A 142,425-nucleotide genomic window follows, 5' to 3' on the forward strand; every position below is an offset into this window, starting at 1 on the left:
TAAAGCCATCATCTCTTGTCCTACTGTAGTTACCAGGCAGATCTGAAAGGACACCCTGCCCACTTGGTCCTGAGCTCCCAGGGCCTGACTGAAGGGGATGCTGGACTTGAACTGGCCAGGATCCACCTCAGAAAGCCTCGGGTGACTTCCATAGGCAGGGGCTCACCACTCCTCCATGAGGATCATACGATTGAAAGCTTGGGGAGGCACCAGGGGGTCACCCGGTCCTGCCCCATCCATCCTATCTACAGAGGACAGAAGATGAAATGTGCCACACAAGATGTCCATCTGGGTGAGGGAAGCCTCAGCCCTGCCACATGCCTCCTAAGTCAACAAGAGGGATGAGGGTGCCTCTGTCCTGCAGACTGTCAAGGCTGAATGAAGCATCACCGTAGGCCTGATGTAGCGCTGGAGGTAGAGGTGAGGGAGGACCAGGGAGCTCCAGGGAGTGTCCTTATCCACCAAGGCACTGCACAGAGGAATCATCCCTAGGGCAGGAGCCATCTCTCTTTGTAAAGTACAAGGAATAAAGTAGTGAAGGTGCTCGCTGGCACCCAGGGTCACCACATGCAATTCATGAGGAGCCACTTGCCATGTGGATCTGAATGTTCCTGCGTATGAAAATCATATGCCAAGGTCACATCAGCAATCCCAGCACCAACCTCAGCACTCAGCTCACGCGCAAGCCATTAGGCAAGGAAATATATAACAAACAGCCCCCAAAGATCCTAAGGGCCCTACCCAGCTCCTGCGATGCCTGGCAAGGCTCCTCCATCCATCACGTAGCGTCTCCCAGAGCAGTGCATCAAACTTTAATATCCTACTCTTAGTCACACAAAGGCTGTAACAAGCCTGGCCTTTCATGCTACACAATCCTCCAAATCAAAGGCTCTCTGACAGAGCAGCGCACCTGAATACAATCTTTCTCTCTCATCTAAATCTCATCTGTTTCAGGGCTCTGCTTACCCTCAGCGCTGCGATATACATTGGAGTTGCCAAACAGCCCATTTTCCTGCTGCGTGAAACAATTGGGCATGTTTCTAATTAGACGAGTGTCATTAGACAGGAGCTGTTGTAGGGAGAGGAAGGAAAGCCCCACGTGAAAGCCGAGCATACCACGTGCTTACAGCCATTGCTGTGGTCTCCATCTCTCTTCAAAAGCAGTGCTGTGGGGCACTCTGCCCTTATTTTTGAAAATAAAAGCACAGGGAACCCACCCTGTTGAGTGAGTGATGTTATAGGGAATGCAGGCTTAAAAAAAAGAGGCCAATAGAGGGAGTGAAGGAAATGCCTTCAAAATGGTTGTAACAAATCCCCATCCTGGTCCCCGGAGGAATGTTCATGCCCCTCTGCTCTGTCATGGGGGCCTGGAGCTAGGCTCTGGGTTCCCAGCAGGATGGGGGCAGAGGGAGGACATCTTTAAGATCCCCCACCCACATCTTTTCCCATTTGGATCCCTGCACAGCCACTGAGAGCCTGGATCTGTTCTATTGGCAGAGCAATCCCGTGATCCTTCTCAATCTGAGATGATCAAGAGGAGAATATTCAGAGCTTAGGTGGGATCAGGAGGAGGAGAGGAGGATTTGGAGCAGGTCCGATGGGTTAAGCCACATGTACTGGATGAAATTAAGCAGAGAAGGAGCCTGATTTGGAACTGAAATCTGCTTCTGTCTCACTGGGGTGCTGCCCAGGGCTCCATCATCTCTTCATGAAGATGCTTTACCATTAGGTATTATGGAGTCATTGATGCCTGTTCTCCAGGGTCTTCGCTCTCCTCTCACTTCATTGCACAGCCAGAGGTTGCTGCAGAAATCCCCAGCCCCATACCACTGGCTTTGGAGGGTTTCAAGGGCAGAATGAAGGAAAGCTAAAAAAGAACAATCATGAGGAGCAGAAAGAACTGGCAACGCTGACATTGCCTCCTGGTGCTTTGCTTTTCGTAGTGCTTCCAAGCCATGTCCCCAGCAGCATCAGTGCAGACAAGTCTGGGAGCAGGGCCGGCTGGGAGAGGAAAGTAGAAGGGGCACAGAGAGCTGTGGGATGGAACGTGTTCTGTGCGCACATCCGGGCTGAGCTGCAAGATCCAGAGCCCAAGACCTCAACCTGCACCCCCAGGAAGCACCCAGATCTCAGGTGGCTCCTTACTGAGCACCAAAACTGCCACAGACTGAGCAGATGCTGCACTCCTGCATGGGAAGGAGACCTAACGAGATGCCTTATTAATTGCTTTGAGAACTTTCCCATTAATGATCTTCCCCACAACTCCCTCTAGTTAAAGCTAATGGCCTGTGGCGTGTTCAGCAGATGGATTGCCCATGGTGCCCAGGCAGCTGAGCTGGATGCTGCAGGGCGCATGGGGGCTGCTGGTGGGACAGGGACACGGCCCACAGCTCTCCCCCACCCCAAGGGGACCATGGGGTCTTTGCAGGAAGCACCACATCCCTGCCCATACACACAATGTTGTGGTGGTGGGATCTGCCCTGCTGGTGATGGAGCTGGAGGGCTTCCAGCAAGGAGGGCATGCAGACGGTCCCAAACAACCTCACTGCTTTGCTAGCTCACTTTTCTCACAAAGCCATCACTGCTGCTGCTTGCACAGGAGAGGTTGGGCAGTGGCAGAGATCTGTGCATGCTGCAGGGCTCTGTTTCCAGATAAAGTTTCCCAGGGCTGCCCTCACCCGACCCCAACCCCACATTTATTATGCTCTCCTTTGATGCAATGCAACCCAGGGCACCGAGCTCACCCAGCTCCCTGCTGCCAGCACCACCCTGGGGCTTCCCAGCTCCTTCAATGGATCCCACCCGTCTGCTCAGCATCCTTAGCACAGTGACTGAGTTTTCTTTATTTCTTCTGAACTTTTTTTAGGCATCTTGAGCTAAGCCCATTCCTTCAGAGCAGGATTGCATTAACCCAGTGCTCACTTTACTTCTGGCCCACCGTTACTGCTGTCTGTTCTGCATCCCAAGGAGCACAGCCACCGCTGCAATCCTGCTGTCTCCAGCCCCATTCCCCACAGAGGGATCAGGGGCTCCATTACCAGCAGTGTCCTCTCTCGGCCGCCCTTATATTTATGGCACTCCTTCCAGTTTTATAGCCAGTTTTGCTGAGTGCCCAGCAGTTAGCTCAACTGCTTCCTCTCATTTCTGCATTATTGCCAATTTCCTGTTCCATGGCCTAAATTTATCACATCTTTAATTGTTGGATCACTCCTGGCACAGAGCAGGGTCACCCTTCCCTATCCAGCCCTATTCCTGCATGCAGCCTCACGCTCCATCCCCATGGCCACGTTCCCCCACCCCAGCACACACTGCAATGCAATTCCATCCCTGCGTCTCTTGGCTGCTTTTAACCTCATTTCTCTTGGTTCCCTTTGCCAGTCCAGCTCAGCATTCACACTTCAGCCCATTGTCAGTGCCTCCCCGGGTTCCTCACGGTGCGTGTGGCTCCAGCTGAGTTCTTCATCCCGCTATGAGTGCAATGTGGTGCTGCAGATCTGTGCTCTGAGCCTTGTCCTGCTCAGCTCATGCCTTGCCCAAAGTGCACCCCAGGACTCCTGCTGGGTGTGGGAACCTCCTGATGGGGAACAGCCCATGTTTGGGCTGTAAGAGGAGGGAGACAGGGCAGCGTCCCCCTTCTCCCTAATCTTCATGAAGAAGTCCATGCTTTAGGGATGACCACTGGACCTGAGAGCATCATGCAATTCATGCCCATGTTGCACATTGCTCCTGCAGTGCTTGTGCTTGCCCCTTTCTGGGAGCTGCTCAGGGGGGTCTGTTATCTCTGCTGTGCTACGCCACTGCTTTCAGGGGCAGCTCAAAGCTGAGTCTTACCTTGTTTCCCAAGAGCCTGGCACAGAGCACCCCTGTGCCGCCCAGGTCCTGTCCAGTCCTCTATGACCAGCCTGCTGTTGTATCAGGTTGCTTTTCATACTCAGGTGAGATGGGTGTTGGTGCTTTGCCCCACTCACATCCCCACGCGTGGGACACAAAACCCCAGGAGGAGCAGAGGGTCTCAGTGTGGGAGGGGGGGTGCCACATCGAAGGGTGATTTGAGCAGCAGAAGCACCGGGGGGCTTCACGCCTCGCATTGTTAGCGCTTGTCAAATATTTATGAAAAAACAATCTGGGGATAATTAATTCAGCAGCACTGACAGAGCCCGGCAGAGCTTTGTTTGATGGATACGATCGGAGCATGGACAGAGCTCTGCCAAGTGCAAGAGAGTGGATCATCAATAATAAATTTGTCAATAGACAAAAACATCCTTGGATAAACGAGCTTGGAGTGCCACCTGCCCAGCGCGTCCCCGCCGTCACCCCATGGCCAATGACACCTTTGTGGTGGGATCACCAAGAGCGGTGCTGCACAGCTGACACAGCTGGAGGGGGTGGGGGCAACACAGCCATCTGCAGGGGGAACAGCCCCTGCATGCCATCGTTCCTCCCTTTGGTGTCACTGCTGTCCCCCCTGGGAGCCCCTGCTACAAAGATGACCTCGAGCCCCGGCCGTGCTTTTCCTCCAAATAGCTGCCTCACCACCAGGCATGCTGACCTCAGTATGGGGCCGGGGGTCTGACTGGGGGGCTGTGCACACTGAGCTCATTCATTGGGCAGAAAGGAGCCCTTGTTCCCTGCAGACAGATTGCAGAGGATGGGCAGCTGCACGGCGCGGGGCACCCAGGGCAGGAGCAGCCCCCGGGCATGCGGCTGCCTGGATGGCTCCACTGGGGCTGGGTGGGAAGCCCCACTGCTTCCCATGGCTGCAGTGTGGGCAGGGTGCCCGAGGCTGGCAGAAGGCTGTCCTGGCGCTGCTGAGGCAATGCTTCTGTCTGGGAAGGGTCACCTTCTCCTTAGGGCCATGAGACAGGAGGGATGGTCCCACACGGTGATGTCTTTCAGCGGGGTAATCCCACCCAGAAGAGCATCAAATGCTATGGCTTACAGCTATGCCTCCACCTGCACAACCATGCTTGGGGTCATTTAGCAGCGTCAACAAGATCCAGACCCCTCCCCAAACCTTCCATTCTATTTCCAATGGTAAGAAGTGCTGTGGTCCATCAGGAAGGGGGCATGGGCACAAAGGACCTCTCTCATACCCCACACACACAGCTGTTGGTGCCACAGCCCTGGGCTGGGGTCCCTGTGGGCACTGGGGCTCCCTGGCCACCCAGGGCACAGGCTCTGACTGCTCCTCATCCATCTGCTCTCCTGTCACATTCCCGTCTCCCTGATTATTTTAATGAGGATAATGATTCACACCTGGGCAATTCAAACCCGCTAACAATAACAATTTTAATTAGTTTCCACTACAAATCTGAAACGTCATCATTAACATTTAAAGCGCTCACGATTGGCAACCGGGTACAACGCCAGGCCTGGGTGGGCTGGGGGCCGTGCAGGGATTCATGGGTGGGGGACGTGGCCACCCCTACCCTCCCTGGGGGTGCCTGCAGAGGTATCATCCGAGTGCTTCACTGGGGGCTGGCATTAAGTGGCACTCAGCTCCTTGCTGTCCCTTGGGCTCGGTGACTAGCTGCTCAGATGGTAGGGTGGGGGCCATTTGAAGAGCCTGGGTGCATCCCTGCAGAGCTTGGAAGGCAGTGGTTGAGGGTGCTGCAACGTATCAGGAGTGGGAGCTGTGGGGAACACAGTGCTAGTGCCCTGGGGGGAATAATGAAGTCTTTCTGTTGAATGGAAAGCGCCTACTCAGCACCACAGCCCCACATCTTCATCCCCTAGAGGTATCCCCAGTTCTGTTGGCCAAGACATGGCTCTGACTGTTACCAGGTTGGCAGAAGCCAGCAGCAGGGAAGCTGTGAGAGATGGGAGTGTGGTACCCTCACTGCATGCAAGTCCCCAAGGTTGCCATGCTCACCCTTCCCTGGAGAAATGCATGTACAGTACCTTCTGTGGGCAACCCATCAGCGCTCACCTTCACCATCAGCCCCTTACAGCCAATGAGATGTGCTGAGCAGGATCTGGCATAATGCTGGGCATGGAAGGCAAGCAGTGGATGATGGGGTTCCTCACCCCCAAGGTGCCCTGCTGGCTGGGATATCGTAGGTGGCAGTTGCCAAGAGCAGGTGGCCACAGCTGGGAGCAGCACAGCTGAGAGCACCACGGCAGGGACAGAGCCGGAGCACAGAGTGGTGGCATCACTGCCACCAGCTCCTGGCCCGAGCCACGCTCAGCAGAAGGCAGCAGGACGGGAAACAGGCGTGAAGATCACAGCCGCATCCTCAGCCTCACCCCCCTCCACTCCCCCCCCCACCCGCTGCACCGGCTGTTGTCTGCCTGTAAACAAGGTATTTAATATGCACAAGTGCTCATTAGCATCTCCTGGTTGCGGCGGTGCCGTGTCTGCAGCTGGACTCGCGGGACGTGTCACAGGAAATCTCTACACACAACTTTTAATTACAGACAAATGTGTGGACACAGCAGCGTTCCCAGCCCCGGGCTGACTGCTGCCTGGGCTCTGCCTCACCCTGAGCAGCCCAAGGCAAGGGGTGCCGGGATGACCTCCTCCCTTCTGCAGCTCAGCAGATGGCCACTCATCCATCCTCACCCAAAATAATGGGCACTTCCCTGATCTGCACGCTGCAGCATCTCATTGCCAGGGAGAGCCACTCGCTCCCCAGAGGCATTTCAATCCTTGGTGCTTTTCTGAGCTAATTCTGCACAGCTTTGCTTTTCCGAGTGACCACGGGTGGGTGATTTATCATTTTCTTTCCCCTAGGGCTGCTTGCTGGGCAGGGAGGCATCTGTGTGCCCGCAGGTGCTTTGGATGCTGCAGGGAGAAGCGCTCAGGTGCAGTGCCCCCCTCCTGCTCCTTGAGAGGGGTCACAGAGGGCCAGAACCTTGTGGCTGGGCTGGGCCACGATGCCTTGCATTGCTGGATGCTCGTGGTGCTAACCCGCCGCCTGCTGCCCCCCCTGCCTGTGTTCTGCATTGACCCCACAGAGCCTCAGATCTCCGAATCAGCCGTCTTAAAAATAACTCACACCATCCCAAGCTGGCTTGGCACAGCCGCAGTGAGCCGGATGGGTGTGTGTGCTCACCCCTGTGCTTATATATAGCCTGGGCTCGCTGCTCCAGCAGCCTCAGAGCTGCTGTGTCCTCCCCAAAAAGCTGGCACCGAGAGGAGGGAGCTGTGCGTGTGCCACACGAGGTGATGCCATGCCTCAGTGAGGAAGAGGAGGAGTGTGAAGGAGGAAGGACAACGAGGGTGATTATCGGGGTACTGTGCTGGGTGCTGTGAGCATCTTGGGTGACGGGCAGGGAGCTGAGCTTCCCCAACTCCAGCACAAACCCACCCGGGAGCACAGGAGCATCCCCTGCGTCACCACGACCTGGATCCCGCCCCCCAGACACGAGCTGGTGACCTCAGCGATAAACAAAGCGGTGGAGTAAAACCAGGGCAAGACAGATGCCCGTTTTATGGTCTTTTAAAAAGCTTCTGACTCGTTCTGGCAGGCAGGACTAACCTTAAATTGCTATGTGATGGAACTGGTGGAAAATCATCTGGCACCATTGCTGTGCGGAGTTGGATAAAAATACCCGGAGAGCAGCGGTGTGGCTGGGAGCCGGACCCACACATCCCTGCACCCGCAGCCCCATAGCCCTGCACCCCCAGACTGCACCCCTAGAGTCCCGGTGCCTCGAGTTGGCTTCGGAGCCCTCCGGCAGCCCCTTGGGACGGGGTGGGGTGAGGTCCTGCTCCTTGTGCGGTGCCTGAAGGATTGGGGAACCCCTCTGCTCACATCGTCCCACCCCACTGACCCCAGGAGAGCACCCATAGGGTGGGGCGAGGAGAGCCCGCAGCCACCGCCGGACCGGGATGGGGCAGAGAGGCGGGAAGGATCTGTGTTGATTGGAAATGGGGCCGCTGCGGCTGGGGAGTGCCCTCTGCCCATCGCTGTAAGCTGTTATTAGCGCTAATGGCTCTGCTTTGGATATTCAAATAGCAAAACGCTCCGTTTCCATCGCAAATCTCCGCTCCGACGGAGACAAAAGGGACGGAGCCTGCGGGATGCGCGGCTCCGGCAGCGCGAGGGGAACGGAGGAGACCAGTGCGGGGCAGAAGCGGCGAGCACCAATTTGGGGGGCACAGCATCTCCTCGCGTCCCGCAGCCCCGCAAGTGGGGCAGCCCCACGCGTTGGCATTGCTGGGATTCGTGCAAAAAGAAGGGGTTCCTTCGTGCTTTTTTCTTTCGTTCCTCCTCTTTTTTTTTCTTTCTTTTTTTTTTTTTCTTTTTTAATTTATTTTTTTCCCCCTACTTAGTAAGCGAGGAGTTTATATTAGTTGAAAATTGACTCGATAAATATTTCAGCCGCTGTTTTAACCGCGTTCGCGGGCTTTGCAGGCTATTAGGGGAGCAGATTTACGCAGCCGGGCTCTGAATCACGGTGGCCAGAGCAAACTGCGGGACACGAGGATTGCTCTCTGGGGGCTCCTCATGCCTCCCAGTTTGAATAATGCAAACTGGTAGGGCTGGGATCCCCAGAATGACTGCGGATGTCCCCCCGTGGGCTGGCTGCAGGGCTTTGGGACCGAGCTTTGGGGGTGCTGCTGCAGGCTGCCGATGGCAAACCCTCCTCTCCGTTTGGATATTAAACCGGAGCTTTAAATAACGCTGAAGGCGATCGATGGAGCGGGCAGGAGCTCAGCACCACCGTTGCCAACAGCCCTGGCTGCTCCCGTTTCCTAGCACTGGGACCCCCACGTTGTACCCGCATCATCGCTGGGGGTCTCACCCCACGGCTCTGCCCCACGGTTCCATTTAGGCGGATGGGAGGGGGCAGGGAGCCCCGCGCCGGGATTAGAGAGCTTTATGCCGGATTAGAGCCCCGCGCAGCAATCCCAGGGCGCACCGCCCCGCGCCGCATTGCCGAGCTCGCCGGGATTAATACTTTGTTTCAAGGGATTAGGGCGATTAGGGGTGTCGCGGGGGTGCTGCGGGATGCGGGTTGTTTGCTGTGTTGCGGGCATGCCCCAAACTCTGCTCCCCTCTCCAAGGATGGGGGTGGCTTATGCAGGGAGATCACGTGTGGAGGTTTGTGGGGAGACCGGTGTGGTTTTTCAGGGTTAACAGCCCATGGAGATGTCATTCCGCAGCCCATACACTGCACTAATCCGGCTGTCCCACTCCTAGCAGCACGGTGTAGGTGTGAGCATCACAAGTGAGCAATGAGCCGGGTATCACTCCCCTCCCTTCACTCCTCAGTGTCCCACAGGTGAACCTCATGTGGTCATCGCACACCTGGCTGCAAAGCCCCCACTGCTCCACCACCACTTGCACAATGTGGGGCTGTGGAGTTTGGGCTGACAGGTAGAAAACAGAGGCACATCGCTCACAGGGAAAGAGCAGCACGGAGCTGCTGGAGCTGTTTTGCATCACGGTGGCCACGCTGGATGGAGGGACAGATGTCCCCAGGTGATGGGTGGAGGAGAATCTGGTACCACTGGGTTTGGCATCGGGGTGACCTCACCCTGTGCTGGCACATGGGTGTCCCTGTGCATCCCTGGGGCTCTTGCAGCTGTGAAATCATGATTGCAGACACAATTGCATGCACCTCACGTGTCACGTGTGCACATATCCAGATGCTGTGGTGTTGCACTGCTGTTAGCCTCTCACCCACTGGCTTTTTGCAGGGGGAGAAGTTGCATTCAGGGAAACGTTCTCATTGGCATGGAAAATATGGAAACGCTGCTGGGACAGTGGCAGTCCCTGCCAGGGACCTCCTGAGGCCTCCCTTTGGGAGGGGATGGGGATTGATGGCACAGCCCACACCGACAGAAGAGGGGTCTGCATGCTGGGGCTGTGACCCATGGGCTTCATCCCTTCCCCTCCTCCAGCCTGCAAGGAGAGCTTTATTCTAAATCCTTTTCTGCTGCTCACTCTCCCCCCTCAGTGCTGGTTTAATATCAGAGAGAGAGAAATGAGTGACTCACGCACATGCAGGGGGTGGAAACAAGGGGAGGAGACCACACATCCCTGCGGGCTCAGAGAGGACATCGGAGGGGACATCAGAGGCGACGTGCCTGCTGCCAAATGTGTGCCAGGGTAGAGCTGAAGCAGCTCACACCAATCCCAGCTTCCCTGTTCCCAGGCAGGGGGAGGTGATTCAGAGGCAGAGCCTCAGCTTTGCATCCCTGGTGTTTTCCATTTTGGATGTTTTACACTGGACAAGAAGCAGAGCGCACCCTGAGGCCTTCAGCATCCAGAAGAGATGCTCACACCTGGGCATGATCTCAGCTCTGCGACCCAGGGGCTGCTGGCTCCAGAATCCTCAAGCAGGGAGGTGGCCCTCCATCACCACAGCCCAAAAGGAGGACCGTGCTCCCAGACCTCACCTGGCTGACAGCACAGGAAGCGAGGAAAGGGCAGAAAAGCACAGCAGCAGGCAGTGGGAGTGGGATGCAAATCGCTCCAGCCCCATTCCCTGCTCCCTGTGCATGTGCCTGTTCTCCCAAAGGGAAATGTTGAGCAGGCAGAGGCTGTTTGTCACCCTCGTTAAACCTCCATGCACACAGGCTGAGCACTGCTCACCCCTTGCATAGGGCTGCCAGCAGCTTGCAGGGCTGCCACTGCTTGCTCACTGCGGCTCCTGCGTATTTCTTCCCAAAACACTGCTCTCCCTTTGGCAGGAACAGCCTGCATTGCTGGTTCCTCATTATAACTCTTGGCCACTTGTATTACATCGAAGGGTTGGATCAGGCTGTGCTGGACCGGGCTGTTCCAGCATTGCCAGCCCCTTGTGTCAGCTGCAACGTTTGCAGCAGGGTTGTAGCATCGCTCGCAGGCTGTGATGCAGATACATCACAGCCATCCCCTCCTGCAGACCACATTGGCTTTGCAGTGCTACCACAACATCGAGTTCAGCGTGGCGTCCGCGTGGGAGCAGGACAGACAGCCCCCCCCCCCAACAGTGCTTTCTGCTTATTGGTTTTTTGGTTGTTTGGTTTCATGCAATACCATTATATTCAAAATGAAGCAGCAGGAAAGGCTGCATGAGTCAGTTCTTTGCGACGCAGCTCAGCTGTGGTTTTGTGTGCATTGAGGGCTGCCACCAGCTGCTGTGTCTTTTAGCTGGGTTCCTCCTTGGTGGGAGCACTTGGGTCCCTGGGGTGGGTTCTCTGGAGTGAATTGCAAACAGTAGCAGAGAAATGCCCTGGGGATGTCTGGTGCCTTGCAGCAGTCAATGCTGAATCCATAGGGCGGCACAGAAGGGGCACAAGGATGAAGGGTCTCATTTGGGAGCAAAGCATGGCCCAGAAAGATCCCTCCTGAGCCGAGGGATGGCACACAGAGCTGCTGCAGGGAGCTGCATGCACGGGGCCTGTGAGATGCCCCTGATTGTGCACAGGCACTGAGAGCAGGCTGGCTGCATGGGCCTGGTGTGAAGAGCAGCAGGCATGTAATGCACTGGCAAGCAGTAACAGTAGGGCAAGGATCTGCCCTGCAGTGTTGACAAGCTTCAAATCTCCGATGGCTCGGAACGGAGTCATGGCTCTCCTGCCTCGCTCCTTTCCTGTCCCTCATCATTTGAGCTGAGTGGGCAGATCCCTCTAGAGCCAGGAGGGCAGGCAGCAAGCTGCAGGAGGATGCTCTCTACTTTCATGCTCTTTACACTGCGATGGGTCCTGCAGGGACCTCCTCCTTCCCTTCTGTTGGCTGAGAGGCAGCGTGTGGCCCCTGTGTCCTCCACCTGAGCATGGCCTGATGTGGGTCCCACACTGTGAGCCACCAAAGGAGCCACACACAGGCCCCCAGAACATCTCCACACTCTCTTTCTGCCCCTGGGGCTCTGTTTATCCACCTGCAGTGCAGATGATGCTACTACAGCACAGTGAGCATCATTCCCCATCCCCATGGCAATGCCTGCCAGCAGCCAGGCTGCACATGGAGCCCTCACTGACAGCACCAGGCTCAACTCAAGGCTCCTCTCTTTCTGAGCATGCTATGGGTGCTGCCTCTGCTCTGGATGCTGCTGGCTTGCCGCTAGCAGGTGGCCCACTGGGGTTTGCTGGCAGCCGTAAGGGGAGGGTATTTTTAGCTTTCCACTTCCTCTTGCTGTGGGCAGCATGTGGCATTTATTTGTCATTAAAATATTTGTAATTAGGTTGCTTGCACAGCAGGAGTGGTGGCACTGAGCTGAGAGGTGCCAAGGGCCCCCCTGGCCCAGCTGGGTGGCTCAGCTGGAAGGGCAGGACACAAAGACCTGATGCAGAGTGAAGAACTGAGCTTCCTGAGTCCCATGTCTGTCTCCATTCTGCTCAGGAACTGACATAGGCCCTGTGTGCTGGTGATGCCAACTCCAGCTGTGCATCTTCTACCTATCCTCCATGTATCTACACTCTGTTTGGACCCTCTTCCCACACCAGCCCCTTGCGATTCCCTCCAGCTCCAGCATCCTGCTATTCCTTCCATCTCCCTGCATCTCCACGTGCCCCTCAGTTTGCACTACACCAGGCACAGAGCAGAGCACACCAACACGTGCACGTCCCCTTCCAGCCCCTATCTGCTCAATTGCAGCAGCTCTGCTCTGATGGGTCCCTGAGAGCTCTCAGAAGCTGGCACCTGCCCAGCACTGTGCTGCAGCTCCTCGTGCTAGCATGATGAAGCTGGAGCAGAGGCAGGAGAGCATTAGCTAGTGCTGACTGCAAGAAAGAGGAGGGAAGGGAGTGGAGAAAACAATAGGGAAGCAGTTGTCAAAAAGAACCATGGAGATGTTTCCTGGAGCTGAGCAGGAGGGTTTTTGGAGGCTTTGCTGCTTTGGACAATCTGCTGCTTGCTCTAGGGTAAAAGGTGTGCTTGCATACTGTGCACATGCATGTATCTGGGTGCAAGACCACAGGTGTCTTCCTGCAGTGCTGCAATGCTAGGGAGCATCCAGACATGGGCAGCCACCTCAGCAAGATGGGGAGCATGCAGCAGGGCTCTGATTCCTGCAGGCACGTGGTGAGGCTGGTTTTGGTCTGCACTGGACTCCCAGTGTGACCCATGACAGCTCCTGCAGCCCAAAATTACCAAAAGCCTGACTTCAAAGGCTCTGTTGCTGGTGGCACTGCTGTGGGTGGCGCATTATAGTGGAAGAAATGAGGGTGAAATCTCTGCCAAAGTGTTGGCATTTGGGCTCAGCACGTCCGAACTGTGTTCCTGCATGGAGGAGAGCTTCCCATGGATCCCAGTGTATGTTTTCTCGGCTCAGCCAGCCCCGGTGCCTCGGTAACAAGGGTGTTTGTATGCACACAGCGGAGCGGAGGCAGATGTCTGCATGTCCTCTGTATGCTGGGCTGCACCTTGGAGCAGGCAGGTGCTGGAGACAAGCAGGGAAGATGCTTTGCATGGAGATCCTCAAATCTCTGCCAGGTCTGGAGCAATGCCCCACAGCTGCTGGCTGCCGGGCGAGCAGCAGGAGAAGCCTTACCCTTGCAGGAAGATGCAGTAACCGTGGATACCAGAAAGGTAATTGGTGAGAAAGGAGAAATCTGCAAAAGGCACCTGCTGCTGAATTCAGCCATCGCAAAGCCCTTTGAGGTAGCTGCCGATTTCCACTTCAAAAAGAGGGCGGTGGGAAAAGCCTGCCCAAAGGTTGCAGCTGAGCTGTGCTCAGGTCCTCACCTAGACGCTGCTGGCCTCTACAGATGGGGTGGGATGTGTCCGTCCCAGCTCATTCTGCATCCCCATGGAGCCTGACCCCGAGCACTCCCTTTGCAGCCTTGGGGACACCCTACAAGGCAATGCGTGCTGCTCCCACCTGGTCTGGCCCAGGGAGCTGGGGAGCATCGCTGTGATGTTTGTGTGGCCGCTGCTCCCACGTGTGCCTGGACTGCCACCATTTCTGATGTTTCTATCACAGTGGATGGGGCTGCTTGTCCCTTGCTTTGCGCCATGGCTTCGTTCAGTGCTTCACCAGGGACAGCACCCACCCAAGGCTCATGGTTGTGAAATCCCGTTGTTCCTCCCTTGCCCTGCCACCTGTCACCGTGTCCCTGCAAGTGAAGATGGAGGGGATCCTCCACCATGCAGGAAAAAGCCTGTCGGTATATCTGGCTGGAGCCAACCAGGTGTTACCACCAGATAACTACAGTTTGCAGGCCAGAATCTCTGCTTTCAAGCTGTCCGAGCAGCAGATTTTGGAGCAAAACACACCATCAATACTTTCAGCTCCAGACAGTTCTGCTCACAGAGCTGGGCCTGGAGGAAAAGAAGGAGGGGTGCAGGAGGAAAAGGCTGTGAACTTCCTCACCAAGGACTTTTGCTTGGACCGGCTCCATTCCAGCTGGGCTGGGAGCAGCAGGGAGCAGGGTGCAGCTGCAGGCCTGGGCTCAGCAGCCCCAGGTTGACAGCAAAGATTTCCATGGTGATTTCCCACCTGCCAGCAGGGCAGCATGGCTCCTGTGACCCTGCTGAGAGGGACAGGCAACTCATGGTCCCCATAGAGCTCCTGCCTCACGCTGCTTTCCTTCTGGGTCTGGGACCTGCAGCCCCTCACTGTCCTTTTTCTGAACACCTTCTCCCAGGAGCAGTCAGACCACGGCTTCTCTGGAACAAAGAACAGAGAAGGATGAAGCTCTTTGAAGCCTTGGTGCTTGCATGGGATGCAGCTTTCTACGCTCGCCTCCCAGCTGCTGGATCTGCTTTTGGTAGCAACAGCAGGTGAGAGGTTTGTCATTTCTGGAAGCTGTGCTGCACGTGCCCTGAGCCAGGGACAGCCTGAAGAGCTCTGGGAGCAGAGCACCACCATCTGTCCCCATGCATTCCATTCCCCAGGCTGTCCCACCCAGCACCCTGTGATGAACGGCAGCTGGCAGACTCAGGAGAGCTGCTCAGGAGCTGCAGAGCTCAGCATCCTACAGGGAGCCCAGGGAAGCAGTGTGTGGTCAGTTGGCCCAGGCCCATGGGTGCAGCCCATGGCAGCAGCCAGCCTGGAGTCTGTGTATTAGCTGTGAATTAATGTCCTGCAGAGACTGGGAACGGGGATCATGTGGGGATTAAGGAGGCATTACCCCTTTGTTAAAGCTGATGTTTTTGGGATAATCTGGAAGCTTTAGCTAATACATTATTACAGAAACTCCTTCAATCACAGCGGCAGACAGTAAGCAGATTTGGATATTACTGCATAGCAGTGCGCAGGCCTGCTGCTGCTGTTCTCCTCTGTTGAGGCAGCATCACAACACAGCTGTGTGTTTGTCCTGCCCCAGAGCTCTGGAGAGACCTTCATGGTGATGGCTGCATCCTGCCAGCCCCAGGGAACACTCCTGCCTGGACCTGCACGAAGGCAGGCTGCGTCCTGGCCAGGATGCTCAGGGCTCCTCTGGGAGATTCATCAATTCTGGAGGCACTCGAGAGGTTCTGTCTGGGCAGGAGCACCAGGAGCTCCAGCAATGGTGACAGGCTCAGCCCACTCCAGCAGCCACCAGCAGCACCTTTCAATCCACAGCTGCAAACATCTGGAGGTGACGGGGATAAGAGGCAAGGATAGATGATGGGGAAAGGCTCTGGTGTGCAAACCTCCTGTGAACAGCAGCATCAGAATGTGATCAGCTCATGGCCAGCCCATGTGGTCCCAGTGCGCAGGGCTTCACAGCACTGCATTCCCAAGCCTCATAGGGAGCTTGGTGAAGACTCAATCTTGTGTTACTCCATCATGCACCTTGACCCTAAATGCCTCTGTGACCCTATCAAGGATGCATTCCTAACTTAAGCCATCTGGGAAGTTGCAGTAAACTCATGTCTTCAGCAGCTCATTGCAGAGCTGTGCAGTGCAAGTGGAGCCAGGCCCCTTGTGTGCTTGCTCAGCAGATATCATGGCACCGATGGTCTGCTACGTCCATCTCTGTTTGGAGATGCTGCTCAGTGACAGCTGGTGCTCCCCAGCTGACTTTTCTGCTCCTCCCATCCTGGGAGCCCTTCACTCTGCCCAAGCTCTTGTTCTGAAGCTCAGCACTTCGCATCCTTCCACAAAAGGTTGTGGAAATGGGAGAAGACAGCAAAACCCTGTTGGGAACAGTCCTCAGACACAGGACTTTGCTATCTCCAATCCTGTCTCTTGGGGATGCTGTGACTCCTGCAATGACACAAGTGCAGGGGACAGGGACAGAAGGAAGAGTGGCTGTGGCTGCAGCACATCTCCTGGGTGCTGGGAAGTGAGCTCATGCCTGGCCCTGTGCAGCTGGGGAAGGCAGAATAAAATGAGAAAGGGTGCCAGCTTGAGCCTGCTGAGCTTCTGGGATAACTGAGAAGAGAAAAGGGAAAGGTTCATGTTGCTTTTATGCTGAATCGTTTGAGCCAAATGCTCTTGAGAAAATAGTTTTTAACTTCCAGAGAGCGAACAGAGAGAGCAAACGCAGATAAATGTGGGATAGAGATTGGGAAGCAGAGATGGTTGGAGGCACACACAGCCAGTGCAACACATGCAGAAGAAATGGAGGCATCAAGGAGGTGAAACAGAGCTGTGGGTCCATTCCATCAAAGCAGGAGCATCCCAGAATGAAATATTCGTGCAGGAGAAGACGCAACCCCAGATGCATCCTCCTTGGGCCAGGAAGCTAAAAGCAGACAGATCTGAAGCCACGATGCTGGAACACACAAAAGATAGCAAATCCCCCTGCCTCTATGACACATCTGGAGTCCTCAAAGAGCTGAAATCCAAGTGACTAAGCTCTTAGCAATAACACACGCATTCACATCCTCCAACTATTGGACCGGGGGCAGTAAATGCTGGGCCTACATTTTGAAGAAGGCCCCGGGGTGTGCTAGGAATTGCAAACCAATAAGCTTTGCTTCAGAGTGAGGAAATGGTTGGAACAATTATACAGAAGCTCAATTAGAAATCTCGAGGAGCAGGGGTTCCTGTGCTGCCATTGCCAGCTGCTTTGAGCAGAGCTTCTCCTCTTTTCTAGGGCAGGCTGTCCCTGGATCTAATGCCTCCATGGTGCATGAGGTGAGGCAGTGCAAGTGGAGGCAGGTTTGGGGCCAGAATGGATGGCCTGGTGGCTCGAGAGCTTGCTGGGGGACACTTGGGGAAGAGCTGCAGTGCATGCATGGACAGGGGACAGGCGATGGGAGCGACTCTGTCCTCTGCATTCCTGCACCTCCTCACATCATCCAGCCACCCTGCTGACACCTCTAGGGATGTGCACCCTGCCCTGCTCACCACCAGCCAAAGTCTTCTCATTTCCCTGGAGAACCAGGCTGAAATACAAGAGACAAAACCCAAATCCTAAATGACCCAAGAGCCAGCAGTGCCTACACCCAGCCAGGGCAGGGCTGGGCATGCTGCCTTCTCTCAGTGCTGTTTTGGGTTAAGTGATTGTTTGGTTTTGTTTCTTTTTCCTAGTGCTAACAATAGGATTGCAAAACTACAACGTATTATAGGATCTATTTTGTCACTTCCTCCCCTCCCACTTGCCTAAGTAGGTGGAGGAGTATGAAAAGGTCCATGGGGTTTTAAATACCCTATTCTTAGACTGAAAAAAAGCTAAAATATATATATATATATATATATATTCTAAAATAACTCTAAAATATTTTTCTGTATCAGCTTTTGTGCACCATGCAAAGAACCTCAGGCCCTTGAGACCCATCAGCAAAATTCCCATGTTCTTTTCCTTCTCCAGTCCCCCAGGAGCTCACCTGCCCCCAAATCACTGTGTCCACCCATTACGAGGTGGGCACAGGCAGAGAGCTGGCGGGGATGAGGTTTGTGTGTTGGATTTTGCTTGGCAGAAGGAAGTGTGAGCACCTCCCTCGAGACCCCTCTGCTTGCATGGTGCCTTGGGGCATTCCTGAACTTTCCTCTGGAGCATTGTGGCACTGCAGGGACTGCGGGCTGCCTGGGGGGGACGATGCTCTGGAAATCCCCTGCAGCTCCTCACAGCGTATGCCAAGGGGACAGAAGATGGGAAAACAGGAGGGAGACCCTGTTCTTAAATGTTGGAAAAGTAGGGCAGGTCTCCCAGGCGCTGCTGCCATTGCTCCCAGCTTTTCTCCAGTTCACTCCCTCCTACCCCTGCCCGCTCTGGCTCCAGCAATGTAATCCTCAGACTCAGCAGCATCCCTGATTTATCAGTGCCACTCACAGCGCTGATGCTGGGCTCCCTGCAGGCTGATGTGGTGAGGAATGGGGTCACAGCCCCTTTGCACGTGGCCCTTCAACCTGCTCCAAGTCCGAGTGACTCTGCTGTAATCAAGTCAAGGGATTTAATTTGGTGAGTAAAGCCTAATGAGATCAGATTCCCTAAAAAAGCCTTGCTGCAAGCCAGGCCAATGCTCTCCAGTGATTTCCCTTTCTCTGCTAATCTGGCCATTTGCTTGACAACACATACCTGGCACACACAGCCTTCCATCACACCAGCAGCATTTTTTGCTCTTGTCCCCCTTTTCTTTGCTCTCATTTCTCCTGCACTGAGTGGTTGTTTTGGTGAAGCTGAGTTTGTTGGCTGGGAGCAACCATCTCTCACCCTACAGCTTCCTGCAATGTCCCTCACAGCCATCTCCAAACCTCAAGGCCTCAATGCCTTGCTTTCCAAGAGAGTTTCCTTGCTCCCTGCTGGCCAGCTCTTGGTGCTTTCTCCAGGAGCCTCAGCTGGGCAGGAGCATTTTGTTATTCGAACCACCCCCCCCATTTGTCTAAGGACATGAATTGTACTTCCTGCTGCAAAGGGCTCCCACACACCAAGAAGGCTTTTTCTTCTTGAAGGCTCTTGTGACAAAGTCCTTGATTGCTCTGGGCCAGGATAAAGGAGCAAGGGTTACATCAGGAGCAGTAATAGGAGGATTGTGCCCTCGTGGTGATACCTGTCCCCAGCAACTCCTACAGAGGGAGGCACCCAGGGCCTTTCCCCCCATCACCTGTAGTTTGTGTTCCTCCTAGCTCTCAGCCCACCCCTGCCATCCATCCCAGATCTCAGCAAAGGGAAAAATCCCCTACAATTCTTGAGTGCTTGGAAGCAGACACCCTATTTACCCAGGGCCAGAGCAGCCCATTTCCCGTGCCAGGCTACCAGTGACATGCTGCAAGAGGTGGCACAGGGCTCTTGGTGGCTGCCCCAATCTCCCACCACCTTGCTGATGCCCACGTGGGCTGTGGTGCCTCTCAGGGACCTTTGCACCACGCCAAGGGAGCTTCTCTGCTCTTCAGAGGAATGAAAACCTTTCCAAAATCAAAGCATTCGGGTGGCTTTGAAGTGTTTCCTCTGGAGATGAAACAAAGCTGTTTGCCAGCCTGAGCCTTCGCCACTGGAGCTGGAGCTCCTGGTACGTCAATGGGGCTGCTGGACTGGGTCAGCACCCGCTCCCACACCCAGGTCCTGGAGATCCCCAGGCTGGCTGCTTTGGTGTGCTCAGCAGGCTTCCAGCATCTCCTCCTGAGGACTGAAATATCCCCCAGTTGGAAAATCCTACTGCCACAGGGATTTTCTATTGCATTTCTAACTGGCTGCATGCTAGCAGTGAGGTGGCATAAAAGGCAACCAGCAGAGAAACAGTAGGGGATAATTCAGGGATGCTGCAGATGTCCAAAAGAGCATTCATCCCTGTGCAAGAAGGTGCTGCACAAACCTATAACTTCCATCAAAACCCACAACACTCAACTGGAGGGGAAAGCTGAATGCAGGCCCACATGCAGCCAGGGGAGAAGACAGTGCTGGGAAGCCAGCATGCATGTAGATTATTTGTTGTTTGATATTTTCCCTTTAATGCTTCTGTCCTAAAATAAATATACAAAAGTTCAGGGCCCCGCAGGTTGTGTCAGTTAGCAGGAGAAACGGATGACTGAGTCAGTTATTGCTTTGGAGCAATCGATGCTATTTGTTTACCAGGATGGGCAAAGTCTGGTCTCTGAGGACACATCCTGCTCACAGCTGTGCACAAAACTGCCCTGCTGCTGTCTCACTGCCCTGCCCACACAGCTTCTCAGCCTCCCCAATGGCCTCAAGTGAACCATCTGATGTAGGCCAGGGGGCTCCTGGGCTTTGGGGATCCTGCTTGTAGCAGGTTTGGGCTCAGTGATCTCCAAGATGTCCCTTACAAACCCTATGATTGTATGATTCTATGATTCTATGACCCCATGGGGCTGCCCTATGCGAAGGTCCCAGTGTGAGCACCGCATGCTGCAGACCCACAGAGCTCCTGGTTCAGGTTGGTTGTCTTTCACAGATACGTGCTATCTCTGCATGAGGCCGGATCTGCCCACTGCACCCATCTCCACTGCTCAGGGCTCCCACTGCTGGGAACTGCATTCTTGGTGGGAGGGAGCTGGTTTGGTTTTTCCAGCACAGCCCAACTTGTTTGTCACTTGTTTAGCACTGCTTCTCCCTTGGAGTTTCACTCTGGCGTCTCTGGATTTTGCCCTGGAAGAGTGTTGGCCCCGGGGATATCGCAGAGCAAACAGAGAGCAGAGATAAGGGAGATGACAGCCCCGTGCCGACAGCAAACACTGTGGCTGTGGGGCCGCACACATCCCTTCTGGTGGGGATGGAAAGCACTGACTCTGCCAGCACTCCTCCATCCCACCCTGGTGCCCTCAAATTCAACCCCAGCCTCACAGTGCACCAGCCCATCACCCGAGGCTGGCCTGCTCTGACAGCCACCCAATGGGACTGCCCAAGCCCCATAGCAATGGCCAGGGCTCCCCACTCCATTATGACACGCAGCAGTGAGGCTGAGGGCAGCCTCTCCCTTTCTCCTTTTTCTCTCCCCAGACCAGCCACTGCAGGCAAGTCGGGGCTGCAGCTGGAGGCTGGCCTTCAAGGAGGAGAGGTTAGCTGAACAAAAGCAGGAAGAGGGTGGAATTCTCCTCAAGGAGGAGGAGCCGATTACTGCCCAGAGGAGCAGCAGGGATGTGGAAGTTCCTGCTGGGGTCTTGCAAGGCTACGTCTGCAGAAATCTGCCCCCCAGAGCTGCCTTCTGTCTTTGTAGGTCCACACCTCTCTAGGGAACCCTGGGAGCAAAGTGTTTAATGCTGAGACCATATTGATCACTGTGATTCCCTGAAAGGAAGGTCGTAGTGAGGGGGGAGTCAGGCTCTTCTCAGAGGTAACGGCGATAGGATGAGAGGTGATGGCCTCACGTCGTGCCAGAGGAGGTTCAGGTTGGATATTAGTAAACATTCTCAGAAAGAGTGGTAATGCATTGGCATGGGCTGCCCAGGGAGGTGGTGGAGTCACTGTCCCTGGAGGTGCTCAATAAATGTGTAGATGTGGTTAGTGGGCAATTCTGATGGTAGGGGGACGGTTGGACTTGATGATCATAGAGGTCTTTTCCAACGTCAGAGATTCTATGAAGAGCACTAAGGTTCCTCTGAAGCCCAAACTCCAAGGCCAGCTCAGGCATTGGGCACCAAGCTAGTCAGCATGGTCTCAGAAAAGAGAACAAACATTTAATGTGCTTTGCTCCCCTGCTGCAGATGCTGGGTGGAGACCACAGGAGCCTTCCTGATCTCCACAGAAGCCCATCTGAATCCTGAAGCAAGAATTCGATTAATCATTGTGTGAATAATTGCAGGGCGTGATGGACAACTTGCCATAGGCTGGAGGAGGTGGGAGATTCAGCCCAGATCCAGGGAGACTGCTTGCCCCGACTCATTCACACAGCAGCCCCCAGCAGCTGGATTAAGTGATTTCTTCTTAAAAAAACCAGATCTCATCTGAGTGCAAAAGTTTGAGCAATGCTGTGATCCCCTGTGCTCCCTGAGAAAGCTCTTCCATTGCTCTCAGCACAAAGCAGCTGGCTTCCAGCTCAGGGCCCCACCTGCCTCTTCTCTTCAGCCTCTGCCCTTGTTGCAGCTCCCTGTGGAATTTAACGGGTCCTCTCCATGTGGGAGGACACCCTCAGATCATCTGACGACGTCCTTGTTAATTGTGCACCGCATCGTTAGGCTTGGCTGCGATCAGGCCTGCCTTGCTCTCCCAGTCCCTCCCTGCAGTGCAGATGCAGAGCCCTGGCCCTGGGCTGGCGATCAGACACATGCAGTTGGGTACAGCAGCTTCATTTGGAGGAAACTGTTCACACTGCCCCCTAAATACCTCTTCTGTAGGCACTCATCTGCCGGGCTGGATGAGGCAGATACACTGGCAATGCTTCAGGTGAGCTGGCTTGTTTGGAAACCATCTCCAGCCTGCGTAGACATGCCTGGAGTCCTTGCTTTCCAAGATCTAGCCTGCAGGCTTAGCACCCAGATATATTCCGGTGTTTATCTGTATCCAAACGCACCCCAGCCATTTAACCAGGTGATTCAGCAGGAAACCATCCTCCTTCCTCTCTATCTCATCGCTCCTGGTGTCATTTTCAAGCTTTACCAGCAAAGATTTCATATCTTCATCTCCATCATTGATAAAAGTGTTTAATAGCGGTGGACGAAGAGTTGGTCCCTGGGGGGACGTAGGTAAAATCGCTCTACGTGCAGATATCTGCCCATTAACGACTACCTCTGAGATCTGCCGGGGAAGCAGTTTTAATCCATCTAATATGTGCCCTGTTAATTCCTTATAATGCAAGTTTTAATCAAAATGTCAGGTGGAAGTAAGTCAAATGCCTCGGAGAAATCCGGGTGTACTATATCAACACAATTGCCTTTCTCGAGCAGCACGGTAATCCTGTCAGAAAAAGACAACAGGACTGCATGACGAGCTGCCACCGTGCCTGAGACCTGATGGCATCACCACTGCAATCCATGCAGGAGCAAAAAGCCACTGGAGCCAGCCAGCCCCTGGCACCAGAGCCCTTCTCCATGCTGCTTCCACGTCTCTTCTTCATTTGTGGTGATATTTTGGGGGGAAGAAATGAATTCTGGAGGCTGTACCGTGTTCAGCCTCAAGACGTTGGCCCAGTGGCGATAGAGCACGGGGGGAGGATGGGGCTGAGCACTGCAGGGCTCGGGGACTTCCTCGGCATCCAGGATCTTTCTCGGCAGTCACAGCGCCAGGGCCAGCTCTGCATTTGCAGCAGCCCACAGAAGCTGCCTCTGTTGTCTTATTTTTGTTATTTTTGAGAGGATATTTTAGCGCTGAGCACATTCCCTCCCGTTGCCATGGCAGCCGTGACAGGGGTTATATACCGTGAGAAAAATACCAAAATTAATGAGTGAGCGAAAGTGCAGCCGAGAGAAAAACAAGGTTAAAAAAAAATCGTAAGAGTTAAAACAGTAACAAAAACCATCTCGCAATAATTCGGCACAGAGCATCCCGGAGGAACCAGAGACCCCAGCCGCATGAGTCGCTCAGCCCTGGCCCTGCAGTGTGGTCCAGGGATGCTCCTCTCCCTCAGCATCCCATGTGCGCTCCAGATCGGGCCGAAATCGAACCCCGTCCTCTGCAAACCCGCAGCCCTTCATTAGGCGGCGGGGCGCGAGGAGGAGAAGTTCTTTAATGTGCTCATTTCCGCGCATTTGGCTTCGGAGGAGCTTTTGTTTTTAATTGTAGAAACAAGCAAATTGTCAGAACATCTGTGTTATTAGCATTTGCTGCCCAAATCCGAGCTGCTGCTTCTCCTGCGGAGCCCAGAGCTGATGAGAGGGAACAGAGGAGCCTTTGAACTCCTTGCAGCAGACGGCAGCCAGGTTGCTGCGTGCGTGTGTCGGGGAGGGGGATTTAGTCTCTTGTAAGGTTCATTTGCTCTCCGTGTTTCCCTTTCTTCTCGCTTTCCTGGAGGTTTAGCAGGATGCTTTTCCCTCGCAGGCTTTGTTCTCCTAGCAATGCCCACTGGCACTGCCAAGCAGCTGTCTGGGAGACAGGCTGGGGATGGCAGCGGATAGGAGAGGGCTGGGTATGGCAGAGCAGCATCACCGGCACCTCAGGGCAGCACTTGGGCTGCTGAAATACCTCTGGCCAAGAGTGCAGTGGCCACAGTGGTGATTTGATGCTTTCTCCTTGGTCAGGATAGGAAGTGGGTAAGCTGAAGTATGCAGGGCAGTGACTTGCATAAGTACATGGAACAGGGCGATGCTGGCAACGGGCTCTCCTCCTATCTGGAGGGCTGCAGAAAGGAGCCTGGCCACTTCTTCAGAGCAGGAAGATCGAGGCAGACAAACCCCCAGATCCCACAGCCTGGATCTGCCTCTCAAAGCATGGCTGCACACAGCAAAATCCCTGTCCCGTTTTCCAAAAAGGAGCACACTTGCGTGCACATCACCTGCCTGCAACAGGAGTGAGCCGGGAATCTTTGGCCACAATGCCCCATGAAGTTTGCTCCCAGCCCCTGTGGAAGTTTGCACACAGCGCTGCCCGGGGTTTGCAGGATCGTTTGCTTCTCTCTTCCCTTCCTCCCACTCTCCTCCCTCTCAGGGCCGTCGGAGCTGAGAACCGAAGCTGTGTCCCCTGGGAGCTCTGCTCTGCTCCCTTCCTGAAGCTCAGCTCCTGCTGTCTCACTCCAACGAACCCCGCAGCCCCTTTCCTTGCCCATCCACGGTCGGCTTCCACTTTCCCCAGGCTCTCGCTTTGTATCCTTTGCAAAATTCCCTTCCTGAGAATTAACACCCGGAAAAAAAAATCTCCACGCACACCGGCATGGAGAAGACCACAGGAACAGGGATGGCTCATTACAGCGCAGCTTTTAGGGGGAGTCCCCCCTCAAAGAGCCTCTCCCCAGCCCCTGTCCGGCGGAGAGAAGCCCTGCCGCGGGCCGAGCTCTGTTTTTTGCGGGGGAAATGCGGGGCCGAGCCTGAGCCAGGGGTGCTCGGAGCCGGCCGTCACAGCCTCTAGATGGTGCAGTCACCGCAGCCGAGCTGAGCATGTGTGCAGCGACGGGAGCTGCGCAACAGGTTAGCGTAGCTCAGCGGGCAGCTGCTCCCATCCTCGCGCTGCGGAGGATCGGGAAGGACTTCCCAGCATCCTGGCTGAAAGATCTCCGTGTTCATCGGCCCCAACGGCCCCAGACTCTCAGAGCAGGTGGGTGCCAAGCCACAGGGTGCATATAGGGCACCCGTTCCCAGCCCAGCGGCTCCACAGGGCCTTCAGCAAGGCCGGGCTGCAGACCAAGCCCTGATGGGCGCTCAGGGGCAGTGAGGGATGTCGTTTCCCTGGGGACTGCGCTGTCCCCCTGAGCCCCAGCTGCACTTTGGGACTCGCACTTGGCACTCATGCTCGCCCACAAAGTGTGTCGTACGAATCAGAGGATGAAGGCATCGCCAAGGCAGCCGGCAGCTCGCAGGTGTTCTCTGCTTCCCTGTTCCTGGCACCCGGCAATAAAAGTGTGATTCAGCCAGGTGTGGCAGGAGAGGACCGCTGGATGGAGTCATGTAAGGAGCCATGTGTGAGCACCCGCTGAGGGGCAAACTTAGCTAACTGGGGGGGAAGATGCATCCCCAGCCCGGTCCCCGTTCCTTACGGGTCCGAATAAAGCGACTGAAAGACCAAATCTATAAAGAAAAGAAATAATTAAATAGGGGCAGTGGGAAGGAAGCAAAGCGGGACGCACGTCCCACACAAGGAGCGGGGGGGTCCCGAAGTGAGAAACAGGGAACAGGGGTCCCGGAGGGGAGGTAGGGGGGGTGCTGCGGCCCCTGCCAAGGCTGAGAGCGGGGCTGAGAGCGGGCGGCCGCGCTGCCGGTGCCCGGTGGGGCTGAGGCTCGGCTCAGCAGCCGGAGCTCCACCTCCCCGTGGCGGCGGCGGCGGCGAGAGGCGGAGGCAGCGGGGATGTGGCGAGGGAGGGGGGGAAGGGGCTGTGCCTGCGCTGCGCTTCCCTTGCACATCCTCACACACACCGAGGAACGGAGGCGGGCACGGACGGAGCTGCCCACCGGGGCTGCCGCCAGCCCTGCCGCCGCCGCTCCGCCGGAGAGCCGCGATCCCGGCCCGGGGAGGAGGGGGGGGTGGTTCCTAAGGGAAAAAAAAAAAAAAAAATTTAATCTTTTTTTTTTGCCCCCCTCTTTTTTTTTTTTTTTAAAAAAAAAAAAAAAAAGAAAGAAAGAAATTTTGGTTTTCATCCGTGGATAACGAACCGGAGGAGCCGGGGGGGTGGGGGGAGCCCGGTCCCGGCGGGGAGGAGGCGATGCAGACGCCGTTGGATCAGCGCTCCGGGAGCCGGCACGGAGCGCAGCACCGGCCGCATCCAAGTAAGAACCGCGGCGGGGCCGGGAGCTCCACGCACGACCGGGGCCGTGGCTGTGGTTGTGGGGGGACGACGACGACGACACGGGCAGCGGCACCGGGGGCTCAAGGCTGGGCGATTGGTTTCGCTGGGGCCGGCCGGGGCGGGCGCTGCCACTTGTTGTGCCACTCGGAGCCGTGCCCCAGCGTGGGAGCGTGTCCGTGGGGGGGCGCGGGGGTGGGTTTTTTTTTCCCCTTTTGGGTGCGCTTTGGTGAGTGGCTTGTAGGGGCGTCTGCTCCCCCCCCATCCCACCCCCTCCCCACGATCCGAGGGTGTTTGCAGCCGTGGGAAAGCGGTGCGTGGGAGCGGGAGAAGTTGCGGGTGGGCGGCGGGGCCGTGTCCGTTTTTCCGTGCGTGGCACAGCGGAGCGAGGAGGCGGTCGGCAGGTGCCTGCGGGAGGGGGGCACGGCTGTGGCGGCAGCGCTTGTGTCCCCGCGTCGCCGGGCGGTGCGCCAGGAGCGGTTCGCGAGTGGAGGAGCGGGGGCTGCGCGTGTGCGTGTGTGTGCGTGTGTGAGTGAGCGTGTCAGCGGGGTGCGGGTGCGTGCGGCTCGGCAAAGCCTTGCTCACTGCTTGTGTGTGCCGGGCTGAGCGCTCCCGGCTGTGTTTTTCACCGGTGTCCGCGCGATGTGCGTGTGAGGTGTGCGTGTGCAATGCGTGCACGGCGCAGAGCTGTCGGTTCCCAGCGTTCGGTGCTGCGGAGCCTCAGCCCGGGCCGCTCCCGGTCCTTCCCGAGATCTGCTCCCGCTGCCGGCAGCTCCCTGCGGCCCTGCCGCTGCTCCGGCCCCGCCACATCGCTGCCACTCCCCAGGCGAGAAGGGATAGTTGAGCAGTACGGGAGCCCTCAGCATCCCGGGGAGGGATTTTAGGGGCCGGAGAGGAGGATGGAAGCTGCCCCCAGGGAGGCTCTGACAGGTCGCTGCCTTGCTCCTGCCCGAGTTGCAGTGATGTGGAGCGGGAGGAGGACCCCGGGTTTTGCTCTCTTTTCCTTCACCGCTCGTCTCCCGATTAATAATTCTGGGGTAAAAGCTCTCCAAGCGGGCGCCCGTCCCCATCGCGGGTGCTCGGGCCGAGCGAACACCGAGCAGCCGCAGTGCTCGGAGCCGGAGGAAACCCTGCGCTGGGCACGGGACGTGCTGTAAAGCAGCGAGGGTCCGACCCAGCAGCGCGCTGGGTGCGAATCGGAGCGTCGGTGGCCGTTTTGGGGACAGTATCGTCTTTAATGTCAGCCCTATGCACGGGGATTGGCATCGGGTGGGATATCGCTCCGGCTTGGAACATCGCAGCGGCGTTCGCCGGGGGGGGGGGGGTTGGGGGAGAGGGAGGATCGGTGCTGGGTGTTCAGTATTTCGAGGGACTTAAGCAGGGCTGGGAGCCTTACAATCAGCCCCCAGCAGCAGAAAGAGAGGGGGGGGGGGGGGGGACGACACATCGGCAACCAACCCCATGTGGAGCCGCTGACTGTGGAACGAAGCCAAGAGGCTGTGGGAATCGCAGGCTTGTTGGAGCAGTTGCTTGAATTAGCCGTGCTTTATAGCCTCTCCCTCATTAGGGCTTGTCTTTTGGGGGGGAATGAGTGAATTCTGTTGGATTTTGCATGCCACTGTCCTCCGAGAGCTTCCCAGTCATGCATTAAGCAGCGTGACTAACGCCTCTCTCATGTGGTCGGGTCTCTTCTCGCACTCTCCCCGCAGGGAGAATTGTGTGTGCCGAGGAATACTTGTTTTGGGAGGGGTTTTTATTTTTAAGCACTCTGTATTCTGCCAGCAGGTCGGAAAAAGGTGGCTGGCACCAGAGAAAAAAGTGTGGGATGGTCCTTAGATCCCATGGGAAAATAGACCGCTGCTGTGCACCGGCCCCTGGGAAGCCTCTGCCTCCTGCACAGACGTGCTTTTCCCCCATGGTGGAGCTTCCTCCTTCTCTCACACCCTGCTCGGGGCTCTCACGTCTGCTGCGTGTCATCCCCACCCCAAGCACCAAGCAGGATTTGTTCCCCTGGCGAACCCAGGTGCCTGGCTCCCACCCTCCTCCTGCAGCCACCTCTTTCTAGGGTGACGGCCCCACTCTGCTTCCAGCCCCCCCAATCTGGGGGCTCCCTCCACTGTGGAAACACAGGGTTCAGGCTCCAGTCCTTTATCCCAGAGAACACCGCATGGGTGCAGGGCACCCTGGGGTGCCTCCCTCCCTGCCCCGGGCTCCTGGTTCTGGTGACTCAGGGCTGTGTGACGGCAGAGCCACGGCCCCACACATGGACTTTTACCTTTAGCTGAGATCCTCACACCTGGGTTTAGGCAGGGCGGATACGTCAGCGCCAGCCTCATGCAAACAGGCGTGGGCAAACAGCCTGTGCTGGGTGCCTCCCCACCAGGCATCCTCTGGGTCCCCGTTCCTCATGCTCCCCGCCCTCAGTGCGCAGACATTTCCAAAGCAATGGGGTGACGACTCCTGGCGTGGGCTCAGACCCACATCCGCAGGGCACAAATACCCCCTGTGTGGGGTGATACCATGCCAGCGCACGGCGATGGGGGCAGGGGCACGCGCACGCATGTCGCTCCGTGCACACGCGTGTGCGCGCAGTGCAGCAGTGCCAGCTCCATCCTGGTGCACGCACTCTGCTGGTGCAGGCATGGGTGTGCTCCTTTACAGTGCTTGTGCACACACGTACACGTGTGCACACGCGTGCTTGTGTGCTTGCACGCTCACTGCTGGGTCTTGCTTGCATCGATGCAGAGCCACATCGTGCTCCTGCTCAGCTTCCTGCCTCCATCCCTGGCCATGTGCAGGGTGGGGATGGCTGGCTTTCCTCCTTCCTTCCACCCGGAATGTGCCTGTGGATGGCTGTGCATGCTCTCAGCGGGGTGGGAGCATCTGTCCTCTGGCACAAATGGTGTTTGCAGGACCAGTGAGCAGAGTGGAGCTGGGCTTTGGGGCCAGAGCTTCATTTTCAGAAGCAGAGCTGTGTTTCCACCTGCCGAGGGAGAGCTTGAGGCAGGCATTTGTCTATGGGCAAGCAAAGGGATAGAGGGACTGCGAGCAGCTGGCTTGGAAAGCAACAGGGCAGCCGGCGCAGGATGTTCCACTTGTTGAGGAGACACATGATTCCAAGTGAGCAGGAATTTTGCATTTGGCCATGTAGCGGGAGGACCACCATCCCATCCCATCCCATCCCATCCCATCCCATCCCATCCCATCCCATCCCATCCCATTCCACGGGCTGGGTGCAGAGCTTGGAGAGAAGTGATAGGAATGGAAGGAGCGAGTTGCTGCTGCGGGTGCCATGGCAGATGTTGTGGATGCTGATTTTTTGACATAGAGTGAAGGCTCCCTGTCTGCTCACAGCCAGGGAAGCAGGTGACATAAAGGCTGGTGGCCAGGAGAAGGTGATGAAGTGTGTGGCTCAGTGCAGAGGGGACAGTCCCTGCAGAGCTGGCACTGGCCCTGCAGTGTCTGCACGCTGGGAGGAGGTTTCCAGTGGCTGGGTGCCTGCAGTGTAGCGTGCAGTGTGCGTCTGCAATGCAGGGAGCAGCGCTCCTGTCACCATTTCTGCAGTCGGTGAGGTGGACACGGACAGCCCTGGGCACCCCCCAGGCACATCTCAGCCAAGAGCAGGAGAGAATGGGAAGGAGCAGGGAATGCTTTTTGACTGGTGCAGGGTGCGGGGTTGCCTAGAGACCGTGCAGCGAAGGGGAGATGCTGTGCTGCCCGTTGTGTTCAGGGGCCATGAAGAGCTGTAGGGAGGCTCAGGGACTGCAGGATGGGTGCTGGGAGCTGCAGTGCAGGGTGGGAAGTGTTCTCCTGGCACAATGCCGGGCACTGTCCCTTCTTCTACTGGGACCAGGGGCAGGTGGCATGCAGTGCAGTGCAAGTGTTGTGCAGGGCTCCTGCATCCCTGCAGTGTTGGGTGGGTGGTGCCTTTGCAGCGCAAAGCTGGCAGCTCAGGGAGGGCAGTGCTGTGCTGTGCCTGCTGTGGCAGTGCACTGCATCCCTGCAGTGCTGGAGGGGTGGCACGCCTGCAGTGCAAGCAGTGCTCCACATCCTTGCATCCCTGTGATGCCCCATGTTCCTGCAGTGCTGAGGGGCTGCATCCCCACATCCCACACAGGGACCCTACCTGTCCCTTTGCTGCCACAGCCCTGTGGTGCTGACAGGTTCCCCCATGTCCCTGCAATGCATGGCAGGCAGTGTCCCCACAGTGCGTGGTGCACAATGCTCCTGTGTCTCTGTGGTGAGAAGCTGTTTCCCAGCCTGGCTGGCTCCCATCGGGCTGCTGGCAGCAGGCTGCGTGCAGTCTGCCCCGTTAGCATGCCTGGCTGGTTGTAATTACAGAGTGTGCGGTGACGAAGAGGGTGGACGGTGGCAGGAGTGGCTTCCTGTGTCTTGCAGGAAGGGCCAGGGTTTCGGTGACAGGGTTACTCTTAAGAAACTCGACACTCCAGGGTCGGGCTTCCTGGGCCCTTTCTGGTGGAGGTTTGGGCCAGGTGGTCCTGGAATCCCCCTTCCTTTTGAGTCGTGGCTTTGCAGCCCCACAGAGTGCAGCCGGAGCTCTAACAGCTTAACCCAAGGTATTTTGTGTCCTTCCAGCTCCCCTGAGGCACAGGATGAGGACCCTCGCCTCCTGCCTGGCCCTGTGGCTCCTCTGCCAGCTGCCTGCCCTTGCTTGCGGGACGCGTGTGGTCTACAAAGTGCAGGAGGAGCAGCCCCCCAACACACTCATCGGCAGCCTGGCCTCTGACTACGGCTTCCCTGACGTGGGGCACCTCTACAAGCTGGAAGTGGGGGCCCCGTACCTGCGTGTGGATGGCAAGACGGGAGACATCTACACCACAGAGACCTCCATCGACCGGGAGAGTTTGCGTGAGTGCCAGCACCTGATGCCTGGAGAGCCCTGCTACCTGGAGTTCGAAGTGTCCATCACTGACCTGATCCAGAACAACAGCCCACGCCTGCTGGAGGGGCAGATCGAGGTGCTCGACATCAATGACAACACCCCCAACTTCGCCTCACCCGTCCTCACCCTGACCATCCCTGAGAACACCAACATTGGGGCTCTGTTCTCCATCCCCCCAGCCATGGACCGGGACTCGGGGCCCAACGGCGTTGCCTCCTACGAGCTGCTGGCTGGCCCTGAGGCACAGGAACTATTTGGGCTACAGGTGGCTGAGGACCAGGAGGAGAAGCAGCCACAGCTGATTGTCATGGGAAACCTGGACCGGGAGCAGTGGGACTCCTATGACCTGACCATCAAGGTGCAGGATGGGGGCAACCCGCCACGGGCCAGCAGTGCACTGCTGCGCATCACCATCGTGGACATGAATGACAATGCACCCAAGTTTGAGAAGGCCCTCTACGAGGCCGAGCTGTCTGAAAACAGCCCTGTGGGGCACTCCGTCATCCAGGTTGGTTTTTTGTGTTTCCTGCTCTTCCTCAGCTCCCCTATGCTTTAGCAGGGACAACCCGTGGGCTTTTACAGGGCCATATGCTGCCCTGGGGAAGGAGATCCTAGAAGGGCTGCATGCTGTAGGAGCCCACAGCATCGGGCTGGGATGTCATTTCTGCTAAAACACAGTGGGATGGGATGCTTGGGGAGTTTGGCAAGGGTCGGGAGTAGCAGCAGGGTCTTCAGAAGCACGGTGGTGGGTTTTGGGGAGAGCTGGGACCCACGGTCTGAGGAGGAGACCAGAGTCACGCCAGGCTGGTCTGAACACTGCCCATGGACATAACATAGACCCTTTCACTGATAGCATTCTCTCAGCTGCTCCATGGAAACAGAGAGACAGGGGATGTCGTCTGCAGAACCGGAGTGCTTTCTGCACGCAGGACTCTGCACCATAGTGGGCAGCCCACGGGCTGGGTCCGGGTTGCTCTTGCTAGGAGGCAACATCGAGATGATAGCAGCGACATCTGCTTATCGGCAGCTGCCATCTTAATAAGCAGAGCGCGGCTGGCTCTCATCTGCTCGCTAATTCTGATGTGAATTTTTAAAAATTCGTTTTTCACCGTTAAGAGAATGGAAGTTGGAAGCAGATAAGGGAGCCGCGTGGCCGGGAGGAGAATGGGCTGAGCCACCACCACTGCCATTGCTCAGCTTTTATCTTTTGGGTAAAATGACTTCCGCCTTTTTTTGTGAGTGGAGGTAAAAGGTGGAATTTACATTTAACAACTTTCATTCTCCATCCAAATCTGCTGAGCAAGATAACGGCAGGGCAGCAAATGGTGCAGAGAACGGGCTGCTCGGAGAGCCGATTAGGGAGGCAAATGTTAGACAAACCTCATCTTCTTTTGAAAGCAAATACTAGGCAGGTTTATGAGAATGCAAAGCTGCTGGCGGACAGGCAAGGGATGGTTGGTGCAAGCTGAGATGGAGCTGCCACAACTGTGCATGGCCTCACCACTGCTATCTTCCCAGCCACCCGAGCCCTACTTGTTGGCTGCAGGCAGTGGGAAGGGATGGCTCAGTGCAGCAGGGGCTGTCCCTCCCCAGTGCTGCCTGGCTCTGGCAGTGCTGCTTCCCAGTGGATTCTCTGCATGCTGGAGCCAGTCGGGAGGGGAACTCAGCTCAACCGGCACAGCCGGTTTCTCTGGAAGAGTGAGGGAAGGCCTCTGTTACAGAGCCACTCCCAGCCACACTGCCGGTCTCAGGGTGCCCCGTAGGTCTTAGCCTCAGAAGAGGAAATCCACCCTTTTCCCCCCACTCTGGCCTCTCATTCACCGTCCCCTCCCTCCGTTTTGCAGGTGAAGGCCAATGACTCGGACCAGGGTGCCAACGCCGAGATTGACTACTCCTTCCACCAAGCATCGGATGTGGTGCGCCGGCTGCTGCGCCTGGACCGCAACACAGGGCTCATCACTGTCCAGGGGCCCATCGACCGTGAGGACGTCAGCACCCTCAAGTTCTCCGTCATGGCCAAGGACAAGGGGGCTAACCCCAAGAGTGCCCGCACGCAGGTAGTGGTCACCATCAAGGACATGAATGACAACGCGCCCTCTATAGAAATTCGGGGCATTGGGTTGGTCACCCACCAGGATGGCATGGCAAATATCTCGGAGGACGTACCAGTAGAGACAGCAGTGGCTCTGGTACAGGTGTCCGATCGAGATGAGGGCGAGAATGCTGTGGTGACCTGTGTGGTGGCTGGGGATGTCCCCTTCCAGCTGCGGCAGGCTAGCGAAACAGGGAGCGACAGCAAGAAGAAATACTTCCTGCAGACTACCACACCTCTGGACTATGAGTCGGTGAAGGACTACACAATCGAGATTGTGGCAGTGGACTCGGGGAACCCGCCCCTTTCCAGCACCAATTCGCTGAAGGTGCAGGTAGTAGATGTGAATGACAATGCGCCCGTCTTCAGCCAGAGCTTCACCGAGGTGGCCTTCCCTGAGAACAACGAGCCCAATGACCTAGTGATGGAGGTGAGTGCCAGTGATGCAGACAGCGGCTCCAATGCCAAGCTGGTTTACTCGCTGGTGACTGACCCGTCCTCCAAGGACTCCTTCACCATTGACCCTGACTCTGGAGAGATTCGGGTGAAAGCGGTGCTGGATCGTGAGCAGCGGGAGCGCTACGAGTTCTTGGTGGTGGCGGCAGACAAGGGCAGCCCCAGCCTGAAGGGCACAGCGTCGGTGGCCATCAACGTCATGGATAGGAATGACAACGACCCCAAGTTCATGCTGAGCGGCTACAACTTCTCGGTGATGGAGAACATGCCACCCCTCAGCCCCGTGGGCATGGTGACGGTGATCGATGCTGACAAAGGAGAAAATGCCCGAATCCAGCTGTCGGTAGAGCAAGACAATGGGGATTTTGTCATCCAGAATGGCACTGGCACCATTCTCTCCAGCATCTCTTTTGACCGGGAGCAGCAAAGTACGTACACTTTCCGGCTCAAGGCTGTGGACGGTGGGGATCCCCCCAGGTCTGCCTACGTAGGGGTGACCATCAATGTCTTGGATGAGAATGACAATGCTCCCTTCATCACCTCGCCCTCCAATGCCACCTACAAGCACATTCTGCCCCACACGAGCCCCGGCCAGCAGGTGAGCAAGGTCAAGGCAGAGGACATCGACACCGGCGTCAATGCCGAGCTGACCTACAGCATCACAGGAGGCAACCCCTTCGAGCTCTTCCAGATCTCCCCCCAAAGTGGAGACATCACACTGGAAAAGGAGATCCTGCGCAAGCACCATGGCCTGCACCGCTTGGTTGTGCGTGTCAACGACAAGGGCAAGCCATCACGGCACGGCACAGCCCTGGTGCACTTCTATGTCAACGAGACATTGGCCAATCGCACACTGCTGGACACACTGGTGGGGCACAGCCTGGACACACCACTTGACATAGACATCGCCGGGGATCCCGAGTATGAGCGCAGCAAGCAGAGAAGCAACATCCTCTTTGGAGTCATTGCTGGCATTGTGGCTGTCACCTTGGTCATCGTGCTGGTTGTCCTGGTGCGTTACTGCCGACAGCGGGAGGCCAAGAGTGGCTACCAGGCAGGCAAGAAGGAGACCAAAGACCTGTATGCGCCCAAGCAGGCCAGCAAGAGTGGCAAGAGCAAGAACAAGGTGAAGAAGAGCAAGTCTCCGAAGCCACCCAAGCCAACAGAGGACGAGGAGGAGACAGGGCTGCAGAAATCCCTCAAGTTCAACCTGATGAATGACTCTGTCAGTGACAGCCCCCGCATCCACCTGCCCCTCAACTACCCTCCGGGCAGCCCGGACCTGGGCCGGCACTACCGCTCCAACTCACCCCTGCCCTCCATCCAGCTGCAGCCCCAGTCTCCCTCCGCCTCCAAGAAGCACCAAGTGGTGCAGGACCTGCCGGCCACCAACACCTTTGTTGGCACCGGGGACAACAACTCAACGGGCTCCGAGCAGTACTCGGACTACAGCTACCGCACCAATCCCCAGAAATACACCAACAAGCAGGTAGGAGAGCTCATCCTGAGGCCGGCAGCGGCCCCCCCGCTGCACCGGGGACCCATCTGGACCGAGGTGTGGGAGTGAGCCTGGACTGCGGGGCGGGGAAGGGACAGGGACAGAAGAGCATTGCAGTCCTTGTCACAGCGCCCGGGGCTGGGACCTGGGTGGTGGTGACACACAGGCTGCTGCACGCCTGTGCCTCTGCATGGGGAGCGCCGGAGGGACACCACCCAGCTGGGTATTCTCTGGGGACTGACGGTCACTGGGGCAATGTGAGCACAGAGCTGTGTCCAGCTCCCTGTGCAGAGCATCCCAAAAGCTGGAGCACAGCACCTGCTGCGCTGTCTGGGCAGGTGGGGTTGGGCAGGGGAGCAAAGCACTGCCTTTTTCCCAGGCTTGGGTTCTGCCTTCCTCAGGGCTTGGGCCTTCTGCCATCACTGGCACAGTGAAAGCATCGGGACCCAGCAGCTTTCCTCACATGGGGCTCCTCACTGGTGGCATGGGGCTGGGAGGTCAGAGTTGTGGGATGCGGGGTCTCTGCTGTGTGCTGCGGTTAGGTCACTGCTCTGCGTCTGGCCGGGTCTTGTGCTGCACATGGGGCAGGGTGTGGGCAGGACCAGGCTGCTGGCTGGTGTGCTTGGAGGTTGTGGGAGGACCGCAGGGGTCCGGAGCTTGTGGAACCTTCTCTCCTCGCGCTGTCTGACCAGTTGGCTTGCACCTCATCTCTGCTTTGGCACCTGTCGGGTCTGCCCTTAGCTCTGTTCTCAGCTCTGTCCTTAGCTACTAGGGAGGGAGAGAGGGGACGGGTGGCTTCATCTGTTCCTGGCCCGTGGGTGAGGACCACTCGGTCCGTCTCGCGCCGTGCTGTACCCCAGTGCCCCATGGAGAGCCCCAAGCGGCAGGCTGGGCTCCTGCCGTAGGGCTGAGCTCTGTTGCCTTGTTGGATTTGACTTCAATAAAGTTTTCTATTTTTGACCGCTTGTGCCTTATTTTCCGTGCTGCCCTTGAAGCTGCTCTGGCTCCCGGCCATTTCCCAGGCAGGCTTCCCACGTCCCTGCTGCCCAGAAACAATGTTCTCATGGGCCAGCCCCTCCATAACCTTCCCCCATCCCCCAGTAGCCAACCCAGAGGTCGCAGGGCGCTGACTCCCTGCACGACTTCTCCCATCTCCAGCCTTCCAAGGAGCCTTTCCTCCAGGACACGGTTCACCACACATACACCCCAGTATCCCTGTACCATGCCTTCTCCTTCATCCTATCCATCCCCATGCCCACATAAGACCTCCGCCTCTCCAGGCCAGCAGGCGGAGGAGCAGAGCCCTGCCTTGGTAGCATGACCCAAATCCTGCCGCAGTGCTGCAATGAGGAAGCGGGTGCAGATGGAGCCTGGGTGCGTCAGCAGCGCTGGGGGGGGCACCCAAAGCAAGGCGCTCCCGCCCCACCACGCGACAAGCATCAGCACTGTGGAGGAAATGTCCTCCCAAACAGGCTTGCAATGGAGCAAGGTTGCCGTGCTCCCCAAAAAGATCGCGGTCCCCCTTCTCTGGCTCTTCTCCCTCCTTCTCAAAGTTGTTGGTTCAACTTGGGGTGCAAGGAGGCACTGGCTTCACCTTTTCCCCAGGGGCTCCAACCAGCCCCACCAGCCCGCTGGGGAGAGGAGGTCTGGCGCTGGGAAAGATTAGATCAGCCGGGGAAACCAGTGCTTCTGGCTTCCGTGGTTTGAGCCTGGTGCCAGCCTTGGCTCTTCCAGCCTCCCCGTTTATTTTGCTAACAGCGTCAGGTTTTATCTTCAACCGGCTGGGAAGCGTCTGGGCCTCCTGGGCAGGCAGGGCTGTGCCCTGCGGGAAGTGCGGTGGCTGCAGAAGAGGAAAAGAGACACAGGCACCCACCTCCAGCAGCAGCCCTGCAGGGATGGGCCAGCCAGGCTGGAGATGTGGCTTCTCCTCACAGCCCTTCGGGAACCATCCGAAAGCACTTTCCCTTCCCTCCTTGCCCTCAGCAGCTCTTTGATGAACCCTCAGCCAGAACGCAACCACATTCAGGTGCTGAAGTATTTTCTTCTACCTCCGTCCCAGCCCCCATCAGCTGGGGCATTTCTTCTACTTTTTTTCCCTCCTTTCTCCTCTCCTGGCTGCACAAACCCAAAGCTGCCCAGGTCACTACGGCCCCCTGTTGCTCACAAAGCCAGCTGGAGTGATGTTGGCTTGGGCACACTGCTGTGAGCTCAGCAGAGGCACCTGCACCTGCCTACAGGCGAGGCAGTGCAGCGCAGCATTAATTACTCTCTGCAGGTGGGGGGGAATAAGAGGAATATTGTAGCTGTAATGGACAGAAATGAAATTGTCTTGTGGTAGAATTTAGTTGTAAGTCTCCATAAATTGCAGGTTTAGGTGTTGGCAGATGTCTGGGAAAGTCTCCTGCCGTCCCGGGTCATTGGATTTTGTCAAGGTCGCTCACGTGGAATGAGCTGATAAATGGATCCAGCGCTGAGCTGCAGATGGAGCGGAGGGTTCAGGGGGGACCTGCCCTGTTTTCCCCTGCTATGGATAGAAGCTGTGCTGGGAGCAGTTCCCAAAATGCAAATCAGCTCCTGATCTCTGGCTCGTTTTGAACTGATGCAGATTCAGTGTGCCTGAGGATGCAGTGCAGGGCCCTGAGTGTGCATGGGGAGTGCCAAGGAGGGCGAGAAGCGGGATGCTCCCTTTCTGCACCCTCCAGTGGAGGCTGCATGGTGATGGGATGAGCTACGTCTCCTGCAGGAGGAGATGATGTGGAGATCGGTGCCGTGTTGTCCTAGGAGAGTTGGCATGGGGTCGGATACTACAGTGTCCGAGGAGGAGGTGGCACAGGGGTGGCAACCATGTAGGAGGAGGTGGCATGTGGATGGGTACTGTGTTGTCCCAAGAGGAGGTGGCACGGGGCTGTATGCAGATTGCACTGCACAACAAGTTGACAGTAGGGTGTAAGCGGTGTGGTGATTGGAGTGTCTGACAGGTAGGCATGGTGCTTCCTGTCCCCACCCTCCTGAGGAGAGCATCAAATCTCTCCTGCTTGGCAGCCCCTGTCCCCATTGGATTTGGGGACATCATCCTTTGCTCTCTTGGTGGCTTGCACAGAACTCTCATCTCTTCCTTGATACCTGTGCACTACGCTCTCCCCACAACATGCTGGCCTTGCAGCCCCAAGCCCCCACTCCTGCCCATTCCTCCTCCCCGTCCTGCTGAGCCAGCCACTGGCCCACTGCCCCCTTTACCCTTTGCCTTTCACCTCCAGTCTTCCACTACAACATCTGCCCCCCTCCATCCCTCTCTCCTGACTGCTCCCTTCCTCCTGCCCTACTCAGGCAGTTTCCTCCCCCTCTCCCATATCTTTCTCCTCCCAAATCCTGATGGATGCTGAGCCCGCGTCCCTACAGCTCAGCAGCTCCTGCAAGTCCCGGCGCAATGAAAGCGCTGGCTCTGGCCAAGGCACACTGATTGATATTCCTGGCACCGCTCTGCCCGCTCGGCCGGGCTGTCAGCTGCAGTGCTGCTCCTGGAGCAGCCTGGAGCGGGGCTCAGCCCTGCAGCCTGCTACATCAGGCACCCTGATCCTGGGGGGAGGGGGAGCACAGCGATTTCTGCAATGCCAGCATGCATTCCCAGCATTTTCGCATCTCTCTGCAAAGGGGGAGAGGGAAGGATGCAGCGGATGAGATGCGAGATGATGCCTGGGGTGCATCTTTGGGGTGGGATGCAGCAGAGGGAGGAAGGAGGGTGCGGTAAGGATTGGGCTGGGGTGCTGTGGGAGGTAATGAGAGGGTGTGTGATATAGGGCAGGAAGGGTGGGGTGTTGTGGGGCAGATGTGCAGACCAAAGCTCTGTCCCTGGGAGCTGTGATGGGAAAGGCAGCCCAGTGGGGCATGCAATGAGGTGACCACTGTGTGCTTGTGGCCCCAGATCTGGTGTCTGCCCAGAGGTACAGAGGACATTCAGAGGCTGAGCTGACACCTTGCAGGGTGCTCTGTGGGGCTGAACCCCTCTCTTCTCTTGTTTTGAAAGATGCCTCTGGACTTGAGCCCTAAGCCAAGCCCAAAGCACCTTCATCCCTCCCCAGCCTACTCGCTGTGCATTCCAGTCATACTACAAAACCTGGGCACAGCTCAGCTCCATGGGAGAGCTGTGTTCCTGCTCACTGTCCTGCAAGCCAGTCCTTCCTGGCTTCACTTGCACAACCCACACTGTGCTCATGGGAGAAACCGAGATGTTCAGTAGAGATTGCTCCAGACAGGGCTCTTCCCACAGTCCTCATCTTCCCAGGAGCACACACTGCTCAGCTGGGACGCTTTAACTTGGGATCATGGTGTCATCAAATCATTAAGGTTGGAAAAACACAACAAGATCATCAAGTCCAACTATCAACCCATTTGCCATGCCAACTAAACCACGTCCCTCAGTGCCACATCTACCCTTTTCTCGCACACCTCCAAGGATGATGACTGCCACCTCCCTGAGCATCCTGTGCCAATATCTCGCCATTATAGCAGAAAGATGAACACGCCTTCTGCTTCACCTTCTGCTTCCCTTGCAACAGGCCTGTCCTTTCCTTGTTGGGTGCATGCCACTTCCAGCACTTTGGCACCTCCTTGTCACCTCTGGCTCTGCCTCAGTTATTGCACACTGCTGGTTCCCCAGGTGGGAGCTGTGCATTGCCTCAGCCCTTTAGCTCCTGGCAGGAAGGAGTGGGTGGGAGGAGAGCAGATCTGTGGCAGTGACCTGCCAGGAGGGCAGGACACATCCTGCCTGAATTAGCACGTCATCTACACCCATTTTGGGCATTCACTTGAGGATCCTGCCCAAAGATCACCAGAGATGTCCTCACCCCATTAGCAAAACAACCTCATGAGCACCTCTTGGCTTGCGAAATGCCTGAGCTTCTATCAAAACAAGCACAGAGCTGGGCAGGATTCATCAAAGCTGCCTCCAGAGCCATCATTTTGGGAAGGCAGCAAACCACCACTTCTCCCCTGGGATGGACCTCGCTTCGCAGCAAAGAATCCAGAGCAGAGTGCCCTGATTCAGCTCCTTGGAGAGATCTCCAAAGGCCCAGGCAACCTGGAAGCCTGCAGCTATTTGGCTCCCACACGGCTGGCTGTTCACATGCTCCAAACTCCCCCATGCTCCTGAGCATCTGCAAAGCTGCTGCCAGGAAGGATCTGACAGATATCAGTCCCTGCTGCGGGGTTTTGTCTTGTCTGAACTCAGGGCTGCAATCCTGCTTTAAATATCTTGCTAATGTGATGTCTGATGTTTCTTTACACTAATCTGTTAATCTTTCTGCTTCTTCATCAAATGAGCTCAAGCCCAATAGAAGGGAAATTGGTATTCCAGATGAAAAAAGCCCTTCTTTATTATTCAGGCTGAGTGAGACCTTTTGGGGTGTTGCGACATTGATTTGAGCTGCCTGGAGGGGCCAGAGCTGCTTTTCCTTAGGATTTCATGAAGATCACAGTTTATTAGGGACCATCAGGTCTCCTTTTTTTTCCATAGAACAGAGCTCAGGAACCTTCTCTGATGTTTTGCAGATTTTTTATCCAGATTTTCTGCTTGCACCACAATCTGCAAGGTCTGGTGCATGATTTGACAGCTCACACAAGGAACTGAGTGGATGAGAGATTAAATTTAGGAGAGCAGATATGCAGTTCCTTTAGGAATTTCCACTCATCTGGGAATATTGTTCTACAAGCAGGATTTGAACAGGCAGGTGGAGCAGAAACTGGTCATCAAATCACAGAATCACAGAGCCATTAAAGTTGGAAAAGATCACTAAGATCAAGTCCAACCATTGACCCACCCCCATCATGCCCACAGAACCATGTCTCCCAGTGCCACATCTACACTTTTCTTGTCCCTTTGAGGTGTTCTTCACAACCAGACCTCTTTAGGGCTGTGATGTCACTAGGGAACATAGAGGGGCAAGTACTTGGGACTTTCTTAGGTGGCCCATGCTGAGGGATCCTGCCGTTGGGTGAGACACACATGGTGAGTCTTGCAGCTGACCGCTGAAGGCTTTGGTGGGACTCCCCTTACTCTTCTTTCCAGTCATACTGGAGACCACATTGCACCAGGCGTGGTACCTTCCACCTTCTCTCTTCGATGGCTTGCTCTAGAATTCTGCTGCTTTTGATGGGTGGTCAGATGACTCCTGTCAACCAGCACCTCCACCTCTCTGCATGTGCAGGAAACCAGTTTGTGTGCCTCATACATGTTGCTGAGCGGGATCCTGATCCTGCACACGTGGGAGCAGCACAGAACACAGGGCACCACAAGTGTGCACCTGTTCACCTCCAGCCCACACTGTTGGGTGCAGTCTCTGTTCTGCCCCAGATCCCTGTGCAGGGTCACAGTGCTCTTCCACCACCTACATGGCTTCATGCTCCTGCAGAAGATGCCAGACACAAGTGTACTTCAACACGACAGTACTACTGTCTCGTCTCCTCGATTTCTCCAAATGAAGGTGATATCTCTCACCCAACATCAATATGTGCAAACTGGTGGGAGGGATCTATGGGTGTCCAGAGCACGCTGACCTATGGAACAGACACAGCTCCTCCACTGACCGGTCAAGCTTCTGCCCCTTGTCTATGGAAAGAGTTGGTTAGAAAGTGGGATCACCATCGAGCTAAAAATTTGTATTTAGAAACAATTCAGAAAGAAATGACAGTCTCTGTTTTGTTTTGGTTCAAGTCTGTAGGTAGACAAATAGGTAGGTAGGTAGGTTGGTATGCATGTAGGTAGGTAGGTAGGTTGGTATGTAGATAGTTAGGCTGACACGTATGTAGGTAAGTAGGTTGGTAAGTAGGTAGGCAGGTAGGTTGACATGTATGCAGGTAGGTAAGTTGACATGTATGCAGGTAGGCAGGTTGGTATGTAGGTAGGTAGGTAGTTAGGTGGATAGACAGATAGATAGATAGATTTCTTAATAATTTTGTAAAGGCACCATTCTGACTGACATTTTCTTTAATTTAGTTTCATAACTGCTACTAGGCTTGAATTCTGAAGTGAAAATCACCTTTGCAAGAGCATCACTTTTTCATTTTTCCATGTCAGCAAAGATATCCCCCCTGCCCCAACTTTGAAACAAGACGTTCACTTGAAAGAAGATCTGATTTCAGCAAATTGACATTTTCTGCATGCAGAGTCTTCTGTTGAAGCATCCCTTGGTTAGCTCTCTCCAAGGGGCCTAAGCCTCCTGCCTGGGACCCCCTGCTTTCCCCAGGGCCCTCTATGCGATCCATCAGCTCCACTGGGTGCAATGAGGAGCCAGATTAGTTCATTATTTTCACAGCATTATTCTGCTACTTGGCAGCTGTCAGCTTCCTTGAGGGCTTTGTTCAAGTGTTTCTCCCTGTCCTGGAACCTTTTTCTGCCTGGGATTTTCAGATGGTTCTAATATGACGATGCGACCTCCTTCTGTGTCCCAAGCAATTTCTGCTCAATACCAACCAGCATCAAAATGTCTCTATTATCAGCATGAAGGTGATAGACATTTCAGGACACCATGGTCAGTCCAATTCAGACATTATTCCGTAAAGATTATGACCCCTTTAGATTTTATGATTCACCCTTCGGATGATTTATTTCCATATTTTCCTTTCCAGTCTTCTTTTCAACCAAAGAAAAGCCAAATTGCACATCCTTGATGGGCTTGGAGCTCTGATAGGCTGCAAGGTTAGGCAATCTCTGTCCCGAGGCTGTCTAAATGGGTTTCTAATTGCGTTAGATCTTGCTATGAGTTAGATAAATTCGATCTGAGCAGGCAGGTTGGCACCGGGCTTCAGCGGCTCCTTTGAGCAGCATGCAAATTTTGGGAGGCTTCAGGGCACCTATGTGGAGACAGTCCACATTTTACCCAGACTTATTCATTAAATAGCGCCTCGGGATCCGATGTCCATTTCGGGATGGCTGTTCTGCTATCATTATTTCAGCAGGGCTTGTAACACCTCTCCTCTGACTGCAAGGTCAGCACTTGCTAATTGCTGGAGATGGAGCTGTGTGAGCAGTCACGAGGAGGGGCGAGAGGGTGCTTTCCAAATCGTGTGATCCACATGGATCCCTCCATTTCTTTCCTATTGTCCTGTGTTCATTCTGTGGCCTCATTTGTCTGCAGCAAAGGAGCTGAAGGGATGTCAGGAGCAAACTTCGCAACCCTTGCCAAAGGGCTGTTCTGAAAGCAAAGTGGGATATGGGGATGGACTCAAGGATTTGGGGAAGAGCAGTGCCATCAGACGGGACCTCATGGACATCAGGTGGAGCAGAGCTGGCAGCCCATTGCTAACCAGAGGAGCTGACCCCAATAAATGAGAGGAGGTCAGACTGCTGGATGAGAACAGCAGAAGTGCTGCCCGCTCCATGCCCAGCCTTACACCCCAGCAGAATCACACGTTGCTGCTGTAAGGCAGCTGGCTGCAATGGCCACGAGCTCAGCTTGGGCCCTGTCCTCTCGAGCTAAAGCCTTGCTCTGCACTTGGCAGTTCCCATCTTGCTTTCCTAGAGGCTCCATTTAGTTTCCAAGGGTGCAATATTCCCCACTCCAGAGCCTGCACCACATTGCATGGAACTTCCAAACATGACCCTAACAGATTAAATATTTCCCACATGCAGCAAAGCCTCCGTACACAAAAAAGTTGGAGCTGCGTAGCTTTGGGCACCATCTTCATTATAACAGTAAGAGGGGATGCCGTGCAGCTCCAGGAGCATCATGAATTCATCTGAAGTTGGCCAAGTCCTGTGCCACAATGGCTCCCTTGTCACTTATTTTGATATTCTGGGCACCGTGGTCTGACATGGCTGTCTCTCCACAGCCCTGTGAGTTGCTGCATTGTGGCAGTGGCCGGGGAAGCAAGCTCTGTTGGCAGCAGGCTCGGAGGCTGCAGGCGTTCAGGGGGCAGCGAAGGGGTTAACAATTCTGACGTTTCTACTGCTCTGGCACTAATCCCACAGGAAAAGGGTGCCTAGGGTGGATTCTAAGGTTCCTTTTGTGCAAGGCGTAATTTCTGGCCCTGTGGTCCCTGCTGCAGCATGACGGTGTGACGGGTGCATTTTGAGGGGGAGCCAGCGCAGCGCCGCCGAGCCCTGCTCCCTTATAGCCCAGCTCCTGGTTTTGCTGAGTGCATTGGCCCAGTTGGGAAGCAGAATGAACCTGGTGCATGCCCTGCTTTGAGCTGGGGAGGTTTACATCCAAGGGAAGAGTTGGGAAGGAGCAGAGAGTGCCCTGGGTCTTTCCAGCAGCCATGGGGGTCCTGGGGGGAGGGGGATCAGTGGTGGGGAGCAGCAGGATGGGGGAGGATCCTGGGAGGATGAACAGTGAGGGCTCATGGTTACACCATGCAGAGTGGAGAGAGCAGTGAGAAACAGGAAAGCGATAAAAGGGGGGGAGAGGGAGAGTGTAATACTTAGTAGAAATGAGTAGTTTGGGAGTGTTGAAAATTGACAAGGAAAGCTAAAAAAAAAAAAAATCAACAAAAAAACCGTGGGGGGAATATCAGTTTTGACAAGCAGGATACAATGAGGAACACTTTAAAAAAAGTGCTAGGAGGAGGCTGTACCATAAATCGTCATTTGCAAATTGTTAATTATGCAAAAAAAATGCAAAAGTACTCAGTAAGTCGCACTGGCAATTTGGGTTGAGAACAAGGCAGGATGTGGCACCTGCCAATGAGCTGGTAGGTGACAAAGGTGTTCAAAATACAGCCTCTTTGCAACAACACTATTTGGGATAGCGCAGTTCTGAATACTGCTATTTGGAATGATGCCCTGAGCCAGGGCAGCAGCGAGGGGCGTGCTGTGGGCTAGGAGCCCACTGAGGGGACCACAAGTGATGGCAGCCAACGTGGTGACAGGAGGTGGTCAGGCAGTGTCACCAACACGAGTCTGTCCTGGCCACCACCAGGACCCACAGAGTCTATTTGACAATGTGTGGCTGATGGAGCCTTGGCGAAGATGCCAAGTTGATCAAGCCTTCTGTTGTTATCATTATTATTTCAAATTAACACTCTCCATTGTACGTGGGGCACTGCTGGCTAGGTGACGATCTGATTTAGTAGCAGCATAGAGAAGAAAAGCTGGAAAGTCCCTGGTGGAAGGGGGTCTTCTGGAGGAGCTTTTGGCAGCATGTCCACACCCGCTGCCATTCAGTGCCTCAATCAGCGAGCTGGAAGTAAATACAAAATCAACGCTGATGAAATGTGCGTCTGACACGGAGCTTGGTGGAGTGGGAGATTGCAATGAGGACAGAGCAGTCATGCAGAGCGATCCAGATTGCTTGGTAAAGCGGGCCTGAGGAAACAAAGCGCACCTTAACGCAAAGCCGTGTGGTGAGAAGCAGGGGATGCCCATGCGTGTCCTGCAGAGCACTGCAGTACAGGAGGAGCTCAGCTGGGCACTCACACTGCTCTGACCCAGGGGTGTGAGCTGGGAGGTGGTAGCAGGAACGGAGCATTGAGATGCATCCGACCTTACAGGGATAGAAAGGAAAAAATGGGGTGAGCAAAGAGGAGGGCCATGAAATGGAGTGGCTGGCTCAAAACCCAGCTTGTGGCTGGGGCTTGAGGAAGCCAGCTTGTATAACAGCAGGAGAAGGTTGAGGGGTGCCTCGGTCGCACTGCACAAGCAGCTTCTTGTACAGGGAGTGCTGCTGCTGAAAGGCGCATTGACCTCACAGAGAGAGGTCAGACAAAACCCAATTTCTGCAAGCCAGAGCCAGACAAATGGAGCCAGTGTCTTGCCGTGCTGAGTCCAGAACAGGGCTGTGCGGGTGGGGAGCCTCAGCCAGAGACAAGCTGCTATTATCTCATCCCAGCGCGGTGGGGTCTGTGCAGGGCTGAGGGTCTCTGAGCCCACAGTGCTGTGTGCATGAGGGAGCAGGGCTGGGAGTGCTGGATTTGCCCCTCTACCAGCCAGGTGTGGTACCTGATGGAGGTGTTCTGTAGGAAAAGATGCTGTTGGGGAGCAGATGTTTGGGGAGGTAGGATAGCTGCCATAGGCTGGGTCCAGAGCTGGATCTCAGCTCTGTGACTCTCAGAGTTGCTACTCCTGCATGGCACATTCCCCTTTTAGGGATTTCTTACACTTTGCCAAACCTACGTAGGTATTTCTTCTGCTCTGGGAACCTCCATCTTCCTCCCTGCGAGTGGAGGCAATTCCATCCTGCTAATGGCAGGAAGGAGCAGCCCACTATTCTCTCTTTGAAGAAAGCATTTGCAGAAAGGATGGTTCAGTCTGGAGAAGAGGAGGCTATGAGGAGATATTATCACTCCCTGCAGCTCCCTGAAAGGAGATTGTAGCAAGGTGGAGATTCGCCTCTTCTCCCAGGTGACAGCAGTAGGATGAGAGGTGATGTACTTAAGTTGTACCCAGGGAGGTTCAGGTTGGATATTAGGAATGATTTATTCTCAGAAAGAGCGGTAATGCATTGGCACAGGCTGCCCAGGGAGGTGGTGGAGTCAGTGTTCCTGGAGGTGTTCAGGAAATGTGTAGATGCAGCACATGGGCACATGGTGGGGATGGGTTGGCACTTGGACTTAATGGCCTTGGAGATTTTTTCCAACTGTAATGATTCCCTGATCTATAAGCTTTACACCTTCAGCCTTCTCCTCCCCAGACCTCTATCCTCAGTCTTTCCCTGCTTATCAGGATATTTTCTTATTTCTCTCTGCCTCCCTGGGGCACATGGCTTTTAGTAAGAACTATTGGTGATAGGTGGACGGTTGGACTGGATGATATTGCAGATCTTTTCCAACCTGGTGATTCTATGATTCAATGAATGTGATGTTCCAGACTGGACATGGCATTTCTACAATCCTTCTGAAGCCCTACTGGCACCAAGCACAGTGTGACTTCAAGACAAATATCCTGCTTATGCATCCCAATATAGATGCGTTTTTTGTGAGGCTTTGACACAGCTGATAGATAGCCAACCCATGATCTGCTGCAGCCCCCAATCCCTCAGCCAGCCTGCTGCTTTCGTGGTGATTATTTTTCCCAAGTGTGCAAATGTGACAGATATATTCCACATTTGTCATCCGAGCCGTTAATGAAAATACAGGCTAGCAACAGACGTGGGACAAAACCCGGAGAATTTCATTTGAAACATCGTCCCGCCTGTAAGACTTGTCTCCAGTAATTACTTTCTGAATATGACTTTCTAAAGGCTTTGCATCCACCCCACAGCGAGATGTATTAGCAAAGCAGAGAAGTACTACGCTGCACCTACAACATTTCCCTGCATTCCTCATGAGAATATCATCTAAAATAGTGTCAGAAAAGTTCCGAAAGCCAAGCTGTAACATTTACTGCTCCTCCTCCATCCACAAGGCCTGATGTCTTTTCAAAGGGAGAAGTTCAATGCCTTGACATGTTTGTTTGTGACAAACCTACCGTGGCTGTTACTCATTTCCTTGTTATCTTGTAGGTACTTACAAAGAGTTCTTTTATCTGTTTCAGTATTTTTCCAGGAACTGAAATTAAGCTAACTGTTTTATAATTCTCCAGATCTTCTTTTTTCTCGTCTTTAAAGACAGGCGCTATTTTAGCTCTCTTCCACTTTTCTGGAGCTTCCCTCAACCTGTAAAAATTCTTAAGAAAAAAAAAAAAAAGAAAGCAGGAAAAAAAAAAAAAAGAAGAAGCCCTAACAGCTCTGAAGTTCCTTAAATCAGGTCTCTAAGCACCTGGGGTGAATTTAATCAGGTCCAACCAACCTAAAAGCAGCAAGCTCATTTAAATGCTCCCTGTGTGTTCCTTCCCCTGGTTAGGCTTGATTCCTTCCCTGTCCTCCTTGGTGCTGGCTGTGTGGGATGCCTGATTGCCACTCCATCTTGGTAAATACTGCAGTGAAAGTGGAATTTAGCCTGAATGGTGCTGCCTTTCAGTGTGTTGGCTCTTTGCCTCCCCATCATTTCCCAGTCCCATTGAGCAGCTCCTTGCGATGTTGATTTTGTGTGTCATTCTCTCTTGGTGTTTGTGTTCTCATCATCCTGGTTTTGCCCTGTGAACTTGCCTTACTCTTTCCACTCCTCACTAATCATGACAAAGAGGGATTTTCTGGAAGGATTTGAAGGAGGCTGATGATGCAGTTTAATGGCTTTTTGCAGCAGCTCTTCCATAACATGAGGGAGAGCAAGCGTGAAGTAGGGCTTGGCAGTGTTTAACGAGCACACAGAAGGAGCGATCATGACCCATGATGGAGCATCTCTTACAGTGAGAGGCGACGAGCTGCAGGCTGTAAGGTGGGAATGATGTCACCCGAGGCTTTGTGCTGAGCCTTGATCCCATTAGAAAGGCTTTTGATGGAAATGGGTCTCCAAGAGCACCAAGGGTGCGTGCAAAGTGGAGGGCAAGGAGACCGCATGAAGGCTGCGGTGGAGGCCAGCCCGTAATTCAGGGCACGGCGCTTATGGGGGCCGTTTAGAGCCTGTAGGCTGAGAACTGTGGCACTGAGGGACATGGTTTAGTGGTATGGTGGTGAAGGGTTGATGGTTGGACTGGATGATCTTAGTGTTCTTTTCCAACCTTAGCGATTCTGTGATATACAAACTGCGTGTCCTCCTTGGTGGCAAAGGAGGCAGGGGCCAGAGGAGATGATGGGCACAAGGTCCCTTGAACAGTATTCCCTGCTGACCCTCTGCCTTCAATGTGGGGTCAATTCTGATGCGCCCTGCTTTATGTCAACCACCCAGCAAATGAAAACCTCTTCTCTTCTCTCCTCCCACAGTTACCTCATCGCCGAGTGACGTTCTCTGCAGCCAGCCAGGCCCAGGACCTACAAGACCCCTCCCAGCACAGCTACTATGACAGCGGGCTGGAGGAGTCGGAGACTCCCAGCAGCAAATCGTCATCGGGGCCCCGCATTGGGCCACTGGCCCTGCCTGAGGACCACTACGAGCGCACCACGCCCGATGGCAGCATTGGGGAGATGGAGCACCCTGAGAATGGTAGGTGCTGGCGGCACCCGTGTCTGTGCCCACCACGGGGACCCTGCACCCAGGGCTCTTTAGACTCTGTGCCTTGGTCAGATGGGCTCCCACATGCAGCTTGGTAGGGCTGGGAGGCGAAAAGCAAAGGAGCAGCAAAGGCATGGTGGGGTGGGGAGAGTTGAGGGGATAGCAGGAGGTGGAAGGACTAGGAGGCAGTTCTAACAGCATGATAGGGGGCCCAAAAGGCTGTTCTGAGGATGCAGCGTGGATATAAGCACACAGAGGGGCTGCCCATGGTGAGACTGTGGACAGAAGGTCCTGTGATGCCTACCCCAAGGCAGAGGGCAGCGGTATTGGGTTGTGCTCAGCTCCATGCTGTGCTCTTGGAGATGTAAAGCTTCCCTGGGGAGCAGAGAAGAGGTTTAGTGGCACAGGGAATGCATGGGGCTGAGGACCCAGGAGTAGGGTGATGGTAATCCTAAGGACTCCAGCAGGGCCCTTCAGGTCACCTCTTGCTTGAGTCCATCCTACAAAGCCCTACCAGAGGCATCTGCCATCCCACCACAGCAAAGCTGGCTTTCCCCTGCCCTGGCACAACTTCACCCCTAGTCGTTGTCCCCATGCTGCCTCCGTGCTGCCTGCTGACTGCCCCAAAGCAGTCCCTGCCCCAAGCTAGCTTCTCTGGCCGGCTTCAGTTGCTTCTTCAGCCTTGGCTCTGGCTGTGCACATAACGCCAATTTTCCTCTACCTGCTGTCTTCTGTGCTCTTGTACTTAGGGGGAGCTTGCTGGGGAATCTCTCGGAGTAGAGGAAGGTAGTGCTAAGGGTCCTCCTGAAATCTCCTGCTTCTGGGAGCATCCTTGACTTTGGGACAAAGCTGAGAGTGTTCAGAAAATCTTGGAGCTGGGAAGCATGCTGGGTTCCCCTCTTACAGCACAGAGGGGGCCCAGGGCAACTTGGGGGCCTGAAGGTCTGTCAGTCCATCTTCTCCTTCTTCCCAGGTTAGTTCCTGGGATAATGTTGTGCCCAACAAAGCAAGGCAAGTTTCAGCTGGGTCTGGCTGGGCTCCCAAATCCATTGGATGCTCTGGCAATACGAGACACCCTCCTGCCTGAGAGTGTCGTGCAGTCAGCTTTCTTCCTAAGAGCATAAGCCAGACAACTGGGAAAAGCAGTATGGAGAGGTTTCTGGTGCAGGATGACTGCAGTGGACTTGTCAAGAGCCCTCAAGTACCAGCCAGGTGCATGCAGAATGCACAAAGGTCTTGGGTGAAGGGAGCTGCACGTGGCTGTGCTGCTGGGTACAGCAGAGCGGTGGTGTTGGAGCTGAGAGAGGGGATCTTGAGCTCATGAATGTGGCAGATGACTCAGAGAAAGTGAAGGAGGAGGAAGGTGAGAGAGGAGAACCTGGAAGTGCTGCAGTAGGAGATGGAGGGCATTCTGCAGTCCTTGGCGTGCTCATTGTCTTCCTGCCAGGATGTTATGTGATGAGCAGACCCAAACAAGGCACAGATCTCTGCTCTCTGGTGAAAGGGGCAGGAGCTGAGGGAAAGGCATGGAGCTGCATCAGGGGAAGGTCTGGCTGAATGTTAGGAGAAGGCTCTGCCCCAGAGAGCAGTGGGCATGGAACAGGCTGCTCAGGGCAGTGGGCAGGGCTCTGAGCTGCTGGAGCTCAAGAAGCATTTGGATAATGCTCTCAGACATAGGCTTTGGATTTTGGGTGGTTTTGGAGCCCGGGGTTGGACTCAGTGATCCCCTTGGGTCCCTTGCAAGTGGAGAAATTCTATGGCTCTATGGTTCTAAGGCCAGGGGACACTGCTCAGAGTAGGGGCTGCTGTGGGGGCAAAGCACCTTTGGAGTCCCCGGCCCTAACCCACTCCACAAATTCTGCTTTCCCACTGCACAGGAGCTGTAAGTGCTCACAGCGTAGAACAGAAGTCACCTCGCACCCACAGAACCTCGCAGTTCTTTGGGTGCACACAGGATAATGGTGTGCTGGAGCTCCCGTTCCGTTCACTGCCCCCAGCTCGGTTCCCCTCCCATGGCAGCTGCTGGGCGTCCTGCTGCCTCCAGCACCCGCCCCGACCTACATAAAATCCAGTGAGAGCCGAGGCCGCGGCGGGGCACAGCTTGGGGGATCTACTGGCATTAACTCCATCACCCTGGTGCTCTGCAGATTATCTGGCAATGGCAGTTCAGTGAACCTGTGGGGCTGGGATGAGGGCTGTGATGCTTTAAGCGGGCAGTAAGGGGACTCAGGAGCCAGGACACGTCGTTTGGGGATCACAACTTTCTGGTTGCGTTGGGTTGGTCCATTGGGGCCGTATTTCCCATTGCATTCCGGATCTGTCAGCGGCATGGGACATGCCTTGTTTGTGCAGGGAGGGTGATGTCATCCTACTAGAGAGCTAAGTGTCCACTGTGACCCTATGGGAATATCTCCCCATGCTTCTGTTGCCACTCAGAGTGCTCCAAGAGACCCTGCTTCGTTCTTGTGGAGCTGGAAAGACGGAGCCATTCTTGACCTTATATTAAACTGAAGAGACTAATTGGATCCCACACACCCTATCTTGCGGCACGAGCGCAAGATTGACACGACTGTGCATTTTCTAGGCTTTCATCTAGTTATAAATATCCAACATAACAGGGCTTCCATTGCTTTCTCCAGGAGATTATCCCTGCAGCCGAACCAATCTGATAAGCAAGTATGCAAGGCTATTTATAGCTCCTCAACTGGAAGACAGATCCATGCCTTTTCTTTGTAGATGGTTCTTCACTTGATTAACACACATATCAGTGTCCTCCTTTTTTGGACACCTTTTACTGTGCAGACTGCAGTAAAATGCTCTATTGCAGGGGCTGAGCCAGGTCCTTTTCAGGAGGAATTACGATCTTACTGATGAAGACTCCTCCAATATCTTGGCACTGACGCACCAGCTCCACAGTCATCCCAGGCATTTGTCATCCCTGGTATTTCACCTAGCTGCCCACTGCTTCCTCCCCAGCGTTTTGCCATGCTGCTATCCGCTCCTGTGAGGTTTCTGAGCTTAATCTCCCACTTGTCCACCAGTTGCCTTTACTGGAGACATTTGTACCCACCGCCCAATTAAGAGAGGCTCTGTTGGAGAGCCTGGGAGTGGTCACGATCTGCAAAGGGTCTTCCACATTGCAGTGTATGCAGAGGTTGGGTAATGCAAGTGCTGGTATGTCTTTCTCCTCTGGTAAAAATTTAGTGGGATCGCTGTACCAAGCTGTGCAATTTGGAGAATGTTACATAAAGGCTTTTAGGAAATTAGGAGTTGCTATGTGAAGGCTGTTTCATTCTGCTCCTCTGTGGTGTGGAGGTACTCGAGATGACAGCGCAGTGGTTAAAATATTCCTGAGCTGCATTCTTCAGCCCACAAAACAGGGGCAAATGTTTAATTTGTTTCATCCCCATTATTTAAAGTGGGGACCCCATGCCACTCTTAATGCATGCCATTACAACCCCACACTGAATATGTAATTAACAACCATCCCATGAGCTTTTGCAATGCACTTAGTGCAGCAGTATCTGTACTTCACAGATGTTAATGAGCCCATCTTACGGCTCCCCTTCCAGGGAGGCAGCCCCACCATGGGTGGGGAATGAAATGGGAAAGGATAATCTGAATTTTCTGAGCTGCTTGCTGGCTTTGGGCAGATGAACAGGCAGTGTTCAGGCATCCAATGCTTGGAGGGTGAGTGCTGCTGCAGGATCCTGATGCCACCAAGCAGCAGCCCAGCTGTGGGCAGAGGGCAAAGCGCCAGATGCCTCTGGGCAGCTGCTGACGCATGAGGCGAGAGCAGTGCATCATTGAGAGGCTGTGACAGGGATGGATGCAAAAACCTCTCGCTTGGTTCACAGCTATGGGCTTTTCCAACAAGACCAGCCTTTTTTTCTCAAGGTCTCCTGCCTCCTTTGTACGCATCAGCATGGCTCTTCAGGGAGTGAGCTGAGGTAGCGTTTCATGTATTTGCCTGCTGGACTTAATAGAGAAAGCCCTCTCAGCCCCAGTTTCCCTTTGTTTTGAGGAAGATTGGCGAACTGATGTGTTGAGAAGCCAGGAGGAGCAGCTCATCTGACCCCCTTTGTGACACGGGTCATAAAATTCTACCCTGTGCACTGTGTGTCTGGCTGGGGCTGAGCGGCAGCTCTCTGGGAGCAGATCCAGCTGTGGTAGCTGGTGAAGATGTAGGTCCTCTCTGACCCAATTTCACAAACCTGCATTTGAATTCCACTTGAGCACCCCTAGCTTCCAATTCTTCTCATTGAACTTGATAATGTCAGAAGATGTTCCACTTCATACGTGCTGGTAGATCACACGCAAGCAAATCAATGCTTAAAGTTCTCTTTGATAGACTCAGAAGCCAAGTGAAGTCTCTTCCCATGAGCAGAGCTGAGTCAAGGCGTTTTGGCAGCCACCTTCCCTCCCACCTTTCCTTGAGCTCCTCCCAGCTGCTGCCATCTGCTCCCAGTGCCACCACAGATCTGCAGCCCTGCTCCCGGGCAGCAGCAACATCTGGCAGGGCTTGGCTGTGCGCGCTGCATTTTGGCAACCCTTCCAAGGGCTGCCTGGGAGACTTATCCTCCTGCTTCACTTCTGAATGTAGCTCATGTCCTCCTTCCTTTCCTATCATTTTTGTCTCTGCATGACCTCCCATTTGCCAACAACCTTCTATCAGTGTGGATGTGTCCAGATGATAGCCCACAGCTCGCCAGCAGCATCTGCATCTCCACCAAGCACAGATATGATATGGCTGCTGGCACTTATGCTATAGTCTTGCACCAGTCACGTGTGCCCTTTGCTTGCAAACAGAGCTGCCTGTGGCTAGTACTGGGCTAGGCACAACAACTGCCCTGGGTGGAGGTGGGCAGCCCAGGGGAGCCCTCCCATCACTATGCTCCTGGTGATAAAATGACTTTGCAGCACCGGGCAGCTGCTATCTCCCATCTCCTACTTAGTTTCAGCTTGGTTATAAGCTTCTCTTTAAGCTTCTCACTATTATTGTTCTGTTCCTCCCCGCCAGCAGCTGGGACGAAAAAATTATTTTGTCTCCTCCAACACAGATCTGCCAGAATGAAGTCTCTAGATCTAAAAACCTATTCTTCTTTTTTGCATTATCTTTAAATGTCCCTTTTGTCTTGCGGAAAGACTTTCAGGCACATGTTCAGTCTGCAGATTTTTTTTTCTTCTCAAACATACCCTGCAGCATTTTTGCTTTGTTGCAGAGGAATGCTTTGCCCAGACTCCCCTCCTTGCTGTGGTATTCTGGCTGGTGCAGTGTTGCTCCCAAGCACTGGACAGGATGCCAGTACAGACCTCTTAAAGAGAAATCTCACCTTGTTGGAGGAAGATGGGGATATGGGTGGACAATAAGGAAACATGGTTCTCTGGCTGGCACTACATCCCCATGTCAGCATCCCCCTCTGACTGCCTGAGATCACCTGTGTTGACTGTTGGCTTGGGACTGGCTAGTGCTTGGACTCAGCACCAAGAGAAGGTGGTGAGACGTGGTGGGATTTTGTTTTTTGTTTTATTAAACTGTAGCCTTTTCTTTTATAACTCATCAGGGCTGGAATTATTTACTATAGATGTGTCATCATTACTAGCGGTTTCCAGACCCTGTTCTTGTTTAGGGTAGGCAAAATGATGATCTCTCTGTAATCACAGAATTGTTTGAGTTGGAAGAGACCTTTAAAGGTCATCCAGTCCAACTCTCTGCAATGAGCCCCATCCAGCCTGACCTTGAATGTCTCCAAGGATGGGACATCCACTGCATCTCTGGGCAGCTTGTTCCAGTGCCTCACCATCTTCCACATCTCATCTACTTCTTCAAATTACTTCTGTGTTTCTCAGTGGCCCTCAAGTCCACAGACATCTGCATGTCTTCATAAGAAATCCTGAGCTTCTCTGCTTTCCTCACGTAATGTCGGTTCATCCCAGAAGACAGGTTCTGATTTTCCTAATAGCTACTGAAGGGCAACGTGAGAAAAGATTCTTATCATGAGAAACAGCATCTGAGAGACTGCGAATGGCCATGGATTGCACCATCTTGGTTTCAACATGCCATCTCTGTCAGAGACATAATTTCAAACTCGTTCTCACCCTTATTTCCTCCTTTCCCTGTTTTCCAGCAGTGCGTCTGGGTAAAATGTCTCTTACAAAAGTCACTGAGGTCAGGGTTGCTGTGGCATGACACGTCAGCCATGTCACCTTCCTTAATTGTACTGAGGTGAACAGGGTACAGCTGCTTTTCTGTCTCAGACTCAGTAACAAATACATGTCTACCAGCTAGAGAGAATGCCTCTAATCCTCCCAAGACCTTCTAACGAGTATGCCACTTGCTTCAGAGGCTGTCCAAAATAGCTTTAATAATTCATTTGACATTCTCTTCTTTGTCTCCCAGGATTATGTGTTGATGTACATGTAAGATTGTCCTGAAGTTCTCCAAAGATCCTTGGCAGATTCCAGACCTCTCTAGAGGCATTATTTATTTGAAGGAGCCACGTTTTCCGTTTCCCTCTTGGATTCTGGTGGCTTTATTCACCCTTTCTATCCCTCAACTGTGACTGCAGCTTATGAGGAATTTGGGTAGAATGATCTCTGTGTGTCAGCGCCCCAGAGGCAGAAAGTTCCATATTTCTATAGGAAGATGCCTTCCTTCATAGGATAGATAGGTCCCTGTGGCTGTATTTACAGCTCCTCCATTTGAAATAGGGCTCCTTAGGTTTTTGCTCTTCCTTTCAGCCCCGTGCTGGGATGTGGCATCTTCCTTTCCCTCTTGCTGTTTGTGGCAAGATGATGGGAAAAAACAGAGCACCATCTCCCTTCTCTTATGTTCACGTTCTTCCTGCTCTGAAAGTATCAGGTGGAGAAAATGCTGTCAGTTTTCTTAATCTCTATTCTCTCTTCTGTTTGGAAGCATTTTAAAACTTTACATTTTAAAACCAAAAGGTAAAAACAAAGAAGAGTGGCTTTGGAACCACCAAACTTGGCAGTTTCTGCTGTGACTTTTCTCATGGGCTCCTTCTGCGAAAGGAAGGGAGGAGAGAGCGCTTTTATCTGGGAATTATAAATGAGCTTTTGAAGGGGAGAAAAATTTTGCTGTCCCAGGCAAAGGAGGATTTCAGTTTCCCAGTGATGCTGAGAACAATGGTAGATTAACCCAACACGTCAAGTCGTGTCAAGCAGGTATTCCTTTATTGCAGCGCACAGAAGGGATCGTTCTGCCCAATGCCTACACCTTGGCTCCTGTGCAGATTACAGTTATTGGTTGTGCTCATACATACTCCTGTTTTTACCCAGAATTTCATGCATATGTTAAATATTTTCTCGAACTCACTGTTGTTTTCTTAGAACTGATTAACAAAAGACCCTCCCCCTTAGAGCGTGCGCAGTCACCCCTGAGGGTCTTCTTGGTGGTCAGCTGGGGTTGAGGGAGGAAGGCTGATAGTCTTTATCGCTCCTAAACTTTTGGCCCCAGTCTTCAGGAGTAAGGAGTTTGCCTCTAAAAGGGCCCCTCCATCTTCAGTTTGACTTCGTTTTCCTTCCTTATCTTTAAGATACCACATATGGTTCCTGCACATACTGATGCTTGCAATATTTGAGGTCCTCAGTCCATCACCTTTAGGGCAGGAATGCTTTCCTCCACCACTGCATCTCAGCAGGGTTGAAGCTGAGTCTCAGCTCTGTGGCATTAAATCAGAGAGATCTTCACCTTCATACTGTGGTTACAAGCAGAGCTGCAGGGTGCTGTGATGTGTAGGCTACTGCTGTCAGCCTGCACTGTAATTACATGGGGTTGGGTTTTTTGTTTTTTTTTTTTTGCCATTGCCTGGCAATGGCTGCAGATGCCTAAGCATAATGGTCATCAACAGCTATTCTTATCTGCACCATGTCTGAGCACCCTTTCTTTGGTTTGGTACAAAGCCTATTTGCCAAAGAATAGGTCGTCATCCCCAAGCTATTTGTGGGTTCAACGCAAGGTCACCAGACTTGGTTACTGGAAGCAGCTTTCAGACGGAGGGTTGGGCCCCTTCTTCCTCCTGCTGCCTTGTTCAGAACGACGGGTTGGGCAAAGCAACTTCAGGCTTAAAAATAGGCATTAGAGCAGGGCTTGAGCCCCCAGGCTTGGTCCTGCTGCTGGGCAGCGCTCTGGAACAGTTGCAGCAGCCCAAGAGCCGTCCGTGGGAGGCAGCAGTTGAGCTGGGAGCATTTTGGTGCCCTGCGTGCTGTTCTCAAGAATGCCAGCACAGGCAGCACCCTCCTCCACCGTGCTTTGCTCATCCCTGTCCCTGTGTCACAAGCTCTGCCATGTCAGCACAGCTGCCTGGCAGCATTCAGACTGGATCGGGGAGCGGGGCAGGCTGAAATTTTGCTTGATCACTGTTTCTTTTTGCCAGATCTCTCCAAGCAATTTTCCCATCCTGACTCCACCGGGAGCAGGACCTGCAGGGGGACCACGAGCAGCCAGAGGTTGGCGTTCAGATCCAGAACGTCTAAGGCAGAATAAGCAACCAAGAGTAAAAGCAATAGACAATCTTAGATCCCTCAGCGGTCCCAGACTATTTGTTGTTTTCAAAGAGCTGCTCCCTTAGAAAGCTCCTTTTGAAGTAATTTGACACGTCGTTTCCAGCTCCTCTATGATCTAGCTCGGTTATTTCCCCTTTATCTGCCTCCGAGAGCACCTGAATGTCTCTATAAACCTGCCAGTGCCTCCTCCCATGTAAGGGGACCTGCATTAGTATGGGATTTAAACTTAATGCCCGAGAAGCTTATGAAGTCTCCCATTTGAGCTTCTCGAGAACTTCACACTGCATTTTTTTCTCATAAAAATAGCATGTGCCTGAGTTTGAAGGATTGGTCAGCTGCAGATCCCTCAGATGGAAAATCCCTCTTGTCGGCGTGAGATAGAGGATAAGGGATTCATTCCTGTCCCCAGTGAAATCAATGCGAGCTTTGCTATTGAGACAGGTCAAATGTCAGTCTCAGTTGTTCGCTCTTCCCTAGGATTTTATCCTTTGTACTCACACTATCAATGAATCTCTCTTCCTGTCTCCTTCCCACAAGCTCTCATCCATCCTGATTTGAAGTCACCTCCATTAAGTGGTTGTAACGCTAGCGCTTCGCTTTACTTGCAGAGAGGACACTCCATAAATCTAACATTAGTCATGGCATCTGGCGAGAGCTACCAAGGATAGGCCGCTTTGACTCAGAGGTTATCTAACCGTATCAGCCTCCGCATTTGCCTTCCTCTCAGGGAGCCCAGGCTCCCTGGCAGGATCTAGGGCTCGTTTAGTGTGTGCTGATGCAGCCCTGCCATTTGCTCAGGGCTTCCTAAAGGAGCAGCGGAGCAATCAGTCCTTGCTTCCAGGGCTATGTGGTCACACCTGGGCTCCCTCTTCACCTCCTCATCCCTCTCCGTGGTCCAAGCAGGACAGCAAGTGCTCTGCAGTCAACTGCGCATCGGGTCCCCCGGTGTTCTTCATGGTGGGTGGGATCCCTGTTCATTGGTAGATGCATCTGGGTGTATCTCCATCAGGAGATGGAGGACAGGCTGTGCACTTGCACTGGGTTATGGGGCTTCCTAGGTAACCCGCAGTGGCCTTCAGATGAATCTCAGAATCACAGAATTGTAGGGGTTGGAAGGGACCTCCAGAGATCATCGAGTCCACCCCCCCCTGCCAAAGCAGGTTCCCTACACCAGGTCGCACAGGTAGGCATCCAGGCAGGTCTTGAACATCTCCAGAGAAGGAGATTCCACAACCTCCCTGGGCAGCCTGTTCCAGTGAGCTCCTCATGAGAAGGGAGAGCTGCAGTTCATAGAACCATAGGACTGTAGAATACACCCTGTTGGAAGGGATTGATAGGGATCATCAAGTCTAACTCCTGGCTCCACACTGCACCACCCAAAACCCAAACTGTATGTCACAGAATGTTATCCAATCGTTCCCTGAGCTGTGGCAGCTCAGGGCTGTGCCCACTGCCCTGGGTGTTTGTTCCACGCCCGCTGCCCTCTGGTGCAGAATTCCTTCCTAACATCCAGCCTGACCCACTCCTGATGCAGCTCCTTGCCATTCCCTTGGGTCCTGTTGCTGATGCCCAAGCTCTGGTGGACACCAAGTCCTACCTACTGCCCCTACTGCAGAGCCAGAGTTTGTTCTTGGGCCTTGGAGCCAACGGGCATGGCACAGCTCACATTCTTTGGGCTGAACTCTCTTGGTTGGGGTGACCTCACCCATCCTGCTCATTGGGAAAGGCTCCTCCATGAGGCTCACCCCACGCTGTGCCCAGGCTGTCTGGCAGAGATGCTCAGCACTGGGTAAAGGCAGACCATCTGCAGAAACAACCTTGGTGACGAGGATTGTGCTGGTGACAGTCCTTGGAGCAGCTGGGATTTATACCCAGGGCCATTACTGGAGGGTGAGACCTGGCTGAACTGACTGCACTTAAAGCCATTTAGGGGAACAAGCAAGAATGCAGTGTGTCAGGAAAGAAGCAGCTTGGCTGGTCCGTGTATGTGAGAGGACGTGTGCCTCTGGTTCAGGCTGTCGGTGGTCATTTACTCGTTCAGGTTGTAAATGGTGAAATGTTCTTACGTGGATGGCCATCAACCCATTGGGTGAGGTGGGGTGCTAAGGCTGCACAGACATGAGTTCATAAAAGCAGCAGTTCTCAATCAGTTATATGGCTGTGTCTGCTTTACAACACCTTGCTCAGAAACGAACAAGCCAGGAGGCAGTGAGAGCAAGGAGAAAATTAGGATCTGGTCTTCGCTCAGGGATGTGTCAGAACAGCATGTTGTGGTGTTTTATGGCTGCTGGGGAGAGACAAGATGGAGTAAGGAACGTAAAATGACAGAGAGTGAGTAGATGTGATATTTGCCTGATGTATTTTGCTAGTAATTAGTATAATACCAATTAAATATAAGTAATCTTTTCTTCTGCTGTATAAGTTATTGCTTGAAAATATGCCAGCTAAAACCAAGATATTACACTTTGAGAGGTAGGGAGGTCTCTGTTCCTTGAGGATCTCCAGATGAAATTACCCAGACAACAGGGATCTTGACAAAAGCGAGGCTTATTATTATCTGGAAGGAAAATGAATAAAAGCCAAAGAAATTGCGGATTCTGTGTCTGGCTGCTCATTAGCCACACAGGAGGGGCACCCACAGAGACACACCAGGGAGAGAAAGCAAACATCTTGCACTCCTGGAGACAGTGATTTGCCAGTATTGTTCCCCATTGCCTCCATCAGCCTTGCCATGCTTGGGCTGCTCTCCTCTGGCACTGCCCAGTGCCCACATGTATTTATCCTCCCCCCAGCCCTATTTTCCCTTTGCTGACCCATTCAGTGAGGCTCAACACTTGGGCTGCTTTGCCCCTTGGTTCTCTGGGACGTCAGCCTCCTTAATGATGATTAATAGCTTCCTTCAAAGGGTCAGTTGTTGATCTTAGACATCTCGAATCACAGATGCTTCTGAGGTCTCTACCTGGCTGGTTTGGAGCTTCTCTTTCAAGCAGGTTTGCTGCTGTTTCTCCCAATGCTATACATTCATTTTCTACTGAGCTATAAGGAGCAGAACTGCTACTGTTATCTCCTTTTGAAAAACAACCTGTACAAATCTCTCCCTTGCACCGATTCTGGAAGTTTTCATGCATCTCTGTTGGACCGTGAAATCAGAATCTCCTCCTGATAGTCCAACTGTTTGCTCACGCTGTGCTCACAGGGTGATGGAACCAGCAAATCCCTTCGGCCACTGTGCCTCAAATGCAAAATGAGGCTGTGTCCCCGCTGCCCCGCCAGGTATAGGCCCTGTGTTCATTAAAACACACGGTATATCTGCTCAGCATCTCCAGGACTCCCTCCGGGGTGTAGACCTGGCAGCACTTGGGATCTGCAGCACCCAGTGGTAGCAGGGGTCGGTGCTCCCCCTCCAGTGACATTACCCTTCCCGTTCCCACTATACTACAAGAGTGTCATCCCAGTAGCAAACATAGGGCTCAGCAGTGCTCATCAGCATCTGGTGGATATTCTTTTCGCCCCTGTCTTCCTGCGCAGAGCCCAGCCTGTTCTATTCCCCACTCCCATCCCTCCCTTTTCTCGGAGATGTGTGGATGCCCTCCTGTGCATGCTCACGTTTGCGAGCTGCAGTGGCACTGACACCTCCCATTTTTCCACGAGCAGAAGGCACCTCCCCGTGCACATCCCTGAGCAGCATCCCTCAGTCCTTCCGCTAGCAGGACGGCAAGCAGTGTGATCCACAAACGTCACCCACCTGGCCTCATTCCTTGGCACGTGCAACAGTGCGTGCGCTGCTCCTGCCGTGTGCCAGTCTCTCACCCCCTCCCATTCGGCTTCCACTGCGGATTTCCACCCTGCGAGCATGTGGATGTCGGAGGAGTGAGCAATGTATGATTTTGGGGAGCGGCTCCTCAGCGCAGTTCAGAGGCATGGTCTCCCCTGCACGGGTTGCCCTTGTCCTTCAGCAGCCTGACATCGTCCTCTAGAGTCAGGTCATTCATCCTGTGTTTTTCATGAAGGTCTTGGACTTGATGATCCCCAGAAGCTCATTCCAACCCCTACAGATCATTCTGTGATCTGTATGCAATTGGGCATGCTCAACCTGCTCCTTTCCCTTTCCCAAACTTGACTCCTTTTCTCTGTAGTAAGCACTTCAGAGAGCCCCCAGCCACCAGCTATTTCAGGGCAATATCCCATAACTGCATTGGGTTTCACATTGGGTGCTCTGAGGCTGGTGGTGGCACCCCGGGCAGGATCCACGCAAAGGCAACAAGGCTTGTGCACACTGACCTGTACCACCAACCCTAATTTCAGTTCCTTGGGCTCAGCCTTACCTAGGGCTGCTCCTCCTCCTCCCCAGCCCCATGTCTCCCACTGGGCAGTGGGTTGTCTGCCTGCAAGCCCCCTGGCTGATGTGAGCCCCTCACACCAACTTGTGCTTCCATCTGTCGCTCAGGACCTAGGTGACTCCTGAAGCCTTGAGCAGCACTTTGCGTGCAGCTCCCCCCCCTCGCAAAAACAATTTCCCCTGATTCATTGTCCTGCTAGCGAAAGATTATTAAATTGTTGATGGAGCTTAACAAAGGTTTTGTTCAAAGGCAGACTCGTGAATGCCAGTTCTTTTCTCCTTGACACAAGAGCTGCAATAATGCTGCACAATGAATGGCAGCCACCCAGGAGTGGGAGCAGCGCTCATGAAGCCACATGTCCCCAAGTCCCCATGCCCCCCCCACCCCCCCAGGATGCTCTCCATGCAGCCCGCATGCAAACCTCCAGGTGAGGTCCGAACCCTACAGCCAGTTCACACCGTTTATTTGTTTTTCTCACGTAGAATCATTATCAGGATGCCAGGAGGATGGAGGAGCTGGGAGTTGGGCGCGTGGTGCTGGCACAGGGCTGGCACTGCTGCTCCCGTCCCCCCACCTTCTCCCATTGCAGCCTCTGCATCCCGCAGCGGGGATCATTAGAGAGGCTGCGCAGCCTCAGGCTGCTTGACATTTAGCATTATTCAGGCTTATTTTCTATTGCTTATCACTTCAGCAGATTTCTAACACTAAAGCTTAAATTTTCCATGCTGGGTTTCCCTCAGGTTCATTCCTTTTTCTTTTCTCTTTTTTTTTTCTTAAGTTTTAGCGAAGGTGTTCCAGCTGTTTTGTGAGAACAAGGCATGCTGTCTCGGCCCTGCTAACAAACCGCTTATAAGAATTCCCTTTCAAGACACATTAGCTTAAATATGCTTCGGAAGAGAGGCGGGGAATTTGGCACAGCAGCTGCCAGCATCAGCTGGGGGTTGTTTGTCCCCAGAGGGCCAAACTTTTCACTGCATGGCTGTCGGTGCATGGCCCTACGGAGCTGCACCCACGCACCATTTTGTGCCCTCTGAGCAGCATCGTGCTCCAGTACAGCCCTTGTGCAAACTCGGTCCTCCTAGCAACCCTGGCACAGGAGCTCTGAGTCCATCGTCCTGGTGCAATCCCCTTCCCCAGCACCTCAGGTGTCCCCAGATTGTTTTTGGGTGCTGTGGGACATGGGACACTCCTGGCTGATAGGAGGGCTTGGCTCCAAGGGACTCTTCTCCCCAATGTTGGCCTTCCCAGGGTATATTCCCTGCCCTCATCCTGCTGCCTGCAGAGACTGCCTCAAGCTCCACTGCCTTCCCTGATGAGGTGCTGCCAGGAAAGGAAGCATGGCTGCAGCTTTAATTAAATGATAAGGGAGAGCCCCGGAAGTGTGGAGATAAGTGCAGTGGTGTCTGCCACCACATTTGCCTGGGCTCTTTCTAATTAGCTCAGAGAAGCTTTGTAGAGGATGGTTAACCCTTGGAGGAAGGCAGATGCAGCCTGAGGCTTGGGGTGCTGCAGGTCACACAGGGGTTAAGGGACCCCTCCATGTGCCAGAACAGCTTTCCTAAACTCAGGTGCTAGGTGAAGCTCTTGGGTCAGCCACACAGGTTCCTTCTGTAAGAAGCATTTGGTGCTTTAATGCATCCCATGCCAGATTGCTGTGCTCATTCCTTCCTGGGGACAGTGGCAAGGGTGCAGGAGCCATGGGAGAGGTCTCCAGCCCCCCTCAGAAGCTGTGGGAGAGCAGGAAGGAGATGGGGTAAGAGGCTGTTTATGGGAAGATGTCAGCAACCCATAACAGTGAGGACCACAAGACCAGAGGGACTGGATGCCCCAAGGACCCTGACCTCTACTCTCCTGCTAATCACCCAAGCTGGGGCTGGTGAGCAATCATTCTGGGGGCCAGAGAAGGGCTTCTCTTCTGTGGGCACTCCATCGCTCAGGCAAGCAGCTGGGACTCTGCTCCTCCTGAGCACCCCATCCCATTGTCTGCACGTGTCCTTGCATCCCCAGAGAGCCCAAGTGGGACAGGAGGACAGCCAGACCACAGATCCAGGCTGGGACCCCTATGGGAACCTCTGGGAGGAATACTGTGCACAGGAGGTGTTGCAGAGGCCAAGCGGGAATGGTGCACGCAGGGACTGTGTCGGTATTTGGGCAGCAGGAATGCGCATCAGAGGCATGCATGCGCTAAGAGCCCCTGGGGATGGCAGGTGTTGTTCCCTGCGTGTTTACATAACCGTCATTAGCCCTCGCAAGAGAGGATGCAAAAGCCAGAAGGGGAGGAACAGGCAGCCTGCAGCGACAGGGGCAGATGAACCAGCTGGGGACGTTGCATCCCACCTCCCAAACGTATTGCAGCAGCTGGTGCTCACCTGACCAGCGACCCGGACAGGTGATACGGGGGCATGTGGGGAGGTGTGGGAGGACACTGGCTATGGCACTGTTTGGTTTGGGTACTGCAGGGCTCCCTGACCCTCCTGGAGGTTATTTGGTGGGTATCTGTTGTTTGCAGGTGCTGTGAGAAGTTCTCGGTTGGGGAAAGGACAGTTGGGGCAATATAGGCAGTAAGGCTTCATACCATAGGTAGACTTGACACTGTGCCTTATCATAGAATCATAGACTGATGGAAGTTGGAAAAGACCACAGAGATCATGTAGTCCAACCCCAACCCACCCCCACCATGCCTGTGAACCGCATCCCTCGATGCCACATCTACTCATCTCCTGAACATTCCCAGGGATGGTGACCCCACCATCTCCCTGGGCAGCCTGTGCCAACGCATCACAGCTCAGTTGGAGAATAAATTATTCCTAATAGCAATCTGAATCTCCCCTGGTGCAACTTATGGCTGTTTACCTCTTGCCCTACACATAGCATCAGTGAGGACTGCTCAGTAATGCCCACTGCTTGAGTCTGTTTTCAGTTGCTGCAAGTTTTGGCAAAGTTTAAGCGCAAGGAAACAATTTTTCATGGTGGGCATCTGCCGCTTACCAAACATTTTGAAAAGTGTCGGTGAAATCTGTCCAGATAGCTCATTTCCAAGAGGAGGTAAGGAAGGAAATGGCTGGTTTTGCTCACTGGTAAAGGAATTCCCCTGCCCCCCAGCCCCACGCTTTGAAGACGCAATTTGCTGTGATCTCCTGACCCCTTCATTGTGCCTTCTTTGCTTTCTGCAGCCCATAAGGTGGAGTCCCAGTGGCAGAGCCTCTCCCTCCAGCCCAAACCTGGTGCACCACCGAGGTGTCCCCATCCTCTTTACAGGAGGACCCCGCAAAAGAGGAACGTTTTCCACCAGACAGCGCCTCTGGTCTGCATCACAAAGCAGATTTGTAAGAAGTGAATTAAAACTGCAGGGACAATCCTAATTTTGGCATTTCCTAACCTTTGAACCCCCATAATCCTATTAAGGTAGTTCTTAACGTAATTATTCTGTAATTTAATGTAATAATTCTGCTTTTTATAGTCCCACAAAGGTTGAAGCCCTGTGGTGCCAGGGCAGGAGATCATCTGAGCAGCACCGCAAGCACAGACTGTGTGACAGGGGATGAGATTTTCTTCCCCGGGTATTACAGGGATTGCAGATGGTGATTTTGGAGGTCTTCCCCTGAGCTGCAGCTGTCGGTTTGGATGCTCCCAGTGCCGGTGGTGCGAATCTCACCCTGTTGCCGTGGCAATGTCTGTGGGCTGTGGGCTGCAGGCACAGCAGCAGTGGGAGGTGGCCCTGAAGCTCCAGCAGCAAAGGGAGGGGATGGGAGATGCGCCCCAGGGACCGAGGTGCGGAGTGGTGACAGTTCTGCATTCTGCTACCTGTGCTGGTGATGCTAGGGCTGGTGGGTGCATCTGTCCCCATTAGTGACACACTGGTTCTGCTGTGATACCCTTGGAGGGATCTGGGAAGTCGTTTGCTTCAGCTCTGCAGCTCGCATGTGCTGCTGTAATGCACTACAGGGGCCATGGTTTGTTCCGTGTGTGCATCTGGGTGCTGACAAGCCGTTGCATTCAGAGCAAGCTGCACTGGTGCTTAGCCACCATTATTCAGCATTCGGGCAATGCTGCAGGGTCTGGGGGAGATGGCTGTGTGCCATCTAGCTGCTGTGTGCGCTCTAGTGCTGACTTGTGTGCCTAGAAGAAGCCCATCTATGTGCTGGCATCAGAGCTGCAGCTCTCTCAGTATTTATTGAGAGCACTGGCGTTGCTTGCTATAGCCTGGGAGCATTAGGTGCGGCACTGAGCTGCAGTAACCACCGGATGGGCACCACCGGGTCACTCTCAGATACCAGGAGCCATCTGTTTGCGTGTGCCACAATGATGTTAAGTTTGGAAAGCCATCTGCCTGGGTGATGCCGTGCTAGAATCGGTCCCCAAAGCTGTCTGTCTGGGTGTTGTAGTGCGAGGAATGGTCCTGCAAACCGTCTGCCCGGGTGCTGTGGGGACAGCATTAGCTCAGTCCAGGAAAATAGGGGCTGACGTGGTCAGTGCGGAGCGCTCTGCTGCTGCTCTCAGCTTCTGATATTTCTCTGCTCATCGATCTTTGGAGCATCGCTGTGGAAACGGGCACAGCTCCAGCAGCGTTCCCCGAGGCCTGGAAAGTGAAATCAGGATTGCGCTGGTGCTGCCCCAGAGGCAGAGGGCTTCTGGTGGTGGCCATGTGCTGTGTGGGAACTGGGGATGAGGAGGGATGGGTGTGGGCTGCAGGAGGGGAGTGTGATGCTGCAGCCCCCCATATCTAGAGGATGAGCATCCAGTTGTCATGCTCCCATAAAGGAGATCTGGGGTCTGCACTTTGCAGCAGAGCAGGTCAGGGCTCTGCAGCCACCTCCCAGATCCCAAAAGCCCTCTGAAGGGGAAGGGGAAATGGAAGGAGCCTTCGAGTTCCCTGCTTCAAAGGGATCACGTGCAGAGCCAAATAGGGCAGGAAGCAGGGGATGGGCTGCTGAGCACTTGCTGCTCCAGTGGTGCAGGGGAGAGGCACAGAGAAGGCTGAGACGAGAGTGGGAAGGGGCCCATACAAAGATATGAAGATATGGGGCTGCTGCTGTATAAAAACTGGATTTCTGGGTGCACTATCCAACTAGATGCACTGAGAGGGAGCGAGGAAGCGGGAGCAGAGCATGAAGCAGCACTGCAGGAGAGAGATACCTGGGGGGAACAGTGCTGTGAAACATGGTACCTGCAGGACGTGGCAGTGCCTGGAGGGAGGAGAGCCGCAGGGGGTACCTGGAGGAGTGGCAGCACAGAACATGGCACCTGGAGGACGTGGCACTGCGGGGGATCGGTACCTATAGGCAGCAGCGCAGTGGGGAACGGTGCTCACTGGGAACGGCGCCGTGGGGGGACGGCACCTGGAGAGAGCATCGCCACGGGGCACAGCACCTGTGGGGAGCAGTGCTGTGGGGAGCCACGCTGCTGGGGAGCGGTACCTGGAGAGAGAGGAAGAGAATGGAAGCTGGCAGTGGGATGGCAGTGTGGAATGGGGAGATGGGGAGAGCGCTGTGGGTGGTGGTGCCAATGGGTGTGAGAGCCTCAGGTGGAAGACTCGAGGAAGTGATGGTGCTGCAATGGCTCTGGTGAGCTGAGGTGAAGCGGGGGAATGGTGTCGGTATGAGGGAGCTGTTGGGAAGAGCAGCACCAGGGATCAGGAGATCCCACGGGATGTGGGCAGGGACGGTGGTGCTGTTGGAATGGGATGCCGTGGAAGGTCATCACTGTAAGGGATGTCCCAGCAGTGGTCAGCAGAGCCCTGAGGGCTTAGTGCAAGAGGAGCGGTGTTTTCATGTGTCTGCACCAGGGAACAGAGATGGTAAAGCTGCCAACGTCCTGCTTAGCCAAAGGAAAGCTGCGTGGAAAGAAATTCTTGGGGCAGGTGTAGTGCTGCTGGGCTCTGAGCAGGAGCGGCTGGCTGAGTTAGATGCTGATGTTCTCTGTGCCATCAGGTGGGGAAGATGACTCTTTGCAATGTAATGCTTCAGGAACGCATCCTGCTTTGCCTCCAAGCTACTCCCCGCATCTCTGCAGCTCTGAGCCTCCCTGCTCCCTCCTTGCATGCTGTGCTTCCTTCTTCTTCTTCCAGGCTTCTTTGCACCCTGTGCCGTGCCCTGCTGCCTCGTACCCTCAGTCCCATGTTCCTCCATCCCAGAGCTGCTCCTCTGCATCCTCTCACCCCCAAACTCACAACCACATGTGCTGTAGCACCCCTGCTCCCCCAGCCCTGCACACCACGCTCTTGGTGATGATGTCTGATGTGAATGGAAGAAGCAAATCAGACCATGAACACTGGAGATGGTGGCACAAAACCGTGCTCCAGGCCGGCTGTCAGCATGTGTTGAAGATACTTGGCTTATGGTGGGCGAGGGACCCCCAGCCCATCTACTGCAGGAGATGGAAGTGCTGCTGAGTGATGCTGCCTGCTTTTGTCTCCTCCCTAATGGTACTCCAGTGCACTGCTGACATCCCCCACGAAGAGCAATAAAACTACTAGAAGAGTCCTTGTGAAAGGGAAACAGAGAGATAATTAGCAGCAGCACCAATATGTGCCTCTTCCCAAAGGAGACTGCCCGGCACAGCCTCCTGCACAAAGAGCAGAGGTGCCCTGGATGCTGCAGAGCAGGGCTGCGGGAGGGAGCTTCCCCTCCTCCAGGAGGGGCCAGGACCCAGGCGCATCTCTGAATGCATCTCCCATAAAGGCCCTTTTCATCTGAAAAGTTCAAAGGGATGCGACTTTTACTGCCCCGGCTCATTCCTATGCAATGAGGCTGAGCAGCCCCCAGGCAGCCAGAGACAGCCAAGCAATAGAAAGGGAGAAGCCAGCGGGTGCGGATGCCCCGACAAGCACGCATCCCTCCAGGCATGGAGATGCTGATAGAGGGGTAGGCTGACCCTCTGGGGTGCAGTGAGCAGGCTGTGGGAAATGGTGTCTGCCTGGACAACGTAGCCAGAACTGGCCCTTTGTGGGCAGAGTTCTCACTGCTGCTTACCCCTAAAGAGTTGTGCTTGCCCGTGGTGGCACATTGAACTCCAGCCCACCGGCATGTGCTGAGAATTAGGCCGTGGGGTCGTGTTTGCAGTAAATTGTGGCTATTCAGGAATTGCACCCTGCCCGTTCCCGGGCTCTGGAAGCAGAGCTGGTTGTGCTTGCGGCACATAATGCGCTCCTTTAGCGGGAGAGCACTGATGCCAGCATCTCACTGCAAGAGACAGCACTGGAAAATGGCTTTCATGCCAGAAATTAACAATGGGAAAAGCAGAATAAAAGATCCTGAACACAGAGTTCCTGCTTGACCCTGTGATTTCTCAGCTGCTATTGGCGCGAGGAAATCTCCATGGCTTTGTTTGATGGAGAGGTGGCATTATTTCTGTCCCATGGCAGACCACCTTCCCTTGGAGCTGGAGCATCCCATGACATGAAAGAGCAGCACCAAGCCCTTCAGAAAGTGGGAATGGTGAGGACTTGTCCCACTTGTGTACTGGGAAAGGAGATGAGAGGTGTTGCTTGTGCAGAAGTGAAAGACAGCACAACATGGCCTTGGTCCAACCAACCAGTGGATATCCTGTTAGTACTGAGAGGTGAGAACAGGGTTCGATTATTTCTATCTGCAGCTCAGAGAAATAAATGAGGCAGCTCTGCACTTGCCCAGGGAGTGGGAAAACATTTTGTCCATGGCTCTGAGAACAATCCCAAAGACCACAGGCAAGCACAGCTCTCACAGTGACACTTGTGGGCTCTTTGTCCCCTCCAATGCTTGGTCCCTGGCTTTTGCACCCTGTACCGTGAGCATGGCTGTCCCCTGTGCATGGGTTCTTCCATGTGTGCCCATCCACAGTGCCAAATGTCCACATAAACCCACCCCAGTGGGTTGTGTCCATGTGTGTGCACATCACTGCAAGCCAGGTGGCCTCGAGCTCTGCGAGTCAGCTGGGAGGTGAGGATGAGGATGGAGAAACACAGCGGCAGCCAAGCAGCTTTGGGAGGCTGGAACCTGAAGGCAGCGGGTGCCATGAGGACATTTGGGGGCTTGCTGCAATGCAATGGGGAGGGGAGCAGGAGGATCCTAGGGTGGGTGTTTGGAGGCTGGGGCTGTGCACTGATATGACCCTCTCGTCCTTTTTCTGCTCCTCATTAGAGTCCCCTGAGCGGAGCAGGCTGTGAAGGGGTCTGCACGGAGGTATGTCCTTGGGGCTGCTGCCAGGATATCGCAGCCAACGTGTGCACCAGGGGATGGGAGAGTTTGGGTTGCAGTGGGTGTTTTTTTAGGGCAAGACATGCTCCCACACTGGTTTTTTGCTTACTATGCCTCTCTTCCATGCCCATCCTGTTAGCTCTCACGTTTGACCCTTTCTACCCATTCCCAGCATCGTAAGAGCTTTCTCCCACAGAGATCTCAGTGTTGCTGGTGCATGAAAGCTGTGCAGGGTGACTTGGGATCACCCATGATCTTAAGCCCCGAGTTGGTGGCAGGAGGGACATGCTGGCAGAGGCAAAGTCTCAGCATAGCATGAAAGGCTCCAATTTGCTTCTTGCCAGGGCTGTAGGTCCCTTCAACCTCGTAGTATGAGCAGCAGTATAAGCCCTGACCTGCCAGCAGGTGCCAGAGGCAGTGATGTGTTCCAGGCAGTGACAGGGAGCTGTGTTATGCCCAAGCGGGGCAGATAGCAAGAGATGGCTCATGCCTGGAACAGGTCTTGTAAGTATTCTATAGGAATGGTGGGAATTCCAAGCCGGGGCCTCTGAAGACTTTTAGCAAGAGCAGCAAGGCCTGGAAACCTCTGGCATAGTGGACACAAGGCAATGACCTGGTGCTGTTGATGGCCAGAACTTCCCACAAGCAGATCTGATGCCTTGGTATATCTGGAGATCTGGAAAGGTGTTTGGTACACAGAGAAGTTTGGATGCTTCTGGGACGGGGATTCGTGGGTGTCTGACTTCTCTGGGGGTTGGTGTTGGATTGCCCAGCTGTGCTTTGCTCAGGTCTCAGACTGTGAGAGAGCTGGAAGTTGGCTGAGAACCTCTAGCTAGGCTTGGAAAGGAACCTCCAGTGGGTCCTTGGAATGCCTGGTGATGAGCAGAACTGGTGCTCAGGAAATCTGGATTTACTCAGGGCAGTGAAAAGCCCAGCAAGTTTGGGGCACTTCTTTAAGGACTCCTGATTGCATGGCACGGGACGTCCGATGGGGCTGGGCCGAGGGGTTCATGACTCCTAGGGTGGGCTCAGTGAGCTGTGCTGCATTATGATCCCACCTGCACCCACTGCAGGGTGCTTGTCCTCAGGGACACGGCTGTTGGGAATTATGAGCTCTCTGCTTACATTTTTCATGTCCATGTGTTCAAATGTCCCCTTTGCATCTGCTCCTCTTCCCAAAGGAGAATCAGAATTCCTACCTGGTCACCTCTGGGGAGAAGGTCCCTACCATGGGGGCTGTACTCCAGCCTCATCCAATCAACCCACTGGGCTTGTCCATGCCTAACAATGCCTCTTGCTTGCTTCTCTGCAGATCTCCGTCCCCTGCCTGATGTAGCCATGACTGGGACCTGTACCCGGGAGTGCACGGAGTTCGGCCACTCCGACACCTGCTGGATGCCCGGCCAATCCTCCCCCAGCCGCAGGCCCAAGAACGCCCTCAAACTCTCCACTTTTGTGCCTTACCAAGACAGAGGGAGTCAAGAGCAAGTCGGGAATGGCAGCCCCAGACTCTCAGAAGAGCGCAGCACCAAAATGGCCAACCTCCGCCTGCTCCCCACGTACAGTGCCTTCTCCAATAGTAGCCATGAGACCTGCAAGGACTCTCCCATGGAGGAAATTCCTCTCACCCAGACCTCGGACTTCCAGCCAGCCACCACCCCCTCATCCCAGACCACCAAGAGGGAGATCTACCTGTGAGGCTGGCCCGAGGGGCCAGGAGCAGACATGCTTCTAAGGCCAGCGTCCTGGAAACATTTGAAACTTGGTTGCTTTATGGGCTCCTGTGGCCAGTTCTGCTCTGGGTGGTGGTGGAGGTGCCCAGGGTCTTCGAGGACAGCAGGCAGGGCGAGGCGGGGATGGAAGGAGCGCCTTTAAAACCCATTCCTTGGGGCGGGTGGGAGGGGTCAAGGCATCTGACTCCCAGTTTCCCAGCACTTGCAGATGCGTGTCTCCGAACTGCGTGGTCGGGGAGGCTGGGCAGGCTCCTGGTGCGGAGGGCATGGCTGGAGAGGAGGGCTGACGTACCAAAGGTCACGTAGAGCTGGTGGAGTCCCTGGGGCATGAGACGAGGGTGTCCCCGCGCACAGGGAGCGAGCTGCCTGGCTCTTTGTTGTAGACTCCTGTAAATACGAACCTTAGGAATGACATTCAAGTCCTGCCTGATTGAAACTTTTTATTGTCCTTGAAACAAAAGACGTTTAAACAAACACATACCCACACACACAAACCCAATCCACAGGGAGCAAGTTCCAGATTTCAATGGTTTGCTGTGTGGAAGAGCCCGCGGGAGCGCAGCGTCCGGCCCACACTCATGTTCTATATTGTAAATAGAGTTATGACCAGTCCCTGAAACAGCAGCTGGGGAGCTGGAGGAGAGGGCAGCCCTTGCCGGACTTTAGGGACTCAGCTATTTGTCAGTTTGGATCTCTTTTGGAACGTTGTCACTGTGCCCACAAGCTGCAGGGTCCCTAGGGACTGCCCGGTGCCATAGGCAAGGGCTGTGCCAGGGGGGTCTCTGGTGTCCCAGTGCCCGATGGCAGGAGAAGGGATGAGGACATCCCCAGGCAAGGGACCGGCTGGGTCCGGAGAAGCCCTCAGTCCCACTCTGCTGGCAGGGGGTCGTCGTCAGCTGCAGCACCTCAACCCCTCGCCTGGTGCCTCCGCTGGGAAAGGGGCTGCTGATGGGGCCGGCTGTGCCACGCCTTCGACCTCCGTCCTGTCCGCCTGTAAGCCACCATTGCCTTCGTCAGGAGGAGCGTTGTCTCAGGGTCACGCCGGGGGCTGCCGAGCCCCTGCCTGCTGGAGTCCCATCGCCCTTAGGCCCCAGGGCCACTCTCACGGGCTCCAGCTTTCTCTTCCATTGCCCAGTCCCTGCTGCCCCGGCCCCCTCTCAGGGGTGACACCGTGCAGGCAGTGGGGACGGCGCTCCTGGAGATGGGTACATCGCAGAGGGGATGCCCAGGTGCCCTCCTGAGCATCTCTGTCTGCTTTTCGGGGGGACCCTGGCAGAAGGAGTCTGGGGGACTCACACCTCATTCCCGGGTCATCCTCCCTGGCTCCTCCCTCCCTGCTGGGATGTGGGGACAGGCTGTGCTGCACCCTTGTTCTTCCCATACTCGCGCATCGCATCAGTCGTCTTCATCTCTGGGATCTTCCTTAGGGAGCGAGGCCAGTGGTAGCTGCAGGATGCTTTCCCCCGGTCTGCACATGGGGAGAGCCTGGGGCTCTTCTTGCCAACAGCCCGACCAGCACAGGGTGCCCGCAGGACCCTCTGCCCACCTCCCCCCAGCAGCCCCTCTGAGCAGCTCCTCTCCCTTTGCTTTGGCGGTGCCAACTCCCGGTGCCCTGCATGGACACGGTGCCCTAGCCGTGCTCCCCACCTGCCCCAGCACCTCGGGGTGCCAATGGGGGGGCAGGACCCCCCTCCTGGCCCCTGCTGCTGCTCCTCACCCAGTGTGGGGTGGGTGTGTGGCTCCGGGGGATGTCCCGCTGGTGGTGCCCGCTCTGCCGGCGGGGCCTCGTTCTCCTGGCCTGGCTGCCTGAGCAGGTCATGCTCCTGAACTTGTTTTTAATTGTAGCTCTGTAGTTTCAGGGCCTAACTGGGCAGAATGTGCAATTTGGCCACGCTGGCCAAGATCTCTGACTCCACTGCCAACTCGACTGCTCACACCTCCCCGTGGCTCTGGCCGTGTCCGGTGCCCCTCCTGGGGACCCCCCTGGCAGAGTCAGATCTGAGGGGTGCTTGTCCAAGAGCAGCTTTCCCAGGCTACTGCCTGCGGATAGGCTCCCTTCCTTCCACTCGGGGTCACCAGAAGGATCCTGATGCTCCAAGCAGTGTGGCTGGGGTGGCTGTCTTGTCTCGTGGAGCACCTGGCGATGTTCTCAGTGCAAGCGTGTTGCAAACTGGGGAGAAGCGTAGAGGAGATGGGTCCCCAGGGAACTCAGAGGGGTGGAAAGGATGGGTAATGCAGGAATGGGGCTATTGGGATTGGAACCGCTGGGATGGGTTCTGTGGGTTTGGGTACCAAGGGGGTGGATATTATGTGGATGGGCATCACGGGGATGAGTGCCATGAGGATGGGAGCCATAAAGATAGGTGCCATTGAGATGGGAGCCATAGGGATGGGTGTCATTGAGATGGGAGCCATAGGGATGGGTGCTATGGGGATGGGAACCATTGGGATGGGTTCTGCAAAGACGGGTACCACTGGGATGAATGCCATTGGGAAGAAGATACAGGGGGATTATGCATCTCCTTTGGGGATGCTCAGAGGGTTGGTGGGGCTGGGTTTTTGAATGCAAGCACAGTGGGGAGAAGGGATGGGTGTCTTGGAGGGTGAGGGTAAGGGTGGGTGTATAGTGAGGAAAAGGAAGGACAGAGTGAATGGATCCTCCATAGGGTGCCAAGGCTGGCAATGGGTCCCTTGGGAGGAGAAAACCCTGGACATTTGTACTAGGAGAAGGGACAACGGGAGTGAAAGTTGGTATCACTGGGGACCAGTCCCGAGGGTGGGGAAAAAGAAGAGGTGCTGTTGGTAAGAAGCTCATTTGCACAATTATAAGCCAGAAGGATAAAGCCTCCGTGCACGTGGGGGGATACTCCCCACGAGCTCCAGTCTAGACAAGCACAGGGAAGAGGAGAGGGTGGGACGCCTCTGTAGGGGGCTTACCGCATCTCACACTGCACTAGGACAAGCCAGGGGTAAAACCAAAGGTGGGAGCCAGGGAGCAGGCGGGCTGCGTGGGAAGGATCTAAGCGACCCCTTTGTAGCTCTTCAGTGTTGGTTCTATTTATACGAGATTTCATTTCCTTGCTTGTGATGCCTTGTTTTTTGTACAGTTTTATGTACATGCAGGTGTAGCTTTTCTAAAGGAGAAATCCTATGGCAGAGTAAAGTACCCAACTATTTTTCAGATGGTGACCTATGTCTAAGGCAATGCCTCTTGCTAAGGTTGTATTGCTCTCAATGTGTAATGCATTTCCCTGTGCGGGGAAGGCTTTCGGCCTTGGGCTTGGTTTTCCCCGGGCGCTGTGAGCACAATTGATTCCCTTGTAACTCTTTCTGTTCAGAGCAGTAAGCATGACACCGTCGTGATCCCCTTTCCGTTCTCTCCTGTTCTGTTTGTTTGCTGAGCTGTCAGATGACCAACTCCATTGTAATTAGCCCTTCCTAAAGCTTTACAATAAAAGTGTGAAAACCCGGGTGCTGTGCCTGGCGTCTCCTTCCCACATCTCGCATCCCACAGCAGAAAACACACACAGGCAGCGAGGAGCCTCCACCACTGCTCATCTGAGCCCATTTCTCACCCCTCACCCTCTCCTCTACCGCACAGCATTTCCTATAGGTTCTTTAGCTCTGTTGATAACATCTGGGCCATCTCACAGCAGGAGTGGTGGCTGGGTTTCCTTGCCTGCCCCTGTGCAGAAATCCATGAGGCTCATTGCAGAGGGTGCCATGCACAGCTCTTTGCTAAGCTTCAGGGCTGGGGTTTTCCATGGCATCAGGACCCAGCTTAGGAGCCACTGACAGTGTCCCTGGGATGTAAGAGCTTCCAAATCCAAATATCCAAATTCCAAAAATCATCTCGATTGTTTGCACAGCAGTGATTTATGGACCCCTCTTCTACCATCTCCACCCACTCTGAGTTCTCCTATTGACCATGCACAGGGGATGCGGTGCTGCTCACCCCGAGGGGCCATGGCCAAGCTGCGCTTGCGATAGGGTGGAGGGGTGAGGATCATGGCACCAGGGACACATCTCCAGGTGCCAGAACCCCACAGCTAGCACAGGGGCAGGCAGCAAGAAAACTCCCAGAGCTGTCAGCACCCATCTACCCCCAGGTTAGAGGGGACCACCACAGGGCGCTTTCTAAGCAGAGTCCCCATCCCAGGGCATCTCTGTCCCCCTGGCTTTTCACTGTGCCATTGCTCCTTATGCTCCTTCCATTAAGCCCAGGCTGTGCAGCCCCCTGGTCACTCCACTTTGTGCTTCCTTTCCCTTTTCTTTCAGCATAGAACCTCCTGCACTCCCTCCTGTCTTCTCTTTCCTTACCACACCCCCGCCTCTCTCCCTGCACCCATCCATGCAGCAAACCTTCCTCACCCCCTCAGCACAGCCCTGAGCATCCACCCCACTACAGCTGCTCTGGAAACTGTTTGGTTTCCATGGCAGCCACTATCGATCAGCGGGGTGGGAGGGGATGCTGCTGGGAGGATGCTGCTGCCGCCCTGCATGCCTGGGGCTGGCACACAGGGCTCCGTATCGCCTGTAGAGCGGGTTTGGAGAGCCTGGGCAGCCCCATACTGGGAGGGTTGATCCCAGAGTGGTCCCATATGGCTGGGAATCATGAGGATCCAAAATGGAGATGAGTGACAAAATCACGGTGTTCTTGTTGGGTCCACAAGCGTTGCTCCAGGCTAAAGAGGGGTGGAAGTGGGGAAGGACCTCCTGCCTGCTGCCTGGTGGCCTCTCCTGGCTGGGAACATCTGAAAAAGAGTCAGTGCTGCCAGACTGGGACAGCATGGGAAGGGGACTGTGCGCTGCATGAGCTTTGGTCTGACCCAGGTTCTCCAGCACATCTGCTGCAAAAGGCTCCTCGCCTCACTGCACTGCAGGGCCTGAGTGTGCTCTGGGAAGGTGCCAGGCCAGGAACTTGTGTTTTTGATGGAAATCTCTATTCTGCCATCCCCTGAGGGCCCCACCTTGCAGCTTCAGCTGTGCAACGCTGACAGATTCATCCCCAATGCTCACAGGCTAGCACGGATGAGGTCTGGGATCTTTCTGGCTTTGCCTGAGTGCAGCAGCACCATCTTCCTAATGGAGACTGCCTCTCCCAGGGCTCTCTCCCAGCAGGGCTCTGCTTAGTAAAATCATTGTGAAGTTTAAATCGATGTTGTCAGTAAGCAGAGGAGATTGTGTTTACTTGGTTCCCTGACTCAGTTCTTCCCTTCTGGCATTCCTGCAAGCCTGAAACGGGGAACTGGGTGAAAATCGCAGAACTGCCTCATCCATTTTCCCTGAACCTTTAAAGAAATACAGTGATACTGGGGTAGCAGACGCAGCGGGAGGGCGAAGGGAGTCAGCAGAGCTCTGCACAGACCTGGATGAGGTGGCCAGATGAGATCTCCCATTGTGGTGACTTGCTGGGGTGAGCGATGGGCTGGCAGAGCACTCGCTCCAGCTGTGGCTGCAGGTGTACAGCAATAGGGGAGTCTGGGGTAGTTGGCAGCAACTGAGGAGCTGTTCCCATCCCTCTGGCGGGGGATGTGTTGTATGCCACAATGTCCACATGCTCCTGAGGGACCGCAGAGCAGGAATGGTCATGGGGAGGACAGTGATGGTCTTCACCCCCTAAATCAACAGTGAGGAAGAAGATCAGGAGCTGGGGAAGCTCAAATCCTCCTTCTCTGTTGGCTGCAGGGAGGTGGTGGTCACTGTGCTCATCCTTCCGTGTACCACCATAAAGAGGATGAGTAAGGCCACAAATTCCATCCCTGCCTGTGTTGGTGCAGCCCCAACAACAGGCTGGGTGTTGTGCTGCAGAGAAGCCCCTGTAATCGCCTGCAGGATGATTGGGATTTGTAAGCAGTAGGGGGTGGAGGGGCCCTACCTGGCTGGCGCTGTGATGGAGGGGATTTAGAAGATTTGAGGCAGCACAGCCCCCTCAGCGGGAGGCTCTCAAGCTGGATCCCCAGCAGAGCATGCAGCTCTGCTTATTCTGTGAGGCAGACTGACAGTGAGAGGGCTGGGGTGCCAGCGGGAGAGCAGGAGCCTGTGCTCCCTGAGAGAAAGGAACTGGCACCCTCCAGTAATGGGGGAGAAGAGCAGCTCTGCAGCCACACACTTGACTCCCAGCAGCTCTACCAGCTCTGCGCCCCTTGTACCTTTCCCATCCGCATCCCCTCCCTTTGTTGCAGATCCTGCAGCTGCTGGATTTCCCCATCACCACAGCAGGAGTTGCAGGCACCGTGTTTCCTCCCCTCCAGGAGTGCACCCTGCCCTCTCCCCCATCTGCCCATGCAGCAGAACCACTCTTAACAATGGGGTTTGGGATAAACAGCCCTAATGGGATCAGTGCAAATGGAGCTGCGCTCTGCTCCACGTTCCTTTGCCAAGCAGATTTCTCCATCCCCACCTATCAGCTCCAGCTCCAGCACTTCTCACACAGGGCAGCTCCCCCTTCTCACTGTCCTGGTGCAGCAGCTATTGGTGTTCCTCAATTCTCTCTCTCCACCCTGATCTCATTACAGGCAGCCGCTGGCTGTTGCAGAGCCCACTTTTACTCCGTGAAGCAGCCCCAAATCCATAAATCACCAGGTTGGCCTCTGGAGAAAAGAAGGTGTTTTTTTTTTTTTTTCCTCTCTTTTCAGGAGGCTTTAAAGGAGAGGTTTTCAGTGTTAGGGTGGACTCCAAAACCCTCCTCCTGCCTCTCTTCTCACAGCTGCAGTGCTGCAGGGATGCTTGAGAGCCCTGCGATGCCTTTCAGCTGATTTTCCCTTCTCCTGCCCTACTAAATAATCCCCGCTCAGAGGAAGGCTTCTTTCCAGGCTCAGGATGGTTATTCCAAGACCATACAAACCCAGGACAGTCCTTCATCTCATTGTTCATCAGGAAATGTCTAATAAAGGTCACCTTACCGTGCCTGCACTCTAAACACCTCATCCTGACGTGCATCCCATGCAACCACTTCCACTTTGCCTCTCTGCAGCAAAAATCAAAGCAAGAGGAAAGCTTTGCAGGGAACAAATGGCTGCAAGCATTCAGCTACAAGCTGGGAAGGTGCAAAGTACTGGGGTTGGAGGGAAAGGACTGGAGATCCTGCAGATGTCTGACCTGGGGCTGAAGCTCTCCATTGTATCACACAGGGGAAGGTGCTGGTGGCACCATGCTCCTGTGTTACTGCTGCAGCCACCTCCAGGTGCAGCTGGGATGCTCGGTGGTACCTCTCAAAGCCCACCAGATGGGCTGGCACCTTTCCACTCTGCCCAGTGGAGGAGGTCTGCCATGGCACAGCTCCCTCACCAAATGCTTACCCAAACTTCTGTCTGCACCACCTGCTCCCAAATGGAATGAGGAGGGTGGGGAGAGCTGCTGTTTCCAAAGAGAGGAGAAACCATCTTCCCCTGCTTCTCAACCTGCTGAACTGTGCTCATGGCTCCAATTTGCAGGAGATAAAAGGAAAATTAAATGCATTTTCTTGTTCCAGAGCTATGCGTCCATCCCAAAGCGATGCTGGCACATACTCCACCAATGAAGGCTGAGCACACCACAGACAGCATTCAAACTCTTTGCAGATGTCACCCCTCAATCTCCCTTTGGGACAGGGTGACATTCCAAATTAGGCTCAGCATCCCACCTTCCTGAGCCAAAACGAGAGGGAGGACAGGCTTGCACCCCACCATGGGGCTGAGCTTGGTGATTCAGCCCTGCCCTGCCTGGGACTGAACACAGAGGGTTTTCCAGAGCTGGATGTAGGTGGTAGAAGGGAGACGCTTCTCTGGGAGCATCTTCTGCTCCCCTAGCAGCAATCATGCCATCAATGCTCAGCAGAGAGAGCACTGCCCTGCAGAGGCAGCTCACAGTGGTGTGTACACCTCGAAGCAGGAGGGGGTCCCAGCAAGGCAGTGCTGTGTTGTGCATGGGGATATATATTTGTGGGGGGCTCAGGGCACATCATCGTGTGTCCCTGCATGCGCCAACTGAGCTGACACACAGCCACGGGCAGGTGTGTGTGTTGTGTTTGGCCGGGGGTGCCTATTATTCTTTATCAGTTTTCCTGTCTGTCTGACATATTCTTTATCACTCTGTCTCAATCTTTCACTCGCCCTCCTCTCCTCCCTCAATCATCCTCGATTAGTTTTTCTGTCGGCCTCCCCTCCCCATATCCCTCATCAGGCACTCGTCCTCTCCCTCCCCCACTCCTCCTCTCCCCACATCTCCCCTCTGTGCCATTTCCCTCCCTCCTATCTCCTCTCCCCCAGCAGCCCAGAGCCCTCTTGGCTCTTTTCCAGGAGCTGGTGGCTTCTCCTCTGTGCGTTCCTTCTCCATCCCCTTTGCTGCCCCAGTTCTGGGCACTGGGGATTTTCCTTGCTGCCAGCAGCAGCCTGGGGATGCTGAGAGCCTCCGGTCCCCCCGCGGCACGGATGCTTCTCTGCTGCTGAATTGGTTGCAAATTAAGTCCCTGGCTGGAAGCAGCTCAGGATCCAGTGTCTCCTTCCATAGGGAACGGGTCCCCTTGGATGTCGCCTGCTTCCCCCATCCCTCCTCCATCCACCTCTCTGCCTCCTCCAGCAAAGAAAGTTCTCAGCCCCGGCCCTGTCTCTCTTCTGGGCTGGCAGTGTCCATCCCCAAACAGGCTGATGCTGCGGGGCTGTGAACATGAAGGCAGCTTGCCAGTCACCAGAAGAGGTCCTGGCAGACAGCCCTGGGCCAATTCACAAGCCTTGATTGCCTCTTATCCCACTCTGTGCCTCCATCTGCATGCACCTACAGTCACCAAGCAGGAGTTTGAGAGCTCAGAATAGGGGATGGCTGCAGGGAAGAATGGGGCTGCATGGCCAGGAATGATGGAGACCACATGGAGAGATGTGGGTAACCCATCCCAGGAGGCAGTCAAGGCCTGGTTGAACGGGGCCCTGTGCAGCCCCATCTGGAGTTGGCAACTCTGCCCACAGCAGGGGATTGAAATTGGATGATCTTTAAGATCTCTTCTAACCAAACCCATTCTACACTGGGAAATGCATCAAGGCACAGGGGAGCATGTGATGGGGTCAGCATAGCAGGGATGGATATTCTGAGTACTTTTGGGTGAGGGCAGGATTTGGGAGGACACATACCCTCCATCCCACAGTAGAGAAAGCACAGATATTTTGCCACATCTCCCTCCCTTTGGAGGTCACAGGAGAAAATCTGGTGTGCATTTGAGCTCAGGTGAAGGGCCCAGGCACCTGAAGCCAGTGATGCACACAGCCTGATGGCAGCTCAACACGAACATTGGCATGGTTATAAGAAGTGGGTTTGGGCATGGGCATAAGTATGGGCATGGGTGGGGTGTGGATGTGGGTATGGACTTGGGCATGGAAGAGACCTTCCTCTGAGCCTAGAGGATGACCATTCCTGTACCATTCAACCCCATCCCTTGTTCACTCTGCACTGCAGGGAAGCCCTTCCACAACACAGCAACTCCTCTTGATGAGAAGCTGTGCCACTGCCCAGCCCTGCAGCTGCTCTCCTGCTGCCCACAGCAGCACAAGAGCCCATTCTGGGGCTAGCAATGGCTGCTCAGCAGTCGGGAAGCCACATCAACCGGGAGGCCTCACTAGCACTCATCAGAGCCCGGCAGCCCTGGCCGCAGCATCTTGGTAGAGAGGTGCTGCAGGAGGCGATCAGCCCCGCGCTGCATCCGATGCGGATGCTGATGGATGTGACAGGAGCAGGGGTTGCCAGGAGACAGCATCCTCCTCCTCAGGCGCTGCACAGCCAACGCGGCTCCGCGCCGGTGACGTGATGCTCCTGCGGCACCGCTCATTGCCGGGCTGTGCTGTCTCTCCCAGCCAGACACAGTGGGGAAAAAAGCTTCGCAGGCATCCTTCCCTAGACTGCACCCCTCTTTGGGTGCAGCCAGCAGGTGCTCGTGCAGAGCAACCTCATGGCACCGAACCGTTCCCACTCCCAGCTCCGTGTGTCTCCATGCATGGGGACCATCGCGGATTTTGCCTGCAGGCAAACAGTGCGGACCTTCTCTCTTTGCTCAGATATGCGGGGATGGGGGGATGGGGAGGTGGATGGCCACTCGCCCACACCAAGGTTGGTTGAATAAATATCTGGCTACAAATTATCTGCTGATCTAATAAAAAAGATATTACCTACCTCTACAAACCTAGTTTCAAATTATTCCTTCTGCTCTGCTCAGTAGCCTACTGGGAGATCACTGGCAGGTTAATTTGCTATTGAACGGGTCCCAACTGGAATTAGCACTTCAGCCTGCCTCTGCTCTCGCCTGACGGTTAATGAAAGCCGCTGTTATTCACTCCTGGCGCTGGACTTTATGTGCTGCACCGCGTTTCACGGGTGTGAAAGAGCTGACCGGGGTATTTTTGTTGGGCTGGTGAGGTATTCAATGCTCGCAAGACCCAGAAGGTGCTGAGATAGAAAATAAACTGCCATTTGTATGCTTTTACATGAGAACTTGGCGTGTTCTTAACAAAAGTGGCCTTTATCTGGGGACTGTCATTTTGATTATTTTATATCCGTGCAGTGCCCCAGAGGTGTGCGCGGAAAATGAAAGCAGATAAAGAGCCCGAGCCAGGCAGTGCTGTGCCGGCGGCGGGAGCGAAGCAGCATGGGCACTGCAGGGCTCTGGCGCAGGTGGGGACCCTCATTGTGCACCCGAAGCTGTGCCCTCAGTGCCACCAGGATGAGGGTGGCCCCTGGGTGAGGGGGGACAGCTGTGGACTTTCTGCAGAAGGTTGTTCCCCGTATCTCCTAGCCTAGCACGTACACCAGCAGGCACTGCGTCTTGTAGGCTTCGTGCCACATTGGGGGCTCAACCCCCAGTGAGCTGCTGGATGGGCTGAGCCAGATCCTGGCCCCCCTTGTCGCTCGCTGCCAACCCAAGCCTCCTCCGTAATTTCTTCCTCCCTTTGCGTTTGTACCCCTCGGGCACTCAGAGACAGCAATCCGGCTGCTGCCTGCGTGATGGATGGCCCAGGCCAGATGGATTGAGTTCATTTAATCTCTTCCAGAATCCCATCCTTCAGTCCTTTCAGCCCTTCCCCTGTGTCTTCCAGCACAGTGACACCAGCACCCCAGGACTCCACTCTTCTGACACCTTTTGTCCCTGACACCTTCACCCCAGGCTCTGCTTCTGCAAGGGTCCATTCATCGCCATTTGTGTTTGCTCTCTGCAAAATTTGGGCTGAAATCTGTGCTCTGGGCCAAAGCCTGGAGATGTTTCTGGTAACTGCAGAGCAAGATCTCAAGCTGTGAGGAGGAGGGACAGAGCTGGGCTGGCTCTTCTGCAGGGACCATGGGTGCAGGTGATGGAGCAAGAACCCATCCTGCTGCTACAGGTGAAGGCTTCTGGAGCCCCTCCTCTATCTCTGTGCAATGAGACATTGTGTCCAACAGACCTAGAATTCTGTGCTTTCATCCCAGAATTGATTGTTGCTGGCACTTGTTTTTTAATCTGCTGCACTAGCTGATCAGGATCTCCATTTGGCAACATGTCCCAGCACCAGGGGCACAGCAGCTAGATGAACATGGGAACAATGGGAACATGGGATGGTTATCCCCGAGCACCATGCAGAGCTCCTTGCTTGCTGGGTAGACAGCTGAGGGTTGGGCTGTGGGGCAGAAGTGGGCACAGCATCCCAGCATCACACTTTTGTTCCTTTCCAGAAGTCTCCCTGGCCATCGGCCCTATTGTTGGACTGAAGATGGAGCCGTGAAGTTATCGCTGCTGGGATCGCTGCCTATTCATGCAGGCTGGTATACTTCCCTTTTCCAAATCCTCTGGTAATTTCCTGCTTTTCTGTAACTTCAACAACTCTATTGTCAGGCGCCGCTTTATTTCATAAGCTCAGTCCCACCCGCTCTGCACTGAGTGCTCCCAGCCCCACTGATCCGTGCGGGTTCACGCTGCCTGCACTCAGGAATCACACACGACAAGTCTTTCTTTGTTTCCTTATTGTTTGAGGGTGCTCCTTAGATTATTTTACTTTATTTTGGTGAAAGGCTGGTTTCAGAGCGCCGTGCAGCTCTTCAGCCGTTTGAGAGTCATCATTAATTTAATCTTCTTCCTAATTTATTAATGGCCCTTACTTTCTTCCTTGTATTTGAGGCTTCCCTGGTATGGTCGCTAAAGCCATCTATCTCCCTTTTACCTCTCTGGCAGTTTCATCACTCTGCCCCTCCTCCTGCAGTCACCCCGGGACTGTCACATCCCACCCCATAGACCATGAGGGGCTTCTCAGCCTGCTGCCAGTGGGGACCTGCAGGGCCACCTGCCCCATGTCATTCAGTGTCAGAGCCCCCAAGACCCTCTCTGCTGCTTACCGAGCCTCAGCATCACCTCCCTGCTTCTTCCCATGCTGCCAAGGCAGCCTCGGACTCAGAGGACGTGTGCTGTGCTCCATGGGCAGGACCCAGAGCTGCCAGCACACAATGGCCACACTTAATAAATGGAGCAAACTGATGAGCAAACAGCACTTCAGGAGCAGGAGAAAAGTGTCGAGCCCAAGCTGTGACAGCAAATATATTAGGCTTAATCCATCCCTGGATGAAGTCCCCTGTGTGGCCGGGGTCACAGTGGCTGCAGATCCTTCCGAAATGCTGCAATGGAAGGACCCAAGAGGTTCTGGCACACACTGAGCTATTGCCAAAGAGCCAGGAGAAGGATGGGTGGCATTTGCTGGGGGTGATCCCACCCCAGCATCACTGGGGACATGGGCAGCCCACTGCATGGCACTGCCCCAGTGCTGCCTGCACCCACATCCCACCACTCTTCACTCCTCCTGGGCTGTGCTCTGCACCCCCAACCCAGCCCCAGCACTGGGGACCCACAGCTCAGCACTGCAGGGTGAGCTACAGAGCCGTGCTGCCACAGCACATGCTGAGAATGTCATTGCTTTTCTTTTTCTCCTTCATTTGCAAATGAAACAGACCCATCAAATTCTGATTTTTTTATATGTATATATATATTTTTTTTTTTTGGAGAAATGAAGTTCTGGAAGGATTTCCTTTGGATCAGAGTAAATGTTCAGTGTCAGTAAAGCCGAAATATTCCACTGCAATTTGGGCTTTTTCAAACAGAAGTAGACAGAACTCTGAAATTAAATTTGTTCCTAAATGTCATTTTAAACAAAGACAGAAATTCTTTAGCTTGGAAATGTTGAAACAGACATTTGGATAGCACCGGTATAGTTAATCTTATTAAAATAAAATAAGATGCAAATAGACACTTTTTTTTTTTTTTTTTTCCCTATTGATTTGATCAAAGCCAAAGGAAAAAAAAAAAAAGCCAAATTTTGCTGTTTTTACCATTTTGCGCCTTGTGCTCCAAGCAGATGATGGGACCCTCACACTGTGCTGGGGGCACCTGCTGAGAGCACCCTATTGAAGCCCCTTTGAGGTGCACCCAGAGCATCAATCACCCTGTGGGTGCAGCAGCTCCGTGTGGGCATCACATGATGTGCTGCTAAAGCACCCCAAAAATCCATCCCACTCCCAAAGAATACGAAGTGCCTTTTTTGGGGGCAGTTCATTTCAGTGCAAAATCGAGTTAGGAGGAAAAAAAAAATCGTATAATGGGCTGGAAACTGTCAGAGCACAAATTGTGTTCCAGGCTTGCTTGAAATGGGCAAAATGGAGTCTGGCTGGCAGCAGCTGGGGCTCCTCCACCCTGTTATTTGCTGGGGATTGTTTCTGAGCTCTCCCTGTGCTGCAGCTGCCCTCTGTCCTGCTGCACGTGTCCCTGTGCGTGGCAGCTCCTCGCCTCCGCTGTACCCCCTGCTGTGCTGTGCAGGTCCCTGCCTGCCCCACCTGGACCTCCCTTTGGCCACCTGGGTCATCTTCCCCACACAAAGTCCCCACACCTCCAACCTTCCTCCTCCAGGCTCCCCAGCTTTGTTGTCTGTTCAGCTACTTGGAATACCTTTACTCAAAGTATTTGCCCAATGTGTTCAATGGCGTGGATATTTCACTGCCCATGGAGCACTTCAGTAAGTTGAAGAAATACGAGCTTCTATTCCCAAATCTCCCCATGGAAAGGAAAAAAAAACAAACAAAAAGGAGAAGGGATGAGCATGGGGTCTCCTGGTAGGGACCCCCAAGGCTCAACACCCTTCTTCCCAGCCGTGGCGGTGCAGGCAGGGCCTTCCTGGCTGCATTCCCTCAGAGCTCAGCTCTGGCTGCAGCGTGGAGCCCGGCCAACGCCAGCGTGGCAAAGCGTCCATTCATCTCTTCGGATGGATAAAAGCAGAAATCAGCGGCGCTTGGACTGGAATGCCCCGTGGTTGCCTGACAGCAGAAGCCAAGCTCCGATACGGTCACACAAGCAGCGAGCAGACAATGAGAAGATCTAATTATAGAGAGGAGGAAAAGCAGCCATCTAACCGAGCAAGATTTCTTATTTCTAACGGCAGGCTCAGAGTGGGAGGCAGAAGGACAAAGGAAACAGGAAAACGCTGCTCTGGGCTGACTCACGGCTCACTTGACCCCAAGGAAAAAATGTCCCCGTCTGCTGGAGTGAGCACACACCGTGATGACAGGCAGGTGTCACAGCAGTGCAGTGCGTGTCCCAGCACCGCTGACCCTGCTCTGCGCCAGCAGCCTTGGCCAGTTCAGCACTGTGTTGGCACCTTGTATGGCATCAGTTTGTATTTGGTTCCTTGGAAGGCGGGGGCTCTGTGGGCTTTAAGGGCCCTATCATGCCCATTCCTGGGTGCTGCACCCCATGTGGAGGCAGCCCTGTGCCATGGGGTGCAAGTGATGGGGACAGCCCTGATGGGATCAGGCTCCACAGTCACCTCATGTTTTCTCCCAGTGCTGTGCAAATACTGGGAGGAAAGCGAAGCCCCAGGCTGGCTGCAAAGCCTGCTATCTCTCTGAGTTGTGCTTTATTTTTGGCCAAGGACAGTGGTAGTTTGGGTTCACACTTACTGCTCACAAGAACAGGAGCGGGGGTGTGTGTTCATGGATTGCTTCAGAGGAGGGGTGGGACACTTTCAGGGGGAAATGAAAGGCTCATGATTGTCTCCAGGAGCTCAACAGCTGTTCTCTGCATGGTGAAAACATCCTCCTCACTGAACTGCTGTGGGGTTCCCATGTTACACCCCCCAGCACTCAGCAAGGGGTGCCCAGGTGCCACATCACCCTGGGACGCCTGGCATTCCCCGTCACTGGCCTGACACAGCCACAGCTTCCTCCAGGAGCTGACATCCGCACAGCCTTGTGCTGGAGAGCTGCTGCTGCTGCCAGCGCTGAGGATCTGCTCCAAGAGGAGTGATGAAGTGGAAGCAGAAACAGCTGGCATCGGCGCGCGGCGTGTGCGCCCTGCCAGCATGGCTGAGTGTCCTGAGCTGTCGGGTCGGATGGAGAAGTGTCACCTCAGCCTCATCACGACCCATCAGAAGGGAAGGCAGAGTGTCAACAGCAGCATGTGCACCTCCCTGCAGCTGCCCAGAGCTGTGTGCACTGGGGAGGCCCAAAGAACCTGAGGGAGGTTTGCAGTAGGCATCCAGCAGTAGAGCCAAGACATGAATACATGGCCCTGGAAAATATTTGGTCACCCTTATGTAGGGATGGGACCACTGTGTCACATAGATCTGTTTGCCCTGTGTGGCTTGGCACAGGAGAAGAGTGCGTGACAGGTATCATATTTGGATGGATGGCTTTTCCACCAGCTTGGTGCCAATGCTCCAAGGGTGCAGTGATACACAGGGCGATGGCGTTGCTGTCACCCTGTTATATCAACTAGCTGTCATGTAGCTCTGGAGAAGCATTTATCTGTACTTGGCACTGGTGGGGCTATACCTTGAGTGCTGTGTTCAGTGTTGGGTTGCTTGTTACAGGAAAGACATCAAGGCCCCGGAGTGTGTCCAGAGAAGGGCAACGAGCTGTGAGGAATCTGGAGCACATGTGTTATGGTTGACGAAGCTAGGATGGCTCAGTCTGGAATAGAGGAGGCACAGGGGAGACCTCAATGCTCTCTATATAGGAGGTTATAGTGAGTGGGGGGTTGGTCACTGCTCCAGGTTAATAGTGGTAGGACAAGAGACGATGACCTTATGTTGCACCAGAGGGAGATTCAGGTTGGATATTTGGAAGCATTTCTTATCCAAAAGAGTGTTGATGCAGTGGCACAGGCTGCCCAGGGAGATGGTGGAATCACTGACCCTGGATGTGTTCAAGAACTGTGGAGAAATGACACCCAGGGACATGGTTAATGGGCATGGTGAGAATGGGTCAGCAGTTGGACTGGATGACCTTAGAAGTCCTTTCCAACCTTAACGATTCCATGATTCTGTAATCTACAGCAGCTCCACGTGCTTGTGGGTCTGGATGTCTCACTGCGGTCAGCAGAACCGTGAGATCCCAGAGGGCTCCAGCATCTACCCCACACTACAAAACTCACAGCACAGCCTGCTCAGTACAGGCTGACCACAGCAGGTTGCACCAGCACTGCATCATCCAGAGCTCCTCTGTTTCTTAGTCCCATAAGACTCATGACTTGTTGAAGCCTCTTTCCTCTTGTGCCAGCGCTACCCGTCATCCCAAGGGGCACCCACACAGTCCTTCCTGCAGTACCTGCAGGGCGCAGGCTGCCCTCATGGTGGGCATCCCACAGAGAGGAGGGCTGCCATGTCGTGTCTCCAAAGAGGACCCACTGATAACGGGCTCTCCCTCCAACAGTGCCTGCAGCTCAGCTCAGACGCGCTGTTTTGCTGCTCCACCACACTGGCAATTCACAGCTGTGCTGTGACCGACTCCCCTAGCGAGCTCCTGGTGCTTTTCATTTACTTCCAACTACAGCTGAAGTTCCTGCATCAGTAGCAAAGAACCTGACCTCACATTTGTGCTATTGAATTTCCTTCCAGGTCTCTCGCTGCAGTCTTTAAGGTCACTTAGTCGCCCCTGTTTGATATTCCACTGCTGCCATGTGTTGGCTTCCTTCTTTGAATCATCAGTAGGTTTTATCAGCAGTATCTTACCTTTTGTGCAAAGATCATTAGTGGAAATATTAAGTAAAATCAGACCCCAAATGGATCCTTGAGAAACTCCATTAGTAGCCTGCCTGCAGCTTCCTGCTTGCTTTTTTAACACTATCCGTTGCTGCTTCCCCTCCAGCCATTTCCCATCTCACCCCTGTTCCTTATCATTTCTTCATTAATCCCCATCTACACCAGTTTAATTAATAATTTCTCATGTGCATTACATCAAATGCTTGACTGAGGTTCAGGGAGATGAGATCTACCTCAATTCTTTTGTCTGGAAAAGCAGCTACTTTCTTAAGGAAAGCTATTTGAGCCAACCTGCCCCAGTATGCCTTTGGTAAATCCATGTGGCACTTAATACCATTTTCTCTTTAGTCGATGTTTTTAATTACAGCTTCCTTTAAAACCTGTTCTAAAGCCCAGAGTGGTCAGCCCTCACGTTGTGTTTTCCCAGATCCCGCATTTCCTCTCCCTCATTACCCAACACTTGAGCACAGTGAAGGATGGGCATGAGCATCAGTGTGGCCCAGAAGAAAAGACCCTGGGCAAGGTGTGGGCAGCTGGAAGGAGGCTGTAATACAACCACAATTGCTGGTGGTGTCCTGAGCACAGAGACTGAGCCACCCACTCTGCAATGAGAGCTGGAAAGCTTCCTGGGAGGGGATGATGTTATCAGAGCCCCAGACCCAGCTGTTCTGTGCAGGGAACCATGACGAAATCAAATAGCTGGACTTCCCCAGGATGGGGCCCCCTGTCCAGGGATGGACCCCATCACAGGTAGCAGGGTTTGCATGCAGGGATGGGAGCTCAGAGCCATGTCCCAAGGGGCCAGTGAGTGCTGTTATGGGCATGTTGTGACCATGGATCTGCAGACATTTGTGTGCTCGAGGTTTTAGAGGGCACCGGAAGGCTTAGTGGGATGGAGCTTGTCATGCTGGAGATCAGCCATCAGGTGACCTGGCAGTAATGCTGGAAGGAGCCTCACTGTCTCTGCAGCTGAATTCAATACCCAGGAAGAAGAAATTAAAAAAAAAAAAAAAAAAAAAAAAAAAAGGAAAAGATTGGCAGCCAAGGAGAGAGCATGGGCAGTCATAGGGGCAGCATCCAGATGGATCCCTGCTGAGGAAAGCCAGGCTCTGACCCAACCAGGAGACCTGCAGAGCTTGGAGAAGAGCCGGTTAGCAGTGCTGAGGTGAGAAGCTCAAGCAAGGAGGAAATAAGCCGACTTGGGCTGCATTCAAGATACAAAACTGCAAAATTACCCTTATTTCCTGATGAGTCCCCCTCTCTGCTCCTGGAAACCAGCTCAGGGCTCCCGAGTGCTCCACCCAAGGGCTTCTTCTTCTTTAAAGCATCTAAAACTCTCCTGCCCTTTTTGAGGATCTCTGGTGGTATTTCATGAAGCTGTGGAGTTGTTTCAGTCGTTCCTCTTGGTGCATGCACTCACCAGACTGCCAGCCCTGTTCAGCTCATGGAAAAGGTGGGGAGTGTTCCCATGATGTTTAACCCAGAAAAAAAAGAACAGCTACTGAAAGACATATGATTGCTCTCTATAAATATTTTGGAGAGAATTAGATGGAAGGAAAGGTAAACATCAGCACGGCAGCTTGTTATTTAAACTATAGGGCAGTGTTGGCACAAGAGCAAGTGGGATAAACTACTCATGAATATATTTTGAGTAGAAATTGGAAAAAGTGCTGAAGCCATCAGAGGATCGGGGCAGGGTGGGCTCAGAGCCCTTTCAGCGCTTACAGAAGAGATCCCCAGGAGCAAGAAATGGAGGGTCCCACACCATGGGGGTCCACACAGGAGAAGCTGAACAGCGTCCTGCCACATCGTCATCCCTGTCCATTTCAGATGCCATCACTGATCCTGAGAAGTCTGTGCTTTGTCTTACCCTGGGGCTTTCCTCACAAGAGCTGGGAGAGGATTTGTGGAGACCAGCTCCCAGGGAGCCATGCGGGTTTGGGATGAGGTGCTGCCGTGTTGGAGATGGGATTCCCAGAAGGAAATGGGGTGCCCTGCATGGCATGATGTGACCTTGATTTTGAAGGATGACTCTTGACTGGAGGTGACTCCCATGTCAATGCTGTGCTCAGAGTGGGTGTCCTCACACAAGGACATGAAGGAGAAGATCTGGGTCTTTTCCCAAACACATGAGGCACTATAGGTACCAGAGGTACAAAATCATGTCCTTGCATGTTCCTGCTCCAGCTCTGCATGGCAGAGATATCCTTATCGCTTGCTGCATCCCAGTGTTGAATAAGCATCAAACATCTTCAGTAGAAGCTACAACAAAGCCTTCACCCAGCAGATGGATATCAGACTGGTTACACTCAGGCATGTCCCCTCCTCAGACCCCATCTCTGCAGCCCCTGCACTGTGCCTGCCCCAGTTCCTCCATTACCCTTCCCATCTCCCTGTTCAGGTCGCCAGGAGGCTGGCTCAGCTGGATGGACACTATTGCGCATGGCCCTGCCTGACCTTCAGCTGATGGATCCTCGGAGAGGTCCCTCAGACCCTATACCCAGTGCCCAGCAGGCTTGGCTCTGTGAGATTTCTGTGTAGGATGTAACCAACCATCAGGTCATCTCCATCCTTCAGACTTACCCTGAATTGCTAGAAGTGCCTGTGAACCAGAAGCAACCTAAAAAATGTGTTTGTATTTATGTTTTTTTCCAACAACATATGCTGAAGAACAGATGCTTCCTATGGGAATGTGACCAAAGGAGGGATGCTGTTGCCTGACCCTCTTTCCACAATGTGCAGACCCAAGGGGAAACTGGAGAGCAAACATTTGCTTTCAGAGGTACAGGAAGCTGCATTTCCACCCCGACAGTCCTTTCTGTCTTTGTTTGCAAAGCTCTGTGCTCACCAGCCCCGGCGTATAAACAACAGTGTCCTCTTGCCAGCCTGCATTTATCTCATACCAAAATTCACAAACAGATTACATGCAAATGAGTTTTAACCTAGGAATTTTTGGTTCGTTCCCAAAGCAACCCAAAGTGCTGAAGACATCGTGCGTCTTTGAAGTAGGGAATGAAAGAGTCAGAGCAATTCCTGGAGCTTTCTCTGAGCTGAAATCTGGATGCTTATCACTTAGATGTGCTCTTCAGACACTAAGAATTCGCCAGCCCTTCCCAATAAAAGCCTGAAAGTGCCTTGTGCTGGACCAGAGCCTGATTGCTGAAGCCAGGGACTGTAGGGAGCTTCAAAGTAGAGCCTGCCCATTGGGATCACACCTCCATCCCTGGGCTGGTGTCCCACCCCCATCCAAAAGCAGATCCTCTTGCACCTCATCTCCTCACCAATCCATGTACATGCTTCAACACAGCAGCATGGTGTGCACCAGTGTGAGTGTGGGAGAGGGGCAGAACAGTGGTAGGAAAGTCAAACTCTGTGTCCAGATCCCAGACAGCCTCTTCATCACCTCTGGAGTATGATGCCATGTCCTGGGCTAGGCCACATGCTCTGGGCTGAGGACACAAGTTCCTCTGCATCCTGGTCAGCACAGCACTGAACATTTTGTGCCCATCAGCCCAGTTCTGCCTTTTCCTATGAGCTATGACTCTCCTACCACTGTACAAGCAAATCTGCTGGAACGAATTAAACTTCTCTGATTCTGTCCGTGCTGCAGTGGCATCAGCTCCAGGGCAGGGCCTCCAGCATTGAGCTGTGGCTGTGGAAACGCTGGGCAGATCAGTGGTGCTAAGAACATCTCCTCCCTCAGCAAAAGGAGCCCAGCTTTTGTCATTTTCCATTTCTCAACTTCTGAAAACTGGCTGTTGAGGAAACTGCAGCTTTCTCCTGCTGACTCCTTTATGCTCCCCACTGACACATTTATGCTCCCCATGACTCCTTTATGCTCCCCATTCTATAAGTAGAAACTGGTGTTTGCACACAGCTGAGTAAGCAGCTGGTGCTGGCAGCTCTTGTCCCAGCACCCAGGCATGCCAATGCCCAACCCCAGCCCTCAGGGGTCTTTCCAGCTGCTGCAATCAGTGGACAGGCAAGCACCAGGAGCAGAATACCTGAGGCAGGGAGAGCCATTTCAAAACAGCTTATCTAGAAAGGCTGGGGAGTTTCTACCCTTGGCAATACCCCAAACCCAACTGGCTGCAGCTCTGAGCAATCTACTGCTTCTGATTCTACTTTGAGCAGGAGGTTGGAGCAGACATCCCTTCCAAGCTCAACTGTTCTGGGGTTCTGGTTCTTACTCCATCACCTGCTGGAGTTCAGGGTTCAACAGGCTGCAGGTGCCATTGCATTGAATCTCCTGAGCATTCCGAGGCTTGTTACCCTGCAGGCATCTTCAGGTGTGTGCTGGTGGGAGAGGGAACAGGATGGAAACACCTGAAGCTTCTCCTGCAGAAGCACTTCTTGGGCAGCAATATGCTTTCCATGGTCTGGATGGGGCTGCTTACTTGGTTTGATTTTCTTGCGGTGAACAGAAAGTCCTACAGGATAGTTCTGTCCATGCAAGGAGTTTTGCTGTTAGAATGTGTTGGTATTTGTGCACTCCTTCAGTAGAAAATCCCAGATGAGATGATTATAGAACTAGCAGCTTAAGTGCAATGCTAACCTCAGTCGTGTGGCAACAGGCAGTTGCCTGCTCACATAACCTTTTCCATGTGCCTTTGTATCTCTGCTTTTTGCTAATGAATCATGATCAACCAAAAAAATAAAGCTTTACAGCCTGATATTGCAGCTGTTTGCTGTACGTCCAAAGGGCAGGGCTTCACTACATGTTCAGGGACAGAAAGGAAAAATGGCTCTATTTGGGGGCATAGGAAAGAAAAGTGCCTCCTTCTCAGCAAGATCGAGCTCCTCGAGCCATAGTCCCTTGGTTCTCATTTGACCCAGAACCTCAGTTCGTAGGAAGGATCCTATGGCAGCAACCTGCCCCTGAGGAGAGGATAAATTTCTCAGAGCTCAGGTCCCAAAGACAGAGTTTGGAAAAAGAACTCCCCTAGGATGGCTGTCAAAGCCTATCTGTGACATCTAATTCCCCTGGCTCACCATCAGCCGCTGAGGAGCCTTGCAGCCAAGTGGCTGGAAATTGCAATCCTGCCAGGAGGCAGCAGGTTCCAAGAGGGCCAGAGCAAAGGGCTCGGTGCCACTACCTGCTGCTCCATCCAGGAGGCTGCCAGCAACCCAAGGGCCAGATGTTTTTGCTTGTTCTCCTTTGGCTGATGCTCCTAACAACGCAGTCCACTTCAAGACCTGCAAAATATGGTCATTAGCAAGTATGGAGACGAGTGCCTGCAGTCCTAACTTTGGGTCTCGTGATTGCAATTAGTGCAAATGTACTTCCATGAGCTATTTTAGATAAAGTCTTCCCATGACAATCTGTCGAACTCTGAACATGAAGTCCTCCAAACCACTTAAACGGGTGCCAACACAGGAACTCTACATCTGTAGAGTTGTCTGTGATTCAGATTTGAGTTTTTTGGGAGCTGCAGACTCACTTTTCTCTGTTCTCTTCCATTAGCCTGGGACTTCCATCTCCCAGGAGACTGTGCTCCATACAGCCCCACCTGCCTCTCCAGCCACATACCTTGGCTATACAGGATGGCCCCAGCTTTCAGAAGTGGCCCAAATGACCTCAGGGTCTCTTACTTAGAACTGCCTATGGGTGTAATCATCTCATCAATCTGAACACTTGATGTTTTAAATGTTATCTGTCAGCAGCCACTGCAATGTGTGTGTGGGGGGCACAGCCCCCTTCACAGGAGCCAGCTCCCAGATGACAGGAGCAAGCTGCACAGGATGACAGCTTTCTGGGTCATGGGCAGTGAAGGGCATTGCGCAGAGATGGGATGTGCTAAACCCAGGTTGGCACACTTCTGCAAGCCGACCTCATCCTCCTGCTTTGCGTCCCTGAGTCTCCAGAGCCACTGGCAACTCCCCTGAAGGCCAAGCAATTTTCCCATCTCACTGCAGAGGCTGACAATCTCGAGTCCAAAAGACATTCAAAGAGATGCATACATTTAGAGGGACACCTAAAGGTGCCTTTCTGCCTTAACTCCCCCATAATTTGGAGGCCAGAGTGCTTTCCTTCCCTTCAAATCTGTTCTTGTCTCCTTTCAAATCTGTTTACGTCATGGGCCACAAGCACGTGTCCTGCTCCATCTGCTTTATGCCATGTCTATGTTGACTGTCCTCTGAAGAATCAGCGCTCACACATGAACTTGTGCACCTACCCATGGGATGAAGCCATCTCCAAATGTGAAGACACCACAGAGTACAACTTCACCTGGTCCTACGGGGTCTTGCTGTGGTTCTTGCAGGGGACCCACCAGCAACAGGGCTGGTGGCGGCCACGGTGGGCTGAAGAGCTCCCTCAGTGTGCACCCAGCCATGCGTGAATGGAAGTGGCTCCACAGCTCAGTAGCACACAGTTTGGTGTTCCCCCAACCCTGTGAGGGGCAGAGCATATTGCCAGCCTCCCAGGTGTCCTGCTGTTCTGGCAGACTTCTGTTAGACAGAGACTCTGACGAGCACCCTGTGAAACCCTGCTGACAACTACTATTTATTCCTGGATGTGATTTGCTTTGGGCTTTGCTTACAGTTCTTGTGGAACTGAATCATTCTGTGATCAGACAGAACCCTGGACTTGCCCCGTGCCTGCAAACACAGCAACAGCCAATGCTGCAGTGGCAGCTCTTGGCTTCCAGCCCAGCCCTGGATGGACACCCGCATTACCAGCATCCACAGGGCTCCCATCATCCATAGAGTTCCCATCATCGGTAGGGATCCATTCTTTATAGGACTTCATCATCCATAGATCTCCCATCATCCACAGAGCTCCATAATCTATAGGGGTTGATCATCCATGGAGCTCTCATTACCTATAGGGCTCTCATCATTGATTGGGCTCCCATTACCCATAAAGCTCCCATCATCCATAGAGGTCCCGTATCCACAGGACTCCCATCATACATATGGCTCCCATAATGAAATTTGGGGCTCCCAGACACGTGCTGTGGCCACACTTCCATTGCTTCTGCTCATCAGCCCAGACCCATGGACGGGTTGTGGGGCTGCTGCCTGCATTTCTGCCCTTTGCTCTCTCCACTTGGCATCCGCCTCTTTCCTAAGCAGGGTGAGACCTGGCCTTGATGTGTGTGACACTCTGGCCTGGCTCACTCTGAATTAATAACATTCATTTCACAGTGCCAGGATTTCACTGAACCTTTCTCCTTATTTTTCACATGATTGCCAATCTCTTTTGTTTCACTAGCCGAGTTGAACAATTTCTCTAAGTGTCCAAGAAGGCCATTAATCAAATGAGCACCCATGACGTGCGTGAGATGTGGCTGTGTGCGCAGCCCCGTGGAAATCAGCCTCCTCGCATGGCAGGGCACTAGCTCAGAGCCTGCCTGCTCTCCTCGTTGACTTTGGCTGCCATCCTCACTGCGGTTTGCAGCCAGACCAGGCTCTACACTGGGACCCAGCTGTGCCACACTGCTGTGCCCAGCACTTGTGGACATCCTGCTGCAGCTCCTTGCTTGGCTCCCTGCTGAATCACAGCCAACGTAGACTGACATCTACGTTGTTCCATGCAACACACGAGGGTCAGCAGCAAGGATGGAGAACTTGGACCAGGAGAGCTTTTGCAGTACCATCAAGGTTTGGCTGCTCAGCCCAGGGTCAGCCCATACTGCACGGTCCATCTGCTTCACAGCTGGTTGCTTTGCCTTGCCCACCTTCTTGCTAGGTCCACGCCTTGCCTGGTCCATCTCCTTCCTAGTTCATCTCCTGGCCCATCTTCCTACCTGGTCCATCTACCTGCTTGTCCATCTGAACTGCAATGGATCTCAGCCACTCTTTCATGGAGCAGGGTAGTAGCAGTGAGAGGAGAGCTGGGTGTCCTGCACACAATTTGGGACAGCCTGACTCACACATTCATGCCCCTGTTTTGTGCAGAGGTGGCAGAAGGAGCAGGAGTTGCTGTGCCTTGCGTTGTGGGCTGTACTGTATGGTTGACTCTGCTTTGCAAGCCCCCAGGTTTCTGAACAAGGTTTTTCTCTGTGTCCCTCAGCTCTTAGCAAGTGCCAGGGATGCATCATGGGCTGATGTCTGCGCAAAGCCTTATAGTGCCAATGAGACATGTTGGGGGGCAGCTCCCCAGCCCCCAGCCAGCTACTATCAGGCAGTCCCAGGCTGCACCTGCAGCACCCCCTGAACATCTGAGCATGCAGCAGTGCTTCCACTTCCAGGCAATTGGCTGCAACCTTTTTGTTAGCTGCAGGATATCTTTCTCTGCCTTTTAGAAAGTCTCTAGACAGATTAAATTTCTTCCAGCCCTCCTAGATATTTTTTTTTTATTTTTTTTTTAAATATACTTCAGCCCTTTGCTTCCTCTCCATTTAGGAGTAAGAGCTTCTCCCAGCCCCTCTCCTCGAAATCAGGTCTGCAACTGGTCCTCTTTGCAAAGTGCTTCCTGGAAGAATGGGATGATCTCAGGGTCAGACTAGCTGAGCATCCTCACCCATGAAATCACCGGTGCCTCTCAGAGGCAGTCTGGGGCATGAGCCAGGACTAATCAGACGCATTTTGCCTGAAAGTCTGTTGTTCTGAAGCAGAAACAAATGGCCCCATTGGCGAGGTTTCTACCACAGACAGCTGAAGATGGTGAGACGAACGCAGCTGCTCCAGCCCCTGCATGCTCCCACACACATACACTCTGCATCAGGCAGAGCAGTATCTTTCTCCAGGAAGCAGAGCACATCAGCACCTGCAGAGGGGAGCTCAGCAGTTGGGAATTGATTTTCCTGCAGGGCTTTTAGCTAATAGCTGTCCTGCTCTCGCCCCCTCCCAACCTACATCTCCTGCCTTCCAAAGGCTAAATATTTTCTCACTCGCTAGGGGAGATGTGAAAGTCTGTGCCTAGTGGCACAGCGTAGCAACTATGATGCAGACTTTGCTCTTAACATAGGAAAAGAGGGCAACATTGACCTTGCATATGAGATGAATAATTAAAGCAACTCTGGCCTGTAGAAGCACAAGAGTGACCTGAGTGCGTACATCAGTGTGTCAGCGAGAGAAGGAGTGTGCACCTGAGAAAGGAGGTGAGCAGGACTGTGAACTGGTGGTCCTGCCTCCTCCACTCCCATCACTTTAATCAGAGGCTGACTGACCATGTTGGTGCTGAAGCAGTGGGTTGGAAGATGCCACAGATCTGACTGCATGTTGGAAGGCTGAGCACAGGCTACAGATGTTCTCCTTGGGTTGCAGCTGATCACAGACAGAGGTAAAGCTCATGGGTTTGCTTTCTTCCAGGCTAGCTGTAAGAAACAGCACAAAGCCCCTTTTGGATTGTGCCTTTGCACTCTAGGAAGCAGCCAATGTCATAGAGATGAAAGGGCAGCACTTCAGAACTTGTAGGGAAGTGGGAAGGGTTGGCATTGGTCTGTCTGGGAAGAGGTGATGTGCAGGGTACATGTGATGGAGAGCTTGCCTATCCCCTGCTCACCTCACAATGAAGAGAAAGAGTCAGGCTGTGAAACCAGAAGGCAACCTAATTAAAGCTGATAAAAGGAAACAGTTTCATTTGTACAGCAAGAGCTTAGCTGGAGGGACTCATGGCCACAAGGCATGCCTAAGGATGTGGATTTAGCAGGGATCAGAAGAGACTTAGATCTGTAAATGGGTAAGATGAGGTCCCTGGTGGCCACCCTTGTGCAGGATCACGCATTTGGCTCAGCTAGGAGATAAGCTTGCTTGCTTTGGGCCATGAACAACCACTTGCTCACACCTGCAGAGAGTGGCATCTCTGCCTGGGGGTATGGCAGAGCTTCATCTGGAGGCTGGAGACAACAGCCAGACAACAGCCTGAAGAGGAGTGCAAGCTGTGATGGTACCAGTGCAGATATTGCCTGCCAGAACAGCTGGGCCACACATCTCACAGGGCAGGAGCTCTGGGCAGGATGAACAAGCCCTTGCTCTACTGAGGTTATTCCCCCTAGCTTTGGTCTCTTTAAAATACTCTAGGTAAGCCCCTAAACTTGAACTTAGAGTTGCTCTTCGTGAAGGAGAGCAGCAAGGCTGCAGCACCCACTGGGACAGGACCTGAGCACCTCTCCCATTCTGCTGCAGAGGCTGCCAGTTCCCCCAGCCCCGGGGACAGTGGTCCTTAGCAGGGATCTGGAGAGGGGACAGCAGTGACACTTGCAGGGCATGTTCACCAGACACTGGTGAGGGTCCCACACCCCCTCGTTGGGATGCAGAGGGCAGCATCTGCCCCAACCCAAAGCTGAGCTGCGCACAGACAGAGCCATGCTGGCAGCAAACCTACACAAAATCCTGGCTAAACACAAACAGACTGCACATTATATGAAAGAGCTTTAAAGAATAGAGAAAGGCACACTAATAACTCTTGGTAGGAGCTGTGACCCCGGCGATGAAAGCGTCAGTCTGGCTATTAGAGTCGCAGGGATTTTTCAAAGAGGCTCCAAGTGCAGCACGGACTCGCAGGCGTTTCAGGAAGGGGGAGACGTGAATGCGAAGTTTGGGCTGCTTTGACACGGCACGGATAAAGGATCTCTTTCTAATCAGCAGTGCAGGGACCCAGCAGAGCACAGGCAGCGCAGGGGTTCCCAGGGTGCATTATGAACATTGAATTCACACACCAAATAGCAACCAAAAGGGGAGGAAATAAAGCATCTCGTATAATTAAACTGCGACTGAAGGGAGAAGCAGCCCCAGCGCTGGGTGAGCTGGGGAGTGCTGGAGCCAGGCGGAGGAAAAGGGGGGGAGCAATTGTGGCGAAACCTGGAAAATTCATTTTGAACAAACTCATTAGAAAGATTGCAGCCCTGTCCTCAGAGGGGCAGAGGAAGAGCTGTTGTGGAGAGCTATTGTGCTGCTCAGGAAGAGCTCTGTGCTGCAGTGGCTCCAGGCTGTGGGAGGTGGATGGCAGGGCTCCAGGGTTTGCTGTGCTTGGAGCTGCAGGCTGGTAGGTGGGCTGGGAACCCCTGGGCATAGAGCATCTGGATGCAGGGGTTTGTCCCCTCAAGTCCAGCCCAGTTGGCAGAGGTCACATTGTCTTTTTGCTGTCTTCCTTAAAGCTGCCCAGTGCTGTGGGTTTGCTTTTCTGATCTCGGGTTTTTACCAGCACCTCAAGGGCAGGGATGCTGGGGAAGAACAGACCCTAAAAGGAGACAGATGTTGTTTCAAGCTGCACAAACCAGCACCAAAACCAAGCCAGGCATGCGCTGCTCCCTGCAGACAGAGCCCTCCACCTCCCATCAGGGCTTTCAGCCGCAGCTCTCCACACCATCCCCAGGAAGAGCACCAGCAGCTTTGGGAATGGGGAGATCACAGTGAGTCTATCACTCTCGCTGAGTGCCCGGGGCTGGTAAGCAGCATTCCAAGGGCACTGCAGGACTGTAGGCTGCACCCAATGAGGAGCCATGAGTTGCTCCCAGTTGCTCCTCGTAAATAGACAGAACATTGATCCCCGCCCCCAGCAGTGTGTGAATGGGGATCATTCAATTCATCTGTCAGGAATGACCTGTACACAAACAAATCCCCACACCCAGCAATTGCCATACCTTCAGCAGTGAAATAAAACCCAAAGCCAAGACCTGGCTCCAAGGAACTGACCCCATTGCCTCTGATCTCCCACCGTTTCAAATAGCATGCAGGTGGGGAGCACAGCTGGCAATAAAGCATGAACTGCCCTGTCCTGCTGTGGCTTGGTTTATAGGGGAAATTTGCTAGTGAGCTGGTTGGCTTTACTGGCCCGATGATCTCTGCCATGAGGTTTCTCACTGGGGGTAATGTAAATAACTCTTTATGTTGCCGTGTGTGCTGGCCTTTTGCACAGCAGCACGAGGAGACATCATGAGAGCATCTGGGCATGAGTACATGGAATTGTCATTGAGGTTCAGAGCAAAACTTTATTGCCAGGAGGAACTACAGAGCAGCTGCTGTTGCTCTGACAACAGCTGAAGAAGCCTGGTTGCTAGATGAAGAAGTTGTGAGCTCTATGTGAGCTACATGAGGGTGTCTATTGGTACCACCAGCTCCTGCACATCTGTTGATGGACCTGGATTTGGAGCTGTAGGATGTGCCCTTCCTTGCCCCAGCAGGGACACTGGCATTTGGAGCAAACCATTCCTCAGAGGTATTTTAAAAATCTCTGAAATAAAGCCCTTGCTTTCCAGTCCTCAAAGCCTGCTTTCCAGAACTCAGCCACACAGCTCCGTGTCAGTAAGAAGGTGCTCTGTGGATATATATCCAAACTCAGGATAGACATCTCAATCTGTCCCCCACCCAGGACCCGCTGCTGGAGACAAGTTGATGGAAAGAAACAGCCCAAATCTATGGGCCCATCAGTCCTCCACCTCCAGGTCAGAGAAAAGAACACACCTGGCGGAAGCACCAGAATACGTGGTGTCTGGTGAGCATTGTACTCAGGGCCTGACATTATGGCCTCTTCCACTTGGCCAAGGCTGGGACACGCTCAGCGTGGTGCCCATCAGCATTGCCACTTGTCACTGCAGAAGTATCTCATCCATGTCACCTTCAGTTTTGTTTCCAAAGCACTTTGAGAGTGGTGGTGCCTAGATCCTGGGTGTCATTGTGCAGCTTTCACAACTGCAGGCCCTGGGCACTGAGAAACCGCCATTCATCTGGGACACTGAACTCCCTGTTGCACTGTGTGCTTGGGAATACTGTCCCCCAACTCATTTACCATGCACCAGTGCTTGCCAGCGCTCATTGTGTGCCAGATGCTCACAAACTGGAGCCCCGTCTTCATGGATTCCTTATTTTTCTGGGGGTCTTCTTTCAGTGGGATTGGCCTATAAGAGCTGGACAACACAGGAGCAACAGAACTACCAGGCTGGGTCAGAGTCTGAGTCTTACTGCTCCAGAGCCCTGACGTTGGCATCCCTTTTCCCCAAAGCAAACATAGGCTGGCTTTCCTTCAGTGCCTGGCTTTTCCCCATTCCCAGCAGCACAGACATTCCCAAGTTCCTCTCCAGTGCAGTGAGTGGTGTGAGAGGGCAAATGGAGACAGAGGGAAGGGCTGCAGCATCTGCAGCCTTCAGGCAAAAGCTTTTCTGGCAGTAAAAGAACCAGGAGCAATCAGCCTATGATCACAGGGTGCCATGGTGGATAAGCACATCAAATGCCAAATCTCAAATGTCCCTTCAGCTGACCACAACACAGATCACAACTCACAGCCAACCTTGGGGGAACAACAGCAGATCTTGGTCCGGAAAATCACTTTTTATAATTAGAAAGGACTTCCCAGGCCCTCACAAGATCTCCAGTTGAGCCAGGTGCCTCCAGGGGGTCCAGATGAGAAGATCTGAGGAGGTTGGGAGCACGGTAATGAACTCAGCCTGTTGTTGGAGGACAAACCTCAAGCAAGTGTGGGGCAATCCTACCACAGAATCCAGGAAGACAAAGGCAGTTGGGGACAGCAATGATCACAGTTTCTGTGGGGACAAAGCCTGACATGGGGAAGTGATTTTCTGGTACTCATTATTCTGCACTATGATGGCCATGCCTCGAGGCTCACCCAGGGTATTTCCATCCAGTTTTCCTTCCTTGCTGAGCCCGATGCTCCTTCAGCACGAGCAGGGCCTGACACATAAAGATGAGGAAGCGAATCCCAGCCTGCTTGCTTTCAGCCACATTATGAATGGCTACAGGGATTAGTTCTCTCTGGAGCGAGGATGCACTGCTGGGAATGTCATTAAGAACATGCTCATCTGCCTTCAGCGCTCAAGTGGTCACTGCACATGCGGGGGACAGGAGGCAGGAGGGCCTGATATTAACCGCCTGGGTTAGAATAATGTCATTTAGTTTTCCCAGAGGACAGGAGGCAGCTCGGATGACAAATGTGTCAGCGCTTAGTCACAGCATTGCTGGGTAAGTTACATGCTAAGTGAGCGTGCAGCACAGCGCTGCTGGTTTTCTGGTAGCTCACGGGTCTGGGTCATGGGACCCCCACAGAAACATCAGCTCGGGAGTAAGTTTGAGTTGCAGTGCCTGGATGGTTTTCAGAAATGATGACGTGCACCTGGCAGGAGGTTCTGCCCCAGCCAGAAAGTGATGGAGAGATCAAAGGAAAGCATAACAAATTGCTCTGAACTTGGTCACAAGGTTTGGGGAGAAAAACATGTCCTGATCCAGGGTCAAGGATTTCACTGAATTTCAGCTCCAACGGAGACCTGCTCAGATTCGGTGCTCTCAAGAAGGTCGGACAAGAGGATGACGAGGTCTGTGTGCAGGCTGCCTGCTCCCCATCACCCCAGCTGCTTCACATGGGTCCTCTTGGATAGAGAATGGCCCCACATCGCATGGTAACATGGAGACCTATGTGTCCTATTGTGCCCAGCTCACAGGGACATGTCAAAGGCTCTCTGTCACCAGCCTTTCCCTGGTAGTTCTCCCTGTTTCTCCAAGAATTAAGGGTTATTATTTGTATGCCTTCATTCATTAGTATGGCAGCTGTCCCTAAGCCTTGCCACCAGCAGGCAGGATGAGTGAGTGAACATGAACTCCTAGACGACAACCATATCGGACAGGCTGGGGCCTGGCATGACACCTCATGGCTGTGACTACCTCCTGGCACTGCTGCAAGGCAATGCTTACCCAGGACAGAGCTGAACACCACCCTGCACATGACAGCGGACCTGATGCAGTTCTCTGAAGATTTCTTGTTCACTTCATCATCATCCATGGTAGACAACATGCAAATATCCATGGAGACCAGCAGCCATCTTTACCAAGGCTTTCCTGTGCAGAAGACAGTGCCCTCTACACTCTGGCAACAACAAGCCACACATTTCTGACCTCCAGGCTCAATTACTGCAGCTCATTATATCTGGGAGTGGAGCCAAGCAGGCTGAGAAAGCTTCCACTGGTGCAAAACGTAGCAGTCTGCGTGCTCAGATGCCTGGGGACCGTGATCTATCAGCCTGCAGCTCCTGCTACTTGATCCGTATTCCCAGCTAACCCAGCATCCCTGCCAGGCTGCAGCCCAGGACCAAGGATTCCCACAACTGCCGAGTCCAGCATTCTCCAGCAGTGGGCTTCTCAGTTGTCCACCTCTGGGGAAGGAGTTTGAAAGGGCAGAAAACATGCAGACAAGAGACATGAAGTCCACGTCTGCTGGCAGACTCTGACCTCTCGACCCTTGGTCTGAAGACCTTTCCCTGCAGATGTGGAGCTCCCTGATCCCAGAAGGAGAGAAGGAGGAAGAGGATGGGGCAGGTGTAGACCGAAGGCGGCAAGAGGATCATGAACTGCAAAGCCTTACAGAAACACCAGTCAGGTCCTTATCTCCCATTGACTTGGGCAAGGAGCAGCCATTGCCAACACTTCTGTCTGCCCTCAGCAATGGGACTGTCCACCTCTTCAAGTGCATTCAGACATGTAACTTCCTTGAAGCTTAGCAGGAGGAGCTGAGTGCCCCCATCTGAGCCTCACAGATCTGAGCCTTATCTCTGCCTTCAGCCTCTTTTGCCTCCTGCTGTAGTCTCTTCCGACCAGCTCTTCTGCTGCCCTTATGGGCAGCCAGGACATCCCTCTCCCAACTTCTTTTCCAGTTCCCCAAGGTCCAGCTCCCTCCCCACCCCCAGCCTCACTAACTGAGCTCCTGCTAGTTTATGGCCAGAACATTTTGTTTGCAAAGTGCTGTCAGATGCGACATTAAGAGGCGCAGTAAATCAGAGCACAGGGGCCTCTCCAAGCCTCTGCAGATGAAAACCTTTTATCACAATTTGGATCTGTTTGCACTGGTATGAAAATTATGGCTCCAGTTTAGCATCAACTTCCCATTATTCATGTCCCTGTGAGCTGTGCCTGCTAAATTGGATTGTTTCAAGCCTCCTCACCCTGATGGCCATGAGAGCCCAGCAGATCTGGACTAGCTTCCCATCTTCATCTTGATGTCCCTTCCCAGAAGGATTTGAGCAGGAAGGAGGCCACAAGATGGGACATACTGGGGGTCTATGCTTTGTGGGAAGTCATTAAGAAACCAAGGGGGAGAGACAGCTCAACAGATGGCCCCTGCTGGCCTGGGCAGAGGCTGGCTATCCCATAGTGTCCCAAGAGGGTCAGGGAACAACTGTCTTTTGGGTGTGAGGAGACCACACACAACATGATGTTCACCTCACACCAGCTCCACCATCCTGGCACACAGGGAAGTCAGACGGGAGTTGGTTTCCACTAGAAACACTGAGGTCCCTGTTGTTAAGTATAAGATGCTTTTTGCCATAAATTAATCCAGAAATTTCCCTTGTAAGGTAGTAGGAAGCACTATCAAGCCCTGGTTGGAAGCATTGAGTGTTCCTGCCAGTCTTAACTCAGGCACCATATTTCCTGGATAGGAACAGTGTGAAGCCACCAGCCAAGGGAATGATCCCCAAAAGGAGGCATTGGCAGCTGCCTGGTGGGAGAGGGGTTATGGTGGTCAGGGTGCGTGGGATGGGAGATGAGTTGGCTGCTTTCACCCCTGTGCACATGAGACAGGAGAGAGATGGAGCAGGAACCAACCTCCTGAAAAACCGGACTTGGAGTTGGTGATTTTCAAGGTCCCTTCTGACCTGAGCCATTCTACGATTCTACAGAAATCAGGATCAAGCATTTGCAGGAAGAGAGGAAAAGCAACGTGTGATGGCAGGAGGAAAAGAGGAAAAGGAGCTTTCTGCAGATGAGACATATCTTGCCTGGTTGCAGCCGGGTCCTCTCAGATTTCGTTCCTTTCCATTGTGCAAGGGAATCCCAGCAGCAGCTGCAGAGATCCGGACCTCAAGGAGCAGGGGAGAAAAGAGAGCTTCCACACAAGCAGACTCTCTGACTCAGCTGGCAGCACTTGGATTTTCACCTTGCTGCGGAGACCTTGTTGCAATTGTAATTGTGCTTTTTTTTTTTTCTTTTTTTTTTCTTTTTTTCCCTTAAGAAAAGGTCTGGACAGATGCTCTCCAAACAAATCTTGAAGTCTATTTCTGCCAGCTTCTACGCATGCACATTCTACCTCTCTATGCTCTATGCCTCATGACTGGGACCAGAGCACCGCATCCTGCCTCTGTCTGCTGGATTCAGTATTTTAAGGCAATCAGCAGCTCTGCCTGCATAAAACACACAGCCTACCATGCAGAAGAGACACCCAGTGAGCTGCACCTGCATACCCAAACCCCTGCCCTTCAGCAGTGATAACGAAGCAATGGGCATTTTAATTGTAACTCAGCATCGGTGTGACTGCTCGGTACAAGGCAACGCCACCACCCAGCAGATCCCTGGGGGTTTATCGGCCACGGGCAGCTTTGGAGTGAGTTCTGCTAAGCAGGTGACCATCCCAATAAATCTGGACATTTCTGGTGTGTTTTTTTTTATTAACGCTCAGCCTGTGCTTGGCCCCCAGGCTATCATCCAGCTCCAGTCAAATCCGTGCTAAAGATCCCCATCTCCTGCCAATCTCAAGAGAAGTGAGATGACACTAATAAATACGCTTGCAGTGCCGCGAGTCTCTGGTGCTGTCTGCATCCTCTCTCGCGTTGCAGGCTGTGCAGCTTTACTTCTCCCTCATACATCACTGATTTGCTACACTGTCAGAGTTCAACAATAGCAGTAATAATTAACCATTTAATCTGAATCAGATGCTGGGGCTTGTTTGCTCTGTCTGTGTATAAGAGGGGAAATGCTTGCAAAGATCACATTCTGATGTGCCTCAGCTCAGTGTTAAGTGTCTTGACTCTGCAAAATTGCATGGAGTCTTTCATTTTGCTCTTTAAGCTCGTTAGGCCAAATTAAAAACAGCATTCATTCTAATTTCAGCTTCTTGAAATGCCTCCAAGATCAGTGCTATTATCTTTCAGATGCCTTGGGAGCAGAGCTAACACCAAGAGACGGTCGCTTACATTCCCAGTGTCCAAATGGTTTCACAGCAGTTACAGACTTCAGCTCCATGATGCCATCACCCTCCTGCCAAGGAGGTAGTGCAACACACATTGCACTCCCCAAGGCTGAAATCCCATTGCTGCCTTGCTCTGAAGGCTTTCAGTGAGTCACAAAGGTGAGCACACTTCTAATATATTTGCAGCCCCGGACGTAATCAGGTGTGCAAGTGGCTTTGTCCTCTCCACCACTCATGATTTCAGAGTTTTTTTGGTTGGGTCTTGTGGGGAGAAAAGATCTCTCCTGCTGGCTGGACTGCCTGAACCTCCTCACCTTCTGCAAACAACCCTGTGCTGCCTTTGCACAAGGAAGTTGTGGATGCCCCATCCCTGGAGGCATTCAAGGCCAGGCTGGATGTGGCTCTGGGCAGCCTGGTCTGGTGGTTGATGACTCTGCACGTATCAGGGGGGTCGAAACTTAATGATCATTGGGGTCCTTTTCAACCCAGGCCGTTCTATGATTCTATGATTCTATTTATCTCCTCATCCTCCACACAGTCCAGTGAGCCACACATTGCTGGGTCATGCAACCCCCAGGGTACAGCTGGGCAGGCAGGGCTTGCTGCCTTCTCCTAGGGGACACTCAGCTCCATGTCATCAGCTGATCAAGTTGCTCAAGGAGAAAGAGATAAAGCAGGAGATAGCCTGCATCCATGCTTCAGCCCTTTGCGGTTGGGCAGAAGAACCTCCTGCAAAGGGGGAAATGCAGTGTCTATACAGGAAACAATGATGCTGACGGGTTTCTGAGCAAAGCTCTCCTTTCCTCTCTGTAAGCCTGGAGCCCTGCAGACCAGCAGTCAGGACACTGCTGGAGGTTTTGAAAGGATATCCTGGATATTGCCAGAGAGGTTCAAGGTCAGGCTGGACAAGGCTCTGAGCACCAAATTGAGCTGTAGGTGACCCTGTTCATTGCAGGCAGTTGGACTCAATGGCCTTTAAAAAGGCCCTTGCAACTCAAACAGTTCTATGATTCTATGCCCACAGATTGAGCCTCCAAATCCCACAGATCAGACACGCACATGAAGAGCCACCCATTGCTCCAGGACATCGACCGGCTTGGCAGGCAGCTTCCCATCCTCCATCCACAAACCAACCCTCATCTCCTCCTGCTGAGGCATCCCAAAATCTCACCTCTTGGCTACCCACCACGCTCTGTCCTGTCTGGTGAGATTGGCCTGGAGGAGCAGGAAGGCGGCAGAAAAGGTTTTGGAAGGGCAGATGCATTCCTTCCCAGCTTGGTGCAGTCACTCAAGGGGAGCGAGGATAGGGGCTGAACAGCAGAAGGTCTTTTATTAACCAGTGTGCACCGGGGAAGGTAATTCAGAAAGCACTGTCTGGAGTCACGTCTGCTCCAAGTCTTGTGTAGTCTTTGGAGAGCTCAACATGGAGATGGAAATTATGAGTCTAGGAAGATATAGATGCAGTTAATACCTGTTTTACATGTGCAGTCTGTAATATGTTGCCATAGTCTTGAAAATGTTGTGACTTGGAAGCCATAAAAGCTGGAAGGAACATGCTAATTGAGAACACAGTCAGGCTATAAATCTGGAGGAGATACCAGGGCTGGCAGGAGAGAAACCCAGGCCCTGGGAGGAAGGGAGGGGGAGGAAATCAGCTGCAAGCCAGGAAGGAAATTACAGAGAACAAGGAAAGAGGGAGAGAAGGGGACTCCTTGGTGCTCAGGGCTGGTGTAGCCTCAGGTAGCACTGCAGCTTGGTATTAGACAACCAAAGGAATTGATTCGAATGGAAGTGCCATTAAAAGAGAGAATTTAAAACAAATAGGCAGCAGGATGAGAACTAATTGCCAGAACCAGAGACACTCACCCAAAAATCGTACGGAAGGAAGATACGACATTTCCCATCTATGGCTGTAATACACAATCTGCTGCTTAAAATGGTCTCTGAAGAAAAGTAAGAGGAGATATCAAATGTGACAAAAGAGTTTTTGTGTTTTTCTTTGAATGTATTAAATGGGATGTAGAGTCTTACAGTATGTCAGAGTTCTATGTCAAGCAAATAGGTAGAAATTGTAATGAATAAAGCTATTGGGTAAATGAGTAAATACAATGTAATGGGGGAGAGTTGCTTCAGTTTCTGTGGAAGGAAATCATGCATCAGAAATCCATTAATGTTCACTGAAGGAATGAATGTGTGTGCAGGGGTGATCTGGTCGATATAATCAGTTAGGATGTTCAGAATGCCTTTGGCAATGTCCCTCTTCAGCGTCTCACGGGGAAATTAGCTTGTTATGGGGTGGAAAGGAAAATTCATCCCACAGGTGATCCTTGTGCTTGAAAATCAGGAAGGAAGGGGCTCAAAAACTGGTGTTTTTCACAGCTGAGGGGGATATGGTCTGGGACATCACGTAGGGAGAGGAGCTGTGGGGTCAGCACCTTGATCTGGCTGATGGGAATGGAGGCAAGGATGAGGGCCGGTGTGAAAGATATGCACATTTTACCTCCAAGAGGAGCACCATCTCGCAGCTTTCCTGGGCTTTAGCCTCTAATGTGAGTCAGAAAAATACAATCTCATGCACCAGTGTTGCAAAAACTAATCTGTCTTCATCACTTAGGAAATGCTGACAGCTCCAGTACTCTGCATGGTGTCTGGATATAGGACACAAAGGAGGACAGAAGAGGTGCTCCTCCTCTCAGTCTTCTCCCAGCACCCTACAAATAGTGTTTCAGGAGTTGGAAGTTGAACCCAGATCATCATGTCCTGTGTTGTGGCTTTGTCTAATGGCTTTTCAGATTTGCTTTTGGCCTCTTCCCCCTCCCAGGGCAGCAAGTACCAGGTTTTCATGATGCACCAAATGAATTGGCATGCCTGGGCTCTGGGAGCAGTGAGCTGAATGCCCGCCTAGGGTGCCTTTCTCACACTTGTCACATCCTGAACCCACTCCCCAGGTTCCCTTTTAGTGCCTTTGCTGGGACAAACTCTTCCCATGTCCCATCCCCATGGGACAGAGGAGGAGGGCAGGAGAGACCCTGCAGCTCCTGCTCTGCAGGCAGGGTGCATTTATCTACTCTATTCCTCCTCAGCGGCAGCTTTGCCTTCTTATCTGATATCTGAGGAGCACCATCCATGCTGACTCCTGGGTCTCCTTCCCTCCAGCCGTGTGCAGGCTGTGCACTGAAGGGATGATCTTTTCCATGTGTTTGGTTCAGTGAATCTTTATAACCACTTATGGCTTGTTTATCCTCAGCTAACTCAGCTCAGCAAACTTCAGCTGAGCACGGCCAGCCCATTTCCAGATTGGGAAGACCATGAAGCCCAAGTCCTCTTGGACTCTGCTTTGGAAGCCCATGCCATTTTTTTGCAGCTCTGGCTGCTCCAACTGCATACAACATCCGCATCGTGCTGACTGCTTCATACCAGAGAGTGAATATCACACAATGCCATACAACCACCCAGAAACTCCCCAGGGCTGAACAATACTCAGGGGCAGAATGAAGCTGCAGCACACACCCTGCGGCAGAGCCCACACCCTTCCCCTCCTTTTGGAAGTAGTTGGCCCATGCTTAGTCTTCCAGGGGTGCACTCCCTCTGCATGGATGCTGGTGAAGCTCTTTATTGGCAGCACCGCTCGCTGCCTGCCCCTCATTTCCATGCCCTGCTCTTTCTGCAGACCTTCTCCCAGGCTCTCAGAGTGACCCTCACTGCTCTCTGCCTCCCTGCTGCCTGAGCAGCCTGAATGTTCCTCTGGCCTCTGCTCCGCACCCCCCTGGCATCACTTCTGTGACTAAAAACGACGAGCTTGAGAAATGCCCGGTCCCTACAGCTGCAGGGTGTTTCTGTTGCAATAGCATTTCCTTCATACTAAATTAATCTGCCTGGGAGTTCGGCGCTGTCAGTTTAGGAATAGCGACGTTTTTGGTCCACGCTGTGCTGCCCCACACCCAGGCACAGCAGGGCAGTGGTGAGGGGATTAAGCCTTAGGGCTGGGCATCCCACTGGGATGTGGGATTCTGCACCAAGCACTGACTTTGTGCAGGACAGGATGGCTGTGAGCCCTCGGCTCCCAACCCCAGTCCCTGGAGCGCTCAGCTGAACGTCTGCCAGAGGTCCACAGGGATGCTACTGCTCACGTGGTTTCCTCCCTGTTTCCAGCCACCAAATTGCATTTACAAGAAGCAAAACATACATTAAATAACCCTCGAATGTCAGAGCGAGTAGCTGCTGTGGGGGATGTTCTGGGAGAGAGAAGGAGAAGCAGCTGCTGTGTCCAGGAGCAAAGGGAGGGGGCAATGGGTGTGGAAGGAAAGAGGCTGGGGGCTCTGTGGGGAGAGAGGGTTGAGGCTGGGGGAAGATCTCCAGGGAAGAACTTCCTCCCCCAGACCTCTGCTGTGATCTGGCTGATGGAGAGAGGCCCACAGTGCAGTGCGCTTCATTGAGAGGGCTGCATGCAAACACTGAAGTCCCAGTCACAGATCCTGGTGGGTCCAGGTTCAGTTGGTATTGCTGCCATCCCACTGGGATGGGGGAGGCTGGGAACACTCAATATGTGCTCCCCCTCACGCCCTCTGTTCTGGCTCCAAGCAGGAAACAGTAGCCATGCCAGAATCATCCCTGGGGATGTGAGGCTGATTGGCCAAATGTATGGACAAATCCCAGCAAAGATCTGCTAGCTCTCTGTGTTGTCGAGTCCTGAAGCAATGATCCCAACAAAGCCGGGCTGAGCTGTCCTCAGGTTCCTGCTGTGTGTTCCCACAGGGCCATTTAACCCAGCATACTTCAGAAAGGAATTAGAGATTCCCATGGGCAGCAGTGAAGCTCCACTGCAGCCTGCATTGGACAGCAGAAGCCAGGCAGGTGCCTGCTCACACCTTGTCACCTATCCCTCCCTGCTGCATGCTTGTAGGAACATGGGGGCAGGTAGATCCCTTTTGCATCTCTGTTCCCTTCCCACCACACTCAGCAGGCAGTGCTTTCCAGCCAGCCCTTCCTGCAACACGTCAGGAGCTGTATTTTTCCCCAGGTGGCTTTTGTGTTTCATTCCTGGTTGATGCTCTTTATCAGGAGCGACACGGGCAAACACCGTGTCTGGATTCCCATCTCTGTAGCACCTAGGGGAGGTGGGAGAAGGCAGGATGGAAACGTCCCTCGCTGCATTTGCTCTGAAGGTTTTGCCATTGTTTAAGAGCAAATCTGAAAAGTAATAATCCGAGCACAGCAGAGGGAGAGGCCCCTGGAGGCAGCTCAGCAGCAGAGCCTTGCAGATCTGCATGAATGAGAGTGTGCAAGGGAGAGAAACAGAGAGAGAGGGTGAGGTGGAGAAGAGCTCGTGAAGGAGGCTGCCAGGGTTGGGATCATGCCAGGAGCTGCATGAGCATCCTCGGCTCTGGTGCTATCTGCTGGGCTGTGGGAGGGAGGCTTACAGCCTGACACATCCCACTGATGGAGCACGTCCTCCTTGGCCATCCTGCATGGGTGGCCAGGACAGAGGACTTGGTTGGTGTGTTCACTACTCATGGCAGGCGGTTGGAACTAAGTGATCGTCCTTTCCAACCCAGGCCATTCTGAGATTCTGTGGTTCTGTGATTCTGTGATTCTATGATGAGCTCTCCATCCTTTGACTGGGACATGACTGTGGCCCCATGCCTGGGAACAGCATCATCTCGGGGTGCTGAGGGCAAGCTGCTCACCCCTTCCCCGAGGGGTTAATTCTTGCAGGCTTTGGGGCCATGGAGAAGTGGAGGACCATGCTGTTTGCAGCCCCATGCTGGGACACATCCCTTCTTTGAGTGTGGCCGGCGTCCAAGAGCATCCCAAGACACAAGGCGGGTAGGAAAGAGGGAGGAAAGTGCTCCTGTGCCAAGCCTTCCTCTGGCTCTTAGCTATTGTGCTTGCTTCCTTCCTTCTCCCCAGGGGTTGCAAAGGAATGGGACATTATCAGAACAGGTAATGCAGCTGCTTCCTGCCTGTCTGGGACACGGCTCCCTTCACAGGAGGGAAGGAGATGAATAGGAGCTTGGTGAGGAATTCCACTCCCCCACAGCAGCTGGAGCACAATCTCTCATTTCTGGGGCTTCCTGCTGCCTCTCTGCTGCCCTGTGCACATCGCTTCTCCCAAACAGGGAGCACCCCACTAAAACCCTGCTAATAGACCCCATTGGTAATGGTGCTCAGGCTAATTAAGCACCTGATGGCTCGTCTGTGTTGGATATGCATGCGTGTCTCATGCTGAAAGTGTGTGAGTTTTTCTCCCTGTGTGTCCAAGGATTTTCCCCTGTGGTTCTGGGGATGAGGGAGCCCCCCATGCCCATCAAGAGAGAAGACGGCTTCACTCCGGTTTCTTTCGCATCCAAGGTCTGCATGCAGAAAGTGGGGTGAGCCTCCAGCAGGGGCTGGGAGAGGAGACCTTACCATGCGAGTTATGTGCAGAGAAAAGGGGAAGATATCCAGCACGGAAAAACAGAACACAGCATTTTGGCTTGACTGAAATCTCTCTGGGTACAGCATTAGCTTGGCTTCATCGAAGAGTTGAAGCAGAAGTATGGGGGATCAAGAATTTGAAGTAGCCTAGGAGGGAGCAACGGGATCCCTGCATCCCCTGGCAGCATACAACCTGGTGCACGACCCCCAGGCAGAGAGGTAGGAGGCAGGGCAGGAGAGTGAAGTGGTAGTGGGACATGGTTATGGGCTGGTGGGCTTTCATCCCCACCAGAGTTGCCCGCATCCAGTGCTGTGCTCAGCTAGAAGGCCTTATGGTGGGCTCATGCAAGAGCCAGGTCCCCTCCAGAGCTGGCTGGGAACAGCAATTACACTGCACAAAAAGACATTCACCCTCGGAAACAGACCAGTCATCAGCCTGCATCCGAATGAAAATGGAGAGTTTCAAAATGTTTCCAAACGCAATGAGATATTGCAAATAGCCCAGAAGTCAGGCCATTGCTTCGGGCATGGGAGAACCGAGCTCGTGGCCTTCCTGACACAATGCTCCACTCATCAAGCAGCAAAGTCCCTCTTGGAGACTCCCAAAGGGGGTTGAACGGCATCTCGGCAGAGAGCCCTGGCCACCAACACAGCACTCTGCAGGGTCCTCCTTCCCAAACACAGGCTCCACCCTCAGTAATCTGAAAAATGCATCTCAGAGCTAAAAGCCATTGCAAAACGTCCTCGGGAGAAAAATCTGTGAACTCAGATTGAGCACAAAGGAATGATGTCTTGGGAATTGTGTGTATGCCACATGGCTGGAACCAGGGGGTCCTGAAGGAGACTGGGTTAATCTTGTCCTTCAGCCCTCCCCAAAGCACCAAGTGGCACAGACCTTTGGGCTGCTGTATCCTCCTAGAATCACAGGACAGTGAAGGATGGAAATCACCATTAAGATCTTGTCCATCCTATGCAACTTTCCCAACCTGCACACCCATGAGGTGCACACAAGCCCACCTAAGGACTCACTTTCATGAACTTGGCTTCTTTGTGATGTGAAACCAAGTATGTCCACCTTCAGAGAGCTCTCCCATGTGGGCTTCTGCATGCCACACAGCAGTTCCTACACAGAACAAGAGCACGCTGCATGGATCAACCTTGCAGTGGCCTATTTACCCCTTTCTAACACCAGTTTCTCCACCAGACATGACATCAAAGCACGCTTACAAGCACTTCCTGCAGCAGGTTTATGGGCAGAGTTCTGAAGCCCCAGCTCCTTTCCAACCTCCCCTTTCAGTGATTGCACCGCCCCCAAGGAACAGCCTAGCACAAAGCTTTCTGCATCCAACACAAGATGTGTTTTCCTTCCAGCACCCTGTAACTGTTGGGCTGCTGGTCGGCACTCACACACAGCTTGTGATGACTCTCTGGCTCACGGGGCCCTGTTTATTTTTATCCTGCATCAGTGCACGGGTTCAGTGTTGTCAGATGATTTGCTACCAGCTCCTGCATGTAGCAATTTAAGGTTCGTCCTGGCTGCCAGCTTTGAGCCAAGAGCGTTGTTTTTTTATTCCTTTTTATTTCTTTCTTGCAATCTCTGAAGCAAGCAAATGCCTCCATCCACTCACACATGAACATCTGTAGGCCATGGAGGTGCCTGGTGCTCAGTCCTGGAGAGAGATTCTACTGGGCCCTGGTGGCCTGCATCCCACTGCATCTCTGGGGCTGTGTGGGGCTGCGCAGCCTCAAGCAGTGCTCAGCCTCAACCAGGGCTCCCCCTTCACTCCTGCGTTGTATCAGGGCTCCCAGGAGGAATACATGCTGCTTTTTGGAGTCATTGTTTTTCCAAGAAAGATGTTCTTTTCAGGGGCAGGCTTTCAGGTCAGATTCCTTTCGGTTGCAGCTCCTGGAGCCAGGATGGCTTTGCATCCCTTTGTCTGATTACCTTCTTCCTAGAAGGATTCAGGAGCTGCTGCCATGCATTTCTCTCTCTTTTATTTTTGTTGTTTCCATTCCTTGCTCTCTGATTCTGTTTTTCTACAGGACTATTGATCTGCAGCCCTGCGGGGTGTTGGGGTAGCATATGGGAGTCCCTGTGCTGCGTGTTGGAAAAGAGCACTTGTTTTTTCCCAGCTGTGGCTGTATCAAAGCAATTGTTTTCCATTCTCGCTCTCATTTTGGGCTCCTTCCCACCTCACTGCCACGGGCTAACGAATTGCTTTGCCTCCCTTGTGAAACTTTTGTGGCCATGCGAATACCGTTTGAAGCATCGCCACAGTGTTTGTTTCGCAACACATTAATTAGGTTTTCGGTAATTGGGGGGTTTTCAGGTCTCCCGTATTGTTCTGCCATTGTAATTTGTTCTATTGATCTTCCTCGCGATACGACTCGGAGCCAATCTGCGTTGATCCCAGGCTGGTGGCCGGCGCGCGGGGCCGTTGGTGGCTCACTGGCTCTCAGCACGTCTCTGTCCTTGGGTTCCCTGGCCTGGGTGGAGCGGGTGATGTACGTGCTCCGGGTGCAGCGGCCCTGGGTGCCCATCGGCATCGCTGCTGCAGCCCCAGAGACACTGTGGCTGTGGCTGTGTCTCCTGCTGCGACGCGGCTCTGCGAAGAGTTTCCATGGTAACCCTCAGGCTCGTTCCCCGACTCCAGATTATTTTATTCTTTTTTTTTTTTTTTTCTTTCAAAAGAGAAAATTTCACGTTTCCCTCAAAAAGAGCCCTTCCACCACAAGTCCTCCCCCCTCCCCCCCTCCCCCCCCCCCCCAGGCTGCAGGCTAATGAGCCCCACCGCTGCCATCAGCCACAGCCTGTTTGGTCCTGCCATGGATGCCCTCACCCATCAGAGCCATTGGGATGACCTTCCTTCCTCCATGGGCACCCCAGCATCCTCCCTCCCTCTGGGTTCTACCCATGCTGGGTCCACCCATGTCCCCTCTCTCCTCACTTCACCTTACAGCAGCAGTAGTAGGGTGGGATAGTGCATCCCTCATCACTGCTGCCAGCAGCATCTGCTGCCTGCATCCCTCCCTGAGCATCTCACAGAATCATAGAATAGCCTGGGTTGGAAGGCACCTCAAGGATCATGAATCTCCAACCCCCCTGCCACCAACCCCCCGTTTAATAAAAGACCAGGCAGCCCAGGGCTCCATCCAATCTTGGCCTTGAACACCACTAGGGATGGGGCATCCACAACCTCTCTGGGCAGCTGTTCCGCATCTCACCACTCTCTCTGTAAAGAACTTCCCCCTGACATCCAACCTAAATCTTCCCTCTCTCAACTTAAAGCCATTTCCCCTTGTCCTGCTGTTATCTACCCTTTCAAAGAGTTGACTCCCCTCCTTTTTATAGGCTCCCTTTAGGTACTGAAAGGCTGCAATGAGGTCACTCCACAGCCTTCTTTTCTCCAGCCTGTCTTCATAGGGGAGGTGCTCCAGCCCCCCAGTTATCTTTGTGTCCCTCCTCTGGACCCTCTCCAACTGCTCCCTATCTTGTACTGGAGACTCCAGACCTGGACACAATACTCCAGATAAGTTCTCAGAGCAGTCCCAGCACACCTGGCAGCGGCGTGACTTTGGGTAGGAATGTGGCCATTTTTCTGCCAGCAGACACAATGCATTTCCAAACAATAGCCCTTGTACAACTCATCTCTACATTTAGCAGGATTCTACAGGCAGAATAAATCTCAGAGCCTTTATAAATCTTGTCAGTAAGATAAAGAATGTGCATCCAGAGCCTTGTGTTGAGTGAATCCTGCCCAGTTCCGGGGTGCATGAGGAGCATACTGTATTTCACACCTGCTTTGGAGCAGGCTGGGAGATTCAACTGATTTTGGAACACTTTACTAAACTTCCATTCCCTCCACCCAGCGCTGGGGCACTCTCAGCTGCCAGCAGGATGGAGGATGAAATTTCCCAGAGCAGCTGGCACAGTCCATTGGGCTTTATAGGAATTCAGGGTTGTTCAGGGGGAAAGCTCCCTGGCTTTCACAACCTCACATTTTTGCATTCTGCAGTCAGAGCTCTAAATGAATGTGCCTGCTTCAGCTGGTCTCACATCTCCACATTTCCTTGGGGGTTCCCTGTGGTGCACAGCCTCCCCAAGGCAGGCACCTTGGGTTAAAGGCTCTCTGCTAGGGAGCACCATGATTTTAAGCATAGGAGCTAGAGTGGGAAGGAGTCAGCTTATCTTTCTGGCCTGTCTCAGCAGTGCCACATTTAAGAGCACCATGTCCAAAACAGGCACCAAGTGGAGTTCGCTGTGTGGAGGGAGATGGCTGGAAAAGAAAACGTTCTTCCCACAGGTTGACAACAGCCGGGGGCTGCATTCCAAGCAGAGAGGCATGAATGTGCTTTGGGCTCTTCACCTTCCTGAAACCCGTGGGAGCAGTAACAGGGCAGGCCAGGAATGACTCCATGGGACAGCCCTGGGGGCTGCCACCCTGACAAGGAAAATGCATTGCAGGCATGCCCCTCTCTCACTGTGCAATTCCAACAATGCTGTGGTTTGTTTTGTGGCTGAGAAGGCAGTCGGATTTCTTAATTTTTCCATCCTGCTGTTTCCCTTTTGGCTAGTTGTTTGGATAAAGCAATTGCCCGGAGATGCAGGTGGTTGCACAAACCATCTTGCTGCTGGATGGTGGGCTGGCTGGGAGGTGGGTATTCCTGTGGGTGCTGTGAAGCAGCTTGAGGCAAGCCCCCCCTACTTAGGGACACAGGGCTCAGAGCATTTTTTGAAATAGGATTACAACCAAGCAAGATGACTTTCTAATCCATTTTCTCCCTAACAAACATAAGACTCGGTGAGCTGCTCAGGTCAGGAGGAAGCACTAATCTCATCCCCGTGCTTCGATCAGGCAGACCTGGGCTGCACAGGGGCAGCTGGAAGTGCCTGAGAACTCCCTTCCTCCCATGAGGCAGGACAGGGTGATGATGTTCCTTCAGCTGTTGGAATGGGGGGGGTTGATGGAAACACCCAAAGGACACCCACAGGAGACAGAGCCCTGGCGGTGTTGCTGCGTGGGTCTGTGGCAGTGCAGCCGGGAGCATCCTCCTGACTGTGCTACCACTGGAACGGGGTGATGACAGTAATTTTCTTTGCTTCTTCCTGCAGAAATCTGACCCTGAGCAGACACCAAACCCAGGCGAGGGGCTCCAGGGTCTTATTTCAATTCTCCTTCACCATTCTCTGCTGCCTCCACTATCTGATGCTGAGCAAATGTTCTCAGGCTCCACAAAGGCTTCGCCTTGCTCAGTCCCATCTCTGATTTCCATGGTGCATCAGAAAAGAAGAGGATGACTCCTCTGACCCCCCTGCTGTGTCTTCATTTCGATGTGAGAAGGGGAAGTGCAAAGTGTCTGCAGAGCACGGGTAGATTAAAAATCTCCATGGGTGCAAGGGCAGAGCAGATAGAAGAGTCCACAGAGTGTTCCTGAGAACACAGCAATGATGCCTGGCTCAGGGATACTCCAAGCTGGAAGTTGTAGGAGGGTGGGAGATGGTGAGAGAACATCGGGTGTGCTTAGCCATCTTTGTTCCCTTACCCAGCATCTGCTCTGGGCTCTGTTGGGAGAGGGACGGTTCCATCCAGCCTGCCTGGCCCTGTGTCCCACTCAGCACCAGAGAAAAGTAGCCCCAAAAATGTCATGTGCTGGAAGGAACAAGCAGATGGAGCTTGAAGATATCCATTGTCTCACAATCCTATCCTCAAAGAATAACCCGTTGTTTCCCTGTGTTTATCACTGGGTAGCATAGGCTGCTCATGAGCCTTCCCTTTTCCCATTGCCTAGGTTGCCAGTGTCAGCGCTATTGTGGGGAACTCATCCATGCTAACATGACTGGTCTTTGAATTATTTGTTTGCACCCCAGATCAATGCAAAACAATGATCAGCCCATCCAGAGATGGCCCAAGGGCAGGTGCTGCTGCCACACTGCCTATACGCACTCACTTTCTGGTGTTGCCGCTTCCTTCAACCAAAATCTGTTCGAAATAAACTGTATTTTTTTCTTTGAAGAATAATAATGAATAAAGAGTTCAGATGCCACCAAATGGAAACTGCAACAGCCCTGGGTAAGGTGTTGGTTGTCTTTTAGTCCAAATTTGCCGACATACTGATTCAAGCTCCGGATCTCTTTCTGCATTGTTACTCAGACCAAGAAAATCGTTGCCCTTTAATCCCCAGTGGGCTCTTACAGACTGCTCAAATTGCCCTTTCCCTACCTATTTCTCATCCAAATGCAGCATTTCTCTGCATGCACGCTAGCTCTGCAGGGTGAAGCCACACTGGCTGTGGTGATGGTGGACGGACAGCATGCAGTCAACATGCCCAGACCAGGAGCCCAGGACCATGCAGGGTGGCAAAGCTGTCTAGCAAAAATAAAGAGCTCCCACCAATGCAGTTCAACCCCGCACTGCATTTCACCATAGCAAAGCATTGCAGGATTTGGCTGCAGCACACGCGGGCTCTGTTCCCAGAGCGTTTTGTAAGGGCAGATGGCTTGGAGGCAGGAGGCAGGAGTGTCAGCACAGCTCAATGGAGGTCTGGTTGAGAGGAGGCAGAGCCAGAGGAGGTTTCGGGGCAGCGCTGAGCTCCCACTGCCTCTGCCATCGGAATCCCCCCCTGCATCCCACACACCCCGCAGCGCTGACCTTTTCTCGCTCTCAGACTTGTCAACACGACCCGCTAGCTGATCTGGGAACGATTTCCCGCTGATACGTGAAAGGTTCTCGGGAATGTCAATTTTTTTTCCTCCTGCTTGTTTTTTTTTTTTTTTTTTTTTTTATTCCTTTGCCCTCAATTAACTGAATTTCAGTGACTCCTTCTGTGCAGCAAGAGCTGTGCACGGCTGGTTCACCTGCCACTGCCAATTTGACCTGGATTACGTTTGAATACACCATCACATTTCTGTCAAATTTGCAGCAGAAAAAACAACGCTGTTTATTCCAACTTCACCCCGGCTGTGCTGCGCCAGCAAAAGGGCAGCGGGGCAGGATGTGCCAGGAAGGTTGCTGAGGAAAAGCAAATTCTGCTGAATGCTTTGAACTTCTGCAGCACTGTGGTGGACTTGTGCAGGATCGGGGCTCTGGGAGCAGCAATGCCATCAGCCCATTGGAACTGGATGTGCCACCCTGCAAAGCTGTCCTACAGCAACAGCAGAATGTGCCCTGTGCATCTCCCCAATACAGTATGTGCGTCATGGGGATCCTCCTTCATCGCCTGAGAGATCCTAAAGGGCTTTCTGTAAGCTCTGGTTTGCTGTGGGCATTCCAAGAATTGCTCAAAGCTATTGAAATCCCCCATGCCTCTCCTCTCTGCCAACTTCAGTCCATCCCAGTCTCCTACACCAAAGCAGGTGTAGGAATTCCCCAAAGCAGGTGCTGGGCTGTCCCCAAAGGAAAAGAAAGGCCAAAACTTTCATCTTCTGCCTCCCAAAATCCCAACTCTATGATCTCGGTGCTGCAGCCCACTCTGATAGACATTCAGTGCCTCCCAACTTCAGTGCCTCCCACCTTCTCCTCTTTGCCAGCCCTGATGGAGCCTGGAGCAGGATGGGGCTGTGCCTCGGAAGTGAGGCAGCTCTGCCCAGCACTGAGTGCACAACCCAAATGAAGGAAACAGTCTCTTGGATGAAGAAGGACCCACTTCCAACATGAGCAGAGCTTGCAGGGCTTTTAGAAGGGCTGTGCTGGCAGGGCAGGGGTAATGCACATACCAATAGGGCTGGAGACCCAGCGGACACAATGGGGAGTTGCTGGAAAGCTGGAGAGCCAAGAGAAAGGCCAGAATAATTAATGAATCCCCCTGCTCAATGAGCAGGGTAAGTCTTCCCAACTATCTCCTTTATTCTTCCGCTTCCTCCAGCAAAACAGAATGATTGCCAATCTTATCACATTTCTCTTGTGCTGGTGTGCATTCTTCTGCTTTTTACAGGCTTCAGGACATTCCCCCTCAGAGCACTGCCCAGCGCAGGCCATACTCATCCTATTCACAATGCTGGTACAGGACACCAAGTCCAGGGCACCCAGCACACAGGTCAGCCTGCAGGGTGCTCTCTGTAGACAGGTCTGTCAGTGGCAATGATACATCATTCCTCCTTACTTTCTAATTCCTCCTCTGATGGATGCAGCCAGCCCTTCTCCAAACCTGACATTTATAGCACCAGTTTTCTCTGGGTATAAATATAACCTGAATGCGTTGGAGTAGCAGGAAAATCGTTTAAATGTTCCCTTTGACAGCAAGTTTGAAGATTGCTGACACTAAAACCACTTACTTATATTGTTCAGTATCATCCTGCACTCAGCTCTCAATCATCCTCATTACAGGTGTGTCAGGCACTTTGCACAGGGCTGCATCCCATCTCTCCCAAACAACAGCACATCCCACCCATCCAGAGACCCTCCTGCACCCCTGAAATGGGTTACAGACCCACCAAGCACACAGAGGGGTGAACACGTGTATGTGCTCCTATGGATTTATAGGTATGTAAACAAATGGGTGTGGGATGTATGGATAAAAGGTGCATGCCTCCAGTGGGGAGGCCAGCAGCATTGCTTCTTTTTGGTGCCCAGTGTTCTCAACTGTGTTCAGGTAATGTTGTCATTCAGCATGCTGGCACTTGTATGCAATGGAGAGATTCTGATCTGGATTTGATGTTTGTAAGATGGAGATGGAGGATTTCCATATCCCAGTATGGTTCAGCATCCTGTGGCCTATAGCTGGTGGCCAGCTGGATCCCAGTCTTGCAGTTTGACCCAGAAAATTAAGGAAAGCTTACCATCGTGGGCCTAGGGATGGCCAAAAAATAGTTGAGGGCCCATTTCTTCCCCACTGTAGGTGATGGGAAGCATTGTAATGGAGGACACATGCAGACCCATCACAAGCTGCAAGCTCAGCCAAGCCACCAAGCTACCAGAAACAGCCCCCTGCACAGCACTCCAGCTTCACCATGACAGAAACGAGAGCAGAACAGCTCATTCTGCCGAGGTACAAACACAGCCCTCAGGCAACTCAAACATCTCCAGGAGGAGGTTCCTCCAGTGTTCCATCTCCCCAAGCCTGTCACTGCAAGAGGTGGGATGCTGAGGAAGAAGCAGCTAACGAGAAGCACCGCGGCAGGCAGTAACACATTACGCTGACACGCTGGCTCCTGCAGACACGAGCTGGCGATGAGACAAGTACAATGCTTTAAAAGCCAGGTAGAGAGATGAGCCCTCGGGTGTTGTGTATTCCTGTGACTGAGACAAAAGGCAGTCAGGGTGTGATGTGCAACGGGAGGCTGAAGATCTTACAAAAGATGAGGATAAAGGCATATCCTAGCGCATCCACAATGGCTTTCTGGGCCAAATGAGTGGGATCATGGCTGTGCCTGGGCTCATGAAGGGATGATGCTGAAGGATCTCCACCAGAGCTGTCCAGAGGTGTGAAATACAAGAGCAGAAACACTGTAGGGGAAGGAGTTCTAAAAGATAGAGACATTAAAGAAAGAGATGGTGATGAAAAGAAGTGCCAAATGCATGGTGACACAGCAAAGGAGATGAGAATTTCATGGGAAGTTTGCAGCAAACTGCTCTGCAATTAAGCCTCCTTAGGGCCAGATAGATCAGGCCAGGCCCTGCTCTCACTTGTTTCTGCGCTAGCACTACCCTGAAGAAATGCATTTTTCCCTTACGAGCCCCAAGATGGTTCAAATGGACGTACATCTGTGCTGACACGAGGCTGAGGACGTGCAGCAAGCTCCAAAAGTCAATGAAGAGACGTACATGTGGGGCTGCTGGGGCGACCTGCTGGGAGGTGCTGGAGCTGAGGCTCCATCAATGCCGACTCCTCCGGAGGAGATCGCTCAACGCGTGCCCTTGTCTCCAGTGATGCCAGGTGATGTTCTCCCCTGTAAACATAAGGAGAGATGACATATGCTTTGCTTTCTGCTTGGCTGGCTCTCGAGTTCTCAGTGGTTCATCCTCTGCCGAGGTGACACACTGCACGTTGTGGGCCAGGATCGGAGGTGACATGGATGGTGGTGTAAGTGACACGTTGGCAAGCTGGGAAAGTGAGTGGAAGGTGGTAGAACGCTCAGCGCTGCCAAGGTGCCAGCGGGCAGGGAGAGGCTGGCAGTGGGACCACCTGGAGAGGCCGAGAAGAAAAGACAGCACACGAGGAGCCTCTGGCACAGCAAAAGCCCGCCACTGGGTCCCAGGTGGGGTGCCAAAATGATGGGAACCCAATCTGCACCGCAGCTCGTGTCCTCAAGGAGGAAGGGCAGGAAAAGCTCTTTAGCCACAATTCTAAAATACCAAGGAGAGCAAACTGGGAGCTCTCACACTGAAGATACTTCAAGGGAGGAAAGAAAAAGGAGGGAATTCTTCACCCAGAGGGCAGCAAAGTCCTGGCACTGCTGTCCAGAGAACTGTGAGTGCACCAACCCTGGAGGTGCCCAAGGCCATGCATGGGGCACTGGGAAGCCTGAGCTGCTGGGGGACATCCTGCCCATGGCAGGGTTTGGAACTGGATGGGCTGCAAGGTCCCTTTCAACCCAATCATTCTATCATTCTTATGCAGATCAGCACAGCCATCCCCTGGTGCTGGCATCCCTCTGCCTGGTCCCTCCAAGCCCTATACAATGCTGTCTCACACCGTGCCCGTTCATTGGGGCCAGGCAGCTTTCATCAGCTGGCCCTACTGAGGCATCTGGGTTATCGACCTTAGCTTCAAAGGTTTCTCCTTATGCACAGCCATTCAGCACAGCCTGTCATGTTGCTTTAAAATGGTCTGCCCAGAGGTAGTGGAATCACTGACCCTGGAGGTATTCAAGGAACATCTGGACATTGTGTTGAGGGACATGGTTCAATGAGAGCTATTGGTGATTGGTGGATGGTTGAACTGGGTGATCCCGTGAGTCTTTTACAACCTTGGTGATTCTATGATTCTATGATTGAAAATAAGCCAGACTTTGTGCTGTGGTATTCTCAAACCAAAAAACCTCACAGGCTATGCAAGCTTATGGAGGGAGATGCACACAACCCCTCATTAGCAATCCTGGACAAGATGCATGAAAGCATTATTCTCTCTTAATAACATTTGTGTGCTGATTTCTAGCCGTGCTGGTCATTGCCTTTTGCTCTATGTTCCTTTCTATCTGGAAACTCATCCTGCTGCATCTCCTATTCCCATCTCCCCATGCATACTTCCCCATCTACGAGCAGGAGGAACCACATCCTGCTTTATCACAGAGATGCTACCTCCACTCGAAGCTCCTTCACCAAGCAGTGGCACAAGACAGGAAAGATTCAGATACTGCTCAGCACACCATGCATGCCATGCATGGCAGCACCAGCAGTGCTCAGAGGGTGAAGAGCATGGGGGTACTTTTATGGTAATCAGGATACAGAGAGGAGAGAGAATCTGAGTGCAGACACCCCGTCCTAGATCCTGGTTCCACATAGCCTTGATCCTTCCTGGATACAGCCTAGGCTTTCTGGATATTTTTCATAGAATCATAGTATCAATAGGTTTGGAAGGGACCATTAAAGGCCATCTGGTCTGACTCCCCTGCAATAAAAAGGGACACCTATGGCTTGATCAGATGCTCAGAGCCCTGTTCAGAATGACCTTGGGTGTCTCCAGGGACAGAACACTCACCGCATCTCTGGACAACCTGCTCCAGTGCCTAGAAAACACATAGGCTGAGGTGTCATCCATGCAAAAAGAGGAGCTTCAGGACTGAGCCCCCCCCCACAGCCCAGCAATGTGCCACTAACTCAGGAGTGGGGTTCGAACTTGGCACCATGAGGCTCTGCAGCTTCTGGGGAAAGAGAGCCCCAAGGCATTTAGGATGCCAGGACACCAGGAGCCACCAGCTTGGGGATGTGAGTTCCCATGGGACCTCCCTGTCACCTCTGCGCCTGCCTGCATCCTTGGTGATGTGGGAGGAGATGAAACTGGAAACTCCAACTGAGGCCTGGAGGCATGGAGTGGGGAGGCAGCTGCATTGCTGGATTAATAATTGAAGAGGACAAAATGAAATTCACGGCACTGAGAATGTGAGAGATGTGTGCAGAGCTGTGTTACCCACTTCCAGCCCAACGAATGGCCACAGACAAACCATGCCGTGCTTTGCACCTTGCTTCTCCAAGCCCCCAAAATTCTGCCTTACCCCTCCAAGAAACAGGCTTTTCCCAGCCAGGATATCCTAGCCAAGCAGGTCTGGCATTGAGAAGAGGCAATTCATAGACTCATAGAATCATCAAGGTTGGAAAAGACCACTAAGATCATCCAGTCCAACTGTCAGCCCATCCCCACCACGTCCACTAACCATATCCCTCCATGTCACATCCATATAATTTTGAACACCTTCATGGACGGTGGCTCCACCAACCTCCCTGTGCATCTTGTATCAATGCATTACCACTCTTTCTGAGAAGACACACCTAGCAGAGTGATGCCCCCAGCTCGCTGTTGTTGTGTGTGCACAGCTGTGCCCACACAGGATCCACTCAGGAGCTTGGCACGACTCTTTGATAATAAATTGTGCAGAGAAAAGCAAGTAAGGGAAAAAGCTCCTGACTTTGATGTGCAGGAGCTCATGCACTATCTTCCATCTCCATCGCAGCGTGCATCCTGGAATGATCCTTGCTCTGCAGGGACAAGGGTGTGTATTGAAAAGGTAAAGAAATGGATTGCACTGGAAATCAGCACAATTTTGGGGTGGAAAACACATGGGATTACCCTCATCAGGAATTCCGTGATGCATCACATACAGCTGGATGCCACTGCCAGCAAGGGCTGGAAACTTGGAATCCACTGCCCCTAGGAGCTACCTGGAGCATATCTGACACAGCAAGGTCTGCAAAGGATGCAAAATTTGGCACCCAGTACAGTGTCAGCCCATTTCTTTCACAGGTGAATGATGCTAGGAGAAATAGGTTCCTGAGGCCACTCCTCAGTTAGGGTTAGGCATATGGGCCCCCACTGCTCTGGTGCCAGAAGCTAATTTCCAGCTGGTATTACACGGCTCCCTCATCTCCATTTGGTGCCACACAACATTCTCCTTAAACAGCACTGCTGGGCTTCATTCACCACTCCTGACAAGAAACACTGAATGCCTGCTCAGAAATATTGCTGCTGAAATCAAGGCTATGAGCTGCCTTCTCAGAAGGGAGAAGCACGGGGAGGAATGATGCTTCAGCACACAGTAGCAGGATTTCCCCTGCTAGGCAGGAGCCTGTGGCAGTGCTGGGCTACAGGAGGCAATGGCATCACCGGGAAAGCACAACTCTTTAGGCACGCACCCCGTGGAGCTCTTGGGCTTTTTTAGCCGGAGGAAGTCGACAAGGAAAATTTGATAGCGTGCTTGAATGTGTGCACACATAACGCAACAGAGATTGAAGAAGGCAGCACTGCACAAAGCAAGAGCAGTATGCATTATTCATCATCAAGGTAACACTAACAAGATGAGAACATTTAGTTGTTAAATGTTGGAAAACAGGGGAAAAAAGGCCTTTGCCTTGTAAGAAGCTTGGTAATCGTGTCCTACAAACCCCCCTTTGACTCAGCCCCAGTTGCCACATGGCTGCAGGATACTGTTAGGATGATGCCAAAGGAGGATGTGAGCAGGCGTTGGGGCAGGGAGCAGGCTGTGCCTACAGGAACTGGGGAAGGTGTCTCCAAGCCCAAGCGAGTGGCCCTGGGGTCCCACCTCAGAGCGCTGCCCAGTGCCAACCCCACACTGACCAGCAGCTCCACGCCTCTGTTTCCCCACCGCGTGGCTGCAGATAAACCCTGAAGCATTGTCTGAGCTTTTCCTCATTCAGCAGCATTTCAGCATGATGCATTTGCTGGAACGACTCCAGAAGATGCTTCAGAGCCTGGTGCCAGGTCATTGCTTTTGCTTCTCCCGAAAGCAGCTCCCCACCCAGGGACTCTGTGTCTGAGGGAGCAGCGCGGCGTGACGAGAGCAGCCCAGCCGGGGCTGTCAGTGTCCATGGCTGCACAACAGCCAACAAGACATGTGCCCTCAGGCAGACCTCAAATATTAAATTCCCCAGTGTAACGGAGTTCCCGGCTTTAATAATTATACTTATCCAGTTCGGCAAAGGCTCTTGAAATCTTCCGATGGAAAGTGCATAATTTAAGTGCAAGGTACTTGTATTGTTGTTAGTGGTTAGTGGTTAGATCTGTGCCAGGTCTGCTCTCCTTTAACATCTTCATTTGATCTGAAAGAGGGAGGGTAAAGAGCATGTTAATTAAATTTGCAGAGGATATGAAATGGGAAGGTGCTGCAAATCCTGGTGAGGACAAAGAGCTAAGAGATAATGCCCTGGGAAAGAAGGGTCAGGCATAGGAAGGAAATAGCCAAATGAAATTCATTCTGAACAAATGCAAAGTAATCCAGCTGGGGAAATATAATTTAACACCACGGAGACTGGGAGAGAGACATTTGGAAAGCAGTAATACTGAGAGCAGCCTAAGGGACAGCAAATTACGTTAGGGTTTGAGATACACAGCGGTGGGTGCAGACCAGGAGGCTGCGTGGAGACGGCTCTCAGGCTCTGCTGGACAGGCAGATGGGATATTCTGCTTTCTTGCATAGGTTGACCACTATGTATCATGTAATCTCAATATGCTGAGAAGCTGTGGGGCCAAACGGCCCCCTCACTTTAACCTAGGCGTGTTAGGAGAGCCAATCCGGGGCCACAGCGGAGCATGGTGTAGGAGAACACCCAGTGTAACTCATTTTCCCTTTCCCACATCCACTTGAATCAGGCTCTGGGGCTGGGGACATCTTCCACCTATATGTGCTGCTCCTCATTGCCAAGTGCCAGCACTGAGCACAGCAATCCAGAGCTGCTTCTGGCCCAGGGTTCAGCTGCTCCCAGGGCACCCCCTGCCATGTGACTCACATACTGTCCCACACCACGAGAGCTGACCCTTCAGGTGACCTTTGGGAACTGGGGCCACTCCTGTTGGGTTTTGCTGCTCAGCTCTGCTCCCCTGATAGCACACAACCCTGGCATCCCATCACCTGAAGGCTTCTGTGTGGGATATGTTCCACAACCTCCTTGAGGCAGCGAATTTCTGCAGGACTCCAGGTTGTGTCCCGGCTGCATCTCAGGATGGGTGATGGCAAGGCTGGGGAGCTGCAGGTGTGACGGGGACCTGTGTGTTGCAGCTCCTGCTTGCTGGCGTTGCAGGGACCCCGCTTGCTCCCATCACACCCAGGCAGCCGTGCAGAGCAGACAGCTCCATTTAAGACGCGCAGCAAGTTTCCAAGAAATCATGCTGTCTTCAAAGCGAGCTTGGCATGAATATTTCAGTGCAGCTGCTTGGCCCCGGGTACCACACCGCATCTCCGGGAATGCTCGTTATGGGGGGAATTCATGTGCAGGGCTCAGCCTGTGGCACCACTGCAGCGCTGGCGTTTCGGTGCCGAAACCCAGCTTTGCCACGGGGCGATGAGGCAACCTCACAGGCGCACACGGCCTCACCCCAAGGCCGCACACGGGCTGTCACTCTTGCTCTGCAGACGAGTTCCCCGCGCCAAGGCTGCAGCTTGGCAGCTCTGCTGCGGCCTCCGCGCGCGGCTCTCGCTCATCACCCTTGGCTCAGTGCGTGGCTCCGTCTCCATCCTCAGCCCCCCGGGGGGGGTCGTGCCGCCGCCAGCTCCCTCCTGTGCTAACGGAGGCAGCTCGGCCGCCGAGCCACACGTCTCGGGGACGCGGGGAAAGGACCGAGGGGCGGCACTGGGGGGGACCCGTGCACCGTTCATTAGCCTCGCTCTGCCTGTCCTAATTGCCTGTTCAGGCTGAAACGATTGTGTTAGAGGCTGCTCTGCCTAATTATTATTGTTCTTCTAAAAATAATGGGGGAGGGAGAGGAGGGAGATAGGGAAGCGGGGAGAAGGGGAAAGGGGAAAGCAGGAGGAGAAAGGCTGCGGCAGCGGCTTGTTTAATGGCTGCGAGCTCCGAGGCTGGTAGGGAATAAACAGGTCTGAAATTGGCCGGCCCCAGCCCTCCTCCTGCCTCCCCCACCCTCGCTCGCGCTGTGTTTATTTCCGAGTGATCAGAGGGAGAATAAAAGCCCATCTCATGTAATAGAGGGAGAGGATTTAATCTGTGTGCCTGAGACTTCGGTAAACTGCGAGCATCGATCCGAGCCGGTGGGGAGAGAAAAGAAATTTACAGCCCAATAAAAGTATATTAAAAAAAAAAAAAAAGAAAAAAGAAGAAAAAAAAGAAAAAAAAACTTCCCCTGCCCTTTCACCCCGGTGCTGCGAGGCTGCCCCGGAGCGATGCTGCCGGCCCCGGGGGGCAAGTGGGGGATGGGGGCATGCTGTGCCTGGGGTCTGCGGGCGTCCCAAGGGACGGGTTTGGCCCTGGGGGTGCTAAGGGGTTGGGGGGCCGCGAAGCGGAGGGGCTGGCAGCCTGTCTGACACTTAAGGAATTAGCTCTGCATCATTTGGAGTTTTCTGCTCTACTAATTTTCGGCCGGCTCCTTATTTGCGTCTTTTTTTTTTTTTCTTTCTTTTTTCTTTTTTTTTTTTTTTGTTCCTTTCCCAGCGCGTTAAAGGGGAAGCAGCTCGTATTGCCGGCTCCTCGTGGGAGCGGCGCTGCATGGACTGCCCCGAGCAGCCCGGCGGCACAGCATCCTCCTCGCTCCCCACGGGCTGAGCATCCTCCAGCAGCCCCACTCTCCCCCTCCCTCCCTCCCTCCATCCCCAAGGGCCGTGCATCACTTTCCTCCCCTTTGCACAGCATCAGACCCTCCTTGCAGGCAGCACCTCACCTCCACACATCCCCCAAAATCTGCCCTGCTCAGCAAACAAATCCACCCGGCTCTGATGTTGCCCTGCAGTGTTTGCTTTGGGTTAACATTGGAGGTCTTGGGCTGTGTTGGACTGTCGGTTGATGAAAAGGAAACTTCAGCTGTCTGTTGACTGATGGTGCCCTTTAGGCTTAGTTTGAGCAGAGGCTTGTGCTCACTGCACACAAGGGCTCTCTTCCCCTCCCCACATCCCTGCTGCCCACCTACTCCTGGCTGGAGGACAGGTGTATCCATCTGACCTTGACATTTTTGCCTTCCCACCATGAGAACAGAACACTTAAACAAGTCCCATCATCTCCCCTCCCCTCACCAAAGAGTCCAGCATGGCTCAGCCCATTAACCAGCCTAACAAAGGAAATCAATTAAATTTAAAAAAAAAAAAAAAAAGAAGAAAAAGGAGGAAGAAGAAAAATCAAAACCAAAAACCAGTCCTCGGCAAAGATTTTATCCCACATGAGGAGATGCAGCAGAAATTCCCTATGGTTGGCTTGGGGCTTTGCAACACAGTATTGATTCTGCATTGATAGCCTCCAGCCACCGCTGTGATGGGCAAGCAGATAAATAATCCCAGTCCTGCCTACCTCCCTCGGTACTCCCAGCTCCTCAGAACTGTGGTTAGGACATCCTAACTATTCCCAAAACCCATTTCTGGCACTGACACCTTCTGCTGAGGCACCTATGCACCCATTCTATGGGGGCATCCCAGCCTTCAGCTGTGTCCCCAACCCCAGATTAATATCCCCTTTGCAGCCCCATGCAAGCACCTGGACTCTATAGGGATGGGAAACATCTGCCTTGAAAGAAAGGGAAAGAAAACTCCCCCACATTGGAATTTAATGGAGAAGATGCTCTTTTATTAACTTCTTGTTTCCTAGCATTCTGCTTGGTTGCAGTCACGGGCATGCAGGTCTTCACTGCTGGAGCGGATGGCTCCCGGGGCACACAGCCCACTGTGATAGTCACCACTCTTTGCTGTGTTTGGAGACCAAGCAGAATTGGAGAGACGTCTCCTTATCTGCCTGGAGCCATTCTCCCATCAGAAGGTGTCCTGAAGCCAGCACAGATGGGCAGGTCCTTTCTGGCAGTGTCTGGAGCCATGCTATGTCCGATGCAGCCCTTCCTCCTGAGATGTGTCTTCATGGGGTCTAACTCTTCAACCCAATGATGCAGCAGCAGTGGGAGCACCAGGGAAGAACCCCACTGCAGGAACAGATGACTTCTTGTAAGGAGACTGAAGACATAACAGCTCTTTGGCCTTGAACAGAGATGACTAAAGGGGGATGTGATTAGTTTTGTAAAGCCGTGAATAGCTCAGAGAAAGTGATTAGTGAGTGATTATTCACGGCTTCTCATTATATACGAATGAAAATGAAACTATCCTGCCACTTGTTTAAGACAAACAAAAGCAAGCACCTTCTTTTATGGCTCATTATTGCACCTCGCTGCTGCTGTGGGATGCATCCAGAAAGGCACTGCACGCCCACTGAGGGCAGCTCTGCCCGCGGCTGTTAGACACGAATCTGCCACAACCCGCAGCGTGGGAAGGTTGGGACAGCTGGGGAGATCACCCCAGTATGCCCAATTCCTCACGTTCTTCCCTAATTATTTACTCCTGGCTTCAGAAACCTCTGCTCTGAGTCCATGAAGCCATTCCCATGCTCTCTGATGCGATTATCTCTGCGTGCGTGGGTCACGAAGCATTGCAACAGAAACCAAATGGAGGGGGACGTGGCTAGGAGCAACTCTGGAGATGGCAGAAGTGACAGTAATCAAGATGTTAAGTGACAAACGCCTGAGCGTGCTGCTCGGCAGCTTGCGTGCGGAAGGTCAGTGCTGGGGGAGAAGCTGCTTGGCAGAGGATCGAGCACCCGATGCTGGAATATGGCGAGGAGCTGGGCTGGATGCTGCAAGGATGGGCAGGATGGATGGAGAGCTCTGATGGCACTCCATGAAGACCTGGGGCAATGGAGATGTGAGAGCTGGGAGCCAGGGAGCAGCACATCAAAGGAGGAGAAGTGAGGGATGCCCAGCACCACGGTTCTGATGGTCAGCATTGATGTACGGAGATGAAGGGTTGCCTGAAAGGAGGGGAATGACAAGACAGTAGGAAGGAGAAGAAGGAATTCAAGACAGCAGGAGTAGAAGGAAGCAGAGGTGCCCTTTAGCAGCAGTTACAGTGAGTAAAATGAGGAGTTGCAGACAAAGAGGGTCTCTCACCATTGTGTTCCAACTATACACACTAAGGAGTACACAAGTCTCATTTCCAGGGCTGTAGGCATTCCCTGAGCATAGCAAGCTGCTCTGCAGACTGAGGATGCATCTGGAAGAGGGATATGAAATCTATAGGGAGAAAAGTGCCCTTCTCCAACCCCTGTGTTGGGGCGGCACAATGCAAAGAGAGAGTGACCCGAAAGGACGTGAAAGTGAGTCAGAAGATTGTTTGTTGAATATCATGGTGCTTTGTGCTCTCAAGGCAAAAAAAGACACCTGCAAAGGTTCTTAATGGTTTTGACAGCAACATTCACACGTTTGTGAGGGTTTAGTTATGGGCTACAGATTGCTGCAATTTTCTGGCTCCAAGAAACCACAACAGTTAGGGCTTTGGATTTCCTCAGTTTCATTTAAAGGTTTAGTTCATGTAAAATTATTTTGCTTTTCCAATTAATTCTTTGCATTCTGAGCTGCGCAGGACTCCTAGTGCTGGCCAGCTTCCTAGGTTCCCTGAGCCTGGGTTATTTTTCAAGGATTCGGTCCAGCATATTTCACCTCGAGTTCGAAGAGACACTTGGCCTTCAGCTACATGTTTTGAGACCTTCCAAATGGTGTTGGATTGACTCAGGTAAATCTCTGAGCAAGTCGGATGCCCTCGTTGATGCTCGCCTTGCTGGACTGCTAAGAGCCCACTGGAGGAGGCGTGTTGCAGACCTCCCCAAGGCCACCTGGGACAGTTGAGTCCATCGGGGCTCATGGACCACCCAGAGATGCCGGTGTTTCACCACAGGGACCATGCACAACGGTGCTGGGTTCAATGTGTCCATGAAAATGATGGAAAATAAGCATCAGTCATCCCTAAGAGATGAGCTCAACAAAGATAAAGAAAAAAACCACGGGATTTGTCCTCCAAGAGCTGACATCGTGGAGATTTAGTTCACTTCAGAAAGTGATGCTTTAGCAAAGTGACATTGCAGATATTTAGATGCTTTCACGAAGTGATAGGCTTCCCTGCTCATTTAACCGCCCGGCTTCATGTCCTTAGCAGTATCAGAGAAACCTCTCTGGTAGGGCTGCAAATTGAAAGTTGTGTGCTGTGGGCTGGCTTTCGTAAATGGAACTGTGACCTCAGAGAGGTTAAATGATTAATTTGTCATGGAAAAGCAGTGGGATGGTAGCACAGGCCAGAAAGAGCTGAGGAAGCTGCCAGCATTACAGCAAGCACTGCTGCCGCCCAGTTGGCATCTCTGTCCACAGACCTGGCTTGGCACAGAGTCTGAGATGCTGGAGAGGCTTTAAAGGGCCACATCTCCAAAACTGAGGTTGTGGAGCATATGAATGAGAAGGATGGGAAATAATAAGGAAAAGGATTTTCAGCTCCACAGAAATCCCAGAGATTAACCCACCATGGCCAAAGTGGATCCATTAACAATCACCCATAGGGAGTCATGCAGGACACAGAAGCCCCAAAGACAGCAAGGATACACACCAGCTTCACCTGGCAGAAAACCCAATGGCTTAACGTGTGACATCATCTGCCAACATCACAGAAACCACCGCAGCAATTAACAGACCTGGTGCCTGGCAGCATCTGCTGGAGATGATAAGCATCGCTCAACAGGAAGACTTCAGCCATCAATGTCCAAGCTAGTCTCATTCACTTCTTATTTGAAATAACTCATCAGAAATGATCCAAATAATGAGTAAGAACAAAAGGATTGCATTCATCCTAATGGAGCCCGTCCTAGGCTGGCACACAGGCAGAATTTTCTCAGCAGAAGAAAAGGGGCTGCTACAGCCAGCATGCTCAGGGAGTTTCAGGCAGAGGGAGGGAGCCAGCTGCCCCAGCCTCTGGCTACAGCACAGTGGCTGACAGCCCTGTTCAGGTACTGCAAAAATATAGCAAAATCAAAGATGCAACAGCTTGAGACCACACATCCCCACCGCTGCCTGCTCCAGGATCTATGTCCCCCCAGGATGGTCTCTTGTCACTTCAGATGTGCTTGCTCCCCACCACTTAGCTTGCAAAATTTGATGATGCTGATATGAATGCAAGTAAATTAGGCAGGATGTATGTGCTTCAGTGTCCACATGTGCTCAAAGGGAGTTTGTGTTTGAGCGAGCATCCTGTGAATGCAGGCTGGGGCCTGAGGAACATCTCCAATACATTTCCCTGCGATGCTGCTCTGTTGAATGAGAAGAGGTGGTGGTGGTGATGAAACACCTCTAAACATCCCACAGAAAGGATATAAGTAGGCACCAGTGGCTTGCAGCATCACCTTTCCTGCTGGCCACCTCCATCCCCACCAGACCTCTCTGCGTAGCAGAGCTTCACATCCAGAGCAGAAAAGCCCTGGATGTGTCTGAGAGCGTGGGGCAGACGCTGTGCAAGGTCTGAGGGTCTGCAGAGGGACTCCTCCAGCAAACGTAGGGGCAAGCAGCACGCAGGAGCCCAGTCTGTGCCTGGGGGAGTGCTGGCATGCATACCTAGCTCAGGGATGCGCCACGGTTCAGTGCTTTTGGAGACATCCCTAACAGTACCACTGCAATTATCCCACTGTTTAGGTGTCCCCGAGGAATGGAGAGTCTCTCATTATCCAGAGGACCAAGAGTTTGAACGCACAGGGGATGTCAAAGAGGATTTTGAATGCAGAGCCCGAGGAACGGATAGCCACCCATCCATCTGCCCGTCCTTCCAGCTTCCTGCTAATGAAGGCAGCCGTAACAAACCACTCCAAGCCAGTGGAAAGGAGAGGAAAATGCTCAAAGCTCGTGAGGGGTTAACCCGCTCTCAAGCATGGTTCAGTGAAATTGTCAAAAAATCCCTTCTGACAAATTGCCTGAGAAGAGAGAGAAAAATATAAAGAGCCGAGCGCATGGTAATGATTTCTGAAAAGTTCCCCAGCACCAAAACGGCAAAAAACCATTAGCAAAGCAAATTGTATTTTGTGCGCATAATTCACACCAGAACACAGAATCCGGGCAGCCTCGCTTTCTATTATTAACGGGACAGCATGCCAAGTCATCTAGAAAGCTCTCCGTGCGCCGCGGTGACACAGGAGGGGATCGGCTCCGCTCCCTGCTCCCAAACCGGTGCCGGTCTCCGCTGCGCATCCCAGGCTGGGAGGTGCTGCGGGATTCACTATGGGAATCAGCTCCCGTCCCAAGCGCTGCGGTGCCTCCCCAGGCTGCCGTGCCCTCTGCAGAGGCTTCCCTGCGCAGACCGGCTTTCATCAGCGCTGGGAGTGGCCCTTCAAAGCAGGACAGCAGCTTTGACAAATCTCATTTTCCTTCTCTTTTTCAGTCGCGGGATGAGTTGTCTAAGTCTTGCCCATGCTGCCGGGGAGCTCGGGGCTGGCTCTTTGCTCGTCCCAAGCCCGGCTGGTGCCTCCCCAGCCAGCCAAGCCAGTCCGAACCACTCCTCCCCTGCTCCTGGGGCTCTTCTGCAGCGCTCCCCAGCTGACTCAGGGCCCAACCAGACAGATCGACTCCAGACGCTCTCGGACAAACAGCACCCGGCTGGCTGCTCCGACACATTCCTGGCTTGCCCCGTGCCCCCAGGATAAACAATACTCAGATGAAGTCGGTGTGTGCTGCTTGCAGAGAGCTTGTCTGTAGAACGCTGGTTAAAAATGTCACCTGGGCTCGTGCGTGATGCTCAGGGGGTGTTCTGGGGATGCTGCTTGCTGTGCACATGGCTGGGTCTGCTCTGGCGCACAGGGCAGAGCATTCGGCACTGCTGCTGTGTGGTTCTGTGGAAGCATCGCTGCTCTGCCAACTGCACAGCATGCAAACCCTGCTTTCCTAACAAGCTCCAGCAATGAAACGACTTCTCCCCAGCTCCCTGAGCTCATGGCATAGCTATAGCATGCCACAGCCCAGAAAAAGCCTCCAGGCTACAGCCAGGGAAGGCTCCTACTCTTTTTCCCCAAGCCCCTTGTTGGGGCTGGTTCTGCTCCTCTCCTAGCCCCATGGCTGGAGCCCTGAGACATGGTGCCATCCTACAGTGCCAGGATGCAGCCCCAAGGGCGCAGATGGGTGAAGGTGGTCATGCACACCACAAAATGGTCTTGAAGGTCTTTTCCAGTCCGGCTGATTTTATGATTCTACACACCGTGGTTACCAGCACTGGTAGGATGGAAACTGGATGGTATGCGTGGTTGAATGGTGGGATCTGGTGGAGCCAGCACGGTAGGACCCAGTGGAGAGGCATACAAGCGTGGGATGTCAGGTGTAGGCGCAGCTATCAGTCTTCATGCTGCTGTGCTTTTCTGTCCCTCTCCAGCTAGGTCACCACCAAACTTTCTTCCCCTTCCCCAGAAGCCCCTGAGAAACCCTGAGCTTGCACTCCACCAGCTCTGGAGGTATCACCCTGAGGTTAAGCACAAATACTGGGGTGCGGACTGAGCACACAGGCTAGGAGATGGTGTGTCCTTCCTGCCAATATCTCAGGGGCTCATGAGGAGGGTCCTGAGGATAAGGAATGAGGTGGGAGCTGCACCCGACACCTCCCTGGTCATGCACTGCCAGACCTTGGCCACCCCTGCTGCTTCTGAGGCTGGGAACGGCGTCAGTGCAGAGCAGCCAGGCTGGATTTTGGTCAGGGAAAGGCTCTGTAATTCATTACCTATGCCCCAGGACAGGCAGGATCTTAATAAACACCTCCTTTGAGTCCTGTAGATAGAAGTTACATGAAAATTACCGACTTTAAAAGAACATTAGCATTTCAAAGTCAAACATTAGGAGACAGTGGAATACAATGCTGGCGCACACTGGCAGGGTTGCGCTTTGCCTCCTTATACACACTGTGATGTTTTTCATCTCCCTGCTGCAAGTTGTTCCTGACAGGATGGGCCACAGGGCTGGGTACGGGGCCTCCCGAAGCACTGCTGGGTCTGGAAGAACAAGTGCCTGCACTTCATTATTTGGCATCAAAAGAGTAATGGAGCAGGTTAGGTGACAGCAAAGGACAAACCAAGGTTGGTGTTCCTGGGTCTGAGTGATCAAAAAAGCATTTCTCTGTCCAAGTGTAAGTCCATGCTGCGTGCACGTCCATAATAGCCCTGGCTGCCTTGGAACTCTGGTTTCCAAAGCACTTTGCAGAAGAAAGATGGAAGTGATCAGGTCCATGAAATGGCCACTGTTGGGAAGAAGCTGAGCTAAAGAGATCTGAAAATGTGATGGAAGAGGACTTGGGAATGAATTTTCCCTATAAAGCACTGAGGAATAAGTAGGCTCAACAAGTGAAATGGTGGAGCAGTGGGATTGACACGAGCTAAAAAGAGGTGCTGGGGATTACGTGACCCTGTGGTCCTGCACAGGTGAGCCCAGAAATTGACATAAATTACCAGCATAGATATCCATCAAGGAATCAAAACCTGAGGTGCTGATACAATCTCCAGCTTGGGAAGCCTCTTACCAGAAGCCTGCTTGCTGCTGCTGGAGGCTGTCATCACGGCAGCCAGATCTGTGGGCTCACCCTGCTCACAAGCCCTTCCTCAGCACTTTCCAGTATCAGCCTGTGGCAAAGCTAAGACATGAGGTGCTCCCTTGTGCTATTCTCACCTTCCCACGAGCACACTTCCTAATGAGAGATGTGGCTGCAGATAGAGGCCTGCTCTGAACCCAGTACAGCGAGGTGTGGTGCCTTAGATAGCAGAGAACAATGCCCAAAATATCTCTGATCAACACAGCTGGAAGCTTAGAAAAACCCAAATAACATTTAGCTATGGAGAAACCTTCCTGGCTTTGGTCATGTTCCTGGGAAGGAGATGGTCAGCAAATTGGTGGTGAGAAAACCCAGGAGCTAAGCAAACCGGCTTTGTCTGCATGTTAATAGATGTAAATTGGGCGTCAATAGTGTCAGACTGTTTGCTCTGCTCAGATTAAGGCCATTTTACCTCTGTAATTAAAGAGAACGCAGCCCTCCCCAAACAGCAGCATAGAGGATGCAGCAACCCCTATTTTCTGCAGAGATCCCCATTTACAGGTGACCCAAACTTCCTTTGCAACCCCATTCTGAATCTAAGACAAACAAAGCATAATCCACCTCCTGGTAGGCTAATTACTCCGTGTTTCTCAAGACAATACTTCAAGTGCTTGAATACGGCTCTTTTACCTGCTCATCTACCACAGATATGAAGATCGTGTCGTTGTCAAATAGGAGTTCTAATCTCTTATCTCTGCTCTTTTATCTTTGCCACTCATTTAGCTGTGTCTAAGGTTTTCTTAGAGCCTTGTCTGCACGGGAGAGCCCGGTTCCTCTGTGTGATGCCCTCGAGCACTGCTGGCTCATGGCAGGGTCTCGGCAGACTCTGCAAGGTGTGATATCTCTGGCACGCTGCATTGCCCACCCGGGGCATGCTCTGAGCACTCCAGCAGCTTGCTTCCTTATAAACTGGGTGATATCCTCAGTCCTTCCCTCCAGGACTCTTGCTCAGTCCTGTGCTCTCCAGGCTGTGCCAAGATGAGGTTTGCATTCCTGAACTCATGCACAATGTGTGCTGCTTGGACACAGATCTCTCTCCACAGCGGTCACAGCAGCTAAAAAATGACATTTGGAGGGGAAGAGGGGATCAGCTCAAGGTATCTGCAGGGTCAAGATGTTCACAACCCCCGGCTCAGCCCACTTCCACATGCAACACAGCCTCTGGTTGCGATTTATGTTCAGGATTTCTCCACTCCTGCTCTCTTCGCCTGTTGCCCAGCAGTTGGAAGCGGAGGTGCCATGGGGTCATCCCTGTCCCGTCAGGATACGCATGAGCCATGCACGGTGACAGGCTGCAGAGTCCCAGGAGAGCAGCCCTGCTCTGGGGCCATCTCCCCATGTCAGGCCACATTTCTGTGTGCGGAGCCAGCAGGCAGCTATCAGTGCTGGGATCGCTCCCTGCTCCGCGACACAAACACAGCAACCGGGCAGGTTTCCCTGAGCTCTCCGCTCCAGCAGAGCTGGGGGCTGGAGGTGGAGTGGAGAACAGATCTGAGGATGCCTATGAGTTTTTCTCCCCCTCCTTCAAATTAAAAAAATATCCTGTGCATCCATCTAGTCAGCCAAGGGAGGCATTTTCCAGCCGCCATAACAGATTTAGAGCGAGGAACCAGAAGATAAAATAATTTGCTAATTGGAAGTGGCACCAAACATTTTGCCTCTTGCCCCTTCTGTGATCTCGGTGGCAAGTGGCTGGCAGCAGGCCAGGAGAAGGAGCAAAGGGACAGCGAGAGCAGCGCGATGGCCGGGGTGTGACGCCAGGAGACCCACCCGATCACTCCCCAGCACCCTGTCGCCTCCAATTAATGCGAGCGATGCCCATCAAAGGCAAAGCTGGGTGCAAGGCTGAGGAGGAGTGACAGGGTTTGTGCAGAGGAATTTCACACAACAGCCCGGGCATTTTCTAGCTCACTGAATCGTTTTGCCTTTTTTTTTTTTTTCAGATGGCTTTGCACTTGGCAGACCTCAGCAGCCTGGCGCATGGGGTGAGCGTGGCTTTCTCCACTGCCAGAAGAGGCCAAAAGTCTTCATTTGCTCATTCAGCTGCTCCACAACGTATTCATTTACTGAGGCCCGAGCTCCACAGCAAATTATGCTGCAACATTCAGAGTGCAGCGAGGCCCTGGCACTGCTGCCCAGAAAGCTATGGGTGCTCCGTCCCTGGAGGTGCCCAAGAGCAGTCTGGATGGGGCTCTGGACAACCCAAGCTAGTTTTGGGCATCCAGCCCACAGCAGGGGGGGTAGGAACCAGATATTATTTTAGGTGCCCCTCAATGTAAGCCATTCTGTGATTCTCCGCTGAGGGAAGCCAAGTTGGAGCTGATGATTGCAGCAGCAGGAGCACAGCACCAAGCCCCCCCACACAGGGGTGGTCTCTCAAGACCTGGGCACTTGGGCAATGAGATCTCTGAAAATAGAACCGATGTGGGAGTCTGCACAAAGCCATGCTCACTGTGATGGTCATGTATCCCACCACACAACACCTGCTCAGCAAGCATTCAGCTCCTGGGATTTCTTTCCAAGACCCTCTCTAAAATATGGTCCAAACACCTCCCTGTGCCCAGAGGACACAGACCAGACACTGGGCACCCGTCCATGGGCTACAGAAACAATCTGACAGGCTTCTGGCGCTCAGAAGCATCCACCTGTTCCCATGCAAACTCAACAACTGAGTTTACGGCTCCATGACATTTCCAGCAAGTAAAGAATGCAGAGCCCAACCTGCTCATCTGAGAGCAAAGCGATGAGAAACTCCCACAGGAGGCTCACCCACAAGGCAGCCCGAGGTGGCATTTGTCTGGTTGGTGACAGAACGGCACTGCGGAATTCAGTCCATCATCTGCTTTGCTGCCCTCTCCTCCCTGCCCGGCACGGCTCCCAGCTGCAGGAATGCTTGTCTTAAGTTGCCATCTAGGGGAGCAGGAGAAGGCAGTGGCTCAGAGGTAGGTTACGAAATGAAGCACACCGAGAGCCTGCAGGTGCTTCACACAGGGAAACTGCGGCCACATAAATAGCAAGAAAGACTGAAAATGAAATGAGCTGAGATGCCTGAAATACAGCTGGTGGTGTAATTGCAAAGACAAGCCTCTACTTTGGAAGCCTTGGGGGGGGAAAATGTGGGATTTCTTTGCTTGGTAGCTGAACAGGATACTCAGCCACAGTAGGGTGGTTCTTTGGAGCGGGTTTAGGGTCTGACACTGGGTAAGACTCCAATGCAGGGACAGCAAACTGCTGACATCTCCCAAGATCTTCTCTGACTGCTATGGCCACCCTGGTGTCTGAGGGAGCCCCTTCCCCAGCGCCGCCCATGGAGCGGTGGGACCGCTGCGCTCAGGCGAAGCGTACCAGCGAGGTGCTACACCCAGCTGCCTTGTTTTGATGAAAGACGAAGATAAAGAGGGAGATTAGAGCAACGAGAGGTCTCCAGCGAGGCTAAATCCAAGTTAAACCCAGATAGGCATGCAGGTGAAAAATAAATCCTCCGGCCTTAAGAGCAGAGAAAAAAAAAAAAAAAAAAAAATACGAGGAAGGAGATGAGAGAAAGGAGGAAGAAAAATGGCAGAGGGCAGCAGGTAGCACCGCCAGGCAGTGCTGCATGAGCATCCTGGGCACTTCGAGCTGCAGCCCTTTGGGAGCCCTGCTCCATCCCACTCCTGAGCTGCGCTGCTGCGCTGGAAACGGCTCCCAGCTCCGCAGACAAAAGGTTCCCTCTATCTGCATTTATAAAGTGCTTATCACAGTGGTGTCTCACTGCTCTGAGCCCTTTCCTGGAGAAGGGCAGAGCTCTTCTATTGTTGTTGTACAAATAGCTTCCCCTGCCAGTTCCTTTCCTCCTAGGCTACTGAGTGGAGCTTGGCTTGGCTCCCTCTGGACTAATTTGATGAGAGATAATTATCTTGTTAATATCATCTTATTTTCATAAGCCCCAGCCTCTCTTTTATTAATTCTGTCAGTTCCTGGTTGTGTTGCTCTTAGGGTCCGTGCCTTTTCAAAACAGTAGATCAGGCACTTAGGGGAGAAAGTCAGAAAAAGAACAACTTAACTCAGAGAATGTAAATATTGACATTTTTCACAATGGAGATCCTTTTTAATCTGCTCCTCACTGAGCTGGCCCCTGTGGGATACTGTCTGCAGGTGGGTGGGATGCAGCAGGAGATGGGTTCCATGGGGGGGGGCTAGAGCCTGGGACCTCAAAATGGGTGTCAGAAGAGTGAAGGCAGAATGATGGGGGTTTAATAGGGGGGCAGGCTGGGAGAAGGCTCAGGACACAACACCAGGGTGCAGCCTGCAAGGGTTCCTTCTGTGCCCCATCTCAGAGTGCCCAGGTGGTGGATGGAAGGTGGGAAAGGAACACGGATGCGGTTGGTTTCAATGGAAAGGCTCAGGTTCAGTGAGCCAAGGGGAAATCTGTGAGCACTAGGGTGTGGCCAACGTGTCTGCCCCAGGAAAATGAAACCTATGCAGGGAGAGAGCCAAATTCCACAACATGCTTCAAAGCCTTTCAGACTTCATTATCCCTTGCAAGAACGTTTGTGGTTATTCCTAATATTAACTGTACCGTTGTCTTACCTCATGATAATGCAACAAGACTCATTTTTTAGCCATAACACAGAACTACAGGATGTCAGGGCGCTGTTCCCTGTGTTCTTGCCCTGCTCTCACCAGCACATCTCTGAGGAGGACCCCCTTGCCCTCTGACCCCCTGCCTGCATCCCTCACCAGCAAGATGTGCTGTGGTGCTCCGACACTCTTGGGGGGCACACAGGATGCTCTGCTGCCTGGGTGTGTGCATCTCCACCAAAGCTGAGGAGCTCTGAGACTTTGCTGGGGCATAAAGAGAAAGATTAACGTCAGAGAAATGAGGAGAGATTA

At 53.3% G+C, this 142,425-nt stretch overlaps 1 protein-coding gene across 1 annotated transcript; it reads left to right on the forward strand.

Moving 5' to 3' along the window:
- Window positions 1-25,991: 25,991 nt before the first annotated feature.
- On the forward strand, window positions 25,992-71,721 carry PCDH1 (protocadherin 1; the record flags this gene model as incomplete). The annotated part of the gene is made up of 5 exons (XM_079542310.1): window positions 25,992-26,055; window positions 30,669-31,483; window positions 32,820-35,012; window positions 48,755-48,974; window positions 71,336-71,721. 5 exons carry the CDS (start codon window positions 25,992-25,994, stop codon window positions 71,719-71,721), a joined length of 3,678 nt encoding a protein of 1,225 aa, XP_079398436.1.
- Between the last annotated feature and the right edge of the window lie 70,704 nt (window positions 71,722-142,425).

This window comes from Tetrao urogallus (genome assembly GCF_951394365.1).
Source record: "Tetrao urogallus genome assembly, chromosome: 14".
In the NCBI taxonomy this organism is placed as follows: Eukaryota; Metazoa; Chordata; class Aves; order Galliformes; family Phasianidae; genus Tetrao; species Tetrao urogallus.